We start from the raw sequence: 140,112 nt of genomic DNA on the forward strand, positions 1-140,112 counted from the left end.
AAACCAGAGGATGCTCATGGAAAAGTTTCACCCTGAAGTGTGTGTTGATGTGAAGGCGGTTTGTCCTTTGTTATGTAGAGCGAAAGACCGATGCAGCCTTACCACTGACCGGAAGAAATCATCAAGAAATTAGAATTAGAATTTTATGAAGTCAAAAATAAGGGATTTTTTTGAAAACCTTATTTACATATTACGTAAAACGAGATCAGTGTCGGCTACTAATTTAAAACATCAGTTTCGTGTGGCTCTTGGTTGTACCACATCAACTCGCTGCATTTTCTACAAAATACATGTCTGTATTTCAGACAGTGAGCTTCCTCGATTCAAAACTAAACCAACGTCATGTCAGTGAAAAGTAGAGAAAGAAGTGAAATACTGACGTTCCCTGGCTGCACTGTTAACAGCTGTTAGCTAGATAGTTAACTCCCTTGGTAATTTTAGCCACCTGACATTGCTTGAGCACATCAAATCTGTTCTGCTCCCTTTTTTTGGACCGGTTTCAATAGCATTTGCACCAGTATATTATACAGTTGGTTTCCTGTACATTATATTATATTGTTTAGATTCTAAAATTGTGTTCAGGTAATGCTAAAATTATTTGTTTCAAATGGTTGCCGGCTGTTGATTCACTCAGGACACACTCCATGTATTCACACGGGTCATTTGTAGATGATCGAGTGAATATTGAACATGTTTGAACATTATGACCTGTGTAGTGACCCGTGTGTGGTGAAGACCTCGTCTACAGACAGCGGTGTTGCTGTTTACATGGAAACGCCCACAAATAAAGAAAACGGCCAATAAATTTGTCAACATCTTTATGAACTGAAGAATATTTATTGTTTCATCAAGTGTATTGGGCATCACAGAAAAACAAATGCTTCCCCATGCCTGATCATATTCTACCTTAAAATCTGCTCCACCTTAATGCGTTCGAATCAACTAAGGGGAAGCAAATCTTGCTTAAGCATGACTTCAAATACCTGGATGGATGTTTACTCCAGCTACAAAACTGCACTAAAGTAAAAGTGGTAAATATGCTGATATTTTGAAGCAGTGGAGATGATGGAAGTGCACAGAGGCGAGAATGGAATGAGAGATTCGCTGTAACTGAACTCAGTAAGAGCCCTGGTTCTGGTTCTGGTTCCTGTAGGATCCTCGCTGGTAGTTTTGTTTCTGCTGGTAGGAACCTTTCTGATCTGAGGAAGAGAAAGAGCAGAAAAGAAACCGTTAGCAATGACAGCACAGATGTTAATGCAGCCACACTGATCTAAATACAGTGCGTGCTTATACACAACTGACAGGCAGTCTGTACTGAGAGATGCACTGATGTTCCTGACAGCTCACAACAGAACTCCTTATTAAGTAAGCAATACAACACCTGAATAAACACTGATGTAGGAAAAATAATCAGACAATGACAGGTGATCAAATGTGTTTCAAGTTGAAAATTTCAGCGATTAAAAGGCTATATTTGTACAAAATGATTAGGATTTAAAGATGGAACAATGCCCAGTCCACCAAATCAACACTAAATGCTAAATTCCAAACAGGATTGTGATGCCTTCTGAACACAGGAAAGGTCTTTTGTAAGATGAAGGTCCACTGTGATTGCCAGTGCAGATATGTTAATGAATAGGGCAGACACCAAAAGCCCGCCTCACCTTTCCTCAAAAGTGCTTAACATAGTGATGGGTCACTGTGATGATCAGTTTAATCTTGTGTTGTTATTCAACAAAGAAAATCGTTCAAGTTTTCTGCAAGAAGGCCGTTATTTCACACGTATGGAAGGAGTCTCCGGTGTCAGCACTGAAACTTTCAGTTCTGCCATGAGAAAGTGGTTAGAATGGGGGACATTGTGTTTTGCAGCCTCTCTCTTTGAGAAACCATAAGCATGCGTACGATAACAGGAACTTGTCTCAGGGACGTTCCAGAACATTACATGTAACTAGAATGGGATAAAACAGTATGACATGTTCTTTAATAAATAAAAATAAAGGGGAGGAGAAAATAAGTGATAACTTGCGACACGGTCTAAACTCACATTGACTCTGGTGTGTGAACAAACCCAGCTTGGTTTAAACCAGGCTTCGTTTCATTGCTCTGACGTTAAGGCTAAAATCTGACCGCACAGAAACTCAGGTGATCCTGCACGAATGCTCGAAATGTTCAAACCTGCAAACTGAAGAGAGTTGCAATGCAGTGTGTAACACAAGCGCTGTTGTGCGCATGTCTGTCCATGAATACACCTACCTCTCTGGTAGCCTTGCTTCTGTTGGTAACCTCCTTTCTGATCTGTTCAACAGAATGAGGAATGAGATATTCGAGTGTCTTAGTATTTCTCAAGATATAAGCAGAGAAACGCGTGAGCACGGACAGTGGAGCGATTACAGTCATCCGTAATCTCACTTCCTGTTCATTTGATGACGTCTTAAATGAAGAACTTGCACTAATGCTACTCAAATCTATCATACTCTGCTACCAGTACAGACATGTTTTTGCCTCTCGATGCCACATTATTTAAAATATAGACGTTTTATTTCACAGCGGCGTCTGATGCGTTTTCCCAGAATGCCACACGTTGATGGCTGTTTATATGCGATGCTCAGCACGTCATTTGTTTTTTTTTTTACTGTTACATGTCGTGTTAAATGTAGTTATTTTTACTTGTCACTTTACTGCATTTGAACCTTTTGTACACTGATAATGCCTTACACTTGTTCATACGGGCATGCTTAATATCCTGTCCCATTGTATACTCGTGAGATGACAATACAATACTATAGCTTGTTCCTCACCTCTGTTGAAGTAGCCTCCGTAGACGCCCTGTTTAAGGTCAAACACACGCTCGTTGTTCTCCACCAGGCCGCCCAGCTTCTCTGCTAGCTGCAGCGCCATGTTCTGCAGGCATGTGGGCTCGGTCCTGTGCATCACCACCGTCTGAGTCGGTTGGTCGAGAGATGCCTGGAAGAGAAGTACAGCAAAAAGTATCAAATCTAATCTAATCTATCATCGAAACCGCTTAAAAGAAAAAGAGCAAATCCACAAGGACAGCCAGCAGTCGGCCTTTACCATAAGCTCCTCGTTGATGATCATCTTGCTGATGATGCTGTGCACCATGGGCAACTCCAGCTGAAACATCTCAGAGAGAGTCGCCATACTGTAGAAACACACACACACACGTCATGTAGCGACATCACCACAAAACAGTCAGCAATCTAGTACACAGCTCGCTGTAGCAGTACCTGATAGAGTCGTACACACTGCTGTAGGTAAACAAGTAGGTACGTAACGACTCCTCCTGAATCTTCCTGTAGAATTAGAAAATAAAATATTAATGACAACAGGATCCAACTTGCTTCACAGTCGTTCCACAGAATTAAATGTAACTATAAACTGAAAAAAAAAACCATCATGTGCAGTTTATCAATTAATCAATTATTTTAATTGTTGGCAAAGTGCTGTGGTATAAAGAGGGATGAAAGACTTCAGGATGTGCTGTTATAGGAAAATAATCAACTCAGGCTGGCATCACACCACTGTCACTGATTACTTTGCTAATACTCAACCCCCCCCCCACCCCCCCCCCCACCCCTTCAAAGAGTTCTCTTGGTTCATTATCTAATGCTTCATCTTGTACTTCAGTGCACAGAAATTTGTTAACTATCTACCAGCAGTAACCCTCGTCCCATTTTCATCTAGCTACCTACCGAGATATGATCGAGAACGTGATTAATTAATATATGAGCTCATAAAGAAGGCAAGGTAAGCATATTTTATCTGTTGCCTGACGTTTGGAGTTGTCCATTTAGGAGATGACGATCCCGAAGGTGGCCTTTACCTGACAAGCATTTCACGTACGCACTGCGCCTCAGGGAACAAGTCCCACACTTTGCTGTTCATCTTCTCGTTGATGATGAAGGAATGGCACGTGCGCCAGTCACCCATCTTCATGGCTTTGCTCGCCGCCACCACGTGCTCCCTCATGCTCTCGGGCGGACCTGGAGATAGAGAATGGGTCTTATTTCAGTGCCAACGTGACCCTGAGTGTGAGGAAGATGTACACTATGGTTAAATAAAAGGAATGATGATGATTAAGGCTTTTGAGGAGTGTACATGGAAAAAACTTTTTTACGCAAGAATCCCTTCACGAAGTAACTAGAGCACTTATAGACTATTAAAAAGAAACACGGCAGCAACTCTTAAGAAACTAAAATGCACTCATGTGCTCACCCAGTAGCGGCTGTCTCTCGCCCACACGCAGCTGGTGGTGGAACTGTTTGCTGATCATGCGGCGACGGGCATCAAACTCGTGCGCTGCCATGTAGGGGATCTCCAGCAGCATGGCGGACACCAAATACACACACTCCAGCAGCTCTAGGTTGATGTGCATGTGGAATGGCACCTGAGCGAGAAACACAAGTAATAGAGTACAATGTTACGCACAATTTTGGCTCGTATTAACACTATCCTATTGCCAGATATGACACGTTGGTGGCTATATTTTGGTTCTAGACTTCTCAAATCAGAAAGGGTTGATTCATTTCTATAGAAACTCATTCACAAGGAAGCTCCTTAATAATTTAAGACTAATAGAAAACTTAACACACAGATTAGAAAATTGGGCTTCACTTCCCACGCGCATCAATGAGCCTTGGGTGCCAATGACCCTGTCACCAGTTCACCGGTTGTCCTTCATTGGACCACCTTTGGTAAGTACTAACCACTGCATACCAGAAACACCCCCACAAGACCTGCCGTTTCAGAGATGCTCTGACCCAATCGCCTAGCCATCACAACCTGTCACTCAGATCCATACGCTTTCCCATTTCTCCTGCTTCTAACACATCAACTTCAAGAACTGAAGTTGCTGCCTAACATATTCCACCACATGACAGGTGCCACTGTAGCAAGATAATCAATGTTATTCATGTCACCTGTCAGTGGTTTTAAATGTTATGGCTGACTGTGTGTATAACTACAGTACCCTAGAGTACTCTTGCATATTATTTATAATTGACTGCCAGCACTGCAGCACTGACCCCTGCTCTAATCGTACCTGTCGCCTCTTCTCAATCTTCTCTTGCTCTGCGTTTCTCTCCTGCATGTTCCTCATGAGCAGGCCCTGGCCGAGCAGCTCCTTCGCCCTGCCGCTCGACTGGATGTCCAGCAGGGCATTGTGAGCGTCTTTGATCATGCCCTGGCGAAACGCGCAGATGCCCAGCTGCACCATGGTCCTGTTGTAGAGGATCTGTGGGGCAAAAATGGATCGTTAAATAAATCACTCCCAGACTGTAGTTTATTATGCATTCTATTTAAAAGTTTTCTTTGGTGTTAGTAGACTAGATGCAGTAGAAAAAAATTTTTTTTTTATAAAAAAATCTAACAAACATGCCAATAAACAAAGGTGCCCCACAGGGATCTATGTTAGGTCCTAACCAATTTTCCATTTATTCAGTATAAAATGATAGTAACAGAATAAATGCTGATGATGGTGTTGTTTCTCAGGTTCATTTGGCTGTTGTCTTTAAAATGACTATGAACACCATTCAAATCCCAAACCTGATTTTATCAGCATTTATCAACTTAATGTTCTCCCAAGTTCAACCAATGCAAGATTTAAATGACTAAAATATGATAATAATAATACATTTATTTTTAAAAGAGCCTTTCACGACACCCAAGGTCACTTGGTTGCAAATACAAGTCACAAAACACTAAAACACATACATATATACGCATTAGACAATATTTTACAAAAAACTACAACACACATTATAATTAAGTATCATGTAACCGTGTCACAGAGAATATGCAAGCCTGAAGAGACGAGTTTTTAAAGAACTTTTGAATCTTGCACGGAGTCACAGTTGCGGATGTGATGGGGAAGTGAATTCCACAGCTATCTACAACAGTGACACCTCACCAGTGTCTGAACTCTTCCACTGAAACTACATTAGTGCCTACAAATGTCTGTGTGTGTGTGTGTACCTGTACAGGAGGGTCAGCATGCTGAATGTTATCTTGCAGGTGACTCATTAGCATGAGGTCACGAGCCTGGTACCAGCGGCTGTGAAGAGCGTGGTGGTAGATGTGGCACAGAATAGCACAGGTGCGGATGCGGTCGGTGCGGTCCTTGGCATAGATGAACTTGCACAAGCGGTCCATGATGATGGCGCTGTCCTCCCCTTCGCTCTCTTCCTGGTCCTGCTCAGACTGGGGGTGGGGGGGGTGGGGTGTTGGAATGTTATGAACCTAATGCTAAACATGCTTTAATGCTAATATGAACCATTAATGAAAATCAAAATGGTATAAACAGTATGTGCTCACTTACTTTGCTCTCGCCCTGCAAGCCCAGGCTGCGACGGTGTGCCTTGTAGTCAAACTTGTAGTATGTGTGCATGATGCGGCGCAGGTACACACGGCACACTTCCTCCGTTGTGCCTTTGCTCTCCAGGTACTGCAGCAGGCGGTCGATGATGCAGCAGACGTGTCCCTCATCTTTCAGGTTGTCCACATACTCTGGAAAAGCAAAAAGTATAAATATTTGTAGTGAATTTCGATATGTTGCGCCTCTGTTTCCCTGTTGTGCTGTACTCAGTCTATAACCGAGATCGACTGATAATTGGTTTTACCGATATTTTAGCATTTTTCCATAATCAGATATCGTTTTTGTAATATCGAATCCACCAATAAATGGCGCCATCTTGTGGCCATTTTGAGAATTGCGCACAGGACCACAATTGCAGAACTGCATCTGAGGGGAGACGAGTCAACAACGGTGTGCACAGGTAAAATATACTTGTTTGCTTTAATTAATAAAACTTTATTTAAGATAATAGCCATTAATGCACAAATGATATGTTACATAAATTATATGCAGCTTAAGAAGAAACAGAAGCTAACTCACGGAGTCACGTAATCTGTAACGCAAAGCTTTTATTTATAAACCAAAAAACAAAACAAAAAACAACCACACACACACTTTATTATTTACTTTCCGCACTCTTTCAGACCCCTCTACTTATTGGTGTATAAATAAGAGTCGTTTTGAATGTAAGGATAAGTAAAATTGAAAAAAAAAAACGATTTGTTCAGTTCGGTGGTGTTATCATTGTGTCAAAAACAGACGTCGATCTCTAGTCTATAAACTGAGTTTTTTTGCGGTTGCTGCAGTTCCTGAATGCACAGCTAATAATATTATTTTACCCTCCACTATTATCCTTAAACGAGAAATTGTGGAAGTGTTTGATTTCCTGGGTAGGCTAACGGTTCTGGACGTTCATTAACCATTGTTAATCATTGCGCCATTTTAAAAATGCAAAATCTTGAGCAAGGAAAAAAAAAAATTCAAATCAACATGGCACAAGTCTACCTGGTACAGAACCACGTTAACAATATTAGGATAAAAAAATGAGACGCACTCTTAGTTTAACTGTCAGTTTAGTTATTTAACTCACCCTGTGAATGGGGGTCTGTGTTCTGCATGATCTTGGTGAACTCCTCGTCCATTCTCTCCACCAGCGTCAGGATGCAACCACGCACACGGAAAGGCTGCAACACGAAGCAAAAAAGCGTGAGGAATTCCCACACTGTCCAGGTGCATACCCCTGGAACTGACGCTGTGAATTAGGAATATAAAGCCTCGACCTGATCTCACGCAAAACGTCTTCAAAGAGTTCTAATAAAAAGTAGTTTCACTGGTTTTTGAACAAATGAAGTCATAAGAAAAGCTACTACTGTTAACTCAGCCCCTCACTCCACCCTTATTTATTTATTTATGCAGGTTAGCTTAGGGGCAGAACCTTACAGATTGTTTTTCTCCCAGGATGAAAAGAAATGCTGACCTGGTCAGAGATGGCCAGGTTCTCACTGTCTTCAGCGATGTTCTCGCCGATGAAGATGTTGTTGTTGGCGAACAGGATGTCCAGCAGCTCGTCGATGCATTCCAGACACTTCTTCCACATTTCCGGCTGAGAAGGGAATAGATGGAAGGAGAAAGAAACAACTTGTCTTATGCACGCATAAATGTTTCAGCCCATAAATGTGTCAAACCTAAAGCAGAATTGTACTAGACAATAATAATAAAAAATTTAAAAAGTACATATAAAAACCTCCCACCTTCATGAAGGCAGCCAGATTGGGGTTGTAGTCATACAGGGAGGCGATGATGTTGAACTTGATCTTAACCATGATGCCTTCACCCAGGTTGTTCTCATTGGAGATGGCCGCGAGAGCATGGAGGAGCTCGATCTGAGCAGCTCTAACACACACACACACACACACCCTTTCAATATAAGGAATACTGCAGCACTGCACACCACTATCCTACTCTTTTCAGAAACAATTGCCCAAGTGGAGCCACAGAAAAGAACTAATGACTAGTGGACATGTCGCAAAAGGTGGGGAAAGACTGACGATGTTTTTTTTTTTTTTGCAATACAAAATGTAATCAAAGGAGGGCCAAATCTCACACCAGATATTACTGTACTAAATGTATGCTGGGGTGCAAAGATCGCCAACAAGAAAATCACAAAAGTGTATTTCAGGGGACAGGATGTCTTTGTGCCAACAACATAAACGATAAAACATATGGGTCGGACTGATACTGAGCAGTACGCTCAAAAGCTAGTTCAAGAAATGACACTGTTAGACAGTTCAATACAGCTGTGCGCGTGAATACCTGTCTGTTCCCTTCTTTCCTCGTGCCTGCAGGATCTCGTGGAGTTTCTTCACCACCACGGTCGTGTTTATCTCAGTGCCTTTGGCGAACATCTTGGGCTTCTCCTTGACCAGCGGAACTCCTCCCCTCACCTTCTTCCAGCCTCCTTCGTCGCCGTCTGCACCCTCCTCCTCGCCTTCCTCGCCCTCCTCATCAGCACGCTCCTTCTTTTTGGTCCTCCTCTTCCTCTCCTCCTTTCTGGTTTCGCTCAGCTGCTTGTCACCGTCCTGGGTCCTGAGAAACACACCTTCTGTTCACTACTTTGGCAACGGCGGCCTCATGAACAAAGGACATCTTTTACAGCAATACTGTAGTAACATAGTCAACATACGTTCACATAAATAAGTTCCTTACAGAAGTCATCAAATGGAAATTTTATGATGTAAATAAATAAATCAGTAAAAATGTACAGCGGGACATTACGAGTTGATGCTGTATTGATGATAAACCTGCACATGTGAGAATAGCCAAAAAGAAAAAACCCCACTCCTGTGCGAGACTTACTTTTTGAGGAAAGCCGTAGCCAGGGACGCAGTGTTGCCATCGTTGTCATCGCTTTCACTGCTGCTGTCCATGGAGTCACTGCCCCAGTCTTCGTCATCGCTGCTCTCTGATTCATCATCCTACAGCACAGAAAAGTCAGTCAACACCACAGCCGAGTACTGCGTCATCTAACCAGCCGGCGATTCTACCTGCCTGTTACATGCTGACTGGATTCTTTTATCTATAGTGGTGATATGTTTAAGTAACCCTGCACAAGCAAGAATGAGATTATACTGAATATCGACTCGGCCGTAGCCGATCGCTAATCACGGCCGTGCCGATGTTGGGTATGTTGTCATGTCCACTGATGATGTCGCTAACACTACTGTAGTAACCGCTTTGAACTAGGAAGTGCAATATTACACGGTGAACACACGAGAGGAGTGATACACACTGAAACGTTCCAGTGTGGTTATAGGAAATATAAGCACTTTTGGAACACCGTTCAACCAATCAGATTCGTGGACAAACGGTTGTATAAAAGGAGTTAAACACTTCGGACCATTCAAATAATCGTTTTCCGTGGATTATACTTTATATTAATTTAAAATTTTTTTAGAAACCAAACAAACATCAACCATGTATAGTTGCGGAACATTGACAAAATAAGTTCCTGTTATATTTTGTGTTAAAGCACTAGTGTCTATTTCTCTCTCTTTGAAGTTAAAACGACAAACAACAGTCCCCTGTACTAAAGACTTTCTGACAAGACTTTAAGTAGAACACTTAATAGCACTCAGCTATTGCGGTTTCTGGTCAGGATTTGGAAAGCAGTCTTTCAGATTTGGAGGTCATGATTTAATATAATATATTTTTGTTTTTGATGCTCTTGTATTTGTTTTCTGGTTTATAAAGAAGGTCAGTGGCTCACAGCAGTTGCACCCTTGAGGAACTTGCTGGCTTCAGGAACCGTCTCAGCTGCAGGCTTCTTCTTCATAAAACTCTTTGCTGTGCCGCCTTCTCCTGCTCCCTCTCCGTCGCTGTCCGAGGACGAGCCTGCACATCACACACACACACACACACGGAGAAGGTACGTGTTAAATCAGAGTTATCACAATAAAATCGCCAACATTAAGCTTGCACACCAGAAAGGAGGTTCCTCTCCCTGCTGCAGGAGTATGATCAACTTTAGAAGCCTCAGAAATCTACCTGAAAAACACCGTCTTTATTTTTAAATGCCGAAGCATTAAATACTTTGGTCTGAGATGCTGCTTTGGGTTCGGAACATTCTGCCACATATTGTAACCATTCTGAAATTCTTCCACATACATCTGGTCAATACAGTAAATCTAACGCCAGGAAAAGCAGTTCTTGTGTTACAGCAGCACCAGAAGTGACTTTATGTCCCACTTGGAATATTCAAATTTGTATGAATACGAATATTTATATTAAAATAATACCTAGCCCTCTCCGGGAACCGTCAGCTTATCGTGGTGGAGAGGTTTGTGTGTCCCTATGAACCTGAGAGCTGTGTTGTCTGAAGCCTTGTGCTCCTGGAAGGGTCTCCCAAGGCAAAGTGGTCAAAGGGGAGGGGCCAGACTAAGAATGGTTCAAAGAAACCCTCATGAAGAAAGCAAAGAGAGGAGAGTCACCCTGCCCAGAGGAAGCCCGGGGCCCCCGTCTGGAGCCAGGCCCAGAGGGAGGGCCCGACTGCGAGCGCCTGGTGGCTGGGTTTGCCACGGAGCCCAGCCGGGCAAAGCCCAAAAAGCAATGTGGCACCCCCCTCTCCATCCTATGGGCCCACCACTCGTGAGGTGAACCGTGGGGGTTGGGTGTGCTGCTACACGGAAGGCAGTGAAAGTCAGGGGCCTCAACGGACCAGACTCGGGCGGCAGAGGCTGGCTCTGGGGACGTGGAACGTCACCTCTCTGTAGGGGAAGGAACTGGAACTTGTGCGGGAGGTGGAGCGCTACCAGTTAGATCTGGTGGGGCTTACCTCTACGCAGAGTCTCGGTCCTGGAACCGTACTCCTGGATAGGGGATGGACTCTATTCTACTCTGGAGTTTGACCAGGGTGTGAGGCGCCGGATGGGTGTGGGGATACTCACAAGTCCCCGTTTGAGCGCTGCTACGGTGGAGTTTACCCCGGTGGACGAGAGGGTCGCCTCCTTACGCCTACGGGTTGTCGGGGGGAAACTCTGACTGTTGTCTGTGCATATGCACTGAACACCAGTTCAGAGTACTCGGCCTTCTTGGAGACCCTGAACGGAGTCCTGTATGGGGCACCAGTAAGGGACTCCATAGATCTGCTGGGAGACTTCAACGCGCACGTGGGCAATGATGGAGATACCTGGAGAGGCGTGATTGGGAGGAATGGCTTCCCTGATATAAACCCGAGCGGGCATTTGTTGTTGGACTTCTGTGCTAGTCATGGATTGTCTATAATGAATACCACGTTCGAACATAAGGAGGCTCATAAGTGTTCGTGGTACCAGAGCACCCAAGCCGAAGGTCGATTTTGTAATCGTATCATCTGATCTGAGGCCGCATGTCCTGGACACTCGGGTGAAGAGAGGGGCAGAGCTGTCAACTGATCACCATCTGGTGGTGAGTTGGGCCAAGGGGTGGGGGAAGACTTTGGACAGACCTGGAAAGCCCAAACGGGTAGTGCGAGTGAACTGGGAACGTCTGAAGGAGTCACCTGTCCATGAGATTTTCAACTCACACCTCCAGCGGAGTTTTTCTGGCACCCCTGTGGAGGTTGGGGGCATTGAACCTGAGTGGGCAATGTTCAAAGTCTCCATTGCTGAAGCTGCAGCAGAGAGCTGAAGGGCTGCAGCCTCTGCCGTGAAAGAGGCAAAGCAGCGGGTGTGGGAGAAGTTCGGAAAGGACATGGAGGAGGACTTTCGGTCTGAACCAAGGTGCTTCTGGAAAACCATCCGCCACCTCAGGAAGGAGAAACGGGGAACCATCCAAGCGGTGTACAGTAAGGATGGGACACTGTTGACCTCAGCTGAGGAGGTAATTGCACGGTGGAAGGAACACTTTGAGGAACTCCTGAATCTGACTACCATGCCCTCTATGGTAGAGGCAGAGGTGGAGGCTGATGGGGGATCAGCGTCAATTTCCCTGGTGGAGGTCACTAAGGTAGTCAAACAACTACACAGTGGCAAAGCCCTGGGGATTGATGATATCCGTCCAGAAATGCTGAAAGCTCTGGGTGTGGAGGGGATGTCTTGGATGACATGCCTCTATAACATTGCGTGGAAGTCGGGGACAGTGCCCAAGGAGTGGTAGAACGGGGTGGTGGTTCCCCTGTTCAAAAAGAGGGACCAGAAAGTGTGCCAATTATAGGGGTATCACACTTCTCAGCGTCCCCCTGGTAAAGTCTACTCCAAGGTGTTGGAACGGAGGGTTCGGCCAATAGTCGAACCTCGGATTGAAGAGGAACAATGCGGATTCCATCCAGGTCGTGGAACAACAGACCAGCTCTTTACTCTCGCAAGGATCTTGGAGGGGGCCTGGGAGTATGCCCATCCGGTCTACATGTGTTTTGTGGATTTGGAGAAGGCGTATGACCGGGTCCCCAGGGGTTTACTGTGGGAGGATGGGGTGAGGGATTCCCTTCTTAGGGCTATCCAATCGCTGTATGCCCAAAGCGAGAGCTGTGCCCGGATTCTCGGCAAAAAGTCGGACTCGTTCCAGGTGGGGGTTTGATCTCCGCCAGGGCTGCGCTTTGACACCAATCCTGTTTGTGATATACATGGACAGGATATGGAGACATAGTCATGGTGGGGAGGGGTTGCGGGTTGGTGGCCTGATGAACTCATCGCTGCTTTTTGCAGATGATGTGGTCCTGATGGCATCATCGGTCCGTGACTTTCAGCTCTCACTGGATCAGTTCGCAGCTGAGTGTGAAGCGGCTGGGATGAGGATTAGCACCTCTAAATCTGAGGCCATGGTTCTCAGCAGGAAACCAATGGAGTGCCTACTCCGGGTAGGGAATGAGTACTTAACCAAAGTGAAGGAGTTCAAGTACCTCGGGGTCTTGTTCACGAGTGAGGGGACATTGGCGCGCGAGATTGGCCGGAGAATCAGAGCAGCGGGAGCGGTATTGCAATCGCTTTACCGCACCGTTGTGACAAAAAGAAAGCTGAGCCAGAAGGCAAAGCTCTCGATCTACCGGGCAATTTTCGTTCCTACCCTCACCTATGGTCATATAGGCTGGGTAGTGACCGAAAGAACTAGATCGCGGGTGCAAGAGGCCGAAATGGGTTTTCTCGGGAGGGTGGCTAGCTTATCCCTTAGAGATAGGGTGAGAAGCTCGGCTATCTGAGAGATAGATAGATACTTTATTGATCCCCAAGGGGAAATTCAAGAACCCAGAGTAGAGCCGCTGCTCCTTTGCATTGAAAGGAGCCAGTTGAGGTGGTCCGGGGCACCTGGTAAGGATGTCCCCTGGGCACCTCCCTAGGGAGGTGTTCCAGGCACGTCCAGCTGGGAGGAAACCTCGGGGAAGACTCAGGGCTCGGTGGAGAGATTATATCTCTACACTGGCCTGGGAACGCCTCGGGATCCCCCAGTCAGTGCTGGTTAATGTGGCTCGGGAGAGGGAAGTTTGGGGTCCCCTGCTGGAGTTGCTGCCACCGCGAACCGATAACGGATAAGCGGTTGAAGATGGACGAATGGATGGATAATACCTATCGCTACTTGCCGAGCTGGCCGAAGAGTTAAACTAGTAGTTTCTCTACATTTGGCAGACGATCATTTCAGACCAGTGTCTAGGTTAACAACACACAGATACCAGATCCATGACGTACCAGATCCAGCTTCCTCTTTCTCTTCCTCTTCATCAGCAGACTGTTCAGGGTTCTAAAGGCAAGCAGGAGGAGATCTTAAGAATTTAAGAAAACGGTTTCCTTCAGCTTCTGTCCTCTTACAGTTAAAACACATATAATAAGCACTATGTAAGAGACTAGAGCACAGGACAGAGGATAGTACTGATAAAGAAATTAAATGTCATTTATTTAGCCAAGCATCCCTTTGATTTCATTAAGTGCACGTGTGAAATATTCATACATTTTCCCCAGTAGTTTTGTGTGGAGGACAGAAATTAGGAAAATGATGGCAGTATGCTCCAATATGGTTCCTAAACTTAAAAATGATGATATTATTCACTGTGTGTGTGACATTTCAAGACATTCTTGAAATGTACTAGGATTGTGATAAGATTTTTTTTTCTGACATATAGTGTTTAATCATGTCAAATTTTCCAACTTAGCCAAATATAGAAAAAACTAAAACCTTCTGACATTTCTTATAAGAAACTTAAGCACAACATGGATCAATTCAAATCTATTAGTGTTATCAGGAAGGCCTTTTATTATAAACTTAAAATACTGAGAACCGACCTCCTTGTAGGTGGCTATCTCCGTCTCAAAGTCGCGGTTGTACTTGCGGATCTTCTGGCGCAGCGTGCTCAGAGCTTTAGCGTTGTTCTTGTTCATCTTCTTCTTGCCCTCCTTGTCCTCCCATAGCTGCAACAGCAAACCACATGTATCTGTTAAACTCTCAAAACGAAGGTCCCCAAAATGTTCCCAAGGAACCTCTGAGAAATTAAAGCTGCCTTCATTGGTTTCTTTTTTTTTTTTTTTAAAATAAAGTGAAGTGTCCTTCGTTATCACACGTACTTGGTTGAGGTAATCCTCCAAGTCGGCCAGCAGGCGAACGTAGAACTGTGGAACTCCCTCTTTATCCACAATCGCTTTGCTCTTGAGGAACGCTCGACACAGCTGCTCAAACTCCTCCAGACACTTGGCCATGTCGCGAATCTTCATGGCGTTGCGGATGGTCTTGATCAAGTTTGTCAGCTCCTCAAACCTAAAGCACAAAAACAAGGATTAGCTGATTGTTTTTAATAAAGTAACTTCATCTACACACGATATCGTAACTAAAATTGTATTTCTTCATTTATTTAATACTTCGTTATTACAAACTGCGGACAAAAACATTTTGGCCCCACTCCCTCTAGGTGTCTGTGTATACACACACAAACACCAAACCCCTTCTGACCTCTTGTCCTTGGCGCTGCGCACCACTCTTTTGGTGTCTTCTTCATCATCACTCAACAACAAGGCTCTGAGAAGGATTTAAAAAAAAAAAAAATGCTGAAAAGTCACATAGAAAAAGAAAAAAAAACAGAACAGTGTGTTTGTGTGAAGAATGTGAATGAGTGAATGAACGAATACTGACTGTTTGTTGAAAGTAGTGCCGGTTGCTTTGGGGGTGATCTCATCGGCGGATGAGGACTCTTCCGACTCGCTGTCGGATCCGGTGGCGAAGAAACGGGACATCACAAAGGCTGTTCACACTGTAGATTTGGGAGTAAAACGATTAACAGTTTAGCACCAGCAAAAAACACTGACGCTCCATAATTTTCTTCTTTTTGCAATTTTATTGTCGGTTGGGAAACCTAGTATCTGGTGGATTGCTGCCACTAACTGGACCAGTGCTGCCAACTCAGTAACTCTGCTGCTTGATTTTTAGACCGCTTTAGCGACTGTCCTGTACTCAACACAGCTCTCTAGCTCACATCACAGCTGCTGGATGTACGAGTTAAGAGTTAATCAGCTGACTAACAGTGTGTAAAGCCTGACCGAGTTGCACTTGTACAATCCAATGTTCCCAATGAGCAGCCAGTGATCCCCAATGTTCCCAATGAGCAGCCAGTGATCCCCAATGTTCCCAATGAGCAGCCAGTGATCCCCAATGTTCCCAATGAGCAGCCAGTGATCCCCAATGTTCCCAATGAGCAGCCAGTGATCCCCAATGACCGACCACTGATCCCCAATGTTCCCAATGACCGACCACTGATCCCCAATGTTCCCAATGACCGACCACTGATCTCCAATGTTCCCGATAACCGACCACTGATCTGTCTGATTTATGCTGAATTCAGTTTAATCGTGAAAGGATTCTGAAGTTCTGATGTATTCACAGCATTGTGATTTTTCTGTTAATTTTAGTTAACTTATTTTGTAATGAAAAAATGGGGGAAATGTGAGGGAAATTACTCATTTTTACTTTGTAATAAGTTTGTGCTTGTTCATGTTCATCTGAGGATAATGCCTAAGAAGGCCATATCATGTCACTGAGATCAATACAGAATGTTTATCTGCTTACAGAGACACAAACATGTTCTTATGTCCAAGATCCTAAAACAAATCCTGTTTGAACTGCCTCAAACCGATTCTTATCGGTACACAGAATTAAGTCATGCTCTGCGTTTCATATATATAGTAGTGGTTTAGTACAAGGACTTCAGAGCGCTCTCATTATTCTCTCCTGCTTTATTCTATCCTGTATTAACCATCTTTCTGTAATAAACCTTTTCACCTTCAGAGCACGAGTCTGCGAGTGTTGTCTAATTTCCACGACAATTTGGCGTCTCCTGGCTGGGCTGCGCGAGTCTTTCAGCTTTTCTGTACAAGCAAACCGGAGGACATTCGTAGAAAAGTTTCCGTGTCGACGCGAAGGCGGTTTGTCCTTTGTTGTGCAGAGCGAAAGACCGATACAGCCTTACCACTGACCAGTAGGAATCATCAAGAATTTAGAATTAGAATTCAATGATGTCATTGTGTAGGCTGTCTCTACGGAAGGGAGTCAATGATTTAGAATTGGAATTTTGCATTAGAGTCCTGTTCAGACTGTAATATTAACCTAGCCTTCAGATTACAGGTGGAACTACTGCCCGAGAGTAACACACACCTCCTGACCTTCGAGAATTCAACAGCGCTGTTCTAATCAGAGTTTAATCAAACAAATTCATTCTGTGAGAAAGTGAAACACGAGGTCATTAACCAGTGCATACAGGATTTAAGAGAGTTTTTTGTGACTGTTGTGGACAAAAGCAGTTTATTGTGCTGGCGTTTTTTTGTGCGGGGAAAAACTAACTTGTTTCGCACAGACTTTAACAGCAATGTCTGTTGGTAAATGAGACCTTTTGGCTGTTCAACGCACGTGAATCAAAGAGGGCTCTGGCTGAATGCATGTTGTGATGATATCATCTTCAAACCTGCTGTAATTATGAGGAAAAAACAAAACTGCAAGCTCCTCCGTATATCGTGGAGTTTGCTCGATTTTGCATGAACTTCTGCAATCGCAGAATCCTAGAGGGACCGACAAACGATCATAAACACTGTAAAAAACCCTAAATCGATATAACCCAACTTCTATTTACAAGAAACAAGTGGTAGTCTACTACGATCCATCCTTATAAAACTCTGCTCTGTTGTGATGTGCGAATGCCCGTGAGTGAGTGAGCGAACGAGTGAATGGGTGAATGAACGAGTGAATGGGTGAACGAACGAACGAGTGAGAGTGAATGAGCAAATGAGTGAGTGAACAAATGAGTGAATTAACAAATGAGTGAGTGAATGAGTGAACGAACGAATGAGTGAGTGAACGCGCATAGGTGAATGGATATGCAAACTAGCGCGTGACGTCACGTGGCGAGTTCTAGCGACATTTTGAGCATGCTGAGCTACTTTCCCCTGAAAAGACCTGGCGACACTGTACTGGGCTGGGCAAGTCGAGAATATACTGCAAAATAAAATAAACTAAGATAAACTGCCACTTCCACATACAGCGAGGGAAGCGGTTAATAAACAAGAGGCTGAAATTAATCCAGCACTATCACTGCTACACTGCAGTCTAACCCGGGAATGTGCTAATCTGAGCTAAACTAAGCTAAAACTACCGCAATGTCTGCTCTGAACAACAGCTACGAGCAGAATAAATAACACATCGGCTCCTCAGTGGAAAAAATAAAATAATAACATTATTATTATTATCAATATTATTAAGATACCGACTACGCTAAACCACAGATCTGCCGCTAAGATAACTAGCATGCTAGCTAACACACGACTGATCTGTAATATGGCGTGACGCCGGCTAACTTCTACTCAGGAACATTAACATCCTCGATGTGAATCCATTAAAAACGTTTAAAAATCCACACGCATACTTACCCGTTATCTAATCAAACACAGGGATTCTTGTTTTATGCGTTTATTCCAATTCGATTTAAAATCCAGATTTGCAAATTGGTCAGCACAAATGACAGCGTGCGTCCGAGCCTTTTTGGCTACTTCCGGTGAAAGAGGAAATGACGTTGCGAAGCAAGCCAGAGCAACTGCCACCTGGCGTAGCGGCGAGTAAACAACCAACAACACCGCAAACTGCTTTAGCTACACAGCCTGAGGGCAAAAACGTTTTCTCAAGTCATTCAACTTTATTTCTAGCATAGAAATGATCACTTTAACACACGATGTGGCCAAAAGTATGTGGACACGTTACAGTTGAACATCCCATTCCAAAACCATTGGCATTAATATGGAGTCTTTTTGTCCCCTTTACTGCTGTAACAGCCTCCATTCGTCTGTGAAGGCTTTCCACTAGATTTTGGACTGTGGCTGAGGGGATTTGTGTACAAAAGTTTGGGCGCAGCAAGAAGTCTGCGTTCCAGTTTATCCCCCCCAAAAATTCATAGGGGTTGAGGTGAGAACTCTGTGCAGGCCAACTGAGTTCTTCTACTCCAACCTTGTCTTTATGGACCTCACTTTGTTTGGCCCTCGTAGTTCCAGTGAAGGGAAATTGTAATGCTACAGTATACAAAGACATCCTACACGATTGTGTGCTTCCATGTTTGGGCCGCAAGAACCACACGTGGGTGTGATGGTCAGGTGTCCACAAAATTTTGCTCATATAGTGTATGTCCAATTTCAGTTCTAGTTATATGTGAAATATGCCTCAAAGCAGTAAATTACTGTAGCTATATTACATCTTTACATAGTAAGATGTTCAACAAATTCATTTATTCATTTTCAGTAAGCACTTTATCCTGGTCAGGGTCACAGTGGATCACTGGGCGTGAGGTGTGTATAGGGACTGTGTGGGCAGAAAGATATGAAGCTTGTGTGGCAAAAAAAAGGCCATGTTCATTAACATAGGAGTGTATTGGGTGCCCCTGCAGCACTGAGAAATGTGTTTATTGCAGTAAATACTTTATCCTGGTCATGGTGGTTTGAATTACTAATTTGTTTGTTAGGAAATATCATGAGCAGATGCAGATAGAAATAATAATTGCAGGAGTGGGCAGTATTGGTCAAACCTTCTGCTGGAGCAGCTTGGATTAGTCAAAACTCCTTCGGGAGCAAGCAAGACTGGTCAGAACTCCTTGGGGAGTGAGCAGGATTGGTCAGAATTCTTTTGAGAGTGGATAGGATTGGTCAGAACTCCTTGGGAGTGGGCGGGATTCGGGAATGGGTGAGATTGGTCAAAACTCCTTCAGGAGTGGGCGGGATAGGTCAGAACTTATTCGGGAGTGGGCGGGATTGGACAGAATTCCTTTGGTAGTGGGCAGGAATGGTCAGAATTCCTTTGGTAGTGGGCAGGATTGGACAGAATTCCTTTGGGAGTGGGTAGGATTGGACAAAATTCCTCATGAGTGGGCGGAATTGGACAGGATTCCTTTGGGATTGGGCGGGATTGGTCAGAACTCCTTCGGGAGTGAGAGGAATTGGACATAATTCCTTTGGGAGTGAGAGGGATTGGACAGAATTACTTTGGGAGTGGAGGGGATTGGTCAAAATTCCTTCAGGAGTGAGAGGGATTGGACAGAATTCCTTTGGTAGTGGGTGGGATTGGTCAGAATTCCTTTGGGAGGGGATCAGGATTGGTCAGAATTCCTTCAGGAGTGAGAGGGATTGGACAGAATTCCTTCGGGAGTGGGCGGGATTGGTCAAAATGCCTCATGAGTAGGAGGGATTGGACAGAATTCCTTTGGGATCAGGATTAAAGCATTTAAAAGATACTATAAGCTAGGATTTAACAATGCGTCTCTCTGACCACCTGGTGTACTATCCAGCTTGGATCCCAGCATGTTTTTTAGAGGTGGGAGGAAACACATTATGTAAAAGTTTGACTATAGTAATGCTTCAGATTCTTACATTCTACCATTTACTGAATATGTTTTTTGGACAGTTATGACATTACAAACTATACATCTAACTCAGTTGTCAATTAATTAGGTACGCCTATACAAGTGACTGTTCTAAGTGTGTTGCTATGCACAATTTGTTTCAGTACATCAGTGGAAAAATACACCACAGGACCACCGCTGGCCATCTGTTAATTATGCCGAGGATCATTCTCAGCACAGCAGTACCACTAATACTGTTTTACTACTGCTTTTTTTCCATGCACAGCATATAATTTTAAAAGTGTCTGCTTCTGATTACAGCGTCACTGTTGTCTGGATTTTTTCAGTTGGTGGACTGCTCCTTAACCAAACAGTGAGGATGTTTAAAATCACAGAAACACCTGACATTCTCATACCTGTGACACAAACTGTCCCATCAGTGTCAACTGCCACACAACTAGTGGGTCCACCACACACCTAGAGAGGGATAGTGGGCCTCGCATCAGGGAGTGTTGCCGTCTCGCATGTCCATGGTCCTCGATTCGAGCCTGAGTTTACGTAAATGTTTGTGCAGTTTCACATTCTCTGCATGTCCACAAGGGTTTCCTCCCACATCCCATAAAAAAAGCATGCCAGTAGTTAGACTGACTACTCCCTAAGTGTGGAGGAGTGTGTGTGTGCATAGTGCCTTATGATGGACTAGTGTCACATCCAAAGTGCATTCCCATCTCATACCCAGGAACAAGAATCTGAGGCTATCATAAGCACAGGTTCATTAAAACTGGACAGTTGAAGATTAAGAAGAAAAAAAAAAAAAAAAGGTGTCCAGTTTGGGCGAGTCTGTGCCCATGATAGCCTCAGGTACCTGTCTGACAGGAGCGGAACTTGATGTGGTGTTCTGCTGTTAAAGTAAGCAAACACCACAGCATCATGTTCATACAAAAGTACAGTTTATTGTCACAAATAATAATAAAAATCACCATTTCCTCTATTGAGAGAAGTCAGATGGGAGGAAAAAAAGCATGTTGCCTAAAACAGTTTGGTTTTGTTCCAATACTTTCCAGTGTGGCTGCTGATCACTGCAGGGATCGTAGGCCTTCCTTCACAAGAGTCAATCTCTACGACTAGGGCTTGAGAGGGGAAGAAAAGATGCATAAACTATAACAATGGGCAGTAGTGTCGTTTTTGTTCGCCCACACGTTTAAACCAAAGGGTACAGCGGATGAAAAGAATTTTTTTTTAAAAAGTAATGTGGATTTCCGATAGCTTTCCTAAAAACAAAGAAGGGCTCTTTGAGGATTCGGAAAAAAACGCCACATCCGTCTTTACCTCCATTTCCCTGCTGCTTTCAACTGACCATAGTGCTATTCACATTGGTGAGAATTGCATACAGCTACAGTAGATTTATGAGAGCAAGTGACTTTACAGCAGTATGAGGAACTACAAAGCCAGTCTCCGTGTTTGTATGTGTAACAGAAGTTCAGGTGACAGTGTGTGGCTAAGAGAGAAAATAAGCAGAAAGACAAACAGACAAAAGAAAGAAAGAAGAAAAAAAAAAGTAGAAAAAGTCTTTTTTTAAAAAAAAAAAAAAAAAAAAAAAAAAAACAACAGTTAAGACAGCTGGGCAGGGAAGGGTGGGACAGAGAGAGAAACACAGGTAAATATATGATGACGCTTCCTGCAAAAGGTGGCGTTTCCTTTCCTACGGTTGCGGCAGGCTCACAGGAAGTAGTCAGCCACCGGCTTTTTAGAGGGAATGCCTCTGGTTTCCTGTGGCGCAGCTTCAAATATAATAAACTCTTTCTGCAGGTGCTCGTCCAGCTCCAGGATGGCTGCTACATTCCCACACCTGACAGGGAGGAGAGAAAAATGAAGAAAAAACAGTTTACACATAGCACATTTCCACCATCACAGTGCTAAGAAAAAATGTTCTCAGCACAAAAAAAAAAAAAAAAAAAAAAAAATACATTCAGCGCCATCAGCCGGCCTCAAATTGACGGACCGACAGCAGCCACGGCTCAGAGGTCAGTCTTTTACATCATGGTTTCCCGACCGGGGCGCCACGGCATCCTGGGGTGCCGTCTGATGAGAGCAGGGGTGCCGTGTAAAAATCCTTCAAACATTTCTAAAATGCTATAATGTGTATAAAACATTTAATATACATGATAAATATCTGAAGTCTGAAATAGTAATATAACAACATAAATAATAAGACACATACGCATAACAAAAAAAAAAAAAAAAAAAAAAAAAAAAGGCACTCGCCGTTGTAATAATATTTGAAACGAAAGGGGGCGACTCTGAGTAATCGTCCTATAGACCAACAGGAAATAGCTGAGAGAAGTGGATTGTCATAACAACCATAGCAATGCTTACAAAACAAGGCATCTCGCATGGAGTTGCTGAATGCTGAGGAGGAATTATTTGTTGGTGACGTTTGTTTTCAGTTCACGAAAACCCACAGTAAGGGGAAAAGAAAAAAAAAAAAAAAAAAAAAAGAGAGAGCAAAGAATCATAAAACCCAGTAAACCTTGAAATGATCACAAAATATAGCTATAAATATGAGAACATGTATAAAACTAAATCGAACAACTTCGATTTGTACAATTTTTTATTCATTTCATTCAGATTTTTATTAAACATGGACTTTTACTATCATTAAATAGACATTATTTATTGTAGGCTCATGTAAATGTTAACTACTCTAGATATAAACAAAAAGTGGGAGCTTCCTGCAAACGTCACCTCTCACATTTACACCATCAGGTGATTATGTTCACACATCAGTGTAAACGTCTCTGTGTATGAAGACAGCAGGATGAGGTGTAATCACTGGGTCTGACGGTGTAGTGTAGTGACGGTGTTTATTTGTGAAGATACTGATGAATGAAAACATGGTGCACCGCCCAACGCCCCCTAAAAAAACAAAAACTTTCTGCTTTGGCTTTATTCTTTCAGCAGTATGTACAAAGCAAATTCAAAAGCTTTTGGTCGCAAGTGCCTTCAGTACCGAGTATGAAGGGACAAGAGCGCATTTCCTCATTTGAATCGGCCTAACATAGTCACGAAACATCCCTTATCATGAAAAGAGCTGGTCCTGAAAACAGAAGTCGTCTGTCGAAGACAGCAACGGTCTGAAAAGCAAATATGTATATATAGAGTTGCTTTCCACTGAGTCGCTCTCTCAAATGAGGAAATTGCTAAAAATACGAAACGTCACAGACAGTTCAAACATTGTGTTACGGGAGTTAAAGAAAAATCTTTACAGCATAATATAACATTTTCCATCATTCCCTCCTTTTATCAGTAAAGATAATATAATAATCATAATCTTTGGGGATGCACCGGAATTACAGCGCACGAAAATTTTCAGCCGAAAATGGCTTTTTCGGTTTTTGGCCAAAAGAGAAAAAAGAAAAGAAACATGCCACCCCGCCCCTCAGTGCTCGGCGCTTATCGTCGCATTGCGACGTTACTAGTTCCGCGATTTAAAGGACATTACTTTGAAATAGAAAAAGCAGCGTGAACAGGAAATGATGCAGGCAGAGCTGGAGGTGATGAAAAGCATCTGCTGAAGGATCGACGCTCAGCACAGAGTAAAGTGTGCCAGAGAAACGGGTGTGTACACGTGATGAGGCGCAAACTCCCACACTTTGACACGTTTGACAAGATCCTGCAGGAAAGCGTGCCGATCCACAGCAGTGCCACAACAAGCACGGCCACGCTTTCCATTGCTTCCACTCAGGTATTTATCTGCCCCAAGCACCGGCTCTCCTGCCAGGAAGCTGAGCAACTTTTGTTCTTGAAGAGGAACCTGCCACTTTTGCTTAAACAGAAGGCAGTCCAATTTACTATCGTGTACAGCAACTACGTTAAAATTCGTGCGGCCCTGCAAAACTGTGCCCTTGACTTGAGGCTACGTGTCGTTTATAGTTCGAGGTTGGTTTTAGTTTACTGCTGCCGTTTGGCACAATAATCCTTAATAAATGTAGGAATACATTTACACAAACAGAGCAGAGACCTAGTTCATTACTGGACCGCTTCATAAGCAAAAAACTTTAAAACAGTGAATTATATCCGATGCATTTCCACACTGTCATCATTAAATGTCCGGCGCATTTCGGCTTTAGTAAGCTCTTGCACGGGAAGATTACAAGTTTCGGTGATGGGTGCGAGAGCAACATGATCATCTTCATCGGTCTCTGGAATCGGGTGATAAGAAATGAACCGATGTGTGATAGAACGATCCGGACGATGAGCCCTCTGACGCAGGGAATGATGCAGCGTCCAAACAAGAGGCAAAATTCTCACCACCAATATCGAACTAAAAACAAATCAAGAGAATCAGTTCCTTCCAACTTCCAAATACTGCATCGAACCATCCCCAAAATACCGGCGTCATCATATCCAGAGCTGGCCACTACATTCCACCCAAGTACAAGATCTCGCATCGACAACGCTGGACGCAAGAGCAATCACGTCAGCATTTGAAATGTTACAGAAAAATATCAAGTTTCTTAAAACCTACAGCACAATATAAAATGTGTGGAAATGGTGCACTGAATACGAAACTAACGACAGTAAGACCACATAAAGATAAATATGGACCTAATAAAATCTGAGGTTGTATGAAACTGACCACATGGTCTCAGAGACTTCCTGAATTAAGAAACAAATAAATGGAAATGCCTGCATGTGCTTGCGTGCACACACACACACACACACACACACACTCATGCGTGCGCACACACTCACCTATAGCAGTAGTTGGGTGCAGACCACACAGTGAGCACGGTCTCGTTGAAGTGCCACTTGTAACCCTCCATGACGAGCTGGTGGGCTCGACAGATCATGTCGATGTCGTTAGCGGCGTTGAACTGGGCCACGACATCACTGCCGAACAGGTATCCTGCTCCTCTCGGGCTCACTCCCCAGCCTGTGGTGTCTGCACACAAACAGATCATCGTTTAGACGCCTGACGCAGAAATTACACCGCCCATGAACACCTGCACAGACTGATCCAACCTAGTTTTAACTCAAGCAATAACATCATCACCAACACTATTTCATTATTCCATTACATGAGGAATAAAACACTTGGGGCATGCTGTTAAAGGAAAATAATCAAGGACAGGGTAGTGTGATGCAGCAGTGTTACTGTTACCACGCTTACTGCCTGAGATCCCACAGAGTTTTATTCCTCTTACGCCACAGCGATTTTTTCCAATGATTACATTTTTTTAATTGTACTTTTTATCCATTTATAGTTCCATTTAATGCTGTGGAACATCCAGAAGACTAGTTCTTGGTATTGTTTACATTATAGCAGCTATAAACAGTTGTTCCTCCCCCCCCCTCTAAGTTAATAAGCTAAAAAAAATATCTGCTTCTCATGTTACAGGAAACAGAAAAGTCCTCCTCTTTACAAAGTGCCGACACTGGAGACTCCTTCCATAAATGCTTACATCTCACCGTTACTGTAGAAGCTACAGTGTACAAGAACGAGTGCACGGATATAAACCTGTGATTCGGCTTTCAGCCGGCACTACTGTCAGGGCTGCAGTTGTAGAAAATTAAATCAACATCATCTGACCAATCAAGAATTCAACAGTGCTGAAATATAGACTAAATTGAAAGTACAAAAAAAACAACAACAAAAAAAAGAGGAAATTTATACAGCGGTGGATTCCTCAAATAGATGAAAGATCTTGGGGTATCATTCCGTCTCAGTCCTATTCATAACACGTTCGAAATAAATACATAAATAATCGTCTTCACATGCTTAATTGTTGGTTTTCCTTTGTTACCGGTGAGTACAAAAATGTCTGAAATGCAAGAGTGGGATAAAAGAATCTGGTAACTGAATCCATGTAACCCTAGTTTAAAAAAAAAAAAAAATCCCGCATTACCTTCAGGGTCCGACCACAACAGGTCGCACATCGGCCCGTCGTGCGGCACTTCCTGTTTCCTATCGATGGTTCGGATTTGGTCCAAAGTCTGGATAGAGGGCGAGAGGCCTCCGTGCACACAGAAAATCTGCAGAGCAAACCGGGACCACAAAATGATCCATATCAGACTTTGACCAATGATTATCTGAATTCTTAAAACGGAGTTCGACATCAAACAGTGACTGATTTGTAAAGATAACGAAAGCTAAATATTGTGCACAGGCTAGACTATTTATAAAGGCTTACACTTGTATAACTCTCCCCACTGTAACTAACGCTATTTGCACGTAGACGACGTTTATACACCAGAGCAAACACAATAAATAAAGGTGATAGCTGGTGGTTAAGCGCACTGTGGTGCATGCTGATGCAGAGTGGAAAATGAGCTAGTCATGCTTTCCTGTAAAAGAACCTTTGTGTCTCAGAACGTCTAGACAAACAGAGTCTGTAAGGAGAAAACGGCTGGGCTTGTGGTGTCACAGAAGGGTGTATTGAGTCCGTCACATTTGAGAAACACAAACTATAGCTGTGCTGTTTTATACACAGGATGTTGCATCTAGCTGCAGTAACTGAGCCATTTCATAATACACCACCATCTACACATACAACACACACACACACACACACACACACCCCCCCCCCCCCCCCCAACAACCCCACTTCCGCATAGTGATGTTCAGTTCAAATGCACATACAGTGAGCGCCTACTGCTATGGTGGTCAAACGGAGAATGTTTCAGAGGCAACGTTAGTCAAAACAGTTATCTAACAATATTAATTACCAACGCTTCTGCTGTTGAGACAGAACTAATGGTTAAAATTAGAGATGCACCGATGTATCGGCTGATAAAGGCTATTTTTCCCCGCTATCGGCCGATAGTTTAAAAACGACTGAAGATCAGGGACGGTTATATCCCGTCAATCGAAAGAGGGCGGGAACACACATGGATTTCGTGCTGTGTGTAAAGATGTCGTCTCTCGTGTGGAATGACGACAAAACTGCAGTGTGTAATCTCTGTAATCTCTACACTGCTAATATTTTACACCGGAAGTGAGCGGAAGTGAAGCGGGAGTTTCGGCATCGAGTCAAATTTTTTTTTTCCGTGCGCTGCTCAGACGCTGCTTGAGCTGAATTAAAGGGCCAGTACACCGGTGAAACATTTTTAAATGAAGATGAGTGACAAAAACGTAGTATATGTTGCCCAGAAAAATATATTTCTGGAGTAGTAGGTTTCATATGCAGTTAATGTTAATATGTTAACGTCCTCAGCTGTCTTTGTGCTTTGTGGAATTCATTATTATTCATTTTATAAAAGGCAGAACTATCCGTATCGGTCGATATCACTCTGAATAATCTGCTCTCAGTATCAGCTGAGAAATTTAGTATTGGTGCATCTCCAGTTAAATTATACTGTCCTGGTTGTGTTCTTACAATTAGGGGCTGTGCAATATAACTACTTAATACCAATACTGTGATAAATTGTGGACATAGTTGTTTGGTTTGTTTTATTTTTACAATGCAATCCACTACGGCTGTCACAAATGCTCGATTATAATCGACTACTCGTTTATAAAATGTCCTCGAAGAAAATTCCACGCAATAATGCCTTCGGCAAATGACACCGGTCTGAGAAACTAAGACTGAATATGTTTCAATTGAGATTTTTTACAGAGCGTTTTTTCGTCCGTTCATGTCGCAAGGTTTTTAAAATGGACTACATTTTCAGGAAGCGGTTTCGGAGCATGACCTCATCTGTAGGAGATGGAAAGTTCTGGATGAGATCAGAGAAACTGACCATCATTTACACTTTATTGTCCAGCATGTTGTTTGCACTTCAGATGTATTTTGAACAGTATTATTCCGAATTAAACACCATCACCATCAATTGCGCGCTAGCATGCCTCTGCTATGTTCACCCATGATCCCCCCCTCTGCGTGCCGATGCAAAGACACGATAACACAAAAGATATAAATCGATGAACTCGTGGGGTTTGGGTTTTCCTCAAAAACCACCAAGCTACCACTGTTGGCCCGTTGAGCAGGGCCTTTAACGCTGTCTTCTCCAGCAGCGCTGCATCATAGTCAGGGTCACTTTAAAAACATATTCCATTACAGTAACAAATGACTTCATAAAAAATGTAAATCACTAACCTAATCAAAAAGTACCACAATATGAAAGTAATGTATTCTGATTACTTTTGGATTAGCTCAAGGTCACATATGTAAGCAAAGTCAAGAGGAACAGCAATATGATGAAAAATACTTTTATTTAGAGCTTATTTTAGAGCTTAAGAACATGTTCAATGTTTGGATTTGTTTTAAGAAAACGAATGAATAAATAAATAAAAGATCGCTGTCACTGATGTGGGTAACATTACATCACCAACGTTAGGGTAACCTGATTTTGGTGTTCCAAAAAGAGGACCGCCCCCCCACACACAGGTCTTAATAGTGTTCAAAACAGTGAATGCAGATTTTAGTACACTGAAAAAGACACATTATTACCACTATTACAATCATATAAATATATACAAATTCCTACATTGTTTTGAATAAGATAAAATATTAGATGATTGTACCTTCCCCCACGAGTGTACCTTCTGCCATCATTTACACATCTGAATGGCTGTGAAATATGAAGCAATGTGATAACATGAAATTAAAAAGGACCTTATATGGCCGTGGGCATTGTTTCGACTCAGGACAGATGTCATTTGCTGCTATTGTCAAGCAACTGTTTGATGCTGTACACAACAGTGCGTCACCTTCGCGCTCTCGCTGAGAGAAGGCTAAATGGTTAACAGGCAGGAATTTGGTCAATAGTTGCTGCAAACCTGTTAAAATCGACCAACTGGTGTGTGAGAACGTGGGAATTACAGAGAGGGGTTAATGCAATGCAAACATGCACACACACGCACATGTTGCAGCATTAGACCATAAGCACATCATAATGAAACTAACGCCGATTCCTCGACATTTTCTCAAATTTAGAAACCCCAGCCAGACGCTTTTTTTAAGGTCTGAAAAAGAGGACGTGTGGTCACCCTAACAAAAACACCTCCGTGAACAATTTGCTCATGTGAGTTACGACTGGCAAGAGAGAACCTGAACTATAACCAAGCAGCTGTCTGTGTTATGTTGTGTTAAAAGATTAATTCCTTCGCCCTTAAATGAAAACAAAATGTAATCCTGATAGTATTCCCATGTTTTGCAAAATGTACCTGTAATCTGATTACTTTGCTTTTTGATGTAACTGTAACGGATTATAGTAACCAGTTTTTTGTATCTAGATTACGTAACGCCATTACATTATTCCGCTACTCCCCAAGCCTCACCATGGCTCTGACCGGAACTTCGTAACAAGCTGGGATATGCGAAGAGAAGAATTTCACTGTACTATACGTGTGAAAAATAATAACTCTTCTTCTAAATACATATTCACCCAAATAAAAAACAAAAACAAAGTAAGCTAGCAACGGGTATTTTTTTTTTGTATTAGACTGACCTTGCCGTCGATGATGGCCGACAGGGAGAGGTAGTCGAAGATCTCGGTGCAGTACCTCCACACTGTGACGGAGCCGTACTTCCTTAAGCACTCGTCGTAGAAGCCGTACACCTGCGTGATCTGCCTGGACTCGTGGTTGCCTCGGATCAGCGTGATTCTGTCAGGGTAGCGCACCTGACGTGGACCATGACAAACTTTAGACCGATAATAAAGAGCTTTTTATTAACCATTAACCCTAGTCGAACTTTATCTTGCTCTCCCAGCCTACACTAGGCTCCGAGATGCTAATCCACTGATCGTTTTCCTTTAATAATTGTGCGACGCTTGCTTGGTGCTAGTGATCAGACGTTATCCAAATCCCTGAACTTACACAGAACCACTGGCAGCCCCTTAAAGAAATATCCCTGGCCCGCAAGCTGCTCAGCTCTATGATCACATGTACGTCTACTGCCCGTTAGACCACGTGGATAAAAGCTTATGCACAAACACGTCTGAACTAAACAAACAGTAAGAACAGCAGCGAGAAACCAACTACAAACCTTAAGGGCCAGGAGCAAAAGGAAAGTCTCAACACTGTAAAAGCCTCTGTCCACAAAGTCTCCCATGAAAAGGTAGTTTGTCTCTGGAACATCACCTCCCACCTGTACAGAAAACAACTCCATTTAAACATGCTTTTAAATTATATATAACTTGTGTGGGTTTTTTTTTTCTTTTCTTCATGCTGCAAGCAAACAATATTTTAATTTCATAAAATAAACAGAACCAGAAACCCAATTTCTAGAACTAAAAAAAATACCAACAACTTCTGAGATAATAAATTCAAACTGGCCAACATGATGCGCTTTTAAACCCAGTAACGTTTAACCGAACACATTATGTGTGCGTGTGAACGCAAGACTCACTCTGAATAACTCCTTCAGGTCATAAAACTGTCCGTGAATATCACCGCACACCTGAGGGGGGGAGATCATGAGATATTCCATCAATCTGCATGTTTATACAGGCACAATAACAAAACATTAAAAAAAAAATAAATAAATAAATAAAAAATAATGACTAAATAAATAAATGAACACAAACATGTTTGTCAAAAAAAAAAAATTTTAAATAAAAAAATAAATAAATATATATATATAAAAAATAAAAACCTAAAAAGTCTGAGGGGCTGAGAGTTTGTCGTTCACATGGGTGTGAGCCGAGCGTGTTCTAATACACTGGCATTTGAGAATTAAATTTTAAAAAAAAATTGATTAAACAAGATGAAATGTTTGCTTAATCTTGGAAAACGTGTGAAGTGTATGATCTTATAGATTTAAATTTTGTTTATAAGCTCAACAAGTATAAAGCATGCTTCACTCAGTGAACAGGAAAGAACGCGAATGTAACTTGCATTTAAATGTCACTGATATTTACGCCGATCGGGTCTAGCCGGTTCTGTGGGTATGTGAAATGCTCTTATGTGCCAAATGCCACGATCAGAATGATCGTGAACGGTGATGTCGAGAGAAGCTCTGTAAAACCACAGTGTCTAGAAATGCTCTAAGACATATGAACAGCTGCAGCCCGCTTTCACACGGCACAGTGTCTCGTCATGATATTCATCGTCTTTTTCCACACCAGCGTATGAAACTGCGCAATCTAGCACATCTCTGACCTGAAACAAATGTCTTCGCAACACAAAGCTGAGGTTTCGTATGATATTTCTCCAGCATGACGGCACGGTTATAGGAAAATAATCGACGACAGGGTGGTGCGATGTCGCCTGATGCAAAGCAGGGTTACTTCTACCTGTGTTTTTGTTCCTGTTATTGTTATCTTTGTAGAGTGCTCCAGCGAAACGATGACGTGTTAGAATGAGGATTCGACGGTGCTGTGGTATAAATGTAGGCAGACATTTCCATAGATCTTAAAAAGGTAGGACAGTGTGCGATACTTATACAGCATTCCACGACAGGTCTGACTCTGAATTCCAACTTCAGCGAGTTCAGCGAGTGAGGTTAAAAATCAACAGGGCTGCTCACACAGCATCAACAGTAAACAAAGTCATGTAAACAAAGTATTTCTCGAAGACACGTCAAGCCGGCCAAACGCGTTTTTTTTTTTTTTAGAATGTGGGCAGCAGAATGTACACTGAGGAAGGTGATATCCGCCCAGTTCCACATACGAGCTCACAGACGCCTATGATTGGCTAGTCCCGTTGTGACTCAACGGCGAATCACCGGCGTCTGTTGCATCATCAGGATTCGGACTCGTGTTCGAACGTTAGATTAGCGTTTTAAAAAAAAAAAACGAACATGGAGGTGTCCCCCACACGGTCCCCCACCTTTGTAGCTTGAACGCCATAATAAACAAAAACGCCATAATTCTGAGCGCTGACGTCCCGCTTCCGAGGTAAGTCGAACGCAGCAGAAACCCTTTTACCGATTATACATACGTTTCTATGTTACACAAATGAGTAGGAGAATGGGTTAGGGCGTGAGAAAACTGCGATTTGATTCTTTAAAAATGACGCCAGCAGGAGAAAACTAAGACTTTCAGACTCTGAGCACAGACAACAACAACAACAAAAAAAAAACATTTCAGTAATCCACTTGACTCCCATGAATCATTACATTTCCAATGAGTCATTTAATTACAGTGATTCCATTTACTTACTGTGACTGGAGAGTCCACCCTCTGCACATTACTCTCTTCTACAAGAATCTCTCTAGAACACAAACAGACCAAAACAAACCCACACTGCAATTAGGAGGGAACTACATGCAAATACGACAGAAATACTCTTTTTCTCTCATACTCTTTGCAGGTCGTTTATCTAGACTAGTATAACTAACTGCTTCAGATATCTTCGTTATGGTATACAGTGTTAAATTGGTATTGAGCCATCATTAGTCAGAGGGCCTTTCTGTGACATGGCCGTTGTTTATTACCTGGCTTTGGCACACAGAGCCTTGACCTCGTTCTCCTTGATGAGCTCGCATCTCCTCAGCTGGTCGATCTGTCGGTCCAGATCACTGATGTCACCCATGGTGAAGCGCACACAGCAGGCTGAACCGTTTCTCCCCCCACACACACTCGCACAGACACACACACACGGACACTATCCTGTAGACGGCACTGGGGTGGGAGTCGAACCTGCGGAATAGAGAATAAAACCATACTACGCTTAATGACTGGTTTATTCAGTAGATCTGTGCCATCCTTCACTGTGTACTAGTTTAGTATGCAGGTCATTTCAAAGGTATGAAAAGACTAAATATAACATGCTGTATTGAGCGCATCAGATACAGCAGTGGAGCTAGGTGGGGGGGAAAAAAATTCTACACCATGTAGGTGTACAGTTACGCTTGGACAAGATGTGCCAATTGTCCTCGACCGCTTCAGCAGGGTCAGTTTCTGCTGGTTTTCCTGGTGGACGAGGTCTGAGACTGTACTGCTACATTTTCAAAAACTCTGCTCTGGAGTTTTTCTACTAATGACATACAGTAACTCCTCTACTTCAAGTAAACAAACATACCGCATTTCACCAGAACAAATGAAAATATTTTTATTCGGGATACTTTCTAACCTCCCCTTGGTTGTCTGTCTCGGATAAGGAGTACGTTTAACGAACTCAAGTCTTAAGATGCGCCCAAAATACTTTTTTCAGCTAAGTGCGAGTTCGGTGCAAATGTCAGGATTTTGTCAAGCGGGGATCTAAAATGTCCGTGGCTGCACAGACGGCAAGTCTTCACATTTTTTTAACGACCCAGGGAAAGGCATTAAGACAAATTCAACAACAGGACAAGAAGAGGAAGGCTGAATTAAGCAATGATTACTGCTGCTAGCGTGAACAGAGACGAGAGGGGCGATGAGGACACGCTTTGTGTAAACGTGGTTCAAACTTCTAGGTTGCGATATGGAGTAGATACGTTCAGGAAAAATACAGTGTTCAGAACTTTACATGCTATCAATCAGAAAACGTTCAGAACATTTGAGAGGGATTTCCCAATTCAGCACCTACCAGCCCTAGACGCACTGAAGAAACGTCGCGGTCCTTTCACGCCGGGCGAGACGCAAAAAAGTGAGTCGTAGATGAACGGCGCGTTCACGCCGAACGCGAGATGATTGATCGCCTTCAGCTAATTCACGCCTGCACGGTACACAATAGTTGGTGCGACCCACTGTTCAGCTGATCAGTCTATTGTCTTCGACCACCATCAAGAAGACGAATAACAGCACCACAACACAAACTGTTAAAAAGCACAGAAACTTTTCTTATTTATGTATAGTGTAACCAGAAACGGAGGCAGAACGTTTTTTGACCACCACCATCAAGCGGTTTTAGTCTGAATGAAATAATGTGAAATATATTGCAGTAACACAGCAGTGGGACAAAACCAGACTTTCATGCCCAAGACCAGCACACGTTTACTTTTTTTTTTTTTTCCCCGTGGTGGAAGAACTTTGATAAATGAAGCGACAGTTCAGTTCATACCATCACCTTATATATTTATTACTGACATGTTTCAACAAGAATATTAAGATAAATAACAAATGACACACAGAGTATTGTTTTCTGTTACAAAAAGTCCAACTAAATATGAAGTGTTTCAGTTAGAAATGTGCTTCATACTACGGCATGTGACGACGGTTTGTTTATATCTCCATGCTACTTGTATGTGTGCGCGTGCGAGAGAGAGAGCGAGAACATGCACGCTGAGCAAACGGCACTTTTAAAACGCGTAACTATCTGATGCGCGTGCCATTTTAATCCGTAAAAGCCCAGTTGGATGGAAACAGGCAGGAGACCGTAATTATTGCAAACTTTTTCTATGCACTTTGTCAATAACAGAAATGTGCAAAAAGTGGATAGAAACTTGGCAAACGTTAACAAGAACTCAATGTCAATTCTCTTCTCTCTTTGGAAATACTCTTCTTCGGTGTTTATACTGCTTTTCAAAACAGCTTTCTGTGCGGTAGCGTCACCTATCTCGCCCTTTCGTACAACAGCAGTGTGTCCGGGCACGTGATCTAAAGCCGAAATCTAATTGGACGGCCGGTTTCATGGCCGACCAACACGCTGGATGGGAAAAAAAAAAGGGTCACTTGGTTGCGCCGTGAACAATCACGCCCGGTATGAACAACTCCACAGGGATCTATTGTTTCGATTCAAGAGCGACAACACGTCAAACATTCACGCCGCTTAATCGTGCTCAGCGTGAAAGGACCCTTAGTTTAGGTTAAATTTATAGTCAACGTCGCCTCTGCAAATTTATACAGTGATCGAGATCAACACGATATACACTGTGTGTATTATAACGTTACATAATCGGCGTTGTATTCTCTACCTTCCTCCAAGTTAGTATGAAAGATAAGTACAATAAAGAAGAGAAAAGATAGATCAGGCTATTAAACCAGCGATTACATGTCAGATAAAGCCAGTGATCATCTGTCTGACGTAGTTTAGTTACGATGGGATTGTACAGGGTGTACTGGATTCAGCCCAAAACTGCTCTACATTACACCCAGAATTCTCAGGGGGAGAAGGAAACACCACCGCTGTGTTTCTGTACGCCTTGAGGCAAGACACTACAGGAAGAAACGACAATCTCTATGATCTGTAAGAAAAAAAAGAGGGTTGATGTCACAGTTTGTCTGCCGTGTTAACGGAAACTTAGCAACTTGGATGGATGCACAATCAGCTCATCTCTCTAAAATAATTGCCTCCTGATCTGTACACGTCAGCTTCCTTTATAAACCTGACAAACCACACACTAACTGGAGCAGAAGAACATGACACCGGGGTGTGCTTTTCCTCACGATATTCAGAAACAAATATCTGTTCCTAGATGAACGGCATGCATGAAATGTTCACAGGTTCATCGTGATCCAAGATTAAGAGGAATTTCCTAAAAATGTTGATAATTTTATGTCTAAAAAAACTTTCTTTAAAAAAAAAAAAAAAAAAAAAAAAAACACACAACACAAAAAAACAAACCACGACCCACAAACAGCCGACATTATTAGAAGAGTGCTTGATTATCTACTCGGCTGAATAATAAAAGCGATGATTTTGCTTACACGGACAACAATAATCCGATATTAACCTGATTAAGACGATACTCTGATTAAGGATCTAGCATGTAAACAGCAATTTCTGATGACCTTAATCCGACAAAACTCTGACATACGCGAAGTAAAAACAAATCGAATTAAGACATGTGACACGGACACCGGTAATCTAATTACGGACCGTATTCTGAATAAGACAGTATTGTGATTAAGGTGTTTACATGAGTCGCTTTTAGAATACTCCTATCATGTTCAGGTTTGACACGTTATAGAACATAGCGTGATTAACGGCACACGTCATTACGTCCCGCCGTCCCCTCCAGAATTCCACGTATCGACATACACTTCGTCTCCGTCATGGAACCGTATACAGTTTCACTTCTAATTTTACGAACGCTTCAAGTGCAGTTCATTATTTCTCATGCTATACGTGCGAATTTATACACGAAATACATGTATTTCTCCTATCATACAGTAGGCAAGTACGCGGTTTGGGACGCAGCCGTGCTCTCGTTTGCCGTCAAACGGTCGAGCGCTGCCGTGTGTGTACGTGTCCTGTCGCACAATGCGGTGAAAACTCTCACACGACGTTAATAGTGTGATTAAGGTGCGTACACGTCTGTAACGCACGTCGATAACTCGACTAAAACAGGAATACTCCACAAATTCCATTTGTGTTTACTTCCGAGTATGACTTTAATCGGATTAAGGTCTTCAATAATCGCTGTTTACATGCTAGTTTCTTAATCAGAGTATCGTCTTAATCGGGTTCATATCGGAATATTGTTCTTCATGTAGAACAGAATAAAGGAAATGGCGAATCTGCTGAAACTCCTAACATCTTATTCATTAACAACTCCCACACCGGCTTAAAATTACTTACACACACTTATATCACCTGGTACTAATGTTAGAAAATAAACTCTTAATGTAATAAGAAAGTGTTTGTTAGTGACCCAGTTAGTTCTGTGAGAAACCAGTTCCAGCCAGCAGAACCAAACTAATAGTGACGCAAACACTAATAATTAGCATGCTCGTTTAGCTTAGCATAGCTTAGCATAGCAAACTCACACACAGTGGAGCTCAGATACGCGACCTACCACATTATCATTTATTTATGTTTCATTCACTCATACATGAAGGGTTTAGATGAGGATTGGGATGTAATGTGTTAAAGGTGCTCGGCTGTGCGATGCTAGCCCGGCTGCTCTGAGCACCAGCCTTCTCAGCTAAGCTACCTTAACTAACCAACGCGACAGGTTAAGGACACAATGCTAACAGGTTTTTCTCAGCAGTTAAACGTCAAAATGGACTCTTCGGGATTGTTCTAGACGACCCGCGGATTTCCTGCGAACCCAAAGAGATGGCGTGGTAAAAGGGATTGAACATTAAAATATCGGCTAGTGGGTGTTAGCTTAGCTTAGCTTTAGCTTCGTAGCTGGGCCTGGAAGGTTTTTTTTTTTTACAACGATTCTTCGGCTGAAACCTACAACCGCGTGACGCTGAACTCAACACATTGATGAGGAATGGATTAAAAGTGGTTGTTTAAATTACCTGAAACACTTCACTCGGATTTAGACGGAGTTTGGAGAAACCGAGGAAACTTCTCCCGTGCGAGTCGTTTTCTTTCACCCGGCTCACCGTCTTTTTTTTTTCCGTTTTTTTTTCCTTCTCATTCGCCACCATCTACCGGCGTCTAGCTCCGCCCCTTTCCCCCTGCCATCATCACCACCATCATCCCGCCATGACTCCATCCCAAACAGCGCCATAGTGGACATGTAGTGCATTAAAATAGGGTACAAAATCCATTCCGTCATACACTATGTAATGCTATTATTTAGGGGATTGAACGACATTTTGAATACAGCCCTTGTGTCTCGCTTACTTGAAGAATCCTCAAGTTAGTGAAACTAAGTGACTCTTTTCAGTGAGTCGGATCATTTGGTTCCGCTCACCATTAAGAGTCGACGCTTTCGGCTCGCAAACGGCTCATTACCTGTTTTTATTTATTTAAATATAAAGCGGACAAACTCGATTGCTGTCTTTTGCTTTAACTTGTTTAATCAAATCTTACACTACCTTCTAATTGACAAAACTTTCTCAAATCGATCTATTTAAACGATTTTAAAATCCATTTAAACAGTTGCTATGCTGCCTCAAACACACAGCTCAAGAGGCTTTTCACGCCTCGCCATTCAAGAACAAATCAGATATTGAAAAAAGTAGTCCGAGTTTATTTAAACAACACATATTTAAAATAATAATAATAATAATAATAATAATAATAATAAAATACAGTTTAAAAAATCCAAACAATTCATTTGCGAGTCGGCTCTCAACGTTGATCCAAAAGAACCGACTCGTTCCAGAACGACACATCACTTCAAAAAGCCAGCAAACCAGTTTATAGTATAGCGAGAAAGTGTGTGTGTGTGTGTGTGTGGACTGCTGGTGGACTTTGTCCGACACGTCCTGTTACTAGATCTATTTAATCATGATCTATAAGCTGTGTGTACTACAATGAACTTTTACTATATCCGCCTATCTACAGTGGATTACATAAGTATTCACCCCCTTGAACTTTTACACAATTTTTTCCCCCATTTGGATTATTTCATGATGTAACAGATGTTAAAAAGAGATTTCCATTGATGTAATGTGATTTTTCTGCTAGAGTAACAAGAATGCCTACATTCATAAAATAGAGGGGGAAAAACAACTTGCTGCTCATCTATCTGTCGGTCTATCTGTCTGATCATAATAAAAACTTGTATGGCAGCAAGGTCTCATTTTAAACAAATATTTTAATTATTAACATACATTATATCTCATTTAAACACTAATTTATATACACTGCACATATAATAAACATAATTCATCCTCTGGTAAATTTCTTTTACTCTTTTGCAGGTTTTTTGAGTTTGCTCTTCAGCTCTGCCATCATCAGGGGGCTGCCCATCCTGCGCACGCGCACACACACACACACACACACACACACACACACACACACACACACACACACACACAAAACATTTGTTGAGGGGGGAAAATTATTTGCATAAACACAAACTGTAGCCTGATTTTCAGCAGTAATGTCTACTTTTGTTTCAATATGTAGTATTTTACATACGGGTGACAAATTAAAAGGGGAAAAACATGGGCTCTGTTATGCTATGGGTGGCACAGAATTTTTTTTTGTGCCAAGGTTTGGGTCCACTTGTCCCCTTAGATGGAAGGTTGACTACAAATCAGTACAAAGTTCTTCTGACTGATCGCCTTTATCCTATGATAAAACATTTCTATCCTGATGGGAGCGGTCTCTTCCATTATGACTCCGCCCCCATTCACAGGGCACCAGCGTTCCTGAAACGGTTTAAACAGGATGACAATTATGTAACTCATACACTATGTCCTTGCAGTCAGATTTTTTTTTAGAATCAACGCCAAGGTGCATTGAACCTGTTCTGGTGGCTTGTTTTGGCCCAACACCTTACTAACTCACCATGTTGGTTTTTTTATTCAATTTGTCACCCATGTATACATAATAAAATAGACAGCTGTACCCAGGTTGTCTTGGTGGTGTCCATTTTGGTTTGGGAGGCGATGTCTCTTGCTTGACATTATCTTCTGCTGACTGTGAGCCTGAGTCGGATTTCTGCATGATAAACAGTAGGTACTCTTGTTATAATACTACGACTTATTATTATCTAGTAATTCAAATCCAGTAATATGCTAACATTAATTCCAACAGTCTAATTACTGTTTGTGAACATGCCAAACATACTTTAAGTTGAAATATCAGGTTTTGCTTTTCATTTTTATGCCTGTACCTGTGATGTTACACTCTCTGAATCCTCTCCATCTCTTATTTTTCTTCCAGCTTCAGTTTTTCTCAGTGCAGGGAAACCAGCAGCCAGACCTCAACGACAGAATGAGAGGAAGTCAATATTTCAGAACACCAAAATATACCTGCACCCCCCCCCGAACAACTATATATATATATATATATATATATATATATATATATATATATATATATATATATATATTTATTACACACACACACACACACACACATACATACACATGCCTCATTATATTCATGCTGATATAATCAGTTGTCCTCAGTAACATATGCTAATGCACAATGATGTAGTAATTTTCTAAAACATCTGGTCATTTTAATGAAATTAAATTTGACTTGTATAGTTCTTTTAACAATAGGCATTATCAAAAAGCAGCTTTCCCGAAACCCGGATGTAGGATTAGATCCCTTATGAGCAAGTTAGAGGAAAAACTGGCAAGAAAAAACTCCCTGAGATAACACGAAGAGGGAAAAAAAAAAACCTTGCAAGGAACCAGACTCAAAAGAGAACCCATCCTTGTCTGGGTGACATTGGACAGAGCGATTATTATACATTACACTTCTATATGTAGTCAAACATTTTAAGTGTGTTAAAAGGATGTATGGTATGAGCAGATTGTGAATAATAGTCCTGGAATATGCACAGGGCAGGCTTTATGATTACAACAGCAGTTCTTAGACGCTTCAAATCTACAGTATCCAAGTGAGATTATCCACTGAAACGAGGGTGAGACTTAGCTATAAACTGTATAAAGGGTATCCATGTCGGACAATCCACAACAACATAAACCCACTACTAAACACATGAATTGCATTGTACATGGATACAACCAACCACACTCTGAGTCACTGGATCTGAGTCCATTGTATACACCTGCAATTCATTTTTAATAGTCACAGTCAATAAGAAATGCATCAGAGTTAAGGGATGGACTATCAGGGTGGGAAGTGATATGAGGCACTGCAATCAAGCAGGTGCTATAATATTTGAATTCAAAATAAAACAGGAACCACATGCCCAGTAGAACTCAACATGAGTCGTAACAAGATTACTAATTTGATGTCAAATACGATTGAGATGGCCATGCGGGCACAAATCACATCTTGCTATTCAGAAAACTAACATATTTCAAAAGTTTTATAGCAGATCAACAAATGTCCATCCTAGTTTCCCGGGGAAGACGGACATTTTAGATTTGCAAGGACCTCAGAACCCTCTCTTACTTATGCGTATCCACTTACTTGCTACTTTAATAGGAACACCTGTACACCTGTTCATTAATGCGAGTATCCAATCAGGAAATCATGTGGCTGTAGTACAATGCATACAATCAAGCCGAGACACAATATGTTAATGTTCACATCGAACTGGGGGAAAATGTGATCTCCATGACTTTAACTGTGGCATGGATCTTGGAGCCAGACTGGCTGGTTTGAGTATTTCAGAAACTGCTGATCTCATGGTATTTTCACACACAACAATCTGTAGAGTTTACATAGAATGGTGCCAAAAACCAAAAAATATAGTGTCAACAGCAGTTGTGCAGGTGGAAACGCCTTAGAGGAGGATTATAAGAGGTTCAAGGAGAATGAACAGACTGGTTCAAGCTGATAGACTATGTTACACACTGGGTTCTGCTCCTGACAGCCAAGGACAGGAAGTCTGCAGTGTGCACAGGATCACCAAAATTGTGGACCACTAGAATAACAAGGCCTGATCTGTCCAGTTTCAAGCCAGGTGTTCCTATTAAAATGGCCAATCAGTGTTTGTCTGACAAGGTTTATTATCTTTGGTCGTGCTGGCACTTTATTATAAGTTACTCACTTTGACTTGCAATACAGTATTACTCATACTTTGTAGAACTTTTGATTATGAGCACTTTTCATGTTTTTTTTTTTTTTTAATTAAATGTAATTTATTAAATTAAATTTAGCATCAATGCGTTTTGCACTTGCTTCTGGTCAATCAATAGTATCAAAACACTTCAAAAGCTTTGTGCTTGGACTGGACATAGTCACTTGTAAGTCTTTGTAATAATAATAATAATAATAATAATAATAATAAGGCTTACTCTAGATTTATCAACTCACCAGGGAGTTTGAATCCAATCACACCTTTTGGTACTGATGCACCTTCTATAGGACTCTTTTTTAGAAAGCTGGGCTGTGAAGGATGAGGAGGAGTCAAGGGCTCTACGGAAGCCATGTTTATAAGCATACGAGGGTCTTTAGGGGGTCGAACAAGAGGGTTTTTCACGGCGATTTTCGACTTCTGGACTGTAAAGTCCAAGGATGAGGCCTACAATAGTGTAATAAAAATAACAACAGTCACCTCGAGCATAAATTCCAGAAACGATCAATACATGTTACTCCAAGTGCATTAATCAGTATTTTACCTGTGGTGGAAGTAAAAAATCTTTTAATACGGACGGTTTATCCTTGTCATTGTTTCCTGCCATTTTTTCAACCCCTCTCTTCAGTCCAAGTCTGCCTCTTTCTTCCACATCTTCCTTACTGTCTACTGTTGATTCTCCCTGTTCTTTGCTAATTTCCTTTGACGCGTCTGATTCAGAGAAGACTAGATGACACGTATCCATTTCTTCCTCTGTGATAGGTTCTTCCATTTTTTTCACTGACTCCATCTCCTCACCTGTTGAAACTACCACGGTTTCAATATCTGTTATTTCTCCCACCAGTTCTTTGTCACGTTCCCATGCGTCATTCAGCAATTCCTCATTCACGTTGCTCTCGGACGTTTCCTCATGGCTTTCAAGTTCACTTTTATGCTCTTTTCTTTCAGGAGCCTCGATTTCTCTCAATAATTCCCTCTCACTCTCCTCTGATTCCTTTGTCAGTCCACTCATTATTTCCTCCACAACTCCCAAACACGATGTGACATCCTTTATTTCATCTAATAATCCAGTCTCTGCCTCATCACTCTGCTCTTGTTGTTCTGTATCTTTCTGTGAGTCCCTCTGCATCTCCAATGTTTCCTGTTCTGAATCCCTCTCCGGTAAGTACAAAGCCTCCGAGAGTCCAATCTGAAGTCTATGTGATGAAGCTTCGGCAGCTGAATCTCGCACCGTGCACACATCCTGATTTATCTCATTGTCTAATGGGGTCTCATCGAGAATTGACTTATCACAAGTGTTTTCTACAGGAGAAATTTCACATTCGGGTTGAGCTCGCTCGCATTTCAGTTCGCCCCTGCTCGTTCCTGCTACTTCACTCAGTGTTTCAGACACTTCAGCTGTCTGTTCAGGAGAGCTGGACTTTGCTTCCACTTTACGTTCAGCTTCACTGGAGAACTCATCCAGTTCCTGCAGTGAAGAACTTTGCAATTCATCAACAGACTCAACTGCAGTTTCATCTAATTGCTTGAGAGGAACTGACGTTATTTCAGTAAATGGTGCTTCCGGTAAACTCAATTCGTTTATTCTTCGTTTATCAGCTGATTCTTCTAGCCAAGACCCTTGTTGAAGGAAGCACTGGCCCATTATTTCCTGTACAGCCACCTCTTCTCTATCTATGGGCTGAACATGAAAGCTAGTCTCTCTCTCAGCTGATTTCTTCACATCCACTATAGCAACTTCTGCTTTGAATTTTGATGTGGTTTCAACAGTTTCCATTTGGTTTCCGGTCTTTGTTTCTATACGTGTAATGTCACCCTCGACATCTTGTTTAGTCACCACCTCTCGTTGTTGTGATGCATTGCGATCGTGTACTGTATCATCTAACTGCCTGAGATCTATATTCGGGGCCTCATCTGATGTCGCTTTTTGCTCTTTACTTTGCTGTAATTTCATTGTAACAGCCAAATTATTGTCCTCATCTTCAAACATCCTGCAAGGCTCAGACACTTTTTTGCATATTTCTGCATTTTCCATCTGAGCTGTCTCCAATAGTTTGCATTCAATCTCCTCATTTCTGTCAATAACTTCAATTTGTTCCAAAGTTTCTTTCATTTCCTTGTCATAGACTTCTTCAGCAATGTTAGTGCCTGTGAACTGCTCACATGCCGAGATCTCTTCATGATATCCATCCTTCTCTTTTCCCACAGTCTCTTGCCTTGTTTCCTCATTGTCGACTTCAATCACTTCCTTTTCTTGCAACAGTGTGGCATTTTCAGTCATTTCTACCTCCAGCTTGAGGCCATCGTTTACAGGGTCCCTCCCTTCGCATGTTGAGGCCAGCTGAATAAACAAACCATCATCCTCCATTTGTGATTTACCCACTGCATCCTCATGCTCGGTAGGTACACGATTGAGTTGTTCGACAACATTTAGCTCATTTTTATGCTGATAATTAACACATTCCATTATTTTCTCCACTGAGAGCACCTGGACCACTGCTGTATCTCCCACATCACTCACACTTGCCTGTTCTTCAGGGTCTAAGTCATGGTCAATAAACTTGCATTTAATTGGTTCCTCTTCAGTTTCATTATACTTTCTCCTCGAGATTTCACCAACACCTTCCTCTTCCAGATTCTTCCTCTGCTCCTGATTGTTTTCATTCCCCTCAACATTTAGATCAACATCCGTTGACAGTAAGCCTTGTTCAATAAACTCACTCTTAATACGTGCATCTTCAGTTTCATCATACACTCTTCTTGGGATTTCATCAACAGCTTCCTCGTCTTCTTCAGATTTCTTTATCTGCTCCTGATTGTTTTCACTCCTCTCAACATTTAGATCAGCATCCTTTGTTAATAAGCCCTGGTCAACAAACTCAATTTTATCTGCTTCTTCTTCAGTTTCATCATTCTCTCTCCTCAAGATTTCATCAGCATGTTCCTCTTCCTGTTTCCTTCCCTGCTCCTGACTGTTTTCATTCCTCTCAACATTTAGATCAGCTTCCTTGGCCAGTAAGTCTTGTTCAATGAATTTTCTTTTAATCAGTTCTTCTTCAGTTTCATCATTCTCTCTCATTATTTTATCAACACCTTCTTCTTCCTCTTCCAGTTTCCTTATCTGCTCCAGGCTGCTTTCACTATCCTCAACATTTAGATCAGCTTCCTTGGCCAGTGAGCTTTGTTCAATGAACTTGCTTTTAATCAGTTCTTCTTCAGTTTCATTATTCTCTCTCCTCATTATTTCAACAACTACTTCTTCCTTTTCCTGTTTCTTTCTCTGCTCCTGATTGTTTTCATTCCTCTCAACATTTAGATCAGCTTCCTTGGCCAGTGAGCTTTGTTCAATAAACTCAGTTTTAATCAGTTCTGCTTCAGTTTCATCATACACTCTTCTTGGGATTTCATCAACACCTTCTTCTTCTTCTTCTTCATCAGATTTCCTTCCCTGCTCCTGGTTGTTTTCATTCTCCTCAACATTTAGATCAACATTCGCTGACAGTAAGCCTTGTTCAATAAACTCACTTTTAATAGGTTCTTCGTTAGTTTCATTATTCACTCTCCTTGCGATTTCATCAACATCTTCTTCTTCCTCTTCCGGTTTCCTTATCTGCTCCTGAATGCTTTCACTATCCTCAACATTTAGATCAGCATCCTTGGCCAGTGAGCTTTGTTCAATAAACTCACTTTCAATCAGTTCTTCTTCAGTTTCATCATACTCTCTCCTTGAGATTTCATCACCACCTTCTTCTTCTTCTTCTTCTTCTTCATCAGATTTCCTTCCCTGCTCCTGATTGTTTTCATTCCCCTCAACATTTAGATCAACATCCGTTGACAGTAAGCCTTGTTCAATAAACTCACTCTTAATACGTTCATCTTCAGTTTCATCATACACTCTTCTTGGGATTTCATCAACACCTTCCTCTTCTTCTTCAGATTTCTTTCTCTGTTCCTGATGTTTTTCATTCACCTCAACATTTAGATCAGCTTCCTTGGCCAGTAAGCCTTGTTCAATAAACTCAGTTTTAATCGGTTCTGCTTCAGTTTCATCATACACTCTTCTTGGGATTTCATCAACACCTTCTTCTTCTTCTTCATCAGATTTCCTTCCCTGCTCCTGGTTGTTTTCATTCTCCTCAACATTTAGATCAACATTCGCTGACAGTAAGCCTTGTTCAATAAACTCACTTTTAATAGGTTCTTCGTTAGTTTCATTATTCACTCTCCTTGCGATTTCATCAACATCTTCTTCTTCCTCTTCCGGTTTCCTTATCTGCTCCAGGCTGCTTTCACTATCCTCAACATTTAGACCAGCTTCCTTGGCCAGTGAGCTTTGTTCGATAAACTCACTTTCAATCAGTTCTTCTTCAGTTTCATCATACTCTCTCCTTGAGATTTCATCAACACCTTCTTCTTCTTCTTCTTCAGATTTCCTTCCCAGCTCCTGATTGTTTTCATTCCCCTCAACATTTAGATCAACATCCGTTGACAGTAAGCCTTGTTCAATAAACTCGTTTTTAATCAGTTCTTCTTCAGTTTCATCATTCTCTCTCCTCATTATTTCATCAACACCTTCCTCTTCCGGTTTCCTTATCTGCTCCAGACTGCTTTCACGCCTCTCAACATTTAGATCAGCTTCCTTTGTTAATAAGCCCTGGTCAATAAACTCACTTTTATCTGCTTCTTCTTCAGTTTCATTATTCTCTCTCTTCATAATTTCATCAACATGTTCCTCTTCCTGTTTCCTTCCCTCAGCCTGATTGTTTTCATTCCTCTCAACATTTAGATCAGCTTCCTTGGCCAGTGAGCTTTGTTCAATAAACTCTGTTTTAATCGGTTCTGCTTCAGTTTCATCATACACTCTTCTTGCAATTTCATCAACACCTTCTTCTTCTTCTTCCTCCTCTTCTTCAGATTTCTTTCTCTGTTCCTGATGTTTTTCTTTCACCTCAACATTTAGATCTTCCTTGGCCAGTAAGCCTTGTTCAATAAACTCATTTTTAATCAGTTCTTCTCCAGTTTCATCATTCTCTCTCCACATTATTTCATCAGCACCTTCCTCTTCCTCTTCCAGATTCTTCCTCTCCTCCTGATTGTTTTTATTCCCCTCAACATTTAGATCAGCTTCCTTGGCCAGTAAGCCTTGTTTAATAAACTCATTTTTAATCAGTTCTTCTCCAGTTTCATCATTCTCTCTCCTCATTATTTCATCAGCACCTATTTCTTCCTCTTCCGGTTTCCTTATCTGCTCCAGACTGCGTTCACTCCTCTCAACATTTAGATCAGCATCCTTTGTTAATAAGCCCTGCTCAACAAACTCACTTTTATCTGCTTCTTCTTCAGTTTCATCATTCTCTCTCTTCATAATTTCATCAACATGTTCCTCTTCCTGTTTCCTTCCCTCAGCCTGATTGTTTTCATCCCTCTCAACATTTAGATCAGCTTCATTGGCCAGTGAGCTTTGTTCAATGAACTCTGTTTTAATCAGTTCTTCTTCAGTTTCATCATACCCTCTTCTTGCAATTTCATCAACACCTTCTTCTCCTTCTTCTTCAGACTTCTTTCTCTGTTCCTGATGTTTTTCATTCACCTCAACATTTAGACCAGCTTCCTCACTTCCAGAAAATGTTCCGTCACGGTTCTTTATGTCTGCATCGACGTAAGCAGGTGAACCTTCTTGTTCAGTAAATTGCTTACTGTGAGTTGTTCTCGACTCACTTTTATTATCCGACGTTGTTTCAATATCTTTCTTCGTCTGTGATTTCTTGTCTAGGCACTCTGACCTAGCGTAAGTGTGTTTGCTCGTGTTTTTCACTTCATGACCGTCGTGAGCAACTTTCCCCTTTTCCCACTGAACAGCAGCGGCCCGCACGCTAACCCCAGGATACTGCAGATCTTCTCTCGTCTTTCTCTCACTTGTCTTCGCTTCAGTTCTTTCTTTTTCCTCTTCCTCGATGTCTAACTCTTTATATCCCTTACTGATTGTTACAGTGTCTTCGCGTTTAAAATGCACATTGTGGGCCTCTTCATTCGTGACCGCTGGTCTGAGATATCTTCCGACAGTGCCTGTGAGGTAACCCTGTACAGACACGACAGTGAAAAACAAGAAAACAACCAAGTCAGTGTAAGAGACATGTATTTTGTGTTTAATTTCATAGGGTTTGGTCACATGCTTATGGTCAATGGTAGCAAAAAGGGAATATAGTCACCTGTATGGCAGCATGGAGAGACGGTGAATACCCAGAACCTTGCATAGTGCATACAGGATATTGCCTGGCACATATATTTATTTCTGGCGTCTGTCTTGCTCATGCTTTTACTGCGTTGCACTTTAGTACAACACTACTACATGGCTTTAGTTTTGATATGCATGTCACACAATGTCTCTCAGTGACTTTATTTTGTTACTTTATGTTGCTATAATCACTACGACACATTTCAGATAGGTGTCTGTTAAGAGCGAGACAGAATGGGTATATATATATATATATATATATATATATATATATTTTGGCTATAAGCCACCCCCCATATATTTTCATACATGGTGAAAATATATTTCACCAAAATAACGCGGAAATGTTTTTATTGACTTTTTAATCTTACCTAGACTACGATCCTGCAGACGTCATGTGGGATAAGAAACGATCGATCCGTCTCAAGATTTCGAAAACCTTGCGAGTTAGCGGATTTCTTTCCCACAGTGAATTTCACACATTGATCAAGCTGTTAAACAGCCAGTCTAATCAGTTCAGTTTGTAATCCGGTGTTGGCTGTGAAAATATCTCTCGTGCCACAGTCAGAATGGAATTTTTAAATTCGGATTTCTTCCTTTCCGCTTTTGGAGGTAACCAGTCGTTAAAATGGTTGCATGTAATTATAACTGAGGTTGAGATACGTGCAAAAGGGAAACATACAGTACTGGAACGAAGTCATTTTCCAAATGAAATATAGTAGAAAATGAAAATAATGAGAACTGACACAAATTAGTGACACTTATACTACCGAACACACTAGTTGAATGAAAAAAAGTGGTGAATATTTTGAAACATTTAAGATATGTTCTAGTTCTAATTTACTTACAAAACTCCTAGCTGCAGATATATTCTTTCGTATGTCTATAGCTTCTATATTCGGTGTATTGAAGGTAGGGAAAAGGTTCAACTGTGCAAGGAAGGGGGGTCATTAGGACTGGCATGAAAAATGAACACTGAGTAGGATCAGCACATACTGATCCTTTTCACATCGCTTGCACACTTTGCATGTTTGCTGGAACTGGAATGGTACACTACATTTCCAAGATGATACGTCTGCAATGAAAACAATTAGACTATTGAACGTCATAACCCTGTAGCAGCAATGCAGGGTTCGATGAGTTGGTTCATCTTTTTACCTGAATTCGACAAGAGAAGGGCTTTTGCGAAAACAGCATTTAATCACTGATCCCCTCGTGTTTGTTCTATAAAAATAGATTTCACAGAGCTGAGGTGCTTCAATCAGCACCATTGTCATTAGTAGTAGTATTTAAAACAATACTACAAAACGATAAGTTAGGTGTTGACTCGCAGAGTGCGGAAATGACTTTGTAACTGACACTCAGGCTGCTATTTTGGCAACTTTTTTTTTTCAGACAAGAGACCAGTGTTAAGCATGTGATACATAAAAATATGATGAACTGAATCAACTGTGCAAGGATATATGCTGCAGTCGTGTCGGCTGGTGTTGCTGGAGTAAAAACCTGGTTATTGCACACCTGTACATGTCTAAACGGGTCTGTCCCATTCTTTCCATATTTCCTCCCTGCTCCTGATCTTTTTAGCATCTAAACATGCTTCCTCACCTCCAAGAGATACATATCTGGATGAAATTGCTCCCCCCCAGCAAAAATGTTCTACTTTGCTTTTCTTGCCAAACACAGTATATGCTGTCTATCATGTCAACACCCTGATTTTCTCTCCATTTTCACTGCACAAATCCAGATTTAGATCATCAGTGACCAAGCCAGAGGTGACAGTGCCATGGAAAATCTTTCTGACACATCATGCGAGGAACCTAGAGAGGAACCAGACTCAAAAGGGAACCTAGCGTCTTCTGGCTGATCCTCTATAGTGCGATTATAAAATCTTTACAGTATACAAATGGAAATCTTGAGTGGGGTGTTGACCACATATTGGTTCACGTTATTTTCATCAATCCAGAAATATTCCGACAAACACAAAAGAACTTTTACATGAAACCGTGCAAGATGTTAATTTTGGTTAGTAGTTTATTTCCATGACCTAATCACATAGCTAGCTTACGTCAGAAGAAGTTCTCAAACTTTTTGCAGGCATTTAAGTCACTCAGTGTTTCTCCTGGTCAGTGTTGAGGTAGATCCAGAGCGTATCCTAGAAACACTGGGTGTGAGGTGGAAACACACCCTGGGAGGGATAACAGGTTATCGCAAGCCACACACACAGTCACACCTAGGGCAATTTTTCTTACTCAATCCACTTACTGACATGTTTTTGGGAGGTGGATGGAAACCAGAGAACCTGGAAGAAACCTACATACACATGGGGAGAACATGCACAGAAACTCGAGCTCAAAATGGAACCAGGGCCGCTGAACCTGTGAGGCCTGTGTGCCGCTCACCACTTTAACACTCGCTCAGCACTGCTTTATAAACATAATCTCATTATTTAAAACAGGTACGATTATGGTTTGCCGAATATTTGAGCCATTGAGCCACACCTCTACCTTTTCATACTGAATAAACAACCGGACAGTAATTATAAACATACACGGATCAACACCACTTGGCCGTTGTGAATGTCTGTTGCTGCTTGTTGTAGTTTCGCAACCATTCAAATATTCTGCTTCCGTCCTTCTGCATCCTGTATTTTTGCAAATATGACAATTTATTTTTGCATGTAATCACTGATTTCTCTTTGCACGCTCTTATGTGTTAATATACACTAGACGTCGAATAGTTCATGGACACCTGAACATCACATGCGCCTGTTGAACATCCCATTCCAGATTTAGTCCCCCTTTGTTGTTATGATAAGCTCCAGTCTTCCGGGAAGGTTTTCCACTAGATTTTGGAGCACGGCCGTGCCGCAAGAGCGTTCGTGAGATCGAGCACTTATGTTGTGCGCGCAGGCCTGGGGTGAACTTGGTGTTCCAGTTAATCCCAAACGTATTCAGTGGGGTTGAGCTCGGGGGTTCTGTGCAGGCCACTCAAGTTCTTCCATGTCTTCATGGAGCTCGCTTTGTGAACAGGCTTGGGCATCTTAGTTCCGGTGAAAAGAAATCGCAATGCTACAGCATATAAAAGACATTCGGTACAACTCTATGTTTCAGCTTTTGTGATAACATTTTCGGGAAGGAATCCATATGGATTTGATCGTCAGGTGTCCACAAACCTTTGCCCACATCGTGTGTATTGAATATTATACATATGTCTAGTACTTCAATGTCCTTTGCTGCTATCTATAGCGGTTTTATTCTTCAACTTTACACTTAAAGAACACATTAGGTCCAAGGCGACATTATTTATAGGGCTGATTTATAATCCGATATTTCGATTTTATTGTAAAAATCACAATAAGAACTTCATTATAAATGTAACAATAATTATAGGACGTCGATGATAAATTAAATAATGATCACAGACTCTACTTGGACAGCCAGCCCTACTTAACTGGAAACTAATCATCAGAATCAGTACCTGAGGGCAAGGGGTCCCCACACTCACACACACACACAAGGAGGATAACTTAAAGATATCTGAGGTAAAGTTAGTAGTCTCACACACCCTCAGGAAAACAGGCCATATAATTTACTGGCTGACAAACCTGTGAAATTTGTAGGAGGAAAACAAACAAACAAACACTCACCCAAACAGTCCACATAGCACGACCAACTCTGTTTATTGCGCTTTCGGAGCCTTCCATCTCTGAAAACCTTGAAATAAATGCTCAGTGAAATACTCAGAAAAGTACATGCAGGTCTTCAGTGTTTATCTGCTGAGGTGGAGAAGTTGTTTTAAAGAGGAAGGAGCAGAAAACATCAGATTTGGTCGAACAGGACGTGTGTGGGTTTGTGGTAAATAATAAAAAAAAAAAAGTCTGGCTAAGAAACAGTATGAGATGATCCACACGTCGCTGATGATGACGACTTCTGCTGTAACAAGAGCGTGTGTCCACTTCCCTGAACCGTAACATTATAACAAACCAGGAAATGAGCGGGATGCAGCCTGCAGTAACCCCAGGGTTTGCAGTGGTCTGTGGGTGAAGTACACACAGGAAGGCATGCGAGGTGATACTGCACAGTTAGAGTAAGCAGATAACATTTGTTTTGGGTTTTTTTCTCCATACTTTTTTTGGGGGGGAAAGTGTGAAACCACGCCTTATTCACTGGAACTAACAGCCCATGAGAAGCCTGAATCCTAGCAATGGAAATTTCAGCCCTTTTCAGTGAATCAGATCAATCAGCTCAACTCATCTAAAAGAGCCGACTCTTTCGGTTCTTCACAGTATTTCCCTTCTTCAAAGCTGTTCAAACTCGTTGATCTTGCTCATCTTTCTTATCTACGTTACGCTCTGATCTGAGTAAGTGCATAACATTAGCTTATACTTTGCATTGTCTTAATTATAAAATGTATTTTTTAAAAATAAATAAATAAAACCGTCATGCTACATGTCGTATTGACAGACAGTGAAAATTCCTGCAATATTATACTCCTGTGCCTGCTACATACACTAATGCAAAACGCTGGAGTCTTTACTGTTGAACACAGAACACATTTTCAGCAGAAAGCATTAATTATGGCGCTTCAGATGTGGGAGTCGGCTCCCAGCGTTCATCTGAAGGATCCGGCTCAAAGAGTCGACTCGTTCGAAAACGACACTTCAGTAGTACTCGAGTAGGCTCTGAGAGGGGCGTGAAGGATAAAGAAATAACTGTAAACACATTTACAAAACTACTTTTATCAGTTATGTTACTTTCATTCAGTTTCATACTTCATAACAGAAAAAAAAAACTGCCACTGTCCAGTTCCTCAAGGTCTAAGAATGACACTATAGGTCAAAATTCTTATCTTTTGCAAAAAAAAAAAAAAAACAACTTTATTATAACTAACATGCCATACACTTCTTCTCTGGCTTGCTCGTTAGGGACAAATACATCCATTTAAGTTTTTTATTCTGAATTCATATATTCCTTTAAAGCTGCTTTGGGACAATGTCCATTGTTAAAAGCAATATACAAATAACATTGAATTGCATACACAACATAAACGAGCCCCCACCCTGCATTTACATTAGTGTTACACATGAGGACATACCACCAGTAAACAGTATTATATTAAACAGATGCAGATAAACACATTCAACTTGTCATGCTGTTTTGACATTCAAGCTAAATTCAAGCTTCCAACGTGTACAGAACATTTTTCATAATGTGACACTTTTGTAGAAATAAGTCATTAGTATTAAAACTGAAATACATAGTATTATAAGAATTAACATACATGAAAAATAATACATGCTGTTAGTGGAGTTAAAAAAAAAAAAAGGCATATTACTTCATTATTAGGACTGTACTCCCTCTTCAGGCTCTGTAACAAAAGCATAAAGCACATATTTAGGAAAATATTCTGAATATGTACAAAAACAAATTATTAACACACTTGTTAGAGAGGAACAACTCTAAAAATGTAAGAATTGTATGTGCTTGGTTGAAAAAAATAAATAAATATATATATATATATATATATATATATATATATATATATATATATATATATATATATATATATATATATATATATTACAGATATGATATTCATGTAATTTTGGAAAATTCTAATACTGAACAAAAATGTGGCTTTATACACGGTCACAATGCTTATTTATTCACCCAGTCTTTATGAAGATTCCTAAGCAAGGTGAAACAATAAGAGTGTTTCTATGAATATCATTTATATTCTTATAGTCTATAGTCCCCGCTGACAGTATTTGAGCAGCAAGGCTAATTCTATTGTTTTTACTATCTCTCTCTCTCTCTCTCTCTCTCTCTCTCTCTCTCTCTCTCTATATATATATATATATATATATATATATATATATATATGTATGAAATAACACCGCTGAAACGCGAAAGCCAAAGTATAAAGCGCCTTTTGAATAAAGCCTGCCTCCAATTTACTCATTCCCTACCCGAACCTGGGAAGTGCTACACTGTTTTGTTTTTGTTTGTTTTTGTTTGTGGGGGTGGGAGTGTTCACAGCTCTCACAATGTTTCTGTCATCAACTGCTGTTGTTTTCCTTGGCCAGCGTGTTCCACGTCTGGTTGTTAGTACACCAGTGGTTTCTTTCTTTTTCAGGAATGAAATTGTTGGACTGGCTATGCCCAATACTTGTGCGACGGCTAGGATAGATTTTTTTTTTTCAAAATAGCTTGCTTTTCTCCCATAGATAGCTCTCTGGTTTTCATGTAGGTTTATCCTTTTAACAATACATGCAATCTTCACAGGCTAAACTGGGGCTAAAACCAAAAGTAGGCATTCAGAGCTATTAATTCTTTAAACAATCAATTTAACAGGGCAGCAAGAAACACCTGTCAGTCACATGCTCCGATATTTTTGATCACTTTAAAAAATAGGTGGGTTCAAACAAATGGCGCTATGTGCTAATTTGTTTAACACATTTCGATGTAAATATCGGGGAATGAAAGCTGGAATTCTGATCCATCATCGCATTTTCATCTTTTGATCTCAAACTCAAATGTACTCAGTGTACAGCAAAAAAACATTTAATCGGCCTTGCCATTCCAATACTTTCAGAGTATTAGAGTGTAGATAAAAATTAAAAAAACGGAATATATTTGGTGAATTTAAATCGCTATAAACTCTAAAGAAATGGCCTGATTTAAAAGATATCGGTAATAAAATGATGCTCGTGTTAGCCACATGTCAGTTACCTGTCCAGGTGCAGTAAACAGGCAGGTGAAGTGCAGGATGGGTAATCTCCACTGTGACTCTCAGACACTCTCTTCCTTCTCCCCCCATATAGACTGTGTTTATGTACAAAGACTCAAATTCATTTTGTCCAGCTTCTCTTGTGGTCTCCTCTTTGAAGTCTGGTGTCATTGCAGCTGTTTCTCTTAGCTTCTTTTGTCCTCTTTCACTGTCCGTCGTCTCGTCTTCTGCTTCACTTTGCAATACTGCAAACTGAGAATCTATTAAACAAACATATCTTTTCAGTATGGTTTGATTTTACTAGGCATGGCAACATGACACTGATTCTTCTATCTACAGTTGGTTCCTTGTAACATGATTGCTTGTACGAATGCACAATTCTCCATTATTTCCCTGATGTCTAACATTGCTGTGAAGTATAAAATAGGAATCTAGTTATAGGACTTTGAAGCAACTGGACTCGTTTTTCTTATGGACTGCACAATTGACTAGTCTTGTTTCCTAGGTCTTATTTACAGTGCATCCGGAAAGTATTCACAGCGCTTCACTTTTCCCACATTTTGCTATGTTACAGCCTAATTCCAAAATGGATTCAATTCATTATTTTCCTCAAAATTCTACAAACAATACCCCATACTGACAACGTGAAAGAAGTTTGTTTGAAATCTTTGCAAATTTATTAAAAATAAAAAACAAAAAAAGCACATGTACATAAGTATTCACAGCCTTTGCTCAATACTTTGTTGAAGCACCTTTGGCACCAATTACAGCCTCAAGTCTTTTTGAGTATGATGCTACAAGCTTGGCACACCTATTTTTGGGCAGTTTCTCCCATTCTTCTTTGCAGGACCTCTCAAGCTCCATCAGGTTGGATGGGGAGCGTCGGTGCATAGCCATTTTCAGATCTCTCCAGAGATGTTCAATCGGGTTCAAGTCTGGGCTCTGTCTGGGCCACTCAAGGACATTCACAGAGTTGTCCTGTAGCCACTCCTTTGTTATCTTGGCTGTGTGCTTAGGGTCGTTGTCCTGTTGGAAGATGAACCTTCACCCCAGTCTGAGGTCCAGAGCGCTCTGGAGCAGGTTTTCATCAAGGATGTCTCTGTACATTGCTGCATTCATCTTTCCCTCGATCCTGACTAGTCTCCCAGTTCCTGCCGCTGAAAAACATCCCCACAGCATGATGCTGCCACCACCATGCTTCACTGTAGGGATGGTATCGGCCAGGTGATGAGTGGTGCCTGGTTTCCTCCAGACATGACGCTTGCCATTCAGGCCAAAGAGTTCAATCTTTGTTTCATCATGGTCTGAGAGTCCTTCAGGTGCCTTTTGGCAAACTCCAGGTGGGCTGTCATGTGCCTTTTACAGAGGAGTGGCTTCCGTCTGGCCACACTACCATACAGGCCTGATTGGTGGAGCGCTGCAGAGATGGTTGTTCTTCTGGAAGGTTCTCCTCTCTCCATAGAGACACGCTGGAGCTCTGTCAGAGTGACCATCGGGTTTTTGGTCACCACCCTGACTAAGGCCCTTCTCCCCCGATCACTCAGTTTGGCCAGTGGCCAGCTCTAGGAAGAGTCCTGCTGGTTCCAGACTTCTTCCATTTATGGATGATGGAGGCCGCTGTGCTCATTGGGACCTTCAATGCTGCAGAAATGTTTCTGTACCCTTCCCCAGATCTGTGCCTCGATACAACCCTGTCTCGGAGGTCTACAGACAGTTCCGTGGACTTCATGGCTTGGTTGTGCTCTGACATGCATTGTTAACTGTGGGACCTTATATAGACAGGTGTGTGTGCCTTTCCAAATCATGTCCAATCAACTGAATTTACCACAGGTGGACTCCAATTGAGTTGTAGAAACATCTCAAGGATGATCAGTGGAAACAGGATGCACCTGAGCTCAATTTTGAGTGTCATGGCAAAGGCTGTGAATACTTATGTACATGTGCTTTATTTTTTATTTTTTATTTTTAATAAATTTGCAAAGATTTCAAACAAACATCTTTCACGTTGTCAGTATGGGGTATTGTTTGTAGAATTTTGAGGAAAATAATGAATTGAATCCATTTTGGAATAAGGCTGTAACATAACAAAATGTGGAGAAAGTGAAGCGCTGTGAATACTTTCCGGATGCACTGTAATTATTGCTTTACTGAAGATGATTGAACAATGATATACTAGAAAATAACTTTGCTTCTTTGTGCTGTTAGGGTTCAACATTTCAATATCACTTCCCTTCATGACAGAATAGCGTGAGCAGGTGTCAATCATTTTCTTGTATTTGAACAATTATGCGTACAGATTTGAACAAGCAGTAGCACCATTGGTAGATCATGTTCTAAGACCATCTTAACACACACACCAAAGAATTCTTTTATGATGTGCTTTTTTTCTGTGACAGCAAAATCGTGTTACAAATCATACAGTGTAAAACTTTAGTGCTATTGTGACCAAATGCAGAAGTGTTAGAATGTTATTATTAAAACCTCAGGGTGTGAGCGTTGCTGTGACACTCATGTAAAAGCCACCAATATGGAAGTATAATAGTGCCAACTGTCCTCAAGGCAAAATGGCATGTTGAATTACATAAATGGAATAAAAACGTATCGCAATAACAATACTTGAATTTTTCTGCCCAGCAATTTGACACAAATTGAAGAAAGAAAAAACAAACAAACAAACAAACCCCACAGCAATATAAGTGCTTGAATTAGTTTCCTCTGCAATTCATTGGGTGTGTATATTTTGATCGAAAACAAAATTCCAGCATTTAAAATTCAATGCACACATATTCATCTTCCTAAAATACAGTTCCAAAATATTCATTTGTTAAAATACCATCTTCATTGTTCATCAGGTAATATTTCAACACATTATTTTTCAACCTCAAAAATTCAGGTCTTAAAATTCAGGTCCTAACATCCGGGTCTCAAAGGAAGAGCAATGGATTGCCGATACCACTGTAACATGTTACTCTGGGCTGCCCCCTAGTGGTGGGATGTAAAACATCGGTATAACAGTATAAAACATCACAGATATGGACATAGATAGATATGATTTGACAGTTTATTTAATTACATATCAAAAATCAAAAAGTTGTACGTTATAGCTGACACCTAGATGAACACTGTACAGTTGGATTTATGACTGTAAGTCATTCCCTTTGAATGCTATTGAAGTTAGAAACATGTATACCGATGTCGTATGTAACTTTAGAGACAGTCCCTTAATTTGAGCGTATCTGCGAATACTGAACGTCCAACGTCAAACCAACTTTATTCCAGTCTGCTAGGTTCATATTCTCCTGTGGCGTGTCTGCACAATCCCACCACTAGGGGGTGGCCCAGAGTAACATGTTACAGTAGTATCGGCAATCCATTGCTCTTCCTGTGAGACCCGGATTTTAAGACCTGAATGATATTTTGGAACTGTATTTTAGGAAGGTGAATATGTGTGCATTGAATTTTGAATGCTGGAATTTTGTTTTCGATCAAAATATACAAACCCAATGAATTGCAGAGGAAACTAATTCAAGCACTGATATTGCTGTGTTTTTTTTTTTTTTTTTTTCAATTTGTGTCAAATTGCTGGGCAGAAAAAATCAAATATTGTTATTGCGATACGTTTTTATTCCATTTATGTAACTCAACATGCCATTTTGCCTTGAGGACATTTGGCACTATTATACTTCCGTACGAATGGAAAAATATACTTTTACTTCAAGCTCACTTTGAATGCTGAAGAATATTTCTGTTTATGCAAGCTCATTTTCACTGAGCTCAGATTGATGACATAAGGACAATGTAATTTTCTGTAATTGCCATTTGACACAGAGAACACATTATCATCTGTTATAGCATTCAAGAGGGATCATCTCATACAGTGTGAAAAGTAACAATCTTAAAAGACTGCTGTAATCACACTCTTAAACAGGCATGACTAGCTTGCTAACTAGCTACGGGTGGAAAGAATCATACATTTTTATTGATATGGTGTTAAAAGTTTAATATCAATATTAAAGTTTGAATTATTGCCCATTTTATTGTTATACACAGCTTCATTCACTAATAGTTTTGCTGTTTTAACCGTATCATGGTCTTTTGGACCAATTCAAAACTTGGGGTCTACAACAATGACCACATGATCCCTTTGGGTTCATCTTACAAAGTTTATTAAATAAGGACGTACTTGTATGGTCTTTAAGATGCTGATGCTGTGTTACAACCATTTTGCCATTTTGTTGTGGAGTTGGACTTTTGGGGCTGTTTTTGATCTGTTTGTTTGGGATTGTGTTGTGTTTTGTGAGGTTTGGTGGTGCGTTTGCTCCTGGGTCATGGGTCACGTGTGATGTGGGAGGTGCATATATCGTGGGTTAACCTTCCAACAGGCGCGGATGGAAATGGAGAGCTGAGAAGCACACCTTTTTTGACCACGCTCCTGCACGCCAATTCACAATAAGTCATTTTACGTTAAATTCGATAGTAAGGTTTCATTTCAACAAGTTTTCATTCATTATTTGTTTTTGTCGAGAAAAATAAAGGACTTTTTATCTACGGCATGTGAGAGAGAGCGTTCATCCAACCCTGGTTCCCCCGTTTCCCCTGCATCGAACAAATTGCCGACACATGCTGACAAAGATCACTGAGAGCATTGTGATAAGGTTACAGAAGTTAACTCTACTGCGTTAGGTAATCTTGTATGTTGCACTACAATATGTTTGACTTGAAACAAGTCCAAATTTCTTCACTTACTATTACTAGACATTTAAAAATGACCTTAATAGACACAATTAATCCCATAACCTCTCATAACTGATCACATGTACAGCCTACTCACTACATGGATGCCCATTTTGGAGATTTTGAAAGCTGGCTTCACGTCCTTGTGGTATTGCAGACTTCACCAAAGCACAGACACTGTGTAGCTCTCTTCCCTCTTTGTCTGTCACTTTCTCTGTCTCTCTGGAGGTGAGTGGGGTGAGAGTGGAGCCCCCTGCAGCCCACTGCAGTTTGGGATGTGGAACGCCACCAGACACGGACAAGTTAAACACCCCTACACCATCATTATTCCAGTTAACAGACAAGGACGCAGGGATGGAAGGAGCCACTGATAAGAATAGATAAGAAAGATCATGAAACACATGAAAAGTAATCAAGACTATTTTAGTAAATACATAAAACACAGTAAATTAATATTTTTATGTAGTACAGCCATAATCTCTAAGACTCCAACTTCATATTAACTTAAATCTGTTTGTACTGAAAGAAAAATTCCTGTAAGGTAGGATAAAACTAGTAGAAGGATTAATTTATCCTAATCTACACAGTGAAGCATGGTGGTGGTAGCATCATGCTGCGCGTTACCCTTGGCCTCTTAGTTGCTTCTATGACTAATTTCCTCTTTACCCAGTTACTGGCTTTTGGTGGATGTCCTCCTAAATACATTTCAGTTTTAGGTTGTAACAACACAAAACGTAGAAAGGAGGGTGAATATTTATGAAAGCCACTGTATATCTGCATGTCCTGTTTATACACTGTTTACTTATCACCATTTGCATTACTGGTACTCTCATAATACACAGTATTCATTTTTATCTTATTTATTGACCCATTTAGTACAGCCATCAATATAAGATAAGATAAGATAAGATAAGATAATACTTTATTAATCCCCAGATGGAGAAATTAGGGTGCAGGATAAATGATACAGGATCATACATAGCTGCTGATATCAGTCAGTACATATTTGGATGTATATTGATGAATGAGGTATTTGTGTTTGAAAACTGATGAAATAAAAACTATTATTATTGCGTAGGTTTTTGGACTCTAAACTATTCCTACATGACAGATTTCATCAATGTACATTGAGACTGCCTTACCAAAGTGAGAGTTTGTCCAGACTCGCTCTATGGGCTCGAGGAGGGAGCAGTGCTCTACTCTGCACACAATCTTTCCATCCTTATCTACATCCTTCAGCCCGTTCTCCACTTCCGTTAGCACAGCCATGGCTCTAAATGTCCTCAGCTGTATCTGGATTGGCCCGCATACTTCCACCAGCCCTTCCTCTTTTTTAATTTCCATCTCCCCATTGTTGCATCGTTTCAGCCATTTTACTGCAATGTCAGGAGGGTAGAAGCTTGTAATGCTACAAGCCAGTGTTAAAAGTCCCTCTTGTGGGCTTGTTGGTTCGCGAGTGCAGATGATTTCTGATACAGTGGGCTTCTTTATGAACCCTGGTACAAGGAGAAGGAAAGGAACTATATTATCAGCCATACTTGTATATTAATTCCTGCCATTAGAGCATAAATGCATAAATAAATGCATGCATAAATAATACATACACAATAAATATGATTCAAAATTTAAAAAAAATAAAGAAATATGTTGTTTACATGCCACTGAATATATGTAAGAAATTTTACACCTAAATATTCAAAAAGCAAGCAAGCAAGCAAGCAAACAAACAAACAAATTAATAAATAATAGAGTTATTTACGCAATACTGTATATATGTAAATGATTAAAGAAAGAAGGAAAGAAACTGTTATTTACATGTCAGGGAATATAGGTAAGACGTTTGTCATGTAAACTAACTGACTAAAAGCAAACAAATAAATAAATAATGCGCTAGTTATACACCACTGAATACACAGTATGTAAGAGGGTTTACGCCTCAATTTAAATATAAATAATTAATTAAATGATTTAACAAACAAACGAACAAAGTGTTACACACCACTGGATATGGGCAAGAGGTTTCAAAGCTTAAAAGAAATATACAGCTAAAGTAAACAAACAAACAAACAAATAAATAATATCTGTTATAATATAGTGTACAGTATATGTTTACAGGACATTTTTACATACATCATTAGCTTGCATGATCTCACCTCTAGTCTTTCGTGTGATAGGCTTTTTGAGAGACATGTGATGGACTGTAACCCACACTGCAGTTTTTCCTCTCTCCAGCTCGGTCTTGGGTAACCTGCACTGGCTCTGGGCTGAGAAGAAGCCTTGGGCATTGGGACGAGGTGCTGCCAGGGCTGAGGGGACAGCCACAGGACACAAATCTCCCCCTTCACAGAACCAGCGGAAGGTGATGATGTCTGGGTGGAAGTGGGAGGCCTCGACAGTCATTGTGACAATACCTGGAGAAATGATTGTCTTTTACTGATATGTTTTTGGTTGGTGTGTGTGTGTGTGTGTGTGTGTGTGCGCGTGTGTGTGCACCTCATACCTGTCTCTTCATTTGGCTCTGAGAGTCGGATTTCTGAGACCTCAGGTGGTGCTGGACAAAATGAATTAGTTAATTAATGAAAAGTAATGCACACAGTCAAAAAAAAAAAAAAAAGAATAGTAAGGGAATATGTACATGAAAACAACATGTAAGATTTTTTTTTTAATTGCTTGTCTTTGAAAGAAAAAGTTACACTGTAGGTAAATATGAAATATATAAAAATCGAAAATGTAGCAAGTTGCTTCCTTACACTGAACAGTAAACTTCTCTGACACTCTCTCCATCACTATCTTGTCTTTCCCTTTATAGGAAATCTGGCATTTGAAGACTGCCCCCTTATGAACAGACAGGTTAGGGATGAAGGTGAAGGAGGAAAGGAGCTGTTTGGTGGGGCCCGTCGAGTGCAGGGGCTTCCGCGTGTGCAGTTTGTAATAACCTGGAGCAGTAGCGGCCAGCAGAGGGGCTTTTTCTGACAGCACTGTTACATGGGATGTCCTTGGAGTGTGACTTCTTGAGCCATTGCTTTCTTCTCCACAGGAAGAAAGACAGACAGAGAGGATGAGTAATGGTCTGTCGTTAGTCCCCATTGACAATTTTCATACCATGTCACTTGGCTAATGATTTTCACAGTTTAGATATTATCATGATTCATTCATTTGTCTTCAGTCACTGCTTTATCCTGGTCAGGGTCGTAGTGGAGCCCTCAAAATGAATCAATAGTCTGCATTCACAATTCTTTAACATTGTTAATCATATACAGTAAGTCCGTATTTGAATAGGATCAATGTCTAGACGTCTAGTGAGAATGTAAACAAGTTTGACTCTTATCTGGGTGTAACTGAGGATCTGACTGCACTGATGCTTGTTGTGAGAGAGTGTGTGTTTTGTTGCATGCTAATTGACATACACGTACACACTCTTTATAATTAAATCACACATTAAATATTATTTTATTGCTACCTCTGAATGTTTGTTAGTGGAGAGAGTTACCTGTGTAAGATGTATCTGCTATGGGGACATCATTGAGAAACCAGATAGTTTGGACTTGATCGGCTCTTCTGCCTTCTATGCTGATGGTGACCCGGCCTTTCTGTCCTACCACCACCCTCGGGGGCAGAATGATTGATGACACGCTTAAACTTTTCTGCTTCTCTACAAGGAGAAGAGAGGCATTTGGAGATGTTATAGCTATTCTTTGTTAAGTCCGTACATAAGTATAGAGCAGGGGTGTCAAACATATGGTTCATCCATGTTCTAAGGTAAAATCATCTTCCATCCATCCATCTTCTACCGCTTACTCCTTTTCAGGGCCACGGGGAACCTGGAGTCTATCCCAGGGAGCATCAGGCACTAGGCGGGGTACACCCTGGACAGGGTGCCAGTCCATCGCAGGGCACAATCACATACACACTCACACACCCATTCATACACTACGGACACTTTAGACATGCCAATCAGCCTACCATGCATGTCTTTGGACTGGGGGAGGAACCCCGAGTACCCGGAGGAAACCCCCGCAGCACGGGGAGAACATGCAAACTCCGCACACACATGGCCCCGGTGGGACTCGAACACCCGGACCCTGGAGGTGTGAGGCGAACGTGCTATCCACTAAGCCACCGTGCGCCCTCGGTAAAATCAACTTGTGGGTGGAAATTGAATTGAAAGATTAAAAAAAAAAAAAAAGCTAGTCTCTATTATTCCACTAGGGGGCAAAATATAGCAAACTTAGGGCCATAAACCCAACTACTGACAAAATGTTATGTCTTCATTAGCAGGTTAAAGGTGTGACTACGTAAACATATATCTTTCCAAAAGAACTTGAGTATTTCAGAAACTGGGTTTTTCATCACAACTCTAGTCTTTGTTTACACTGTATGGTGAGCAGCTGTTCTGCAGACAGAAATGTCTGAGTGAGAGAGAGAGAGAGAGAACCTGTGAACAAGAGAATGCATGTCTGAGTGTGGTATAAGAGGAACTAACTTGGTCTTATGATGCATTACTTTTGCAAAAGACCAAACTGACCTCAACTTCAATCATTGCGCAACTTCAAATGTAACATTTTAAGTTCCTTTTGCACCCGATATTTTTTGCAACGTGTAAACCACAGGTTCTACATTTTGCAACTTTTTTTGTTGCTGAAAACATCATAATCTTTGTAGGTGAACGTGACTATCTTCGAAGGGCATGGCTCCCACAAAAGTGCCCCCGGAAGTCAGTGAATGAGCAGTCTTTCAACTTTGTCGTTGTCCAGTGAAAGTTGATTGGCTAGTTGAACGTTGATATTGGAAATGAAAAATTATGATTTGCCAAAAATTATAATAGTTAATATTAGAAAATTAGAAAAATAATAGTTGATTCACTGCACACTGTTAAATGTATCATTTTTAATCTTTGGTTTGTATCAATGTATCAAGTCTTTCCAAGTCAAAGGGCTTTAGTTGAGTCACAAGTCTTCTTTGATTATGCAAAGTTGAGTCGAAATTTGTGACTTGCATCCAAGTCAAGTCCATGTGACTCGAGTCCACAACACTGGGAGCACAATAACATGCCAAAGCTTGAGGTGGATGAAGAACAGGGCTAGCTCGGGCACAGTGTCACTGAAACTGCACAGTTTTTGATGTGTTACTGGTCTACTAATAACACAAATAATAAATTCTAATACATTTCTTTGGACCTGTCCACTTGATATTGGACTGTGTATTGTGGCCCATTGCCTAAAATGAATTTGACACCCCTAGTCCCTGGTATATAGATTCATAGCAATCCAACCCCAGACGTCCAACGTCCAAGTTTGAGCAGTGGCAACACAAACCTCTATAATGACAGGAAAAACTAGAAACATGTTCATTTGTTTCTCCATGCTGTCTCACCATCTCTCCTCTTCCAGGAGAAGCCAAAGCAAAGCAGTAGGACAAGTACCAGGGAGATGATCATCATTGACACTGAGGCTTTTGCGGATTTAGTCAGAACAAGCTTCTGCACTAAGAAAGAAGGACAATAAAACACTGATGAGAAGCCAATACTTATTAAACATTACAAAAGAGAATAAAACATGAAAAAACACTGTTCTCAATGCTGATGCTCTTCAGGAATCAGATACAAAGATCATTAAGTGAAAATCATATTTATGAAACTTACCCAAGGAATCAGCAGCTGATGGGTCGATGGAGCTGAAAACTGGTTGGGACACATGAGGTTGCTGAGCCACACACTGCACTTGTCCGGCTGTCTCTCTCTCGTCTAAGCTGAGAGTGTGAAAGCGACTCATTCTGTACGTTCCATCATTGTTCTGTTGGATCTGAGGAGTCTCAGACAGGACAGTGCCATTCCTAAGCCACATCACAGATACATAATGTGGGTAGAATCCGTTGATTTCGCACGCTAAAGTGAGTGGGGATGAACGTGAAGAGGATGGCACAACAGACACGGTGACTTTGGGAAGGACTGGAAGATAGGAAAAGTAAGAAGATTGAAAGAAAGGAGGTCAGACGAATTTTAGTGTTGTGTCATCCCATCCCATACACACATATATAGTGGGATGATACTGTATATGAACATGTACATAAGATTAAGATAACATCAGGATTAAAGTTTATAGATGATAACAGGAACTAACTTGCTTCAAGGATGTTCTGCAACATTAACTGTAACTATAAACAGATTATGACACCTTGTTTTAATATTTAAAATAAACTGTTAACATGGTATAATAAAACGGAACAGGGCATGCTGGTCCAGTAACATTCCAATAACAACATATCCTATTCCTCTTATACCACAGCATAAAAAAAATCACCACGGCATATATATATTTTTTTAAATCTGTTTATAGTTACTTTTAATGTTATGGAATGTCCATGAAACAACTCAGTTCCTGTTATTACTTGTTATAACAGCTGTAAGCAGTAGTTCACTCATTAATATATCTTTTCTTCTCTCTTTAAGGTAGAAAGAAATAAGAAATTCAGACTTATCATGTTACCCAGAAACTGTAAAAAGCAAAGCCCTCTGTCCTGAAGACTCTCCTATGTGAGAAAACTTAAAGGAACTGCTTTATCTATATTCGTTTTTATTCTGTTTAAGTGGCATGTCTGCCATACAAGCCCTTGTGTAAATTGTTACTAGAAATGATTTTTCTCACAGCCAACACTGATACTGTCAGAGCTGCTTTTCATTTGAACTAATACCTTCTGACACACCCAGAACAGAGAATTCACCAGTGCTGTGATATAATTAAGCAATATCAAACAAGCGAGAGTGTGGTTATACTGAATATCGGCATGGTTATCGGCATAGCCGTAGGCATGAGGCCACAGACCTTCAGTATAACCGCTTCAATTGCTATTGCTTTTATATAGAACAATTTTATAAATAAGAAATTAATATCAAATAACTGACATTTCTGACATAACATGGCCAAATAATTAGTTTAGTTTGCGGAAATAAATCCTGATGGAGTCACGCTCACTGATAGTCTGTCAGCTAACTGGCTAGCTGGCTCACATTGATTTGTACCTTCGTGTAAAAGATGCAGCCAGTGAACTTGGTTTCCCGTCTCCCTTTTCATCCTTATCTGACAAGCTTTCATACTTTAACTCAGAAGTTATGGTCATGAAAAATGTATCATTTATCATTGACTACTGCTTTATAAAAGAAAAAAAAATTGTTAAAACGTCGCTTCCCTTTTTAAAGGTTTTCTTTTTACATGTTCATGCAAAATATATGAATAAGGTGAAAGACACACTTCAAACATGTAGACTCCAGTGATGATCCCTAGGCTATTAGTAATAATAGAAACTCACTGGTGATGTTTATTCTGAACTCTCTCACAAGTGGTTTTTCCAGCGTTTCATGGTTCACCACACAGGCGTATGTAATGTTTCGATCAGCAAGTTCAGGAATGAAAACCAGCTGACTGAGACCCTCATATAGACCATCCTCTGTGTAGTTTGTTATGGATTTTTGAGGATCTCTGATCACTTTGCCTGCTCGTGTCCAGGAGAATGTGATGTTAGGAGGGCTGAAGCCTTTTGCCCAGCACTCTACTGTGCTCTCTCGCCCCAACACCACCCCTGGAGAAGGCACGGATACAGACGGCGGAGCTGCGAATGAAGAAAAGTGAGATTTAGGAAAACTTGTATACCTGCACATTCATGTATTTATCCAATCAGCCATTTTAACCATGGCATGGTTGCTGGTGCCGGACAGACTGGTTGGAGTATTTCAGAAACTGCTGGTCTCCTGGAATTTTCACACACAACAGTCTCTATAGTTTACACAATATGGTGAGAAAACAAACAAACAATAAATCAAAACAAAAAAGGGAGCAGTAGGTCTTTGATTAGAAACAGCTTGTTTATGAGAGAGGTCAGTAACGGGAATGGATAGATGGATTCAAACTCTCAGAAGGGCTACGGTAGCTCAAATAACCACTCTTTATAACTGTTGTGAGCAGAAAAGCATCTCAGAATGTACAACATTTAGAGAAGACCACATCAGGTTCCACTGCTATCAGCCAAGAACAAGAATCTGAGGCTACAGTTGGCACAGGTTCACTGAAACTAGACAGTTGAAGATTGGAAAAAGGTTATTTGAGTTACTGTAGACTTGCTGTCAGCCTGAACCAGTCTACACATTATTCTCTGATCAACAAAGCTTAGAACTGCTGCTCACTGGATCAGAAATCCATTGTTTGTCTATGTTAGTGTTTAATTGTCCAGGTCATTTTAAGTGACTAGACTTGTTGTAGCACATATCCTAGAACTGATGAAGCTTCTCAGTAAAGTGATGAAACATCTTCAAAATTCTATCAGAAGTCAAGTCATCATTACTTGCTGCTGCTGGACATTATGTTATGTCCGTGCTTCTTCTCTACGCTTATGTGTGTTTTTCAGGAATATAGATTTCATGGCTGATTCCACAATTGGGGTTCCATTTGTGCACCACTGAAATGAAATATACAAATATATATGTAAAGTATATTTAAAAGACAATATTCTTGCCCATGAGTCATCCATGAGTCATCCATGATAGGTTTTGAAATTTTTTCTGATGTCCAAAAACCTGTTGTCCAAAACTCAACCCAGTTACCTGAACCCATTCACCCCTATGAAATATTTGGAATATTTTGGAATATTCCACAAGTCATTGGAATTTCCTGAAGATCAAGTGAAGAATAAAATTTTTTAATTCTTTTTGCTTTATTTGAAATATTGTAATATTGACAGACAACCCTTTTACCCAAATTATAGATTGAAAATAAATTATTTAAAAAAAAATAATAATTTCAAGTGAATAATTAGAATGTCCTTACTGTCTTCATGCCATTAGCATGGATGTTAGTTAACCACATTTTGGTTATTTGGTGTATTTGCAAATTCTAAGCTAAAAAATTCAACCTTGTTACTCATTTAAGAGCAAAATGCAGCCTCTGTTAACTTGTAAAAGGATATTGCTGCCTAAGACAGTAAAATAAATATAAAAATAAAATAAAAGCTTTATTTCGTTAAAAGTTAATTAAGAAATACAAGGCACAAATCATGGAATCATCCTCACAGTGATATGTAAATCATATAACTTACCCAAAATGATCAGTGTGACATTGCTGACGTGATTGGTTAGATTGCTCTTTACATGGCACTCATACACCCCCTGATTGTGTGGAGTAGCATTATACACCATCTGGGGAAAAAATCCATTGAATCCACTAGCTGACGCTGTCAGGTTATATTCACTTCCTGTTTGATTATTGGATGCAATGACGGATCCGTTGAAGAACCAGGTGATGTTGAGGAGTTCATCGTTGTCCGGAAGATGGAACGAACAGGGCAGGACAACGGTGGAGCTCAGATGAACAAATATGTCTGTGGGAAATACTGGGAGGCAGAAGACAGAAATGGGCGGAGATAATTAAACATCACTCACGTACAAACCACAACTTTGAAACAAAGGAATTACATAATGTTACAACAGATATTAGAAGAAAACAATTTGAGTTGATTGATGTTCTATGTTCAGTGAATGTTACTCTTCTTCAATCACTGATTAACTGCTTTGTAAGTGCTTGTAGCTTGACTGAATAATAGCCAAAGCATAATGCACCCAGAATGACTTGGATATGAATATTTATAGGCAATATCTGATGTCCAGTGATGCAAAAGATTTATATTATGATTAAATAAATAAAATTTGGTTTAAACTTTGGATAACTTTTCCACCACACCCACTCTTGTAATTAGACACTTGTTTGAATTAGGTTTATTGTAAGTGTTAATGAGAAATGTAATATTTTTTATGTAAACCATACGTAATAGTTTTTCTTAAATCTAACCGACCACACATTCCATTCTTTTCAAGCTCGACAATGTTTAAGGTGCTCTGCTGCTTATTGCAAAACGGTTCTGAGAGAGGTTTACAGATCCGCGGGCCAAGCACAAACAGATCATGGGCTTCAGTACAAGTTTGGTTGGTAAAAGAATATATGTACGTACAGTATATGTCCAGGCAGAACTACTGTATCTACTAGCAATTCGTGTTTATTGCAATGAAACATGACTGCCCCCTACTGGTCTTGTATTTCCTGTGCCCGCAGATCATGCATGATTCCGAGCGATAATGAAATCATAGGATCCCGTTTCCTTTGACGTGCATTTTTAATGGCCACATCTGTACATTACCCACAATGCTGTTCAAATATCTGCTGAGATTTAGCCATTGGTTCATCTCTAACTAAAGAGAGTGACACACTTTGCTCAGGTTCTAATGCTTCAACTTTCATGCTAATACTGCCATCAAAGCCATGACACTGGTCATCTTACAGATCACTAGCCATGAGTCTCTTCTGTAACTCAGAAGCTCAGGTTCATATGGCCGCATTGCATCTGGAACGCTGAGTCCACCATTTGCTGTCTCCATTACTTCTACATCAGATTTCCCACTGATCATGTCTGGAAAATGGTGGGTGAGACAAGAAGCTCTTGCATTTTACTTTTTAGGAGCTAACAGCGAGACTTAATTGTTTGATTCCCATCCACGTGATTCCACATGCTGAAGTGTCCTTGGGCAAGACACTGAACCCCAAGTTGCTCCCGATGGCAAGTTAGCGCCTTGCATGGCAGCTCTGCTACCATTGGTGTGTGAGTGTGTGTGTGAATGGGTGAATGAGACACAGTGTAAAGCGCTTTGGATAAAAGTGCTATATAAGTGCGCCATTTTACCATTTACCATGGTCCTGGAGAAACTACATTTCATTCCAATGTATGCTATGTGACAGTGGGCCTCCATACCACATGCGCAATCTGCTACATGCTCCTCGCACTACTGCCACTGTGGTGCTGAGTGGACAGCGGTATTTCAGCATGGACCCTGACTCAACCCTCTCTGTTGACCCCCTTCTAAAACACCTGCTAGAGACCAACCTGCACCAGCAGGGTGTCCCCTAGGAACTGTCAGGAGGGCTCCAAGCAGCCCCAGAGGAACTGCTAGCCCATCTCAACCTGAATTTGACCACAGCCACCCCTCTCCTCGTCTCCTGTCAAGACACACAAAGTCTTCTAGCCAAGCGGACAACGATGTAGAGGCCTACTTGCACACCTTTGAACGGATTGCCTCCTGTGAAGGTTGGCCTAATGGGGACCAGGGCAGGATAATAGCACCCCTCCTCTTGGACCAAGCCTAGCTGGCCTACTATGCCTTCCAGCCAGTGGATGCTGCCAACTATGACTGAAGGAAGAGATCCTAGTGTGCTATGGATTATACCACACCAACACGGTGGTGGAATTTACCAAATGGGCCTACAGTATAAGACCGGGGTCACCCCCAGGAACCAGATGGACACCCTACTGTGTACAACCAAGAGGTGGCTGTAATCAAAAGGCTGAGGTAACTGGGCGGGTGGCCATGGACTGGTTCCTAAGATGTCTACCACCAGAGGAATGCAAGGCAGTTGGCATGTGGTCTTCTGGAACCTCCAAGGAAATTGTTGAGGCACTGGAATGTGCTCTGGCCACTCCAGAGAGAGTTCTTCCCTGGCCTCGGCCATGATGCCCCACCCTGGCACAAAGGCAGTAAGAGAAGAGACTAGTAAGGCTGCCCCGACTATGTCACACCACTCTACAAACTCATGTCCAAGCCGAACCAAACACCCCTGATGACCCCCTGCTACCACCTCCCATGCACCAACAAGCCTTGACTAGCTGGCTGTGCTGTCCAAGCTTGCTCTCAGCTCCAAGCTCCCACCATCACAATGAAATTAGATGGCACACCCATTTAAGCCATTATAGGCCTGGGCAGCACTGTCACCCCGACCCACCCATTAGGGACATTAGGGTGTGCGGGAGTATTTTGGTCTCATGTGTATGAGGATGTCTAGGAGGTCCCTGCCTCTGAGGTCTAGGTTGGGAATTGAAGAGGTGAGTGGCCATTATTATTCATTGATCTCTGAATTACATGTCCCTCCACTTTCAATTCAATTCAGTTTTATTTGTGTAGCACTTTAAACAGTGCACATTGTAACAAAACAGCTTTACAGAAATATATCAATTCAGAATATAGATTTTGAATGTATGAATTTATCAGTAATGAGCAAGGTGAAGGTGGCAACAAAAAACTCTCTGAGAAAATATGAGGAAGAAACCTTGAGAGGAACCAGACTCAAAAATAACCAGGAAAATGGCTTACACATGTAAAATCCTTTTACATGAAGTCTGTTTTGTTGAACTTCTCCACTGTTCACTGATGGATACTTCAGTGCAAATCTGTTTGTGGCAATTGTAGTCCTAGCCATCATAGCATAACTGTTCATATGAATTGAGGTCCAAAGCTATCTTATGATTTTTAAGGGGTATCATCCTCAGCAATCTCAGTGACCTTTAGGCTGCACCATGTGGGGTCATCCTCAGCAGCAGCATGTGACTTCTAATTGATGAGAACTCCAACCAGAAGTAGGTCATCATGATCTATCAGACAGGTCTAGAGAGCAGAAGGGGTCAGGATCACTGGCATCTCAGGAGTAGCATGTGTAGCTCAATAGAAAGAGAAAGGGAGAGCAAGGGAAAGAGAGATTGACTACGGTTCCCTGCAGCACCACCTTCAAGCCTGAGGGCCATGAAAGCCCACAGATGGCAGAGATGACCTCAATAGGACCCAGCCCTGGCTTGCCCAGCATACTTGGCCCAGGAGGAAGGGGACAGCACTGACACAGGAGCAGAGGATGAGTCTGACAATAACAGTAACCTGCTCTCCTCTGTGTAATACCAGGCAGCCAACGAGGGCAGTTTTAGACAGGAGCAGGAGGATGACCATCTGAAACACTGGGGGGCAGGTATTAAGATTGAGGGAGAGAATCAGCAGGGCAACTAGGCGTTGCCCAACTTGAATTTCCTGTTAAGGAAGGGCCTGCTTTACTATCACACCCAGTTTTGGGGGCAAGCATGCGACCTCCTGGTTGTCGCCCAATCCAAAATAGACCTGCTGATGTACCTGGCCAACTCTCACTCACTAGGCAGCCACCTGGGGGCCTGCAACACCCTCAAAAAGCTAAGGGACTGCTTCCAAGATTCAAGATTTTTATTTGTCACACACACAATAATATACAGTATATAACTTGCAGTGAAATGAAAACCTGGCCTACTCCTCTTTAAACTGTGCATTAAATACTAAATTAAAATAATAGAAAAAAATCTGACTGAATAGAAATAATAATAAATAATAATAATAATAAAAAAGAAAATATGAAACATATGTACAGGACTTTGCAAAAAGGGATGCTCAAAATAAGCAGGCCTGGCATGGAGGCAGAAGTGTGTAACTTATGCCAGCAGAAGTCCACACTTTCCTCACCCATTCCACTTCCCATCATTAGCGTTTCCTTTCAAAGGGTGGGCATGAGGGCTGCTACCAAAATCTGCATGGCGATATGAGTACATATTAGTGATTGTGGACTATGCCACCCAGTACCCAGAGGAAGTCCCACTCCGGAAGGCCACCTCCTGGAACAATGCCACTTTTCCTCCTTTTCAGCTAAATAGGGATCCTCAAGGACCTCTTAAGTGCCCAAGGTACACCCTTTGTTTCCAAGTTATTGTCTGATCTCTGTCAGTTATTGCAGGCTAAGCAAATTAGGATGTTTGTCTAACACCCATAAACAGACGGCTGGTTAAAAGATTGAACCAAATGCTGAACAGAATGCTGCAGCAGGTGGTAGACCAGGAAGGGAGAAAATGGGAAAACCCAAGATGCATCCACAGGCTTCATCCTGGTCGAGCTTCTCTTTGGAAGGAGACCCCGAGGACTCTAGATGTGGCCAAGGAAGCCTGGAAGGAGCAGCTATCCCTGTTCCGTTCTGTAATCCAAATTAAGATTTGGAGTATGTCCAAAGCATGCAGGATCAGATCGACTGGGTAGCTCCCATTGAGAAACAACACATGAAGGAAAACACAAGCAGAACAGAAACGGATCTACAGCCGACAAGTCCAATCTCATGAGTTTCAGCCAAGTGACTGGGTGCTCCTCCTGCTGCCCAGGGCAAATTGCAAATTCCTGGCCCACTGGCAGGGCCCGTACACGATCCTCAGATGGGTGGGCCCAGTGAACTACAACAGCCAAGTATGAGAAAAATCACAGTTTCTACACTACTGTCATGGACCACAGGAGAACACATGGCCACAAGGTGGAATGGAGGAATGGTGCATGGCTGGGGAGAGCTAATCACTGTACCTCCTCACACTCTCAGAGGAGACTGGAGAGGATAAAAGGGTGCTGTGACCACAACATTTGCTGACATTTTCTGTTCCTTTTTGGAGACAGTGACGCTCTCGCTCTGCTTTGCACCACGGCCAAGATTCTTTAACCTCACTACCCATGGAAGAATTCCGGACCTCCCACCACCACATCCTGCTGACGGCCCATGCCACACCACCCTGCCATCCGCGACCGCCACCACGCTCCATTTCGACACATCCTTTACTGCCCTCTGCACCTGGAGATGGCATCCCATGCCCCTTCTGCACTCCCATCTTCCCTTTTCTGTCTGTGTCTGTGCTTTTCCTGCTGCTGCAGAGTCGCTACAACAAGCCATATATAGGAATAACAATAAAAACTCATTTGATTTTCCTGACTTGGAAAAGATATAAGCCTGTATGTGCAGGCAGGAATGGTTAAAAATGTGTGGCCAAATTTGTCCAAAGCATGAAGAGCACTTTAACCTGTTACAAAATGGTGAGCAATCAATATCTGTTAAATTGAGATATTTACATATTATTTATTTCAATTCAGCAGATATGGATTTACAATTAGATATAGTTACAAATAGTGAACAGGAAAAAGGAACAGATAAAAAAAAATGCATTCACTTCTTTCATTTGAATACATTCAATAAACAAATTAAAATATTTATTTAAAATTTAAAAGAAAAAAGAATTTGTGTGACAATTACAGTACGTGTTTTTAGGCATTTCTTGTTAGTATATAGCCAATTTAGATTGTTATTAATTTTGTATTCATTAGTGAAGCAAATACTATTAAGAAACATTTACATGTATGTCTGTAATGTCTTTAAAACTCTAAGATACTATGTACTCAATCTTATCTTAATATGAGAATATATTATGTTATGGTGTATATATTTTTTTACATAGACAAATTAAATATTTGCTTGCAGAGAAGGACAAATAACCAAAAATGATGGACTGATTTACACGACACTTGACGAAAGCTGCACAAGCTGAAATTTTGCTATTACCTCATTTGTGTGGTTTAAATACTTTGAATGAACCTTTCTCGCTTTAGTTAGGATTTGTAAGGTAGAAGCCATGCTCTTTTCCAATTAATATTCATGATTAACATGTTCTAAATTCCATAGTAACATAGTCAAATAAGCAGAGGTGAAAAAAAATAATTGCACTTGTGAAAGATCATAGAGAAAGAAGTATTCTCTCTTTTAACTAATTAATACACATAAAATGTGTACCAACTAAGCAAGACCACGAGCTAACAAGATTTTAAAGTCAAATTTGATTCACACTTGATCATAAATACACAATCTGACGCACAGTAGCATTTAACATTACTGCCCAGTTAAAGCCCTATTCATAAAACACATGAGAGTTGTCTGATGTTTTTATATATGCCTAGGTGGAATTACAGTGCTATTTGCACACTGTTCAGTACAATAAAAAATTGATGACTTCTGTTGTGTTGGATTAACCAACATTAGGATAAGAGCCATTAACCTCTGTATTTCCATTACACATTGTTGTTATCTGATCACCTCTCATAACGAAGGGTTGTAACACCGTAAGTCCTTGACTTAGTGCCAAGTGCAAATTACACCGTCATACTCTTTTGTCTTACTAGTAAATATTTATTGTTCTCGTCAATTATTAAACTACTTGAAGTCATTCATTGTTTATTAGACATGTAGTTATTCTTCCTGCATTTTGTTTACTATGAAAACCTGACGCAAAAACAAGGAAAAATCAGGAAAATAAACTCTATGTTGATGTGAAAGAAAAACTTTCAGAAATCTGATTGAGAAAAAATGATGAATGTCAACTAATTGACCTTTCAAATCAAGCAACATGAAACATTGTAAGTATTGCTTCAGTTCTGTGCGATACTAATTAACTTTTACAGTTAAGATTGGGTTCATGGTGTGTTGAATAAATTGATGTAACCACTGATAAGGGACTCAATGAAGTAGCTGCATGCCAAGAATTAAGTGAACATTTGCAGACTTTAGATAATATGATAGATCAGCAACATGGGTCAAAATTGATTAAAGTGGAAAAATACAGTGGAAAAATACTGAAATTAAACTCTTTCTTGGATACAAAAACTGACATAGCAGTTATAACATGATACTTTATGTCAGGTAAAGAAAAATGCCAGCCCTTCCATATAGTATATACAGGGTTACCATGATCCTAATTGTCAATATGAGGGTAGGAATAGTGTTAAATGTAGCTCGTTCAGTATGCAAAGAAATCATTTTCCATAAATTATTCTTAAGCTCAAACTGAGAACGATATATATGTATCATATGCACATAGCCATTGCTTTGAGAGAATATGGAGAAAACAATTACATGTTTAGCAAGATAAACAAACAAATAAATGTATGTATGTATGACTGATTTGTCACAATATTATCTGTCAGAGATTTTATTTTATTTTATTTTATTTTTTACACGGAGACAAGTTCTGGTGCTCAAACTGGATAAGATTTCTACTTACTTTACACAGTTATTTTAGCACAGATTAGTATATATATATATATATATATATATATATATATATATATATATATATATATATATATATATATTGAAGTGCATTGCCACTGACTGTGATTGTATGCTAATAATCACAATATAGACACTCCCACAAATCCAACCTAACACTGCCTTACGTGTTTGATTAAACCAGAACAAAATGATGATTGCATTTGAAATACTCACCCTGTTTTATATGACTCAGGAAACAGAAACACAGCAGGACTTTGAACTTCATGGCCCTTCATTGATCTGAGGACGCATACCTTATCAACAACTTTTTATTTTGCTCCCTCTCTCTTAGATAGTGACACACGCTTTTATAGTGAGACGAGGCAGTGGGCGTTTTTGGAGTGGGCAGAGAATCAGAACCCAGAAAGAGGAGTGAACAAACTGCATATGTAATGATCAGTCTTCACAAAACGCTGATGGAGAGTGAGGAGATGGAGGCTAAACAGGGAGAAAGTGAGAGAAAAAAAAGGATAGAAAGCAAAAAAGAGAAAGCGAGCGAGCGAGAGAGAGAGAGAGAGAGAGAGAGAGAGAGAGCGAGAGAGAGAGAGAGAGAGAGAGATTTTAGGACAGTGGTCACTTAAAATTCAACCTGGCCACTATCCAGCATTTTAGGCTACTTTATATTCACGGCGTATAGTGACCCAGCTGAAATCCTCGTTCCTTGGTGACCTCACAGTGATTAATTACATGTCCAGTCCCAGTATAACAGAAAAATGACTGTAACTTCCAGGAAGAGCTGATCAAGGAGGAGAAAAACAAATCAAAGAAAGCAGGGATGTGTTCACACCTGAACATCATTCACTAGTCCTACTGTCTGATTAGTCATAATACTCTCTCTCTCTCTCTCTCTCTCTCTCTCTCTCTCTCTCTGTCTGTCTTTATTCAAATTCAAAAGTTGCTTTATTAGCAATAACAAATATTAACATTTGTACTGCTAAAGTTTCGTACAGTCTTACACATTAGAAAGAACAACAGAAATAAATAAATAGACACAAAATTAAAAAATAGTGAAAAAATAGTAATAAATGGTGTAAGGTTGTGAACATTGAGACATAAAGAGAAAATGAGTATTAGGTGTGTGGGCGTGTGCGTGCATTTATGTGCGTTTGTGAAGATATGAGTCTGTTATGTTTCTCCATCAGACTCTCTCTCTCTCTCTCTCTCTCTCTCTCTCTCTCTCTCTCTCTCCCTGCGTCTACCTGTATCTCTCTGCCTGTCGCAACCCTTCTAGTATGGTTAATGTTCCACACAGATCATAAACTACTAAGGTATCAGATAAGGCTTGGTGTCTAAATAGTGCGTAAATAATAATAATTTAAAGTTTTAAAACAAATTCCAAATATTGATGGTAATCTGAACTATTGTGACATTTGTCTATAGTGAGACTTTAGCTTTAAAACAAACAGTGAAGAATAAACAGTTCCACTGAGTTTTATTTGACATTCTGAGACAAATGCATAGTTAGCTAAAAAAAAAAAAGCAAGACAATAAGATACATTGGAAAAGCAGAGGGGATCTATTGAGGAATCCACGCGACAAGAATCCCTTCCCCACTTTACTCCTGTCTGTGAGGAGAGCGAGAGCGAGAGAGAGAGAGAGAGAGAGAGAGAGAGAGAGAGAGAGCGAGCAGTGGAGATGGAGAGTAAATGAACGAGTAAACAGAGGAAGATTTAGAGGGCTGAGAAAAACACAGGCTCCTCATAGAGAGGGTAAAAAGGAAGCCACTGTTAAACTTAATGGACTTAATGAAGTGAAAATACCAACTGGTTTAGACTTGACAATCTGCATGAAAAATAGTTGATATTTAATTTAAAAAAGCACTGAATCTTATCATTTAAAGTTCATCACACAGAATGTAGTTAAAAAATATCTTCTAATAGTATTTATCAGATCAATTTTTTACTTTTGTGTTTACCAGTATGTTTTCTATGGATTTCTGCTAAATAAATATTTTATTTTTATTTAAAATCTTTAATATAAATCTAGTTTAGGTTTAATATTAATAGTATTATATATATATATATATATATATATATATATATATATATATATATATATATATATATATATATATATATATATATTACTATTTTTGTGTAACAGGAAATTAAATTATTTTTGCATTTTAAAGAATACTTATAATATGCAGGTTAATGAGGCAGGACACAGCGTAGGGTTTTGTCATGTTTCAAGGTAGGGTTCGGAAGCAATCGCAGATATAGAACGTTTTATTAAACAAATAAACAACAAAACAAAGACACTAAGACAACTTGGCAAAATACTGTGGCAAGAAACAAAACACGGGAACATGGAACACGGTAGTCTAGGACAAACGAAAGACAGAGAAGCAGTGCAAACAATGGCTATATATAATGCTGGCCCAAATTTTGCCTATTACCTGAAGACACTTAACATAGAAACAAATACTCACATATTCAATTGGAGCAAGAAAAATAAGACACCAGCCGTGAGTGAGAAGAAGCAAGGGTCCAGGTTTATTCGTTCCGTTCCACCACACGAGATCCATACAGTTTGAGACGTCCCAAAATCCGATCTAAAAAACCAGAGCTGAAGCTCTTCTATTTATACGGTTTTCTTAGGGTTAGGATGACCCAGACACCAATATGTTTAGAGTTAGCTGTACCAGAACACCATTACGTATGTTAACCCTTATCTTGCAGGTGCAGCTTGGCTCCAAAATATATTTTGTTTTGTCTCACGCTTTAACAATAACCTGACCCTGTCTGTGTCACTGTGACTGGATTTTCGTCGAGAACGGACACTTTCAAACACACCATCTCAACATCATGAGTAAATTTTATGTTTGTTCTACATTTCTTTTTTTTGTTTGTAGTGCTTGCATGTACATTACCCTATAAGAGTTTTTCATGAAACAGAATATGAAACAGATTAATTTCTGTTTTCTGCATACACACCAGGCCTCTGTGTGTGTGTCTTAGGTGAACATCTGTTCATACAGTCCACCAGCCCAGTGAATTCTCAATAAGATTACATATTACTCATACTAGGTCTCCCTCGTGTTTATTTCATGTGTATTTTATATACAACAATAAGTGTGCTCATTTAACGGAAATGTGATTCAGGTGCAAGTGGTCATGTGACATGTAGTTCAGTACAGTGGCTGATGGGAACTAAAGTCCAGAGTTACCTCCTTGATATATGACAGAACCCCCAAGGATGCTTCTCCTGGAGGGCCCAAAAATGCACTCCCTCCATCTGGTGGTCCTGGCCCCTTGGGCAAAATGTCCCCAGCAGAACTAAGAGCTGAGCACTGTCCTCAGCGGAGCAGGAAAGCAACGCAACGTCCTCAGTGTAACAGGTAAGCAGAGCGACGTCCTCAGCGGAACAGGTAAGCAGAGCGACATTCTCAGTGGAGCTGGAGCTCAGAGCGACGTCTGTGTGGCAGAACAGTGGGACAACTTCCTCTGCAGGACAGGAGAGGGGAGCGATGTTCTCAGCGAGGCCCGAGGGAAGCTCCAAGATTTCCGCGAGGCCATAGAGGGGAGCGAGGTTCTCCGCGAGGCCAAAGGGAGGAACTCCGTGGAGCATGAGGGGGGAATGATGTCCTCCGTGGAGCAGGAAGGGGGAGTGACATACGGCGCGCAGCAAAGAAGAGGAATGACGTCTTCAGCGGAACATGGAGGCAGAGCGACGTCCTCAGCGAAGCAAGATGGCAGAGCGACGACCTCAGCCGAGCAGGAAGGCAGAGCGGCAACCTCAGCCAAGCAGGAAAGCAGAGCAAGGACCTCAGCTGAGCAGGAAGGCAGAGCGACGTCCTCAGCCAAGCAGGAAAGCGGAGCGAGGACCTCAGCCAAGCAGGATGGCAGAGCGACTTCCTTAGCCAAGCAGGAAGGCGGAGCAGCGTCCTCAGAGGAGCAGGGAAACAGAGTGGCGTACTCAGTGGAGCAGAAAAGCAGAGCGATGTCCTCAGCTGAGCATGAAGGCAGAGCGATGTCCTCAGCTGAACCGGCAAGCACAGCGGCATTGTGCTGCTTTCCTGCTCCGCTGAGGACACCGCTCAAACTCTGAGTTCTGCTGGGGACATTTTGCCCAAGGGGCCAGGACCACCAGATTGAGGGAGTGCATTTTGCACTTGCACCTCAATGGTAGCACTACTTGTATTGTTCTCCACTTGATATATTGCTTTGCTTGCATTTCCTCATTTGTAAGTTACTACCTGCTACTACCTGCACTCACACACATCTTTAACACATCCCTCTCCAGTGGCACATTCCCTATACCTCATTTAAGTAGACCCGGGTTACCCCACTGCTTAAAAAAACCAACACTTAAACCTGCTGCTGTTGACAACTACAGACCTGTCTCCCTCCCCCCTTTTCTGGCCAAAAGCCTTGGAAGAGCTGTTTTTAATGAACCCTCCACTCCCCTCACACAGAACAACCTCCTGGACACCAAGCAATCTGGCTTCAAAAGCAGTAACTCCACAGAGACTGCTTTGCTTTCCATCACTGAAGCCTTCCAACTAGCAAGATCAACCTCAAGATCATCTGTCCTCATCCTACTCGACCTTTCTGCTGCCTCTGAAACTGTGAATCATCAGATCCTCATCCACATGATGCAGAAATATTAGTTCATGCTGTTGTCACCTCTAGACTAGATTATTGTAATGCTTTACTGTCTGGATGTTCCAGTAGGAGCATAAACAAGCTCCAGTTAGTCCAGAATTCAGGTGCAAGAGTCCTTACTAGAACCAGAAAATATGACCACATCACCCCGATCTTATCCACACTGCATTGGCTCCCAGTTAAATTTTGCATTCATTATAAAATACTATTACTGACCTATAAAGCACTAAACGGTCTTGCACACAATACCTAAGTGACCTTTTTGCCATGCCTGCTTAATTCAAAAGGTGCAGGCTATTTGTCGGTACCTTGAATAGTGAAGGATACAGCAGGGGGAAAAGCTTTCTCTTATAGAGCCCCACAGTAAGGAACAGCCTTCCAATTAGTGTTCGGGACTCAGACACAGTCTCAGTGTTTAAGTCTAGGCTGAAAACGTATGTATTTACTCAAGCCTACCATGAATAGACTTTCTTTTACACAAAGTACACAGTGTTACCTAACAATCTTTCCCTCTCTTTACCTCCCTCTCCCTCTCTCCTTCTGTCGAGCTACACATGATATTATGGAGATGCCAGTGATCCTGACCCTTTGTGCCTGACCCATCCAGATGCACTACCTCTGGATGGAGCTCTCATCAACTGGAGGCTACATTCTGCCACTGAGTATGACCCCAAGCAGTGCAGCCTGGAGACTGCTGAGGATCGTGTCTTTTTATGTACCATGGAAATGTTTTTGGACCTCAATTCCACATGGACATTCCTGCTGTGGTTGCTGGGACTACAATGCTGCGATGGGCTTAGGACTGCAATTACCTCATACAATTTTTACTCAGGTCTCCTTTAGTGAACAGTGGACTAGTTCAACAAACAGACTTCATATAAACCATAATGAACTTTCTTTTACTTTCACACTATCTGTTCGTTGTTACCCGGATGAGGATGAGTTCCCTTCTGAGTCTGGTTCCTCTCAAAGTTTCTTCCTTATACCATCTTAGGGAGTTTTTCCTCGTCACCGTCACTACTGGCTTGTTCAATAGGGATAAATTCACACACTTAAAATCTGTATCCTTTACATGTAATGGGCAGTGAAATATTCTGTCAAATTTAGTTTGAGTGCAGGCTTTTCTGAATAGGTTATTTCGTAGCTTTAGTTAGCTATTATTTGATGATAAAGAATAAACAAGTATTGAAAAACTTTTGACTGGTAGTTTAATTTAAAAAACGATTTAACTTTATCTTTTTCTTTTGACTAATGTAGAAAATGTTTGTAAAATAAACCGTGGAATAGCAGAAATAAGAAAATTACATTTTAGGCTTCCAGTGAACAAGCCACGAAACAGAGAGACCCAGTGCCGCTGGGGGTGGTGCTCCATCAGTCTGCTGCCTTTGGAGACCGCCTCGTTTTCTGTGGCAGCGAAAGACAGCTTTCCCAGGGGCCCAGGACCACCGTTGGAGGGGGGTTTTTGGCGCACCAGGAGCAGCGCCTTTGGAGGGGGGGTTCTGTTACGCCACGGCTGGCAGAGGGCACTGCGGCGCGGCTTCCAACAAGACATGTGACACTATTGTTTTGGTTTCGTTCTCTTCCTGCTTGGACATTGGCTGGATGTGCGAGGGTGTAGCTTAATTAGAGCCAGGTGTTTATGTTTACTACTTGTATTGTTCTCTGCTTGATATATCGCTTTGCTTGTATCTTTCTCATTTGTAAGTCGCTTTGGATAAAAGCATCTGCTAAGTGAATAAATGTAAATGTAATGTTTAGTGTAATTATGTTGGCTATTTAAACCCCTCGTGTGGCTGCGCACTTCGCGCAGTATTATCGGTTGCATCGTTAGCAACGTTTGTAGTGTTTAGCGCATGTGTTAGTTCAGTAGTGAATGCGGGTAGCATGCTTGTGGTCTCATGTCCCTGTTCCGTTCCCGAGTAATGCCTAGACCATAGTCCTGTTCAACCTAGACCGCGTTTCTTGTGTCTGTTTGTTTGTTTCTTTGTTTATTAATAAAGACAGCTCTCCTGTCCATCCCTGTGTTTCGTTACAGACCCTCGTTCACAAAGCAGTCTGGTGTAAAATGATCTGCACAAACATACACGAATTTAGCTATTTTTTTTGGGGCACATTTCCTTCAAAAATAAAACTTCTCCACTGCGTCCTCAGTGGCTCTGATCCCGGGAGTTCATGAAGACTCTTATGTTAATTTTTACAGCCAACAACATAACACTTACAAAGCTGAGACATTACTGTACTTGCTCCAGCGCAGAAAACATGGGGGACTGTGTGCAGCTCACTCAGGGGAGGATCTATGCTAATAGGGCAAATCTGTCACCAGTTGTGGGCAGGGCTTGTTCCAACATGATATCTCGTTGGAGAGAAAATGAAATCGACTCATTTTGAGACACTGTTTATGATTTATGGGGAATATAAAAAAAGGAGTGGGTGTTTTTTTTTTTTTGTTTTTTTTTTTTTTTTACTAATGTAGAGTGGTTGTGTACACACAGTGCTGACACACATTTATGTTCAAACACCACGTAAGTGTGAACAGACGACCATTCTCTATGTATGCACATAACACAGTCGCAATTTCTGTGATGGCAGTGTGACAAGTGATATGTGAACTTTATGCAAATTACACATGGTAAAGTGACAAATACAAATGACTGGCGTGAAAGATTCCCTGGACCACGTGATACATTTTTTCATTACCCCTCTCACATGTTCATCTCATCCTGTCATTTACAACCTCTCATTAAATGTGTATAGAGACATTACAAATAAATAAATCTTGGAAGAAAGTAGCAGAGATGATCGGTGTCTCTTGAGAGTTTTTGTTTGTACAGTTAGATTGTTTGTGTATTTAAATCACTAAAGACCAAGCCAGAGGTGGCAAGAAAGGGCAAAGAAAAAATCTTTCGAAATGAATCAGATTTAAAAGGAACCCGTCCTCTTCTGGGGTACATCGGATAATGCGGTGAAAAATCTTGCTTATAAACTTCCCTTTGAATAGAGTTTAAGTAATTCCAAATTTTATAGCGTTTACTAGAGTTAGTGGAATCATTGAAAAATATATCAACAATGCATAGAAAATCAATAGATACAAATGGTTTCTACACTGCCATAAAGTGAAAATGAACAGACAGAAAAAAAAACAAAACAAACCAAAAAAACCCCCACAACACTGTGGTTTCAGATGACCGAGAACTTGCCTTCTTAGGTGGTGACATGGGTTGTCACTTTTGACTGTGGGGGGAAAAAAGTTCCATTCCTCATTCTCACATTTTTTTTTTTTTAGCACTGCCTGTACCAGCCCCTCAAACTCTACAGGAAATGTAGTGCAGTAAATGATTTGTGCAGGACAAGCAGGCAGAAGCATATGTCTGATAAGAACACACAGAAACTCTAAATGATCTTATAGTGCAGAAAGGGAACAAACACAATGCACAATGTGCATGTTTTCCCTGTGTCTCTGTGGTTTATCTTCAGAATCTCCACTTTCACCACGTGTAAAAACAAGCACTTTTTACTGAAAGGCAATGGTCTAGAAAAAAAGGGACATGTTTTATATGTAACATTGCATGAAGACAGAGAGAGAACATACTGTATTGGTATTCCAATGGAAAATAAAAAAACTGTTTCGGCCCAGTTATTTATTTTATTTATTTATTTATTTATTTTTTACTGCTCTTTAAATTTAAAATTGCACAAAGAAATAAGACAAAATGTCTGCTTGTGATCATAGGTTACAAACTCAGAGCATGAGGAGGGGGGGAGGTGAAAAAGAGAGACAGCATGAAGGACAGGCCACCAATGCAGAGAGAGGAAGCAGAAAAAAAGAGCACAAGGTAAGAGGTCGTCTGGACAAACATCAAAATTAGCTAACACTCTACAAGAGAGAGCTTGTAAATAGTCTCATAAGTGTCCCTTTGACACCCTTTTTATTGCATATTGATAGTCAGTGTTGCCAGTTTTACAGAAAATGCTCGTGGTGGTTTTGTTTAATGGATTAGTAACTGAGTAATTAATGCTAATTATGGAATAAAGCATGATGGGGTGTTCTATTCTAACAATGTTGTGGTTAAATACTCAACAATGCGGTGGTGTGTTCATGTGATATACCACAGCAATTTGCCAATGCTTACAATTTTTATTTAATAAATACTGACTTTCATTATATTTATAGTTACATTTAATATTGTGGAACATCCACAAATCAAGTTCTTGTTCCTGTTAACACTAAGTGTTTGGCAGCTATTAACAGTTGTTCCCATACCCGCTTCTCCTTTTTCTCTCTCATGATTTTAATATGCCAAAAATTCAGCTTGACATTACAAAGAAACTGTAAAACCCTCTGTCTTGAAGAGTTTCCTGTATTGGAAAACTTAAATGTGTCTGGTTGTGGATGCAAATGGAGGTATGTGTGCTAAAATGGTGTTTATTAAATAATCCAGGCAGAAAAATCCAAACAGCAATTCAGACTCAGAGGCAATGTTCAGGCAATGAATAATCAGGCTAAACTATGCAAGGCACGAAACAGAATCAAAGGGCAGATAAAGGGTTAAAAACAGTGAAAGGCAAGCACGAGAGACTCATAGCTTGGTAACGACAGACCACAAGGTACCTGAATATATACTTCCCCTCACCATTTGCACACTTACATATTTTCCTGTTTCTGAACTTTGTGTGTCTGTGCATCATTTGGCAAACTCTCCCAAGGCCTTGGTGTGGGAAGTGTTCAGCGAAGTGAGGGCACCGTCTTTCTTCTATTTTCACTTTCTGTCTTCTTAAGAATTGTAACCAAGAGATTCTCTAGTCTCAAATCCTAACAGTCTGGTAAGAACACACAGAAACTCAAAATGATCTTATAGAGCTTAAAGGAAATGAACACAATGTGCATGTTTTCCCTGAATGTGTGGTTTTTCTTCAGAATCTACAGCTTCATCAGGTTAAAAACCAAATACCACTGAAAAACCCTGTCCCCATTACATGCCATTAAAACTTCTAGAAATATATTTAAAAATAAGTAGAATTCAGTTTCTTGGCTGTAATTTTATTCTAAATCCCCATAACCATACCCAGGGGTGGAAAATACTTGAGTAATTGTACTGCATTAATATACTTAAGTATTATTTTGCTGTATTTATACTTGACTTGGGTGTTATTGACTTTGAATGCTTGTACTCTTTCTTAATTACATTTCCAAAAAAAACCCCCCCCAAATCTCAAAGGTGTCTTCTCTTATCCAACAAATGTCTGTACACTTTCTGTCAATTGAATGAGTGGAGTTTAGTATCCCATCATTTCAGTTTAAAGCATACAAATACATTCTTTATTGTAGACAAAAACTATCAAGAATCATGCCAATTCGAGTTTTCATGCACAAACACTATAGCTGTTGGATTTCCATGTATCTCAGGAATCTCAATTTATGCCTTTCAGATTTTCCATCATGCTTTTCAGCCTGTTTTACAATTACTTCTATTAACTTTTAGGTCTGTGCTTAGAAAGTATGGTTCTCCTCAGAGCGTTTCAGATCGATCTGGGGAGCCTAAACGAACACACACTAACACATGCATGCTCAAATAGACATCCAAGTTTATTCATGAAAACCAAGAGTATTTATAGACATTGATAAAAGCAGTGCGTGGACAGTTTCTACTGGTGCAGGGGCCAGACAGATAGACAACACACACAGAACACTATGAAAATAAATCTTTTCAAGAGACAGAAAATACATGTGCCAGCTATAAGAAAGGATGGCAAGGATGATTTATCAGCTTATTTAAAGAGGTAATTAAATGTATACATTCATCATAGGTATTTGATAGCAGTTCATAATATAAGAGAGTACATGATATAAGAGAATTTCCTTTCAATAGCTATATTAACTATGTTGCTAATTTAAATATTACCTATCCATATTTAACTAAGTTAGCCTGTTTTCTTTGCTAATGCAAACTAGCATCAATTCCATTAGTTAACATAATTGGCTAGGTGTCACGATATTTCAGGCATGAGGAGAACATGGTTGTTTGTGTCAACAGACTCTGGTGTAAGCATAACTTGGTTGGTCGTGGTGTCAGTTTCAGGCATGAGCAGAGCCTGGTTGGTCGTGACGTCAGTTTCAGGCCTGAGGAGATCTTGGTTGTTCATATCAACAGACTCTGGCATGAGAATAATTTGGTTGGTTGTGACATCGACTTCAGGCATGAGAAGAACCTGGTTGGTCTTGTTAACAAACCCTGGCGTGAACATAACTTGGTTTGTCGTGACATCGGTTTCCAGCATGATCAAGATCTGGTTGTTCATAACATCAGCTTCAGGCATGAGCAGAACCTGGTTGGTTATGGCGTCAGTTTCAACCTGGGACAGAAACTTGTCGTGAGCAGAGATTGGGTTGGCCGTCTCTTCGATCTGGGACAGGAACTTGGTGTGAGCAAAGCTTGGATTGGCTGTCTCTTTGACCTGGGACAGGAACTTGGCATGAGCATAGCTTGGATTGGCCGTCTCTTCGACCTGGGACAGTAACGTGTCTTGGGAGGCCGCCTCTTCGACCTCGGAAAGGAACTTGGCTTGAAAGGTCGTCTCTTCGACCTTGGACAGGAACTTGGCGTGAGAGGCCGTCTCGTTGACCTCTGACAGGAACTTGTCTTGAAAGGTCGCCTTTTCGGCCTCGGACAGGAACTTGGCTTGAGAGGTCATCTCTATGACCTCTGACATGAACTTGGCTTGAAATGTTGTCTCTTCAACCTTGGACAGGAACTTGGCGTGAGAGGCCATCTCGTTGACCTCTGACAGGAACTTGTCTTGAAAGGTCGCCTTTTCGACCTCAGACAGGAACTTGGCTTGAGAGGTCATCTCTTTGACCTCTGACAGGAACTTGGTTTGAAAGGTTGCCTCTTCGACCATGGACTGGAACTTGGCTTGAAAGGTCACCTCTTCGACCTCAGACAGGAACTTGGCTTGAGAGGTCGCCTTTTCGACCTCGGACATGAACATGGCTTGGGAGGTCACCTTGTTGAGCTCTAGCAGGAACTTGACTTTATGCTGGAGCTCTGGAGTGGAGACCGCCTCATGGGTATCAGGCTGAAACTCTGAGGCTGAGGTTGCCACATTGACCTCTGGCTGGAGCTCTGCAGGTGAGTCATTCTTGTGGGTCTCAAGCTGGAGCTCTGAGGTCGCCATGTTGACCTCCTGCTGGAGCTCGGCAGGTGAGACCACCTCATGGGTCTCAGGTTTGAGCTCTGGTGCCGAGGTCACCACGTTGTCCTCTGGCTGGAGCTCAGCAGGTGAGACCTCCTCGTGGGTCTCAAGCTGGAGCTCTGAGGTCACCACATTGACCTCTGGCTGGAGCTCGGCAGGTGAGACCTCCTTGTGGATCTTAAGCTGGAGCTCTGAGGTCACCACGTTGACCTCCAGCTGGAGCTTGGCAGGTGAGACCTCCTCGTGGGTCTCAAGCTGGAGCTCTGAGGTCGCCACGTGGACCTCTGGCTGGAGCTCGGCAGGTGAGACCACCTCATGGGTCTCAGGTTCGAGCTCTGGTGCCGATGTCACCACATTGACCTCTGGCTGGGGCTCGGCAGGTGAGACCTCCTTGTGGGTCTCGAGCTGGAGCTCTGAGGTGGCCACATTGATCTGCTGATAATATGTAGTAAACGGCATGTCCGGGTTCATCTCTGAGGCATGGCTCCCCCACAAGAGCCTCAAAGATCACCTAGGATTCTGGGCCACCATACACCCTCATGACAAGTCCCACAAACAGACTGACACTCTCCAGTCCCCAGGATCCCATGGCTGCTAAACGCAGTGCCCACTGGTGTGCTGGGCCACAAAACCGGGACAACAGGAACCCTACCCTGCTTCTCGCCGGGCTTGGGGTCCATTAGTCTCGAAAAGTATATCTGGCAGTCCCCAAGAAAAAATTCAGGATCACCTGACAAACCATCAAACATCTCCGGGAGATCAGTTCTAGTCCACTGCGGAAACTGGATCGAATTCACAGCTGGGATGGTTTGTTTAATTTCCTTTGGGTGACGTCTCCTCCGTCTTCCTGTTGCATCCATGTTAGGCGAAGAAATCTGTCACAATATCCAGGTGAAGAAGGTTTAGGATGGATGCAATCGCAGTTAAGAGGTTTATTAAAGAGAGGCAGGCAGATAAATCCAAACCATGAGACAATAGCGTTATCGAAATATGGTAAATGGCGCACTTATATAGCGCTTTTATCCATAGCGCTTTACACTGTGTCTCATTCACTCATTCACGCACACACTCACACACCAATAGTAGCAGAGCTACCACGCAAGGCGCTAACTTCCCATCGGGAGCAAATTGGGGTTCACTGTCTCGCCCAAGGACACTTCGGCATGTGGAGTCATGTGGGCCGGAAATTGAACCCACCAACCCTACAATTAGTGGACAACCCGCTCTACCACCTGAGCCACAGCAGCGAAATAACAGGCAAGGGGTCAGGCGATCAACATACAGGCATAAACAAGGCAAGGCAAGAATCAAAAACGAGTAACCAGAAACAAGATAAAAAACCCTGAATAAACACGAGGAACAAGGTAATTGCTTGGTAAACGACAGAGACAATGGCAACTGCGCATATTACTTCGCAAAGACATAGTGAATGAGCAGTCTCTTTTATAGTGTGGTGTGATTGTGATTGGGAACAGGTATGTCTGACTAGTGTTCCGGACAAGGTGAACATGTGTGTGTGTGGGAAGTGTAATCACTGGTTTGCTGTGACATGACACTAGGCAGCAATTAGCATTCTAGCTAATAGTGAATATTGTTTATTTACAGAGATTTTCACATAAAAACATTACATAAAGTTAAAATATTTACTTTTTACATTGTTATTCTTGAGTGCATTTAAAAGCAACAACTTTTTACCTTCACTTGATTTCACATAAATTTTTATTTGAATAAAAACTGTCAATAAAAATCTTCTGGTTGGAGTTCTCATCAATTTGAAGTCATACGCTGCTTCTGAGGATGACTCCACATGATGCAGCCTAAAGATCATTAAGATTACTGAGGATAGCACCGCTTAAAAACCATAAGATGGCTTTGGACCTCAATTCATATGAACAGTTATGCTATGATGGCTGGGACTACAATTGCCACAAACAGTTTTGCACTCAAGCCTCCATCAGTGAACAGTAGAGAGGTTCAACAAAACAGACTTCATTTAAAAACTGTAATGAATTTTCCTAGTTATTCAGTTGCACTATTTGACCATGTAGTATTAGCACATTTATAGAAGGGATTTACTTATTTATAATCACGCTATCTGGTGTCACCCAGATGAGGATGGGTTCCTTTTTAAGTCTGGTTCCTCTCAAGGTTTCTTCCTCATATCGTCTCAGGGAGTTTTTCCTTGCCACAGTCGCCTCTGGCTGCTCATTATGGATAAATTCATACATTTAAAATCTATATCCTGAATTTATACATTTCTGTACAGCTACTTTGGGACAATGTCCATTGTTAAAAGTGGTATACAAGTAAAACTGAATTGAATTGATTTAATCGGTGAGGGGTGCTGAGAAATTATCAATATTGTAAAGATTGAAGTGAGAGAGCATCTGTTCTCAGAAGTTTTTTTTTTGTCACATTTTCCACACTCATTTCACATAATAGAACCAAACAGGAATGACCAACAAACCACATGTTGGTGAGTAAGTTCTTTATTTCTTGAATATTATGGGTCAAGAACATTTGGGTACATCATATGAAAAAAAGAAATGTCATCTTACACCTACAAAACAGGGAATTTTTCCAGCTAAATTAAGGCTTTGGAAAAAGCAGATGGAGACAGTTTTTTAGGTCTTTCACACATACAAAGGTTTTGAGTTTCTCCCACTCTCTCAAGACACCACTCATCCCCTATTACTATACTACAGAGTAATTAGAGGACAGAAAAGAAGATGATCAGTGAGAACAGGGTGAAACATTGGAAGTTCAGTTATTTCAGAAACAGGGTGGTGCAGGAGTGTTGGTGTGCCGAAAGATTTGGGCCTTTTAATAAGCATGATTTGCCACATACAGGGACTCTCCTGCTGCTGCTCCTTTATCTCCTTTTGATTCATATTTACCAATGCATGCTGCACTGTTGGCCTGGTGAAACAGCAAGTAACAATTTTATTCTGCAACATTTGAAGCTAAAAAACAACAACACTTGTAGGTCTTAACATTAGATTATGTTGATAATGTTTCATATGTATTTCCTAAGTGTAGAGATATACATACCAAGGCTCTCTTGATGTACTCCTCCTGGCAGGCCTTCCCATTCTCCTTCTTGCCTCCCCAGGCTTTGAGGGCTGAAGCCTGCAGGGCACGGCCATAAGAGAAAGTAAGTGCCCATGGTTTGTGCAGTGGGCATGTATTTATGGCATTCAGATTGACTGTGGCCTCCTCTTCACTCTGCCCTCCAGAGAGGAAAGTAATACCTATAGGGAGAAAGCATGGAAAGAGGGTCCCTTTGAAAACAAGAATGCAGTAAACACAACAGTGTACATTGTGATATTTAAATCAAGAAATTGTAAAAGGTTGAGGTCATTATGGGCTGCATGCATAATACCAAAATTGTGCACATTCTTATTCAGTCCTCAGACTTAAGTCCGGAAGTTGCTGCTATTCAGATGTTGCACAAGAGTTACTCGTGCTGGGTTGGAGTTTGAGTAAAACAGGCATCTCTCAGTTCTGTGTGATTCTGACCTTGGACTTAACCACATTTTTCTTTGCACAATATCAGTTCATGTGAGGAACACCATTAACTTTATGATTCCATGACCTCGACTTAGTATCTCATTTTTTCATGTCAGCATGTGAAACAAACAAACAAAAAAGCTAAACAATATGTGTTGGATTAAATGCTAAAGTAAGGAAAAACAAGGGTAGAAGCCTTTAACCTGCCTTCTTCTTATTCATATATCATCATATTCATCTTTTTTATTTTTAATTTGTCTCGCTTTTATTTTAGACCCTATTACATTTTAGATAAAATTATATTTCTGTCTTCAGTCAGGATTTTTATTCCTGTTTTTTTCATGTTTAAAGGCAAGTGCTTGTGCTTAAATGTGGTGGTCTAGACACCCCGTCTTACATGCTTACAAATGGAAAATCTGGCAACCGCTGAGGGGTGAATTACAAGCAGGTGATTTGCATAATGAGAACACGAAGCCCAGAAAAAAATTAAGTGTCAAAATCTGTATACAATTTACTTTCTCCACAAAAATATTGATGGAAATTTTTAGATATGTTGTTAAATTAAGTCACCAACTGAACATATGACCATATATCAGGAACCATTGGTTACTGTAGATTCAATATTATTCAATGGTGTGGGCAGAGAACACTGAAATATGCGGCTATGGATGACTTCAGGGCATGAGTGCACTTTAGCATGTATATCAATGTGACTAACCAGGAACAGCAGGAGGCACGGTGCGGCGCAGGGCAGTGACAGTGGCCATGGCAATCTCCTGGGCAGTGTACTTGTGAGAGCAGGAGTGACCAGCAGTCACCATGTTAGGCTTGAGCAGAGTGCCCTCAAGGTAAACATGGTGCTCAGACAGGGCTTTATAAACAGCTGCCAAAACCTTCTCGGTTACATACTGGCACCTCTTCAGGTCATGGTCACCATCAGGTAAGATCTCAGGCTCCACAATTGGCACGATGCCATGCTGGTGAGAGAGATGTAACAACATAATGATCTTAAAGACCTTTGGAGCAATGTATCATGTCGTTGTTTGTGACGATGTGTGAATCTCACCATCTGGCAGATGCTTGCATAGCGTGCTAGTACATTAGCATTTTCTTTGATGGCCAGGCTGGAGGGAGTGGTGGGGGTGATCTTCAGCACACAACGCCATTTGGCAAAGTCAGCTCCATCCTTCTTGTACTGAGCGCAACGCTCATACAGGCCATCCAGACCTGAGAGTGGGCCAGTGTGAGAGAAAATTTGTTTTAGAAAGCCATAACAGACACAAAAAATGCTGAGTATGACAGCTAATGCTTTAAAAAAAAGTAGAAATGGAGAACCCACCCTGGGTAGTGGTCTCTCCATTAGTTCCGGCCAGAGGGACTACACCCTTGTCAACCTTGATGCCCACTACCATGCCTCTCTCCTTGATGAGCTGAGGGAACAGCTTGCCATCATCAGTCTTCTGGTAAAGGGTCTCATGAAAGAAGATGACTCCTCCAATGCAAGGCTTGACACGGTCATCGGCAGTGAAGAGCAGCTGACGGTAGAGCCTCCGGTTCTCCTCAGTGTTCTCAGCGTTGATGCTCTGGAAGCGTTTGGCTACACTGCCTGTAGCAACAGTGCACCATTGAGTGAGAAGGAATAGTAAACAAATTGCAGTTTGGTTTTAGTTTATTGGATTAAGACAGTTTGGAGTGTATAGAAGGCTCATATGTACAATGTATTCCCATTGGCATTCGGTGGGGATGTATAGTGTTGGCATGCATTTAATATTTGGTAGTGCGTGCAAGTGTACCCGTGGATTCATCAGCAGCGAGGATTCCCTTGCCAGGCGCGACAATCCTCAGAGCAATATCATTGAGCTCTTTCTTCTGCTCAGGGCTGAGGAATGGGTATGCGTGAGGCATTGTGACTGTAAAAGAGTCAAAGAGAGAGAAAGAAAGCAAGAGAGGTGATTACGCTATAGGGACAGATACAACACTTGAGCTGAGAAAGAAAGGGGGAAATGAGGCCAGGGTGAAGATGTAAGCAGGGGTGATTAATGAGTGACAAAAATAAACACATTAACTTATATCATGTTGGTATCGACCACCAAATTCTATTATTTCCACCGATGTACCGCATTTTGTAAATCTGTACATACCTTCTTATACTCCAATCCTACACACCAGCAACATGAGGTTATTTTCTGGTTTACTGTTACTCTGACAAACATGATTCCTCTCAATGACTGATTGTAAAGAAACAATGTGAATTGTCTGTGACTCAGGCATTTAAGAGTTGAGTATAAGAACCATGGACTTTATATTTATTTCACACCTACATAAATCACACCTGACTCTGAAACCATAGATCAAACCAGTGAGTGCAAAATATTACATAACACTGCTGAAGAAGTACAGGAAGTGTGTGACTGTCTGCATGTAGTCACCCTCTTCCCTATCTTTGCTATTTAAAAACTCTTACTGTTGACCTTTACTTTAATCATATATGGCACATCCCCCTGTCTCTGCTCTCATTTTCCTTCTATGATCCCCCTTCAATAGGTCAGGCTATATATAAACACTGTTGATGCCAGATGCTCTTGTAATGCCCTTGTTTATAATGCCATGGGCCCAAGCAGATCAGTTTAATTCATTTGATACTGCCTAAAACCTTTCAAAAAATATTATAGGTGTAGACGATGATACACCGTGACCATAGTCATTATAAAGTACATTATAATTTTATTTGTATTAATTGTGGGCCAGTTTAAACTAGGCCTATATTTACCAAGCTTCTCCAAATTAAAGTGTTGATCTATGATCAGTCTTTTGCATTCTAATGAATTTCCTAATGAAGTAGGATTCAATGTTCTGTAAGTAGGAGACAATGCATTACTGACTGTGTCCTCAGGATAGCTTAGCATGATAAATAGGTTTAGCTAATGTGAGGCAACATCATCCTGCCCTTTGTAAAGAGGAAGGAAGTGCCTGTTTAACATGTGATATTAGCCAAGTGTCAACACTAGTCTGGGTTGCTTATGGTGATTGCTGCATTTGTGGCATAAACAAGCATTATAAGTCATGCATTATTATTTTTTTAATTAACATTAGGGATTATAGCTCAATTTGAAACAGTTTATATCTGAAAATTTAGAAACTTCATGTCTTACCTTTCCAGTCGAGAGGACAGCTGAGGGAATGGAGGGACTCTCTCAGAGAGAGCGAGAGAAAGAGGGGCAGTTGAAAAGATCCGGCTTTAGCCTGTCACGCCTCCTAATCAGCCTGGCCACTGTATTTATCTAGCATTGTGACCTCTCACATTTGAGCTGGTTGGTTAAAATTAGCCCCAACCTGACACTGGAGAAGGGCGGCAACATTCCTCCATCTGAAACAGAGAGAAAAAGGAAGACAGAACAAGACAGGGTATTTAAAGCAATACTGAGATAGGGAGATAATGTAGAAGCTATGAGTTACTGGGTATAGAAATATAAAGGCTGGGAGGAAATTGCAGCTAGACACAAATATTGAGTAGTGAACACGTTAATAGGCATGGAGGTCTTTACTTAGAACAGTAAGATTACACATGTAGCTTTTGTATCCTGGCCATGATTGAATGTGTGTAAACAGATAAAAACCTATGATTGAATGGAAGATGAGAAGTTCACAATATAACAATGCTCATAAACTACACTTCATATACTGTACTTCAGGGAGCAATAAATTCAAACTTATTTTCAGTAATACTTTGGATTCATCATGACCACCTACAGATGCCTAGTTCTGCTACACACACATATGGTGTATTCACACTACATATGCCTACATAGTGCAGGGGAGGATAAAATACGCTTCATTGCTAAAGTTCAATCCTACATGCTTTCTATGTGCATGAAACTGCTGAATTAACATTTTTCAATTTTAGTTTGAACACTTTCCTCTTGCTCCATTTGGCAGCATTGCAAAGCCGCTATTAGAAACGCAATCCCACCAAGGCAAAGATGATCCTTGACCTTTTCTCAACCTTTCTATGACTTTTGGGTGTAGAAGGGCAGCAAAGGTCACACACGATCAGTCATATGGCATGTCTAAATATCCGAGGATATGTATATATAGCACACCAGCAAATCCACTAAGGAATGGCTCAAAAAGGAGAAATGAAGGGTTATGGAATGGCCTAGTCAAAGTCCGGCTTTGAACATATATATATATATATATATATATATATATATATATATATATATATATATATATATATATATATATAGCAAAGGTTACACATGATCAGCCCTAACCTAACAGTCATAGCCTAATGTTTTCCTTCTGCAAACTATATAAAGAGCAAAGGACTTGTGAATTAAATAGAACTTACAGGCAGACCCAGAAAGACCACCAGAAGACTGGGGAGGATAATTGTGAGAAAAATCTAGAAAAACAAGTGAGAAACAGCAGGAAGCATTGCTTCAGAGATCAGTGTGAATTACCAGATACAACCGTAGCACAAACTACTTAAAAACTGGATCAATGTGCATGGGTATAGAGGCAGAGTAAAGCTGTGGAAAAGATACATCAGCCTCAAGAATAAGAAACATGCAAAAGAACATGCGCAGAAAGACAGCAACTTCTGGAGAACTGTTTCAACTTCTGATGAAGCCTAATTTAACTTGGATGGATTTGATGGTGTCTGTGTGAAGACAGCCAGGATAAGAGAATAAGTCTGTGGCTGTTTTTCCTATAGTCGTGTTGGTGAGCTTGTGTTCATCGATAGCAACATGAACTCAGAAGTGTACAGCGGCATTTTGGATGCTAACTTGCAGAAATCACAGAAGAAATAATTCAACCCACAGAAGTGGATTTTTCAGCAGGATAATGATCCAACGCAACTAGCCTAACTTTGTCAAAAAGGAAATGAAAGTCTTATAATGATTCTGCCAAAGCCCTGACCTTAACCATATACAGTATCTGTGGAAAGCAATTCAGAAGAAATTAGCAGTTAGCAGATAGTACGGGTGAGCTGAAAGTTTGGTTGGTTGAAATTTACAAACATGATCCACAGGAAAAGTACACCACAACTCTTACAGAAACAAGCTGATTCCATGCCTAGACATCATGAAGAGGTTCTGTGAAATAAAGGATGGCAAACCCTAAATATGTGTACTTATTACTGTACTTGTTACCATATTTGTACTCTATAGGCCAGAGGTGGAAAATACATGTTATTGTACTTTGTTACTATTCGTAATTATTACTTGAGTGTTATTGAAATTGAATACTTGTACTCTCAATTTAATTTCCAAGAAAATAATTTTTGCTCCTTATATTGTTTTATGTGCACCTTGAAAGTACTCAGTACAAATCTTGAAGGTCTCTTCTTCTAGCCAAAACAGCTGTACACTATACATCATCAATTGAAATGGGCTCACTTTAGCATCTAATGATTTCAGTTTCGCATCCAATCAAATTAATCAATGTCAAGAATCGTGCCAATTCAGCATCTTCCGTGGCGTTCATATGCTACACAATGTAGTTAAACTCATAGCTATCACTGTGCATCCATGTGAAAATGGATACGCCACTGGACTGCAGTGTTGAACTTGAGAATAAGCACACCTGGACCTACCAGAGTAAAATATTTCAATAAACTGGACTAAACAAAGACTTGTATAGAATGAGTTGCCTTCTTTCTGTTCATAGAAGGCATGGACTCCATCTAATTTGAAAAAGCTTGTTGAGGAAAGTTTAGTGTAATTTGCTAACATTAACTGGCTATAACAAAGTTAGCATGCTTTCTTTGCTAAAGCCTGGTTAGACTAAGATCGATTCCAGTAGCTAACATAATTGGTTGGGAGCAAGTCGAATCCTAGATATCAGGAAATATTGACTATTTACATGATATTTTACTTCTGATGCATTAAGTATTAAACTCTGACGTGTTAGTCATGGATATGACAAGTTACAGAGATTGAAAGTTTCCAGGCAGATGGTGTGGTTGCGTTATAACAAGAGTCCAGGGGTTGTAGATCAGTAATGCAAGTTACTTTTCATGACATTTACTTAATTTCGCCAGTTAAAAACATTTACAATTGACTTTTTAATGAGTACATTTAAAAGTAGCAACAGATTTTACTTTCACTATTTTTTTATTTTTTTATTTATTCATTAATTTATTTACACATTATCTATACATTCACAGAAAAAAGATCTCAGTACTTTTTCCCAGCCATGTTCTTAGCCAAGCAGGCCCTAGTTATGTTGAAGTAATTTTCTCTTCCTTTTTAATTTTGTAGCTCTTTTCATGTTGCTGTGTTTCACATGTGCCAAATTTAAAATAGGCTTATGCTTTTATTATTGATTTTCCCTTACTACATAGACTTCATTGAGTAAATAGATCAAGGATATATTAAGTAACATATACATGCATTTGTGAAGAGGCTCTAGAGATGTGGGTACTTACTATGTTTGTGTTTCTAGATATATTTCATTTGCTTATACTTTTTATTTGCATATCATAAATATGGTAAACAGATATGGGGAAAAGAAAAAAAAATATATAGCAGAATTTCTATGGTTTCATGTAATCATACTTGGACATTTTTTCCTCAATGTTTTACATAGATAAGATGACGTGTGACAGCTTTTTGGTGATCTGCATGCACCACAAGTCAGTTTCTATTCCCCTGTGGCTTGACACTCCTTCTCTTTTAATACATGTGCAAATGTTTTACCACTGGCTACTTAAAAGTATGAAGAAAAAACAATATTTTTGGTAGACAGGAGGAAACCCACATGGACATGGGGAGAAGGTGTTATATTCAGGTTCCTCTCAAAGAATTTCTCTCATGTACTCACATTGTTTATATAAGCCACTGCTCTTTAAAAAGAACATTGCTGCCCATCTGCAGTTTGCAAAAGATCATGTGGACAAGCCAGAAGGCTAATGGAAAATTCCAGCATAAGAACCTTATCCCATCTGTGAAACATGGTGTTGGTAGTATCATGGTTTGGGCCTGTTTTGATCAGGGCCAGGATGGCTGGCCATCATTGATGGAACAATGAATTCTGAATTATACAAGATCATTCTAAAGGAAAATGTCAGGACATCTGCCCTGACAATTGAATCTCAAGCGAAAGTGGGTCCAGCAAGACAACGACCCTATGCACACAAGTCTTTCTACCAAAAATGGTTAAAGAAGAATAAAGTTAATGTTTTAGAATGGCCAAGTGGAAGTTCTGACCTTAATCCAGTAGAAGTGATGGGAAAGGACCTGAAGCAAGCAGTTCATTTGAGGAAGCCCATCAACATCCCAGCATTGAAGCTGAGAAATTGGTCTACATTTCCTCCAAGCCAATGTGCAGGACTGATCAACAGTTACCTTAAATGTTTAGCTACAGTTATTTCACAAACATTCAATCACCCCTTTACACTGAAGACATTTGGGTTTGAGATCAAAAGATGAATATGAGACGATAGATCAGAATTTCAGATTTCATTTCCTGACACTTACATCTAAATGTGTTACACAAGTGACCGCCACAAAACTCCAAAATGTATAAAATTAAAGTCTGAAAAGCAGAAGTGGAAGTTACTGTATAGTCCTCTCCAAGACTATTGGAACAGCAAGGCCAATTATTCTTTTGTGCTATATACCAAAGACATTTCGGGTTGAGATCAAAAGATGGCTATGAGATGAGACTTTAGGATTTCAGTCTTTATTTCTTGGTGTTACATCTAGATGTGTTAAATAGCATAAAACATAGAACATTTTTTTGTATCAGACCACCCAAATTTTAGGTGAGCGAAAGCATAAGGACAGATAACTAAATAACAATTAATATTTGGTTGCATATCCCTTGCTTGCAATAACCGAACTGACTAAGTGTTGGTTTCGTCTTTGGTGATGTTTTTCCAGGCTTTTACCACAGCCTATTCCAGTAGTTTGTTTCGGGGGGGCTTCTCCCTTCAGTCTCCTCTTCAGGAGGTGAAATGCTGCTCAATTGGGTTAAGGTCTGGTGATTGATTGGCCAGTCTAAAACTGTTATGATACAGGACTCAAGACAGGAAGTAAGCGCAGGAGTACAGTCTTTATTTGCCACTTAAGTCAACACACAAGGATGTGGGAAACAAGGTCTAAACATAAAACTCGAACTCAAGCAAAGAACAGGAAACTTAAACAGGGTGTGGGAACTCCACCACATTTAACTAACTTAAACATTTCTCCTTTAACTTGAAATGAGGTGGGAAGCACCAAACTTAGAACCAGACCTTGACATGAAACACTCAATTAACTCAGGCATGAAACACTCCTCTAATTATGGCAGGAAACACATCATTTAACTAGAGCATGAACACTCCTTTAACTTAGGCGTGAATACCCATTAAACAAAGACAGAAACACTCCTGTCTATGGCAAGGCATAAACACTCTTAACTATGACATGGCATGAACACTCTTAACCAAGGCATGGCATAAACACTCTTAACAAGACATAAGCTAAGGAACAGGAAAACAGACAGAGCATGGCAACATCACAACCTGGCACCATTATTCATTCCGTCTTCTTCTCTGTTCGTCCTTCCTCTGTTCGTCCTTCCTCTACCTTACTTCAATACCGCACGATGTGCACAGCAACACGAGGGGTTTAAATGACCAGTCAGCATTCTCTTAATTGCCGACAGCTGGCAACACTTGACACAGTTTTAGCGTCGATGCGCACTTCAAGCACGTGCACGTACGCGCTCTGAAGCCGCTCGTGCGCGTTGTCGCCACAGCACCAGCTGCCGGCGAGATCGTGACAAAAACCTTCCACTTTTCCCCTCGAAAAATTCCTTTGTTGAGTTGGCGGTGTGTTTTGGATCAGTGTCTTGCTGAATGATAAATTTAAAATTGCATACATTTCTCTGTAAATAGGCAGACAAAATGTGCCTGTAAATTTCTGAATTCATTCTGTTGCTACCATCATGAGTTCCATCATCAATAAAGATTAGTGAGCCCATTCCAGAAGCAGCCTTGCAAGCCCAAGCCATGATACTATCTCCACTATGTTTCACAGATGAACTTGTATGTTTTGGACCATGAGCAGATCCTTTCTTTCTCCAGACTTTGGCCTTTCCATCACTCTGGTAGAGGTTAATCTTGGTTCCAGAATATTTTTGCTTGACCTACAAATTGGGTTGTCTGATACAAAATGTGCTATGCCCTATGTCATTTAACAAATCTACATATAAATACCAGGAAATAAAAGCTGAAGTCTTTTGAAAAGTCTTTTCAAGCCTGAATGTCTTTAGTCTACAGCAAAAACAAATGAATTGGCCTTGCTGTTCCAATAGTTTCAGAGGGGACTGTATTTTGACTCACTTCTATGGCAATACACATATATAATAATGCATAATTAATGCATTATGTTTATGTATAGATATATATGCATATTCTTTCATTAATGCCAATAATATAAAACATAATCTATAACATAAAATAAAAAGAATCCCTGTGCTAGTGAGCTAGCTAGAGGATGTGTTTATCATGGATGGTTTGGAGATGGATGCAAGTGCAAGGTCTTTTATTAATTGTGAAACACATGAGAACAAGGACTAGGGCTATGTAACATAAACATAAAATAGACAAGCATGGAATACACTTGAACATAGAATGGATAAGGCAATCAACAAAGATGCTGCTTAAAACAGGCACTAGAAAAAGAGTGCTATGACTTAAATACTAGTGCACATGTGGTGTGCAATAGATGATGGGTGCTGTAGTCTTGCGTCACTATACAGTACAACCTGACAGAGTTTGTAATAGAGACTACAAAGCACTTCTATAAGTCGTCCTGGATAAGGGCCTCTGCTAAAAGCTGTAAACGTAATAAAAATAAGCCATTTAAACTTAACAGTATAATCCATATACAATATAAAAGTGCAGTAACTCATTGTAAATTATATGATTTCAAGCTTCAAATTTCAATGAGCACTCTCTCTCTTTTTCACTCTGTGTGTGTGTGTATATACTGTGCATATCTATGTTCTATATAGATGTAAATTGTCACCATTGTTGCCAGTCATGACAAACTCCCCCATTCCCCCCTCAAAAAAAAATCACACTAGATTCAAGTTCAAGTTCAAGCTCAAGTGGTTTTATTGTCATTTCAACTATATACAGTTGGTACCTTACACAGTGAAATGAAACAATGTTACTCTAGGACCATGGTGCTACATAAAACAAAACACTAACCACATGAGATTAAACAGAACTAAATGAGATGCGCAGATGTGTACTAACAATACAAGACAGCACAGTAACTATTAATACAGGACAATAGGCACAGTGAGTGAAGTGTAGTGCCAAAACAGTACACAGTTTTAGTGTGGAAGTGTCTGATACAACAGGTAGTGCAGAAGATAGGTACCAAGGAGTAACAATATAATTTAAAAATGGTATCAATGTAAACATAAGGTGCTATGACTGAGTATTCAGCAAATTAGCTTATACCAAATATGGACATAGCCATCACATCACATCACACTAGATCACATCACACTAGATGATAAACACTGGCTGCATGTTGGTAACCCCACCAAGCTGCTCATGAAAACGTCTGTTTTCTGACACCTCCTCTGACTTAATTATATGCTCAGTGCTTGTGATATTTTTTTTACATGGTGTGCAACTATTTCCACTGTGCCCCTGGTCAGTTTATGCCACTCCCACAGTTGTACATGTGGGTTTACTAAGCGGCTACACACTTCTCTTGTATCTACTTCCTCAGTAATGACTTTCTTGTATCCATCACTCCAGTGAACTCAATGACAGCATTGACAATGGACTGGAATTTCCCAGTGTACTTTTTCCTGATGTCTGGTAAGACTAAGTAAAACTAAGTGTCTTTATAGCTGTCTTTATCACTATATTTATTCAGTGTATTCAAATTCAGGTCAATTTTGATCTCTAAAATCATTATGGCAGGGAGACAGGTCTCATAAACAGAAACATTAAGGACAGTGAATCAAATAATTTGCTGATAATGGTTTTGGATTGTATTTACATTTATTATATATTAAGACATTGTTATGACATCATGAGTCTACTTTTGAAATACGCAAGTTACATTTTTATGAGCAAAATTCTGTATATGAAGTGATGTGAATTTTTTTTGTGATTTTGGTCATTTGTGTACAAGTGACGTGGCATATGGCATGAAAATAGATCATGGCTAGGGAATATAACAGCATTTAAACGTTTGAAATGCCCTTTTATGTCAGGTGATGAAATGTACAAGATTTAGCCACTTCCTAATTTCTCTCTCTCTCTTTCTCTCTCGTTTTCTCTCTAATTTTCATATATAATGCTTTTTCGGCATGAGTGCTACACAGTACTACCAAAACAATGTTAGGAGTAAGTAAACGTATGCATTTTTATATCACAGTGCTGTCGATTGGTCGGAAGGTGCTGATTAATTTTCTATAACAGTAGCTCAGACAGTAGTTTTAGTAGTAGTTCTAATATCGTTTCTTTAGTAAAAGCTCATTCACAGGGACTTGTACGGTAAAAACTTTACATTAATGGATTAAAAATGCCATGTATATTTTTGCAGGAAAAAAGTTTTCCAAGACAGCCCTTTTTTACTTTTAGCAACAAGCCTCTCGAGGGAGATCTTATCATGACAAAAGCTGTTGTTTGGCACCTACACTCAGAGATCTTAAAATACTATTAATGTGAAAAAAATCACTGTAATGCACACACTGGAGTGGCTTATTACTTTCATAAAACTGTGACAAAAACTATATGATAAAATCCAGTGCTCATTTATTATAAATAATATCCACTATAAGCAATTCTTCCACCACATTGTAGTCTGCTAAGCTTTGGTTGCTAAAAACATAACAGTTTAAGGGATTTCATGATAAAAACAATGTCTTACGGTCTGATAATATCAAGCATGTTTAATATTCTCGGTGTAGTATCAGCTCCTCTATGACACGCAAGTGATGAGAAACAGCCAATTACAGTCTGAGAGGAAAACAAATACATCTGCTGTCATGCACAGGAGATCCAGTTCTATCATCCATCTCATTGTGTGGGAGAACAGGTTCAAAATGTAACTATAGTAATAATGGTGCTATAAGAAATTATTTGGCATGTCATACCAAAATGACGGATTGCAACAAAATTAGGAACACAACTTAGTACAGATGCAAAATATAAAAATAGCTTTGTTTCTTTTCACTAGACAGTTCTCTTTGCAGAACAGTCAATCATCACTGCCTGCATCTCCCTAACCAATCCTTCCCTAATATTTTTTTTTGTTTCCATAAAAAAATAGCACAGATAGACATGACAGAAAGCTCTTTATTTATTTTCATGAGAAAATAATCATTTATTTTCATTTGGGGATCAGATGCACAGAATCATGTGGCAAGTAAGCACTGTCAGTGCTTTGCAACACTCAGAGGAAAAGCTGTAGTTTTAAGTTTTCACTATGGGAAAGTCTTCAACATGACAAATGATAACATGAAAGTTGCATTTTTTTTGTTTTATATACTGAAGAGAGAGATCCAAAGAGGCAAATTTCTGTGGCATAAAAGAAATAAAGCACTTTGTAATGTGCTGTTATAGGAAAATAATGCACTTTTGGGTGGTAACAGTAACTCTGATTTGCCTCCCACATCACACCAACACTTAGTGGATTATTTTCCCATAACAGCACACCCCCAGTGTTTTATTCCTTAATTATTGAGGCCTATATAATGTAATGTGTAGAATGTGTTTCTATGGGGCATCATTTCATTTTTCCTTCACTGGAACTAAGAGGCCCAGCCCTGTTCCAGCATGACAATGTTAGTGGAAACATTCACAGTAGAGTAAAGGTTGTTATATGGCAGAAAGTGGAGCTAACACTACTTTACCATGACCATACATAGACAGATATACAGCGAGATAGACAGGCAGACAAATTATATTTAGCTGTTCTCTCACTGTCACTTTTTTTTTTTTTTTTTTACCCCTTGAGCTCAAAATGAACTTTTTGAGCATAGCAGTGTTGTAGCAGAGGTTTTTTTTATTATTATTTTTTTTTTTAAAGGCGTCAGTGTAACTGCTGGGTTGCGAATAGCAACTCTTTTTTCTAAAAGAGTAGGAGCGTCTAATAAGGTGGCCAGTAAGTGTACACAGATTAAAAATAAACAAATCATGCAGAACTGCACTTAATACACTCAAATAATAGCAGTACTTATCTGATACACTAGGGGTACATTTTGAAATGTTTATTAATAATAAACTTTGATGGAGGTCATCATATCTGCAAGAGTCACCTATGAGTATGTATGACTTGACTGTTTGGTTTTTTATACTTTTCATACAAGTAAAATTGTGGAGTGAAGTTTTAAGTAAGTAATGAAAGTGACATGAATGCGCCTTCAACTAAAATTGGTGTGTACTGTGAACTTTTATTTTTTACTTTAAGCGTAAAGGCCTTGTGTATGTACTTTAAAGTACATTGCGTGTACTTTAGCTGTTCTTAGAGTAACCGTGCTTGCCACATGTAAAACAGAGGCAGGAATGTCCATTTGCCAGTTTGTTTATATAAGATGTATTAGTGTGTGTGCATATACAGGGAATATAGACAAAATAAGGGCCTTGTCTTTGAAGTGACTAACTTACAAATGCCCCAACATAGGTGAGTTATATTAATTTGTGATATTTTAACGCATCGTAAGGCAACTATCAGAGTTCTGAAAAGGCCAATACTAGGTGCCTGCATTGCAGATCAGTCACAAAAAATGGAAAATGATGTAATGTTTTAGTCACAAGCATAAAAGAAGTATATAGTCAACATGGACAAAGAGAAACAGAGGTCACATTACACTTTCCCAGATGGTTAACCCAAATCTACAACCACAATCTCCTTTGTGTGGATAGTGCATTGGACTTCTAGAGGTGAAGCTGTTCAACGGTTGTGGGTTCATGTCCCATTAAAATGGCTGGTTAGAACTTTGCTGGTCCAGTGGTTAAGGTTCTGGGCTCCTGATCAGGAGGTCATAAATTCAACTTCTAGCACCGCTAAGCTGTAACTGTGCTGTGTAGTTCTTGTGCTAGGCCCCTAACCCTCTCTGCTCCTGGTATGCTGTGTCATGGCACTGACTAAAGGCTTCTTATAGGGGAAGTGGCGAGCAGTGGTTAAGGCCTTGGGGTATTTGTTAATTAGTGAGTACAAATCACAAGAGTGCCACTTTTGGGGCCTCGATCAAGTATCTTGTCAACTGCTGTATCTTGTCTCAAATGTAATTTGGATAAAAGTGTATGAACGTGTATGATTGAGTCACAAAAATACTATACGTTGTGAGCTTCACAACACTAGAATTCATGGCAGGGCAAGCATTTAGAAACACTTTGTATTGGTGTAAGGAGTACAAAACCTGGTGCAATAGAAAACAGTAATAGTGCCTTTCCTGTATCTGGAAAGACTTAAGTTTGGAGGAAGCCACAGTATGTCTATTGCCAACTGTTAGAATAGTGTAAGATTCATAATGTTCTGGGGTGCCATCTTGTGGAAATCTTTTAGAGCAGTGACTGCTACACCAGTCAGTGTCAGTATTGTGAGGTAAAACCATTCCTTTAAGTTTTCTTCCATGAGGAGAGTCTTCATCACAGAATACTTTACACGTTGTGGTTTCTTGGAAACATGATGTGAGTGTTGGGCTCATTAGCTTTGGGAAAAAAGAGAGAGAGAAAAGAGAAGCTTGTGAGGGAACTACAGTTTGTAGCTGTTATAACAAGTGATAACAGGACCTAATATGTTTCACAAACATTCCACCAAATTAAATGTCTTTACAATGGACAAAACACATGATGTGTTATTTTTAGTAAATATAAAATTGTACTCATTGGAGCAGTGCTGTGTTAAACGGGGAAAACAACATTTCAGGAAATGTTGTTATTGGAAAGTAACCAACTTCAGGGTGGTAACAGTAACTCATTTTCCTTTTTGGTCACATCACACCACCCATAGTTTGTGCAAAATATTATATACACAAAAGTAAAAATGGTCATATTCACTCCTACTGGTATGTTGGATTTAAAGCTGAGATGGTTTCCATTTTCTTTTTGCAACACATTTTAAACACATGATCTGATATTTATTACTATTATTATTTAATGTTTTTAATCCAACCCCTCTTTTAATCTTTAATTTAAACCATTACCTTTGTCTTAGTCTTTCATTTGAGTGTTTGATTTATTTTACTTTCTTTTAATAGTTGCAATTGTCATTGTCCTGGACACAAAATCAATCAATCAATCAATCAAATAAATCCAGCAAACAATAAATGAAAAGTCACTTCTGGACCCATGACAGAGCAACATTTTTTAATTATGAGCAAACAAGAATTTTCACTCCAAAATCTCCCAAAAGATTTTCAGCTTAGTTGAGCGCTGGTGACTCTGAAGGCCTATGTCATTTTCATCCTCATCAAGCCATTCAATGAGCCCTCATGCCCTATGGATGGGGGTGGAGTCATCCTGGAAGAGGCCACTACCATCTGGAGAGAAATGTTTCATCATAGGATGATGGTGATTAATCAGAATAACGTTATTGGTTTGCAGTGACACGTCCCTCTAAGGGAACAAGTTGACCCATACCATGACAGAAAATACCATTTCCCTTTAATTTGTCACCCACCTGTAGGTTATATGTTGATGTGGGCACAGTTTAAAGGTAGAGAGTACAATTTTGTGTTCCCAGGTACTGTTTTGATGGCTCATGATCTGACAGCTTTAACAGGGTTAGAATATTAAAGGTCTTCATCAGGTTATGTGTATGAAAGCTGCCTCACTCATCAGATTCTGAATACTGAATACAAAATTTAAACATTTAGCTTGTTAGTGCTGTGTGTTTTACTCAACTGTGAATATGGATGACATTCTTATATTTTTTCCAATTCAGTAATTTCAGTAATAAAAAAATGCTTATACTCAAATATACTCTAATTTTGACGGTCATCTAAGTAAGTAAGTATCTAAGTGAATTTTGTACACTATACAAACTTTAATTCATGTATCCTGGTTTTGAATTCTAGTATCTTGGTCAGTGATGGGTTTCAACATTGATCCAAATCCATGGAAAGATTTCACCTACAACCCAAACACAGCCTTCGGCTACAAAGTGATACAGAAAAACGGCTTCAGGTGAGAAACACAACAGCCATAATTCTCCAGTGACACATGCCTTCTACTGTAATTTCTGGTCCATGCATTTACATTTATTTATTGTGTCAGGTTAATAATGATATCTACTTTGTTCATATCAGAGGTCATTTTAAAACAATAGATTAGAGACAGATTTATTTAAGCTTTAATTCACTATATCAAAATTCCAGTGGGGTCAGTTGTTTACATACACCAAGTTGACTGTATCTTTAAACCATCTGGAAAGTTATGTAATGACTTTTAGAAGTTACAAGTTAATTAGAGCACATGTGTGGCTGTATTTAAGGGGCAGTGCGTTTTTGCCCTTGATACCCTGCACAAATCCAAGCAAGTCTGCCAAGACCTAAAAAAAAATTGTTCTCTTTAGGAAGAAAGGTACCACAAGCATCTGTAGAAACACCTGTATACAAATATAAAATCTTGGGACCACACAGACACTGCATCGTTCAGGAAAGAGGTGCAAATTCACTTCCAGGGATGTACAAACTTTGGTCCAAAAGGTTAAATCCTAAGACAACAATAAAGAAACTGTTGAACTAGTTGGACGCATCAGGTACCAAAGTAAATACATCCACCATTAAGAGAATCCTTTCTTCGACATGGCCTGAAAATCTGTCTATAATTGATTGTAATTGATCACTAGGACAAAGACCTAGCCTTTGGTTTGAGTGTTCTCAGGTCAAACAAATATATAGCTGTTTGGCCATAATGATAAGGCATTATGTATGGAGGAAAACGGGTGAGGGTTTGATCCAAAGAACACCATCCCAACTGTGAAGCATCATGTTGTGGGTGTGTTTTGCTGAAACGGAAAACAATGGACTGATGCACTTCAGAAAATAGATCATATCAGGAGAAAGGACAATTACCTAGAAATACTGAAGCAAAACCTCAATAAATCAGGCAGAATGTTAAATTTGGTTACAACTTCCAGCAGGACAATGATCCTAAGCATACCTCCAAAGATGTAACAAAATGGATTAAAGACAGAACATTTAAAGTATTAGTGTGGCCATCACAAAGCTCTGACCTGAATCCCATGGAAAATTTGTGGACTGAACTGGAAAAGCAGATCTGACCAAGGAGGCCTACAAACCTGACCTGAGATACACCAGTTCTGTCGGGAGGAATGAGCAAACAATTCAAAGTATTGTGAGAAACTCGTGGAAGGCTGCCCCAAGTGTTTGAGTCAAGTTAAGCAATTAAAAGACAATGCCACCAAATACTAATAAAGTGTATGTAAACTTTTGAACCACTGAAAATCTGATATAGTAAATTAAAGCCGAAATATTAGCTATTATTTTCAAATGACCTCTTATGGAAATAAAGTAGACCTTAATAGCCAGCAGCGGAAATGTATGAAATGAACGAAAACATGCATTTCATACCAGATTTGTGAAAATTTGAGTTTGAATGTTTTTAGCCTAGGTGCATGTAAACTTGAAGAATCTTGTTTAAAAAAAACACACATTTGTGAATGAGCCCAGATGTACCTTTCTGTTTAATGAAATAGATTAAGCAATGACCAACACATTTCAGCACTAAATGTGACAAATCATGCATTTCTCTATAGTTAGTACTTTGTAAATGATCCAGCCAAAATTCAGGCTGCACTTTGGTATAAAATATTGTTTTGTTATGTTAACATTTTTAGATTTAGAGTACATGACACCATGATTCATGCCTTTACATATTTAGTAATGACATAAAAAGTAGATTAAAAGTACTGTACAGTATTGTGGTAATCCTTTAAATTAAGGATCCCTTAACTGACATTAATTACCCCATTAATAAAATTAACACACCATAAACATAATTAATGCACCATTAGTAACTAACCAAATATGCCACAAAATAAACACACACTCATATCATTAATAAGTAAAATTAAACCCACTATGACCAACATGAACAATACCTTAACGAACATGCTTTTGACTGAACTGAGGCTGAACATCCAGTAATAATATTTACATCCGGAGGCCAGAGTTCAATAAGTTATAAACATTTAGAAAGGTATATGGTATTATTTAATTTTTGCTAACTTATATGAATGTATTTTTGGTTTGAATAAACATTAGCAAATGAAGGTGTATTTGGTAAACAATCATCAATTAATACATGTTTTTGTTGATTTGTTAACAGTTAATAAATATGTTCTTATTTTGTTAGATTTAGATTTACTACTTATTAGATTTGTTAAATTTGTAGTTTGCTGATGAAGTAAATAAAGTTAGTTAGTGAAGTGTTAAACAATGCTGACAATGACAGTGACGTCATAATATGTCTAACATTTTCCTTTTCTTTTCAGTTTGATTGTGAGTGATCCCTTAACCCAAAGTCAGAATGAAAGAGGGAAAGTGTACAGCTGTGAGGTTGCACAAGAAAAATGCTCACCAATACTAATGAATGGTACGAGTGCATACGCAACATTTATTAGTCGTAATTAATTGAAAATATTTTCCAGAAAGGGTACCCCATTTTTCTTAATGTTAAATATCTTGTCACAGTGCCTTCTGAGGCTGTCAACATGTCCCTTGGACTTTCAATGACTAAAGATCCCCAGTCTTCAAAGCTAGTGGTAAGATTCAGCTGTAATAATTCTGTATTTCAACTCAGGTAAGGACTGATCTTAGATAGTGGGTCTAATACCCCACTGTATATTCTGCTTCTGTATAAATATCAAGCTGAGTTTTAAATGATCTGTGAAATGTACATTCAAGAGGTTTTTGGCTAATTTTCCTCACTGTATGTTAGTGTTCATCACCCTGTCAAATATCAATCTGGAATTAAATAAAAGTGAAAAAAAAAAATTTGTTTTTCAGGTCTGTGGTCCAACAATTCCCAAGGACTGTAAGCACTTTACTGCCTACAGTGGCATGTGTTTTACATTGGATAACAACAATAATCCATCAGGACCTATACCAAGTACTTTGAGAGGTATTTCATATGTGGAGCTAGCATATTAATAAAAATCCCAAACCTTTTAAAATGTTCTCTATTCATACAAGTTTGTTTTCATGCTTTCTTTACTCTTAGATTGCCCGCCTCCATCACAAACAGACATTGCTTTCTTGTTGGATGGCTCTGGCAGTGTAAGCACTCGGGATTTTGATATAATGAAGGATTTTGTTATAAACATGGTTAACGGCTTAAAAGACAGGGATTTTCAGGTATGTGCAGAAAGAGCTTTAATTTTGTGTACCAAAACAACAAAAGAAAGCAAACATGTTTGAGTGTTTTTATGGTATGAGAACGAATACTCTGTTGCTGGAATATATTTCTGACACATGTTTCTATAACGCTTCACTAATATAATGAAAGCAATTTTAGATCTTTATAAACACTCCTTTAAGTACCAAGGTAAAATTAATAAGAAGAATTAGTTAGCAACAATATGAGTTCTAATTGAGCTGGCAGAGTAAGACTCTAGAGACAAACATTATAAAACATTGCAGGTGAAAAAGACTGTTGCTGGCCATCATTAGTGCTTGATATAAAAAACAGAGCAGAACACAGAACCAAGTTGTGTAATTAATTTCATAGTTACAATTCGGAAATAGTGAGAGACCCAAATATTTCTGATTTCCGTCCTAAAAATAATCTTTATTATAGTGTTTTCATGACCTCAAATGAAGGCACAGAGTAATCAGTTGAAGGCTCTCCATCAGGATAGCATGCTAGCTAAAGTTAACTTTAGTTGATGTTTGTCCAAGTTCCCTGGTGAAAGAAAAGTAATTTACCATCATTACTCAAAGTTCAGTGCCATAGTTTTGTGATCATAGAACACATGTAAAAATAAGGCATTACATTTTTATTTTGAATTCCAACAATCCAAAATAATTAAATAAAATAAAAGTAATTTACATGTTTACACTGATTAAATTAGTGCAACCCTTAGTTAAACATTTCATAACTACACTATACTGTACGGCCATAAGCATGTGAACATCTGACTATCACAGACTTATATTGTTCTTCCCCAAACTCTTGTCATAATGTCTGAAGCACACAATTGTATGTATTCGTATTCTATAGCATTAAGATTTTCTTTCACTGGAACTAAGAGACCCGAACTTGTTTCAGCACGACAGTGCCCTTGTGCACAAAGCGAGGGCCATAAAGAAATGGTTTGCTATGGTTAGAGTGGAAGGACTCAAGTGGCCTGCATAGAACCCTGACCTCAACCCTGGTGAAAACCTTTGGCATGAACTGGAATACTGCGTGCACCCCAGAACTCCTCATCTGACATCAGTGCCTGACCTCATTAATGCTCTCAGAAATCTAGTGGAAAGCCTTCACAGAGGAGTGGAGGATATTATAACAGAAAAGGGTGGACTAAATCTGTAATGGGATGTTCAACAAGCAGGTGTAATTGGTCAGGTGTCCACAAACATTTGGCCATATAGTGTAGGTTCATCATTATAAAGCCCAGGCAAACAAAAAATATACAGAAATTAGGATTTTGCAGTGGCAAAAAAACAAACAAACATACATACATTTTTGTAAAAAATGTACTACTGAAGCAAAATGAACTTCTGGATTTATGTGACTGTTTATGAACTTTTACTCCTGAACAACAGCCATCCACTACAGTCAAAAAACACTGCAGCTGGTTTCGTTAAAAAGAGATTCTTGGAAATCTGCAGTAAAAATAAAATAAAATTTATTGTGAATGTTATTTTCCTTTTCAGTTTGCAGTGGCACAATATTCTTCAAAATTTCAAATACACATAAAATTCAACAGCTTTTCAAGCACTGATCAAATAAGAGGGATCAACCAGATTAGGGGTGGTACCTACACTGCTACTGCTATCAAAAGAGTTGTGTGAGTATGATGAATGCATCTAAATGCCAGAATGTTCTATGGTGTATTTTCATATTACAGAAAAGTGAATGGCATGTTCACAATCAGTTCATTTGTTTTGCACAGAGCTGAATTATTTACCAGTGAGGCAGGAGCCAGAGAAAATGCTAACAGAGTGTTGGTGGTCATCACTGATGGTGAATCACATGACCGCAGTGAGCTGGGAAATGCTGCTCAGGATGCAGAGCAGAAGAAAATTACTCGCTATGCTATAGGGGTAAGAAATTTCCCTACATCACCCATTCATAGGACTATTATAAATGTTTTATTAACTGTATTATGTCTTTAAATAATAAACGTCCCACCAGAAACAGAATTAAATAGTACTGACCTGGATTCAGCAAAATGTTGCCTGGTCCTTTATAGTCATTGGGCTTCATTTATTAATCTTTTAATAAAATTATGTGAAAATGTTTTGTCATCCAAATAAAACTAAAAATTTCCACTCGCTTCACAAAATGCTTTGGTAACACTGATTTTCTTAATATTTGTGTGCATATATTGATAAATGCCAATCAGCCGTAAAGTGCAAAGGGTGTTCATGGCATAGCCCACTGTCATTTAGTGATGGCAAAACAATGCAATAAAAAGTCAATGATGACTTTAAGGTGAAAGAGCACCATGCAAGCGCTAAATCTTCTGGTGATACCAGTGAACCATTGCAGTTAATCGGCTAACATAGACACACAATAATTCTTCCTCCTTTTACGTGGCAACACAACAGAACACAAACTTTGGTCCTAATTGAATGAATAAATCTTAGTTGTCTTAATTCATGGTATTCTACTGGATTGCTTTCTTTCAAGTCATTAATGTGAAACAACTGAATTTAATAAAATTTTCACTATAAACTAAGTGGGTTTTCATGAATACCACATTGTGTAAAATTTTTTTGTTGTGAACATTATTTTTGTTTTTGATGAAGACCATAAAGGCTTCTAGTATACTACGATACTAATATCAGTTTATGCGAGATATTTAATAGTAGAAATACACTGTGTTCAGTTTTGGTATGTAGAAATTTCAATATACAAAAAATACAGGTCACACTGGTGAACTGGCAAACTGTCTCTATTTATGCTCTGATTTTTTCTTCACTAGGTCGGTAGTGCCTTCAACAGCCCATCAGCAGAGAATGAGTTGAAAACTATTGCATCGGATCCAGATGATAAATATGTATTTAAAGTGAATGACTTTTCTGTATTAAAGGAAATTCGAGAGACACTGGAAGAGAATATCATTGCAATTGAGGGTATACAAGTAAATTACTTAGTAAATTTTCTCTATCACTATTGCCCTCTGATACATATTGTGAGGCTCAGAATACATGGTAAAGGAAAATAAGCATAGTTTTTCTTTGGTGTTTACAATAAGTAGAATTCTTGATATTATTACTTTATTAGGAACCCAGACTTCAGGAGAATCCACCAGGATGGAATTTGCACAGGATGGCTTCAGCACAGACTTTGTGTCAACTGTAAGTTACGCCTTTAATTTTTTTTAACCAGCATTGGTTATCTTCAATTCCATTGCTTCTTTTTCACGTTTAATTAGATACTGCCAATCTTGGGCATCTCAGTACTACTCTACATAATGTTTAAAACACCAGTTCAGACAAAATTTGTGCTGTCATCTTGATGGGGCAAGAATATTGTTTAAAATTATTTTATATAAGATTTATCGTGCTTAATTGCCAGGTAGTGGGGAAAACAAATATGCATGGCCAGACACAAGTACCTGACATAAATTCAAAACACAAGAGAGCAGCAAGAACATTGGAAAGCTTAGTTTTAACAGGTGGTGGCTCTAGTAAAACATTTGTCTTAGAGTTAAGTTGGAGTAAGTGACTTAGCATCCAGTGCCTGATGTCTGTATACATACCTTTTTTTTAAAGCTGCTACCAGTTATCTGCTTTGACTGAAACATTCTGCTGTGTGTCATCATCATAGCAGTGGAAGCTAATGTCATCATTACAAATCATTCCACCTAGAGATACAATATAAGTAAAAAAGCAGTGGCCTCAGAATAGAGCCTTGGGGGACACCAAACTGTACTTTTCTTTGCACAGAGATGTAAAGAATAACTGATGGTGTCAGGCAGACACTATAAGACCTAAACCAGGAAAAAGCCATTCCCTTAACTCCAAAACAATTTTACTCCTTTCATTCCATTAACTCCAACACATAATATTCTGTCTAAAAAACATTGTGATCTATGATATCAAAAGCTCCACTGAAAGTCAAGTAAACAGACCCAACCCTGATTAAAGGTAAATAATTGACCTATAATTTGACTACCTAAGAAAATTGTTTGTTTGTAAGGCAAACATGGGGTAAGTTAATGAGGTGAAAGTTCAGTTGGAAATGGACCATTTCCACATTGAGACAATGTTATTTTAAAATAATGAATAAGGGCCTACTGAGTGGTGCAACAGAAAACTGTTCAACCTATTGTCCGGATATTGTGAGTTTGAATCCTGATGATACCATATGTGGCCAGAAGTCCAAGAGGGCAAAATTGGCCACGTTGTAGGGGTAGCATACCCTCTCTCCCCTGTGAAATCACAGTGACTATCCAGTCATGGTCGTCTGTGAGCTCAAACATGTGGAAGGGGGCAAATAGCACTTTACTCTGAGTGGGTTATGATGCCCTGTGATGCTGTTAGTAGATGTCACATGATAGGTGTAACTGGCTGGTGGGTGGGAAGTGACCAAGACTACATTAGGAGAAATGGGGGGGGGTATATTGCCTCATATTCTCCCTCTCGGCATGTGACACGCTTTTCAGCACATCATACAATATTAATGTTTTGTTTCCAGTCCCATGTGCATCTTTGTTTATACATATATGTGTTTTGTTTTGATTCATGCTGTGTCTTGACCCATCTTGTTGTTGGTTTATCTCCCGATTGTGTCATAAATAGGCATGTCTCTCTCTCTCTCTCTCTCTCTCTCTCTCTCTCTATATATATATATATATAGTTAGATAGATAGATATATACAGTATATATATACACAGTATATATATATATATATATATATATATATATATATATATATATATACACACAATATATATATATACACATATACATTATATATATATATATATATACATTATATATATATATATGCACCTATTTTGACTTCCTGGTTTTGATCTCTGCATGTGCCTGCATTGTGATTATAGATAATCTGGTAATATGCCTATGAACTTTGACAACGATTCTTGGATTGCCCCAAATAAACAGCATATTCATTTCATGCATTTGTGACCTGCTTCTACCATCCAGATGTTAAAACAGTATTGAAAATCCGAAACGGAGTTCTTAGTTTAAGATGATGTTTTTGTGTGTTTTTAGGGTGACATAATAATGAGTGCAGTTGGAGCGTTTCAGTGGAAAGGCGGTTATCAGAAGTACAATTACAGAGGAACACCTGTAGACTCCTTTCAGAAGGGCAACAGTAATGACAGTTATTTAGGTGAGAAACCTCTCAAAATTCAACCTTATCAATGTAAATGGGAAAATAAAATTATGTACAGGTATCCACAAGCCCCAAAACACCTGATCCTCACAGTCATTTGTGGGTCAAACTGTTTGGAAACACACAGTTGTATAGAATGTCTTTGTATGCTATTGCATTAAGATTCCCCTTCACTGGAGCTATTAGCCAAAACCTGTTCTAGTATGACAATGCCACTGTGCATGGGATGTTCACTACTCAGGTGTAACATCATGTATAACATACATGCTTTTGTCCACATAATGCAGGCTTGCAGTTTGGTGTTTAAATATAGTAAATATACAGTATAACTCATAAATTGGTTTTTCAGTATGACAAATATGGTCTTCGGTACACATGAACACAAAGTGACAGAAATGAAATTGAGAAAACTTAAAAAGAAAATATTCATTTATACGCTCAGAACTTTGGAACCTTACGGAATATGTGCTTTAACATAAAAAACCCCCCCAAAAAACATTTAAAAATATTTTAAAAGCCGAGGTAAATTGAATAGATAAAGCAACAACTTAAACAGCGTAAACAGACACAGGTACACAGTTTTTATAAACAGTGGACGATAGATGCGAGTGCAAACAACAATTTACAGAAATTATGTTTGTCTTAAGAGCTACACAGAAAAGATGGGAATATGTTGACGCTCATTAGTATTAAATTAACTCGACTAATTCATGCCAGGCATGGTAGTGTAGTGGACAACATTGCTGCTAACTGCAGGGTCCTGGATTCAATCTGGAACTTGGGTGGCTGTGTGCAGTTTAATTTTATTCTAGACTTTTGAATATACATGATCAAATTATGTTTGGTGTACAAAAACAAACTGTGTTAATGCAAATCACGCATCCGCACGGAACCAATTTACATATTTTAATCAAGTTAATTCAATGAACTGTTTTTCAGTGTACAAAACAACAACCAAAGCGAGTACAAAAGCTACATCAAAAAAAGTTCATTGAATTTACTTGGATCAATTGTGTACATCAGTTCCACTCAAATGAAATATTTTACTTCAGCACACAGGGCACTCCACTAATATTGGCACCCTTGGTAAATATGAGCAAAGACAGCTGTGAAAAATTGCCTTTATTATTTAACCTTTTGTTAAAAAAATTCATAAAAAACACTCTGCTCTCATGGATATCAAACAAATCATATTTGTTAAATATATGTGTGTCACATATATTGGCACCCCAATGAATTCATATGAGACAAATCAATTTGAAGAATATTCCCATTGATATTTGACATTTGTAGTACACCTGGGTGACTAGGAACAGGAAATTGTTCAACCATGACTTCCATGGGTAAGACCAAGGAATATAGCTGTGATGTGCAGCAAAAGGTTGTTGAGCTTCACAAAATGGGAAGTGGCTATGAGAAAATAGCAGAAGCATTGAAAATGCCCATTTCCACCATCAGGGCAATAATTAAGAAGTTCCAGTCAACTGGAAATGTTATGAATCGACCTGGAATTGGACGTGTGTCTATATCGTCTCAACGCACTGTGAAGAGGACGGTTCGAGTGGATAAAAAATCTCCAAGGATCACAGCTGGTGAACTGCAGAAGTTAGTTGTGTCTTGGGGTCAGAAAGTCTCCAAAACTACAATCCGAAGTCACCTACATCACCACAAGTTGTTTGGAAGGGTTTCAAGAAAAAAGCCTCTACTCTCATCCAAAAACAAACTCGAGAGTCTTCAGTCTGCCAGACACTACTGGAACTTCAAATGGGATCGGGTTGTATGGTCAAATGAAACCAAAATAGAGCTTTTTGACAATAAACATGATAGGAGAAGACTAAGAGCAAAAGTATTGACTAAAAGGGTGCCAATAATTGTGGCACACATATATTTAACTAAGATATATATTATATTGATAAACCTATGTTTGGTTTGCAACTGTTTGATATACAGGATTTTTGTAATTTTAAACAAAAGATGAAATGTTAAATAATAATAACAGTTGTTCACAGCCTTCTTTGCTCATATTTACCAAGGGTGCCAATATTAGTGGTGGGCACTGTAAATTCATCTCTTACATTGAATGAATTGATTTACATGAACACAGTTTTAAATGCCGTTTGCTGCATTTGTTTTTGTACAGCTAACATCATTAAGAAACACAATGTGCAACACCACATAGACAGTCACCGACTTTAAGGTCCGAAACACAGCGGCTGATTTTGAGAAGTGGCCACACTACCCACAGCACGACCAAGCCACAAACAACCTTGTTAATAAAGTTAACCCTAAGGAAATAGATCAGACTTACTCTATCAAACTGAAAGATTTTTTATATAGAAATTAGCAACCTCTGTCTTTTTGAGGTAGAACTGCACACAAGCCCTGAATAGTGGTACGTAGTGAATAATGGGTCAGGCTAATTGTTGAAAGTTTTCATGTACTACGTTAGTTATGAACGGTTTTGGGAAACTCTCGTGAATGAAATAGTGTTCTAATGAATGAGAAAGTATGAATGTTTTAGGAATCCCACCCCTGATTCTTAACAGGCTTTATGTAACCACAATTTTTTTTTTATCCAGGAGTCACTCCCTGGATTTGTATATAACTTTTAGTACTACTTTGTGCACTACTTGCCACGTTATTTTTTAAATAAATGTACGAGTAAATATGAAGAGAAAGGAAAACAGGGGTTTGGATAACTGTTCCAAATAAATTTTCAATTTAATGATTTAATTAACTTGTTAGTGTTCTGAAAACTTAATATAAGATTGTATTGCTATGTGTATTGCATATCAGTATACAGTGCTATAATATAATGCATGAATCAATCTGTAAGCAAACATGTAACATGACCAAACAAACCTCCTGACTGCTTGTCCTGTGTTCACAGGTTATTCCATGACAGTAGCAAAAACACCCAGGAAGTCCTACATCATCATTCAGGGAGCTCCAAGAGATAAGCACATGGGGAAAGTGATCATGTCAGACAATGAAGGCAATCCTATTCAGACACTGGATCCTCCTGAGGTAATTTTAATTATTTTTAGTTCCTATATATATATATATATATATATATATATATAGGATATTTATATATATATATAAAGAAGCTGCATTGTGTTTCATTAGGAAGTGAAACTGCCTCACAGCTCTGGCACACAGTGTTGATGTGAGATGTGAGTGACTGTGTATTTCCCAGTCTCAGATGAAATTCAGACCCAGTCAACTTTTTTTTTTTTTCCAGCCTCAAATTGGTGCCTATTATGGTGCTGAGTTATGTGTGGTGGACTTGGATTTGAACAGCGTCACAGACCTTCTACTTGTTTCTGCTCCACTGCATCATGAGGGAGATCAGGAAGGAAAAGTCTTCGTCTACACCTTTGATGAGTCCAAGGTAAAGAGCAAACACAAAAGTCCAAAAGTAACAAAGCTGAACTTGTCTTCTTATTCCACCTTAAATGAAGTTGCAGATACAATACTGCACACAATGAAATACAATACTACTCATCAGTGACTACGTTTCCATCGCATCGGAATATTCCTGTATACACGGTTGTTGTACGTATGCCCGAGTTGCCATTTCTAAATACCTAGCCTACAGCTAAGCATCTGTTAGCATCCACAATACCTTATGGACTGAGCATGCACATATATCTCCTTTCAGTAGATTTTCTTAATAAGGTGTTTACCTGCAACCCTTAAACGGTCACAATGCTTGAAAGGTTAAAACATTTTGGGCCACTAAAGTCACATCACAAGTTTCAAAAAAGGGCCTTTGGAGAATAGGACAATTTGGCCCCAAAACACAGAGAGAACGTTACACTTTGTTGACTATTTAGTAGTTTCACTAAAGGCTGCCAGAGCATAGGACACTATGCACATACAGCACTGTGTGTAAGGCACATATAAATTTATTTATTTATTTATTTATTTAAAAGCAAAGTTGCCTACAAAAGTACTAAAATGAAAAGTATATGGCTATGAAGTAACCTTGGTTACTTTAGACGTAGTAACCAAAGTCTTGGTTTAGTTTATTACTGTGAATTGCATCCATTCTTTTAGGTACCTTGTGATGTAGTTTTATAAGAAAAGTGGTTGGTACATTTTTCCAAGCTTCTCCTTGTCACGATGCAAGTGCAGATTTACTTTAATATAACTACAAACAAAACAATAGCTACAGAGCTTGTACCAAAACACTAAGAGAAAGACTAAACATCAACCAAAGACCTAAACACGGCAACAGCAACAATGGCACCAAAAAACAAAAAAAAAAAACAAAAACAAATGTAAGACAAAGAATGCAGTGCAAACTGTGGCTATATACACCAGTGCTCGTTAGCAGGAACGTGATGCAGGTGCAGGTGATCATGTGACTGTGATGCAGTGGCTGCTGGGAACTCTTGTTCAGAGTTCCTTCTTTGAATTACATGACACTCCTGGAGACTTGGGCTGTTGTAGTTGTTTCTGGTTTCTCTTCCCATGTGTTTATCTGAAAAGTGGCCTGTTAGATAATGTGTTACATTCTTTAGCACCATGCAGACCATTTTCTGTACATATTTTACAGGTAAATCACATACAGACACTGAAAGGAATTCCAGGACAAAGGGGGAGGTTTGGCCTGACGATGGCCAGCCCTGCAGATCTAAATGGGGACAGACTGGTGGATGTAGTGGTAGGAGCACCTCTAGAGGAGAATGGCCAGGGCAGCATCTACATCTTTAATGGAAGAAAGGCAGACATTTCCACCACCTTCTCACAGGTCAGAGAGAACCAATGTTAAAATATGTTGTAATAAAGAGCAAGTTGAACTTGCCGCGAGTACCATACCAGAACTCCAATTGTAAGAATCCATGTGTTTAAAATAGGCCAAGGTCAAATGCTACAGTTCACAGTAAATCAAAACAAAAGGCAAATCCAAAATAGTCTTAACACAAGGCAATGGTCAAAGCCATAGCAATCACTAATTTAATTCTAATTCTAAGTGGTAAGATTAACCCTAAGTGGTAAGATATAAGGTTAACTTGTATTAGAATTTTAAAAGGACCTATGAAGTGAGGACTTACATTGCAAAATGGAAACTTGGTAAGAAAGCCACACCACTGGTGAAGTTGATGGATGGATATGACAAGTGCTAGGCTTCCTTGGTTAGGAAGCCATGAAGGAGGTATATTGTGCAGTCTCATGGACAATGCCGGTACAGTTATGAAGCCTTAGCTTCTGCCTAAACACTGAAGCTGAAGCCGAAACACCTCCACTAGATGAAGGCTAGATGAAGTGTAGTGTGACAGGGGAGAGACAGGAATCAATTTGAAGAAGCAATGAGCTGCACCTCCTTTCCACGAGATGGATGGGTTCTGATATTTTTTAACCAAGCATTATTGGGTTCTAAGGTAATATTGTGATCAGAAATGATATGCTTTCAGCATAAAAGACTCACGTGTGCATGACAAGGGGGATCGAAGAGTGGTCAAAAAATTCCAGCAAGCCTGGTGGACAATTATGCAAAACGACAAAAGTTATTTCTACTAAAGGGGCCAATACTAGCTTCTGGGGCCAATGGTGTACTTATTTTTTCCACAGAAAGATATCACCTCTATTGATATTTCTGTTGAAGATTGAAAAAGCTGATTTTCCTTGTGGTGTTGTTCAAGTATATCAACTTTATTAATAGGCACTGTTTCAAAAAGGATCAAAGGTTTGCTTGTCCAAATGTGTCAAAAAAGCCAACAATTTCCATGGGGTGTACTTATTTTTTCACATGACCGTAGATAGATTTTCTCTCGGCCGTTTGTTTGACATCATTCCTCAGAAGTAAAAAGTGTCAAAAGTAACTTTAACTTTAAAAATAACCAGACACTGATTTCTAATGGCAATCCTGCCTTCATGCTGTATAATATGGAACAATCTGCAATCTGCATTCAGCAGATAACTGAAGGACACCAACATTTACACAAACACACAAATTAGTTTAAAAGCATTCACATTCATTTTCAAGATCTCTCACAATAAGCTTCTCTGCTAGTTTTGCTATATAAATTTTGTCCTGTGTTTATTTATTGACAGAGAATCAGAGGCTCGTCTGTGCGCACTGGGATAAAATTTTTTGGTTTTTCTCTGAGTCAAACTGCTCTGGACCATAGTGAAGACCAGCTGCCAGATCTTGCTGTCGGTTCCAAAGGATCAGTCATACTTTTAAGGTCTGGTTTTTCAGTTCTCACATGGTGTGTGTTACTCTTGTGTGAGGGTATCAGGTGCAGCAGCTTTCACTGTCACTGCTGGGTTTAGAACAAAAATGAGGACCACTGATAAGGAATTAGAGGAAAATTAACACAAATTGTGAACAGAAATAGTAGCTATAGATAACCTGCAAAGTGGCCTAACACAATAAGTGTGTCTAATAAAGTAGTCAGTAACTGTGTCGCAATATTTTACATGTGATGCTATTTGAATGAAATATACAGAAATTCCACCCTCTTAAACTTTTCCGCATTCTGTCATGGTTCAAATGGGAATTGATATGGACTTATCTGGGATTTTTAACATTTGGTTCACATAATTTGCCTAATATATTCAGGTGATTTTTTTATTGTGACATTTTTTTCGACATTTCTTAGATGCTTAAGAATTCACCTCTGTAAGTCAATAGTGGGTAGAACCACCTTCAGCTGCATGAAACCCAGGGGCCTTCTAGTAACAGCTATATTTATACTGAGATTACATGAAACTTGAAGACAGATGGACTCTATTCAGCTAATTATGTGGCTTCTGACGGCAAATGGTTACCCCAAAACGACAACCCCAATTTGGGACAAAAACATGGGACAGAATGGAAAATGTAAATAAAAACAAAGAGGAGTGATTTGTAAATGTACTTTGACTTGTATTTAAACAGAAAACGTATAAAAACGTATAAAGGTATTTGATGTTTTACCTAATCAACTGCATAGTTTTTTTTTTTTTTTTTTAAAGGTAAATGTTTATTTTGAAAGTGATGCATGCAACACATTCCAAAAAAGTTGGGGCAGGGGCAATTTAGGACTTATAGCGATGTAACAACTTGAAATAAAGAGTTGAGGCGATCGTCTAATCATGGTATATAAGGAGCCCCCAAAAAAGGTCTAGTCCTTCAAGTGCAAGAATGGGTCGAGGCTCGCTGATCTGTCAACAGACGCATCAGTGAATAATCCAAGACTTTGAGAACAACATTCCCCAAAGACAAATCAGTAGGATTTGGGGCATTTCATCTTCTACAGTGCAGAATATAATTAACAGTATCAAGGAATCTGGTCAAATCTCGATGCGTAAAAAGGCAAGGCCGAAAACCACTTCTGAATGCACGTGATCTCCAATCCCTCAGTTCCCAAGAGCTTAATAAGTGTTATTAAAAGAAAAGGTAATGTTACACAGTGGTAAACCATCTGCCGTCCCAACATTTTTGGAGTGTGTTGCAGTCATCAGATTTGAAATGAGTGTATATTTTCAAAAATAAATCAAATTCACAAAGTAAAACACCAAATAATGTGTTTTCAATATGAAATGAATTGAATTTTCAAATGACTCTTTTTGTTAGTTTATTTTTTTGCATTTTCAATACTGTCCAGACTTTTTTTGGAATCGGGGTTGTAATTTAAGGGTTACAGGAGTGAGTACATATCCACTCAACAGGGGTGAATATAGTCTCATAACTTTGGGTGTTTTTATTTGTAAATAATTTTGATTTTTAACACTACAAAATGAGAAAACAGTGTCAGTCTTAGTTTGATGTTACATTTACATTGTGTTTTTTTTTTCTGTGTAATGTTCAGATCAAGACCCATCGTGAGCTTGTGGAACACAGTAACTTACAACCCGTCCAAAATCCCCACCAGAGACACCGAGTGCACGAGTCCTTTGAAAAACACACTACAATTGTGTTTCACTATGACAGGGTTAAATACCGGCACAAAAGGTTCCTATATCTTTCTATATTTTTAAATGCATAACCTATTGGCCTTTTCCACAAAATGACACGCGAAATCTTTGACTTCAGAAAGCTTATGATTGTTATTTCTGTTTCTTTAGACTTGACTGCAAATATAAACTATACAATAAAACTTGATGCCAAACGACAAAGCTACCGGGCCTACTTTTCACCGAAGAACCGTGTTCTAATTGGCACGATATCTGTGTCACTGCAGGAGAAGTGCAATCAGCATGAATTTTTTATAGAGGTATTTGAAATGCTCCTTTGAAATCTTTTAAAAGTATATATTTGCACACATTTAATGCTAAAGGTTGTGTGACAAAAAAGGCTGCAAACAGGCTAGCCTAATATAGATGAAAATATTAGATTTTTAAGCAGATTATTATTACATTGCACTTATATTTATAAATATATTATTAATTTTGTGTTAAAACATGAATAATGGAGACTTAATGAATAATGTACAGGAGCCATGTTTTTTTTTTTTGGGGGGGGGTATGCCTACACCATAACTTTTAAAACAAGATAGCTCTTTTTTTTTTTTTTTTTTTGTTCAAATATTTTTTTGTGAAAATCAGAGAAAATGAAATTTTGTACAATCCATTTTAGTAAATGGATTCCAGCAGTCCTTAATTAAATAATCATTTGATCCTTGCATTGCTGTTATCGTGTTATATGACATTTAAAATCGTCATCCTTCAAAAAACTGTGGTCTATGAAAACCATGCTATTGGGTTGCCTTTTTTTATCCCATTGTATATTTTTCATACTGTTATACGTCATTCGTCCTAGAAGACATTTATTATAATTTTGTTCCACAATATTTTGTAATCATTTTGCTGTAGCGCTACTAACTACTAGTAAACAATAATAATTTTCATGTATTTTCTAATTATGTGTAATGGGTATAATCTGGACATATCTTCATAATTGTTCCTGAGTCAGGACTAATGACCTATTTCATTCCAACGTTTTATGTGTCGGAGTTGATTCAATTCACTTATACCGCAGCGCTGTTGAATTCTTGATTCTGCACAGCAAACTCACCAGTGTTGATTTAACACCCACAGTGTTGAATTCACACCCTACAGTGTCCATTGGACTCAAATAAACACTCTAGGTGTTAATTCAACACTAGGGATTTTACTGTGTGATTGGCTGACAGACAGTCTTGAGTGTGCCATTATTTTTCAGTAAATGCACAGCTAAAATAATGCTGGTGAGGTCTTGACCGCATTACAGTTCCATATCACTTTTCCAAGTTAACTGAAATATTGGAAATGTTAGCCTACTGTACACCATAGCAGACAAATCTAACAACAAATGATCTAACAACAAATTTAGATTTTTGACACGTAATAAACTAGTTCTACACACAAGAGCGTTTTAAGAACAAGACCCTGACAAATGTCTTGAAATATTTTATTATTAGAAAATAAAGAAAATAGAATTATTAGAAAATAACGCACACCGGAGGTGTTTCTGCCATGATGCTTCGCGTTAACATCCTTGAGGTGTGCCTTATTTTCTAATAATTCAATGGCACATCATCAATTATTCCTCACATATAAAACATTTTATTAGCTAAGAGTACTAACATCCATCTTATCTAGTGTAAAATGTCCAACAGTAGGTATATGAGGAGATACAGGATATAAAATGACTATATAAGATGAGTATATAAGATAGGATGTGAGCACATCAACTAACACGTCCATATCTTAATTAATTAATTAATGCATCATTTGACTCTTAGGTTTTTAAATAAGTGTATAAATAAGTTTCTTTCTCTTGCTGTGGCTATTTGTTTCCTCCTGCATTACAGGCCTGCCCCAATGATGCACTCAACCCAATATCTAATGAGTTAGTGTATACTTTTGAGGGTCTCCCTAGTCCAAAACTGAAAAATTTACGGCCGATTCTGCCTCCTAACATGAGGAACACCTCAGATCATAATGTAAGTACTGAGAGTCTACAGCTTTTCATATTAGAGCAGTATCAGTATAATCTCTTTCATTAGTTTTTTTCTTATTATTACTAATAAACATGTCAAAATAATTATCCAATATGTTTATTTGTACATGAAATATCTTTTCACACATTCATATAAATCTATCATAAGACCATGCATGTGACTCTGAACTATGGAAATTATTTTCACAGCTGGATTTTGAAATAAACTGTGGAACCGATAATGTCTGCATTGATAATCTCAAAGTGGATTTGAACTTTTCTGGGTGAGATGATTATTAAAAGTGGGTAACACTTGGGGAAAACACTGGGCAAGATGATTGGTAAAAACTCAGCAGAGTCTTGAGAAGTGGATGATTTCACATTGTTTTTAAAAATTTTTTTTGTTACTTTTTCAGATACTCAGTCATACAAGTTGGAATAATGCAGGATATGAATGTGACTGTCTTCGTAGAGAACAGAGGGGAAAATTCCTACAACAGTCGAGTAATTCTCAAATACCCGTTTGGACTTTCCTTCAGGAGATTCACTACTAAACAGGCAAGTGTAAAAAATGATACATTCTGGGCCACATTCAGAGTTGAGTTATACCATTATAGAGTATGTGTATAATGATATATTATACAATAAAATATTAATAATGAATTATTATCAGAATGGACCACACAGAGATTCAGTGGATAGCGTTCCTGCCTCAGAGCTCCAGGGTCCACAGTTTGAATATGGTTATTATCTGTGGAGTTTCGCATGAGATACCTGTGTGTACATGGGTTTCCTCCAGGTTCAAGTGACTTGTAATTAAGACAGAGCACATTTGAGCTCTGGTAAGTGGCAGTTTGGCAGTGCTGTGATTTACTCCGAACTTTCTGATCAGTAGCCCAAAGACTTAACTACCAAGTCACCACTTTCTATGGCAGCACTGTGGCACAGTGGTAGGGTTGCCACCTCACAGCTTCAGGGTCCCCGATCCCTTGGGTTACTGTCTGTTTGGAGTTTGCATTTTCTTTGTATGTTATTTTGGGTTTGGGTTTTCTGACACCTACCACAAACAAGCTGCTACGTGTATTGGCTATGCTAATTTGCCCCCAGTTGTGAATGAGTGTGTGAATTTGATGTGCATGTTGAAGGACTGACATTCCATCCAGGGTTATTCCCACCGGATTCGTATAGGCTACGGACACACTGCAACCATCACCAGGATAAAATGATTACTCAAAATGATTGATTGAATTGCCTTAGCCTTGCCTTGCCTAATTTTATCTTGATTTATTTGAAGTGTGGTATTTTGTCCTTGCCTTGAATTTTTACTAGGTTTTGGATCACATTTTGGATTTGTTGGCCTTTCAAAGTAGGGTCATACAGAAAATAGCAATCCAGAAATAACACCACTTAGCACTCACAAGATCAGCTGGCAAACTGTAAGGCTTCACACCCACTGAAAATTCCAACTCCAAATGTGGAAATGTGTCTAAACACTGGTTTGCTGGAGACGTAGAAAACTATGAACAAAAGGTGTCCTATTGGGAGCGGTGCACCAGAGAGAAATCATTACCATACACATGGGGAGCTATGTGGTGCAATAAGGGGATGGAGTAGGTCTTCTTCTTAACAGTTGTGAAACATTGCTATATTGGCCAGCTCAAACAATAGTGTGATGGTAAGCCTTAAATCAATGATATAAGGGCAGTACAAGGTTGATCAGCTTTCTCCACCTTGCCCAGAATCTCCTCAGGTGCCTTACTGACAGCACCTCACCTGTTGGTGCTGGCACAATTGTCCAGGGGAGTGAGGGATGCACCCAGTAGTAGTAACTAGGAAAGGTTTGGTGAGGCACAGGTGAACCTTTTTGCCAATTCCAGAGTCCTGCTTGTGGCCTCTAGATGGCTAGTTAGATACGAGTCCCTCAGCCAGGTCTCTCAGGTTTCTCTGGATCTGGCGCCTTGCGCTCAATTGTCAACTGATGACTCGGACCTAACACTCCTGAATGCAAGAAGGCTTTAGATAGAAGCTGTGCTGTGAATGGTGTTCAGCTTATTGAGCTGGGCTCATTGTCCAATTCCCAAGATATTAACCTTTCCTCATGGTAGACAGTGACAATTTCCTATCTACACTGAAGTCACAACACAGCGCACCACTACAGAAGAGTGGATAACATTTCTCTGGAGACTCATAGACTTATTACTTTATTATTAACTTTTTGAGGGGTGAGGTGCCTTCATTCATCATAATCCCCTAAGAGCCAGGGGTTGGGCCTCTCTCATGCTGGAGTCCCTTAAGAGCCCCCATTATGAGCCTATGTAGTAAGCTCAACTGAAAAGGGTATTACTGGCATACTCTGGCATTAGGCATGCCTTGCATGCATTCTTGGCCAGATGACACTGAGGTGAGCTTGTGTTTCAGTCTGGAATGTCTGCCCAAAGGTTATATCACCCAACTTTGTCAGTCAACTGACCTTGCAGATTCCAGTGAAGGTGAGCCTGCAGCATGTTATATGTCATGCATGGTACATGTCCTATGGTATTATTTAGACTGACCAGCAGGTGTTGCATTGTACCACAGCTGACAGCAACTGTTCGTCTACCACTTTATGGTTTCAGTGTGCATACGTATGTGCACAAAGAGGTATTCTGGTAGTGTCACTACCTCTGGCATTTATTCAGATTTGTAAAACCAAATACATAATTAGCATTAGTAAAGACAAGCTAATAACATGAAAATAAAGAACATCAATACTGATAACTATTAATCTCACACGTAGTGCACTAATCTAATGTTAATGTGACGTTAATATTATAAGCTGCTATGCATTTGATCCTTTCTCCAGATACTGTATACCCTAAGGTCATGATAAGCCATACAAAAACTTTTAAACATGATGCTTTCTAGAGTATTTATGCAGTTCTTATGAATGTGCTATGAAGGCTCAGTGTATACGGACTTCAAAACGAGTGTTAATGAATGATATATCCTTCAAGGGAATTGTTACAATGCGATGACTTAAACAATTTAAATATATTTGGTCAGTAGAAATGCCGCTTCATTTCATTCTATTATATTTCTATGTGATTGGACTGGACTCTGAGGAGCAAACTGGAAAAATGTCTGTCTTGTTTTCTGTCTGAGAAGGGCAGACTGGAGTGTGTATCTGTGGATAGTGATGAAAAAGCTGCACTGGGGGAGACGACTTGTTTAATCAGTAAACCCATCTTCAAGAATAATGGCTTGGTGAGTCCAAATGAGTTCATACTTCTTTTAGTATTCCTTCTTTTTTAGGTATTTTATAGTAGGAGGAATGGTGGGGATTGAGTTTCAAGCTATGCCTAGGATAGAAAAGTAGATTTGTGATTATTGACAGTAAATATTAGAATTAGCAAATAAATTAGAGTTATTTAATACATTCACAAAGGACTTACATTGTTTTCTCTTTAGGGTAACATCTGAAATTATGCAATACCTCAATTCCTGTATTACCTCCATAGGCTATCTTCGATGTTACATATAACATAAACAAAGACAGTAACTTTGACAGGATGGTGATGTTCACTGCATCTGCTTCCAGGTGAGTTCTTATATTATATTATTATATTAACCAGCACATTCCACATGGTGGATTGTATCTCTGTGCATTAAAATGAATGGAATGTCTTTTGTCCAAAAAGGACACACAGGCTACATTCCCATTACAACTTCATTTGCAAAATTCAGATTTTTTTTTTGTGTGTGCTTAGATTGGATCTGTCTATTTTGACTGTTCACATTTGTAAATGGAAGTTACCAGTATCTGTCTATAATCATAATGCACCTGTTCTCCAAAACACCCTGCATGTGCTCATCAATATCAATTTTTTCTTCATCACAAACTATATAAAAAAAATCTTCTTTGTGAGACAGTCTACCATAGAAGAAGCAACAAATGAATACACTAATAGCCCAAGACTGGTTTGCTCTGGAAGTCACCAAACAGCTTGTCAGCTGTACAGTTTAAGAAGTTGGAAAAAGAGATGCGATGACTAGTTTTCGCAGCTATTGCTGGCATTGCTGCGCTACGTGATGTGTGGGTCTGGGAGAGGAGCCAGAAATGGTGGGACCATGGACTGGAGGGATTCACAGAGTATTTCTATGTGAGAGTATTTCTTTGTCAGGCAGCACGGTGGCAAAGCGAGTAGCTGTCCCAGGTTCAATCCTGAGCTTGAGTTATTGACTGTGTGGAGTTTCTGTGCATGTGCTCTCTGTGTCCATGTGGTTCCTCTGGGTTCTCCAGTTTCCATCCATCTCTCAAAAATATGGCATTAGGCGGGTTGGCCAGTCTGAATTGCCGCTAGGTGTAAACAAGTGTATGAATGTGTGTGTGCATGGTGTCCTGCTATGGACTGACATCCCATCCAGGGTGTATTCCTGCAGGATAGACTCTGGATCCACTGTGACCCTGACAAGGATAGAGCAATTACTGAGTGAGTGAGTGAGAGTTAGTGGCATTGTAGCCACATTCATTTTTGACCAAACTTTGCCATTCTTGGGTAATTGTTTTGAACACTACTCCGTTTCGGTAGCAATTGATTACGTTCCCTAAATAACAGTCAAGATGGATAGATCCACTGCTATTGCTGTGCTTTTTTGTTGTTGTTTTGTCATGCTGCTGACCCTGGGTAATGACAACAACAGAGTATATGTGCATGCACATTTGGAAAAAGTCACAAGAATTACAATCTGACTTCTCATTCGTGTCACATGGATATGCATCTGATCTAGAACCACATACGAAAGTGGCTCAGGTTTGGTTTAAAAATATTAGATTATTTTTGTCCACACAGTCCTGGAAAAAAAAAAAAGATACATTAAGTAGGTCTGGCCTAAAGATTGCTAAATAAGATAAATAAAGCCTATTCTTTTCAAATCAGGTTGTGGTAATTTAATTGCAATTTCTATACATAGAGAATGGATCACATCAAAAACCTATGTTCAAAATCTATGTTCATTTTGTAAAAAGAATTGTGTTTTCTGAACTGATATAAATACCCCAATCTTTACAGTGACAATGACAGACATGCACCTGACAATGAACTATTCAAAAACAAAACCATTGATGTTAAATATGCCATCTACATTGCATTGATCAGGTTAGTCTTTATACTTTTGCTGATTTATAGTTCAAATAAATATATATGTATAATTATAAATGTGAATCTGCCGTACTTTTATTATTATTGTTATTGTTATTATTATTTATTTATTTATTTATTTATTTATTTATTTTTTACATCTTTCAATAAATTGTCAAATATTATAATATACCAACAGAACACACGTATACATCAATGGCCTTTAACTGTGTGCATCTACTGAAGTTTGATTAGTTATGTGTGAGTAACATCTTATGTTATATGATTTCATATCAAGGCATGAGAATTCCACTATCCACATTAATTTTACTTCCGGGAAAAATGACCTTGCGAAACCAGTCCACCAAGTATTCAAGGTATTAAAAAAATTTAGGAAAACCTTTGGTATGCCTTGTTTTTTTTTTGTTTGTTTGTTTGTTTTGTTTTTTTGTTTTTTTTTACAAGAGCAAAATGTTATTATTATTAAATTCTCACTCCCTCTCAGGTGGAGAATGACCTCAGGGATTTGAGTGTCAACATTTTCATCAGAGTACCCATAAAATTAGGAGTTAAGGACATCTGGACTAATAACAACTTGCAGGTATTGTAGATTGACATTATTGCTGAGGTTTTCTGCAGCTATAAATCTTTGACAATCTATTTATTATTAAAAAATGTCATGCCCACCATGATGACTTCCCTGCCAAGCCACCACAGAGCGGTCACGAGGGAGAGTCCATGGAGGCGGATGCACGTGCAGAGCTTCTTTATTGGGTTAACATAGGTAACAGGTTCAAGGACACCAAATTTAGGGACAAACATGAGGAGTAGACACACTAGGAACAAGGATATCAGAACTAAATGAACTAGAGTAAACACTAAGAAAAATGCTAAATAATCAAAAACATAGTGCAAATAACACAAGCATAACAAACATAAGAAAACCAGGAACTCAAACATAACCTGACACGAGTACTTAAATAACTTAAATAGAGCACTAACCAGGCAGGAAATTAAGAAACACATGAGTATAGTTACACAGAAAATGGAGGGAGACAACAGAGAAATAAGTTCTACATGGAGAACAGGGGTGCCCTCTAGTGGTCCAAGGTGGAACAAGATGGACCCTCCCACATATTTTTGACTTCTTCTTCTGTTATTCCACTCATTTCCTGTGTTTGATCATTCAAAGGAGAAACTAAACTGGTATGCACAAACACACAAACACAGGACATTGTGTTAAGAAGAAGTTATGTGTGAGGGTGCCCTCTGGTGGCTTTGTGGTGAATTGTTTATGGTCGTTAATTGTGTAATGTACTATTCATCCTGACCTCCGTTACTGGAGTTGGGACAGGCCCCAGTGTAGGATGCCAACATAAAAAAACAAACAAACAAACAAACAAAAAAAATAAAAAAAACACTGGAACACAGAAATGTATAAATGTGCACAAACTACAGACAGTCAGCATCATTTTTAGGTGATATAGTTTAGTTAGCTTCTACTAATGTACATAGCTAAGAAACTACTGCTAGTTAGTCACACTCTTAGGGAAAAATGGGGTTTCAAAGGTTTGTTGGATAATTAAGGGTTTTTAGCTCCTTAAAGGATTCTAATTATGACTGTTCCTGATAAGGAACCAGACTTCTACATAGACACTTCAGATGGTTCACATAGAGAACTGAAGATTATGATGCTGTACTCGGAGATTTCTGCACTAGTGACTCACCTTCTGCTGCTGTGGATTGTCCCACATGTAAAAAATTGCAAAAACATGCATATGCTCAAGTCTCACAGTTTATTCAGTGTTTAATCTCAATTGGATACTAGACACTTTGGAGTCTGGTATCTCTCATAGTTTCTTCCTCATGTCATATCAGGGAGTTTTTCCTTGCTACTATCACCTCTGGCTTGTTCATTTGAGATCTAAATTTACATCGAGATTTCTCTAAAACTGCTTAGTGACAGTCTCAACTGATAAAAGTGCTACAGAAACAAAACTGTTTAAGGATTTTTAAAAAATGGTGTGTGAATCATATGGAAAAGAAAAAAACAGTTTAGAATTGAAGAATAAAGACAAGCAACTCTGGAACTTGTTACTGTGTTTCTTAGATTCAAGGCTGCAATACAGACAAAGATGAGTCGCCAACAATCCATGATTTTGTGGCAGCTCTGCAAAAACAACCTGATGTGGTGAGTAACTTTTATGCCTTTGTATAATCACCAAACATTTTCTGAATTGTCTTCTCAAGATTTTCCCTTGAAATGCATTAATATCATTAATGAATTTATTTGTGGTATGTGGGTTTTAGAATTGCTCCGTAGCTGTGTGCAGAGTGTTTAAATGTCCTGAAAATCTCATTAGAAAGCAGACAAAATTCTACACCATCTCTGGTAATATCAGCTCTGGATGGATTGAACAGGTATATTTATGATGTCATGTATTACTGATATTTCCACCAATTGTCCATATTTTCTACCTCTCTGTACCATTAATCATTTCTGTACACCTTCTCACTTTTAGACCGGATTGCGATCAGCAGTGTTCGAGCTGGTCAGTACAGCAACACTGGACTATAACAAAACGACATATATCTACTTCTCTGATTCTGTAAACACTGCACCCACTGGCAAGGTACACCAACTAGTTAAGACCCTATTTAAACCATCTGACGAGCTATGCTTTACCTGTTTACTCTAGTTTTTATTTTTTAAATATTTTATATTTATAGTTACTATTTATAGTTTATCAGTTATTAAATGGTGAAACTGAGCACTTTAATATAATTTAAACACTGCCATTAAAATAAATAAGTTTAAAGTCACATGACTTTCATGGACCTCTGGTGGTGAGAGTTGGTATAAAACTGCTAGGATACAGATGTTATAGGACAACTTTTGTACTCAAAAGTAGAACAATTGGACCCAAAGTTCCAGAATGAAATGCAGCTTTACAATGCTGAGTTACAGCTAGACATCATTCTAAGAGATAACGAGCATGGTGGCACTGATGGCAGTATTGAAAGCATGAAATATAAAGCTTTGGAAAATGATCCATGTAGCAGAGAGTACAGATGTGGAGGAGAGAGAGCTGGACAGACTAAAGGATTAAAGCACTGCTGCATCGCTCTCTTTAGGGAGAGAGCTTCTAATGGCTGCATAAAATTGCATATTTCCTGTTACTTTGTAAGTCTACACGGTATTAGATCTCATTATGTCCACTTTTGTAAAAAATTATCTTGGAGATTCTGACTTCACTTGCCAGAGTGACCTGTTATTGTTACTGTGCAGATTAATACCCAGGTGGAGGTGTATGAGGAGAAATTCCCACTTAAGGAGACAATTGGAGGTGTTGTAGGAGGTCTTGTGCTTCTGGCTCTTATCACTGCAGGCCTCTACAAGGTCAGTACAGATTACAGATAATCATTAAAAATGTAAAAAAAAAATAATATATATATATATATATATATATATATATATATATATATATATATATATATATATATATATATATATATATATATATTTAAATTTCAAGACATACAGTATCTCACAAAAGTGAGTACACCCCTCACATTTTTGTAAATATCTGAGTGTACAGCTTGTATAACAGTGTAAATTTGCTGTCCCCTCAAAATAACTCAACACACAGCCATTAATGTCTAAACCGCTGGCAACAAAAGTGAGTACACCCCTAAGTGAAAATGTCCAAATTGGGCCCAAAGTGTCAATATATTGTGTGGCCAACATTATTTTCCAACACTGCCTTAACCCTCTTGGGCATGGAGTTCACCAGAGCTTCACAGGTTGCCACTGGAGTCCTCTTCCACTCCTCCATGATGACATCACGGAGCTGGTGGATGTTAGAGACCTTGTGATCCTCCACCTTCCGTTTGAGGATGCCCCACATATACTCTATAGGGCTTCTTAAGCAAGACAGTGGTCGTCTTGGAGGTGTGTTTGGGGTCGTTATCATGCTGGAATACTGCATACTGATCATACTCTGCTTCAGTATGTCACAGTACATGTTGGCATTCATGGTTCCCTCAATGAACTGTAGCTCCCCAGTGCCGGCAGCACTCATGGAGCCCCAGACCATGACACTCCCACCACCATGCTTGACTGTAGGCAAGACACACTTGTCTTTGTACTCCTCACCTGGTTGCCGCCACACACGCTTGACACCATCTGAACCAAATAAGTTTATCTTGGTCTCATCAGACCACAGGACATGGTTCCAGTAATCCATGTCCTTAGTCTGCTTGTCTTCAGCAAACTGTTTGTGGGCTTTCTTGTGCATCATCTTTAGAAGAGGCTTCCTTCTGGGACGACAGCCATGCAGACCAATTTGATGCAGTGTGCGGCGCATGGTCTGAACACTGACAGGCTGAACCCCCACCCCTTCAACCTCTGCAGCAATGCTGGCAGCACTCATACGTCTATTTCCCAAACACAACCTCTGGATATGATGCTGAGCACGTGCACTCAACTTCTTTGGTCGACCATGGCGAGGCCTGTTCTGAGTGGAACCTGTCCTGTTAAACCGCTGTATGGTCTTGGCCACCGTGCTGCAGCTCAGTGTCAGGGTCTTGGCAATCTTCTTATAGCCTAGGCCATCTTTATGTAGAGCAACAATTATTTTTTTCAGATCCTCAGAGAGTTCTTTGCCATGAGGTGCCATGTTGAACTTCCAGTGACCAGTATGAGGGAGTGTGAGAGCGATGACACCAAATTTAACACACCTGCTCCCTATTCACACCTGAAACCTTGTAACACTAACAAGTCACATGACACCGGGGAGGGAAAATGGCTAATTGGGCCCAATTTGGACATTTTCACTTAGGGGTGTACTTACTTTTGTTGCCAGCAGTTTAGACATTAATGGCTGTGTGTTGAGTTATTTTGAGGGGACAGCAAATTTACACTGTTACACAAGCTGTACACTCACTACTTTACATTGTAGCAAAGTGTCATTTCTTCAGTGTTGTCACATGAAAAGATATAATCAAATATTTACAAAAATGTGAGGGGTGTACTCACTTTTGTGAGATACTGTATATGCTCTGAAAACCTTCAGATATTCTGGGCTCTGCAATATGTTGCTTGAACTTTTCTATCACTCCTAGGCTGGGTTCTTTAAAAGCAACTATCAGAAGATGTTGGAGGAAGCAGGGGCTGAGGGAGCTGGAGAAGGCACAAACGCTCTAAATCAAGAGTGATCACTCTGCTCTACAATTTGAACATTAACTGCAAAGTTACGTTTAATCTTATGTGTAGTGTAAGGTGTCAGAGTCAGGTGTCCCTAACCCTGAGGAAATTTTCAGGAGCACACAGTGCTATTCCGATTATTCACAAAGTCCTCACTTGCATATGGGGGAAAATACATTAAGAGACATTTTGACTTTTGGTATAATTGGCAATTTTCATAGAAATAGAAAACTTGCTTAGAACTTATAGCGTTAACTTTCATTAACTTTCTCTTATAGCTGCTGCAGCTTATAGTGATGTTTAGACAAGCTTAGAATACACAATCAAGTAGAAAGGTTGGCATGCTGTATTCACCAACATGCATATTTAATTATTATTTGCTGTAACTAAATGGGTTCTGCTGGCAAGATCTGATATGACAGTGTGCAAACTTTTCATATAAAATGTTATGTTACATGCACACAGACGTCACCCTTTAAATGGCAGATACAGAAACGAAGAACATGTCAAAGAGGCACGTATGAACTTTAGTTATTGAAATGTGTTCAGACATTGACTGGTGATTTGAGATCCTATTTTAATAACTGAAACTCATATTTGCTCAAAGAGTAAACCCTATTTTGTCGCATTTTGATGTCTATGATGCTGGATTATTTCTTAAGATAATTAATGGCATTAATTATCTTTGTTGTATTGCTTAGACATGCTAAAAATATAGCCTAATGTGTAATGATGGAAAGCCATAGTCACAATATTTTTAACATTTCTTTTAAGCCCTGTAATCAGTAATATAGTTTTTGTTGACTTTCATTTAATATATAAACAGTTCACCTTTAAAAAGCGCTACATTCAAATTACATTTACTTTGCATCCGTACTTTGTATACTTAATAATAAGTGTAATAAGAAGTAAATAAGACAACAATTGGTACAGATCTCAGCAGATTAATGACATAGATTGCAATAAAGATCTGGGGCTTCATGTTAAAAACAATGCACTAGTTTTCATGCAGAGTTTGTGATGTATAAAAAGTAACCATGAGAAGTAGCGATGTGTTGTTTGTGAAAGAGTTGGTTCTTTGAGATGGCTCTTTTATATAAGAGCTAACTCAAATATATTATAATCCTTTATGTCTTTTTGTCGATGTAGGCAATTCCACTTCTCTTGCAGTATAATTTAATCAAATTGCTTCCATGGAAACCTCTTTTTAAACATGTGAACCATTTGTTAGCCTGAATGCTGAGACGTGTGAATGTATGAAATCAGCATCTGCACTGGTGCTTGTTGAAGATGTACTGTATGTAGCCAAGTGTAATTGTGGAGGTGATCAGTTATTAGGATTACTGGGTACAGTAATATTAATGCAGGAATGCTTACTGTATTCATTAATGATTTTATAATATACAATGTGAACAATTTCAGACATATTTAGGAAAGGAAGAACAATGCCTGGTCAAAAGATTGGTAACAAACCATTTGGGTGCCAAAATAGCCGACTTTCTTTGGTGAGCTGAGACAAATAATCTGACTCACTAAAAAAGAGCCGGAATTCCCATCGTTAGTGGAATATGATGTTGGCCCAATATTAAACTGTAGACCACACTGCTGATTTTGTCATTTAGCACCACCAAATGGTTGACATTATTAGAGATTTATACTAAATGGTCAAATGTATGTGGACACCTTGACATCACACCAATATGCAAACCTTTCCCAAACTGTTGTCGCAAAGTTAGAAGTTAGAAACTTGATTGGCCTGCACAGAGCCCTCAGCTCCACCCCACTGAACACATTTGGGATGAAATGGAATTCTGACTGCACCTCAGACTTCCTCACCCAGCATCAGCACCTGACCTCACTAATGTTCTAACTGCTGAATGAGCACAAAACCCCAAAGCCACAGTCCAAAATCTAGTGAAAAGCCTTCCCAGAAGAGAGGAGGCTGTTATACCTGAAAAATAGACTAACTCCATGGGAATGGGATTATGACAAGCACATTTAGGTGTGATTGTCACATGTCCACATACTTTTGGCCATACAGTGTACCTTTGGTGTCACTTTAGCGTCATCTTGTAATTGACCTTTTCACTGACTTTATTATACATTGATTTGTTTTAAGCAAATTTGAACCCTTTAACTAACTAATTCTACAGGGATCTACAGGGTTAAATAAATGTTTAAATGCATGTTTGTATAATGTTATATAAATATAATTTCTTACTCATTTGCCAAAAATTCTACAGGGCACTGTATGGTTGCTAATAATTTGCTAGAAAAAGTGTTGCATTTTGAAAAGAAACAGAAAAACTGAGTGTAGGGGTCCACTCACTGGTCCAACGACGGTATCCAATGACGTGGTAGAAGGGTTCCCACGTGTTCCTGTCTTATGAAGCGATGTGAATATATTTAAATTTGTCATTCTAATTCTACTTGACTCTCTCTTAAATTAAATCTGACTCCAACTGTAAAAACCTCGATGTTGTATTTATTTCTTAGTTATTCATATTAGACTTCATCCTATTTAGACTTGGTCGATCAACTTTATGTTGTCCTAAACGGATATTTCCTATCGAGTCTGTACACTCTAAGTACACTTAACTTAATGCCAAATTGTTAGCCTGTACTAACCTGGTTGCAGATTTGCTGTAACGAGGATTTACCGTAATTTACTAGAGACAATAAGTTCAGAGTAATTCAGAGTATAATCAAGTCTAATAATTTATTTAACCAGGTATGAAAACATACAAATCCAACACTACTATTAATAATAATATGAAAGAATTACATGCAACATTACATTCCAATCAAATTCAAAACGTAATAATACAACATAAGAGAGAACACTTGCATACCTGGTAGAGAAAAAAACTACACACAGTGATCGTGCAGGAGATCTGTCTACAGATTCCTCCGAATCTTTGGCCAGCTCTCCCCTAAATACCCAGATGTTCTGAGGTCCACCAAAAGGTGCTGTTTGTGATATAATTTGATGTTTGTGGAAGGATGTCCCTTATTTACATACAGGAGGTAATTTGACTGAGGGACCCTGGGAGGGTATGCCTTTAACGGCATGTAATGTTTTTATTTGAACTGCTGTTGAGGGAATGAGGCCATATTTTCCAGTTGCACTGAGACCTTTTGTATAATATAGTAAACATGTATAGTCGACATCTTATTCACATTAAAACATGTTATGTAATGTATATAGACCTTGGGTGTGTTTAAGGTGCTCTCAATACAGAGAAATAGAAGGATGTGGGGAGAGAGGAAGTGAGGATCTTAGAGGCTGACTCTGATGGAGATGCTCATTTTTGAGGTGATCTCAATACAGAGAAATAGAAGGGTGTGGGGGAGAGAGGAAGAGAGGATCTTCCAGGCTCCATGCAGCATGATGTGCTATCTCAGGTGTGGATGCTAATTCTGTGGGAGAAAGATTGAGTGTTCTTTCTCAAAGTCGTCCTTTGTCCTCAGAGAGTAGTTCTCTCTAGGTTCAGACATCTTGGCACCAGCCTTACACTGAGCTTAATGTTAATTTTTTGTAATATATACAAAAAATAACAAGCATTTATATTTTACATGTGTAAAGATTCAGTACATCATTATAACAGCTACTACTGATACTTACAATAATATCAGCTACTGTAACAGTTACACAGACACAGATACTGTAATTGTTATACAGATATATAGATACAATTTATTTAATCACTGGTTTAATCATTTTAGATTTCTTGTCAGAGATATAAAAAAATAACCTTTTTCAAATCCATATTCTAAATGTTCCAGGTTTTATCATCTGTCCACAATATCAGATTATCATAATTTGTAATGTTTATGCCTTCAATAAATAAACAATATGAAAGATATGTTTTGCTTCAAATGTGCTCCATGGTATACTAAGTCTGTCTGCAAATTCATCACCTATGGATTACAGCACTACAATGTTGTGGCCATAATTGCAAACATATCTCTTAAATACATTTATTTCTTAACTGATTCAGCTCGTTATTATCAATAAATAAATAATGTACATATTTCTATTTAAACCCAAGACACAAAATTTTAACATCAGACCCTACTGTTAAGAGAAAGAAGGGGGAAAATAAATAAAAAATAAATAAAAGGTCTGGTACAATAATAT

The 140,112-nt window shown here is 39.7% G+C and overlaps 6 protein-coding genes across 9 annotated transcripts; 1 reads left to right on the forward strand and 5 right to left on the reverse strand.

The window, feature by feature from the left end:
- Positions 1-801: 801 nt before the first annotated feature.
- Positions 802-18,382, reverse strand: eif3c (eukaryotic translation initiation factor 3, subunit C). 2 transcript variants are annotated; one of them, XM_053640631.1, is made up of 22 exons: positions 18,238-18,382; positions 15,458-15,575; positions 15,278-15,343; positions 14,896-15,085; positions 14,617-14,742; positions 14,026-14,077; positions 10,137-10,261; positions 9,227-9,345; positions 8,684-8,956; positions 8,122-8,263; positions 7,848-7,973; positions 7,461-7,554; positions 6,335-6,522; positions 5,992-6,216; positions 5,060-5,251; positions 4,234-4,405; positions 3,842-4,001; positions 3,246-3,311; positions 3,073-3,160; positions 2,799-2,964; positions 2,254-2,295; positions 802-1,199 (listed from the first exon to the last, which is right to left on the reverse strand). In XM_053640631.1, the coding sequence occupies exons 2-22, from the start codon at positions 15,556-15,558 to the stop codon at positions 1,117-1,119; spliced, it is 2,796 nt and encodes a 931-aa protein (XP_053496606.1). In that variant the 5' UTR covers positions 15,559-15,575; positions 18,238-18,382; the 3' UTR covers positions 802-1,116. The 2 variants fall into 2 exon arrangements, with proteins under 2 accessions (XP_053496606.1, XP_053496607.1); XM_053640632.1 differs by lacking the exon at positions 18,238-18,382 and adding an exon at positions 16,601-16,797.
- Positions 18,383-21,122: 2,740 nt separating this feature from the next.
- ppp4cb (protein phosphatase 4, catalytic subunit b) lies at positions 21,123-37,421 on the reverse strand. Its single transcript, XM_053640634.1, has 9 exons — positions 37,251-37,421; positions 32,573-32,777; positions 32,298-32,349; positions 30,545-30,595; positions 30,182-30,283; positions 29,643-29,816; positions 26,099-26,225; positions 24,945-25,134; positions 21,123-22,038 (listed from the first exon to the last, which is right to left on the reverse strand). Exons 2-9 carry the CDS (start codon positions 32,668-32,670, stop codon positions 21,909-21,911), a joined length of 924 nt encoding a protein of 307 aa, XP_053496609.1. The 5' UTR covers positions 32,671-32,777; positions 37,251-37,421; the 3' UTR covers positions 21,123-21,908.
- A 519-nt stretch (positions 37,422-37,940) lies between these two features.
- si:ch211-136m16.8 (trichohyalin) lies at positions 37,941-51,493 on the reverse strand. Of its 2 annotated transcripts, XM_053640629.1 has the most exons (7): positions 51,295-51,493; positions 45,494-47,492; positions 41,958-45,160; positions 41,653-41,860; positions 39,527-39,615; positions 39,260-39,351; positions 37,941-38,656 (listed from the first exon to the last, which is right to left on the reverse strand). In XM_053640629.1, the coding sequence occupies exons 1-7, from the start codon at positions 51,349-51,351 to the stop codon at positions 38,593-38,595; spliced, it is 5,712 nt and encodes a 1,903-aa protein (XP_053496604.1). In that variant the 5' UTR covers positions 51,352-51,493; the 3' UTR covers positions 37,941-38,592. The 2 variants fall into 2 exon arrangements, with proteins under 2 accessions (XP_053496604.1, XP_053496603.1); XM_053640628.1 differs by having other exon boundaries at positions 37,943-38,656; positions 41,958-47,492; positions 51,295-51,488.
- A 137-nt stretch (positions 51,494-51,630) lies between these two features.
- si:ch211-180a12.2 (uncharacterized) lies at positions 51,631-76,198 on the reverse strand. The gene is made up of 13 exons (XM_053640633.1): positions 76,070-76,198; positions 68,196-68,489; positions 66,417-66,716; positions 64,753-65,058; positions 64,485-64,595; positions 62,602-62,763; positions 61,862-62,137; positions 61,612-61,662; positions 61,265-61,522; positions 60,254-60,607; positions 59,209-59,478; positions 54,380-54,637; positions 51,631-53,015 (listed from the first exon to the last, which is right to left on the reverse strand). Exons 1-13 carry the CDS (start codon positions 76,119-76,121, stop codon positions 52,990-52,992), a joined length of 2,718 nt encoding a protein of 905 aa, XP_053496608.1. The 5' UTR covers positions 76,122-76,198; the 3' UTR covers positions 51,631-52,989.
- A 13,968-nt stretch (positions 76,199-90,166) lies between these two features.
- aldoab (aldolase a, fructose-bisphosphate, b) lies at positions 90,167-94,487 on the reverse strand. Its single transcript, XM_053640492.1, has 7 exons — positions 94,356-94,487; positions 92,997-93,113; positions 92,543-92,809; positions 92,270-92,430; positions 91,922-92,180; positions 90,745-90,944; positions 90,167-90,612 (listed from the first exon to the last, which is right to left on the reverse strand). Exons 2-7 carry the CDS (start codon positions 93,106-93,108, stop codon positions 90,517-90,519), a joined length of 1,095 nt encoding a protein of 364 aa, XP_053496467.1. The 5' UTR covers positions 93,109-93,113; positions 94,356-94,487; the 3' UTR covers positions 90,167-90,516.
- Positions 94,488-101,879: 7,392 nt separating this feature from the next.
- On the forward strand, positions 101,880-137,002 carry LOC128616624 (integrin alpha-M). 2 transcript variants are annotated; one of them, XM_053639242.1, is made up of 30 exons: positions 101,880-102,037; positions 107,251-107,359; positions 109,692-109,792; positions 109,891-109,961; positions 110,206-110,320; positions 110,420-110,553; positions 112,075-112,208; positions 112,314-112,464; positions 113,349-113,499; positions 113,651-113,724; positions 115,609-115,729; positions 118,623-118,759; positions 118,977-119,126; positions 120,297-120,491; positions 121,796-121,929; positions 123,538-123,680; positions 123,794-123,942; positions 125,521-125,652; positions 125,859-125,932; positions 126,065-126,206; positions 128,793-128,891; positions 129,146-129,225; positions 130,697-130,783; positions 131,064-131,142; positions 131,271-131,366; positions 132,876-132,956; positions 133,076-133,186; positions 133,288-133,398; positions 134,055-134,165; positions 135,890-137,002. In XM_053639242.1, the coding sequence occupies exons 1-30, from the start codon at positions 101,983-101,985 to the stop codon at positions 135,980-135,982; spliced, it is 3,420 nt and encodes a 1,139-aa protein (XP_053495217.1). In that variant the 5' UTR covers positions 101,880-101,982; the 3' UTR covers positions 135,983-137,002. The 2 variants fall into 2 exon arrangements, with proteins under 2 accessions (XP_053495217.1, XP_053495218.1); XM_053639243.1 differs by having other exon boundaries at positions 110,420-110,475.
- The last annotated feature ends 3,110 nt before the right edge of the window (positions 137,003-140,112 follow it).

Source organism: Ictalurus furcatus, chromosome 13 (genome assembly GCF_023375685.1).
Source record: "Ictalurus furcatus strain D&B chromosome 13, Billie_1.0, whole genome shotgun sequence".
In the NCBI taxonomy this organism is placed as follows: Eukaryota; Metazoa; Chordata; class Actinopteri; order Siluriformes; family Ictaluridae; genus Ictalurus; species Ictalurus furcatus.

Coding starts and splice junctions, on each gene's coding strand:
- LOC128616624 (XM_053639242.1), top strand. CDS start 101,983: ATGACAGCATTGACAATGGACTGGAATTTCCCAGTGTACTTTTTCCTG. Junction 129,226..130,696: donor TTCACTGCATCTGCTTCCAG/GTGAGTTCTTAT, acceptor CAATCTTTACAG/TGACAATGACAGACATGCAC. Junction 133,187..133,287: donor GCTCTGGATGGATTGAACAG/GTATATTTATGA, acceptor TCTCACTTTTAG/ACCGGATTGCGATCAGCAGT.
- ppp4cb (XM_053640634.1), bottom strand. CDS start 32,670: ATGGGTGACATCAGTGATCTGGACCGACAGATCGACCAGCTGAGGAGA. Junction 30,284..30,544: donor ACCTGAAGGAGTTATTCAGA/GTGAGTCTTGCG, acceptor TTTTCTGTACAG/GTGGGAGGTGATGTTCCAGA. Junction 25,135..26,098: donor GTTGTGGTCGGACCCTGAAG/GTAATGCGGGAT, acceptor GTTTGTGTGCAG/ACACCACAGGCTGGGGAGTG.
- si:ch211-136m16.8 (XM_053640628.1), bottom strand. CDS start 51,351: ATGGAAGGCTCCGAAAGCGCAATAAACAGAGTTGGTCGTGCTATGTGG. Junction 39,616..41,652: donor GATTGGATTCAAACTCCCTG/GTGAGTTGATAA, acceptor TCTGTCGTTGAG/GTCTGGCTGCTGGTTTCCCT. Junction 38,657..39,259: donor ACACCACCAAGACAACCTGG/GTACAGCTGTCT, acceptor GCGCGTGCGCAG/GATGGGCAGCCCCCTGATGA.
- aldoab (XM_053640492.1), bottom strand. CDS start 93,108: ATGCCTCACGCATACCCATTCCTCAGCCCTGAGCAGAAGAAAGAGCTC. Junction 92,431..92,542: donor TGGAGAGACCACTACCCAGG/GTGGGTTCTCCA, acceptor GCCCACTCTCAG/GTCTGGATGGCCTGTATGAG. Junction 92,181..92,269: donor ATGCAAGCATCTGCCAGATG/GTGAGATTCACA, acceptor CTCTCTCACCAG/CATGGCATCGTGCCAATTGT.
- eif3c (XM_053640631.1), bottom strand. CDS start 15,558: ATGTCCCGTTTCTTCGCCACCGGATCCGACAGCGAGTCGGAAGAGTCC. Junction 3,312..3,841: donor GTACGTGAAATGCTTGTCAG/GTAAAGGCCACC, acceptor CTAATTCTACAG/GAAGATTCAGGAGGAGTCGT. Junction 1,200..2,253: donor GAAGCAAGGCTACCAGAGAG/GTAGGTGTATTC, acceptor TCTCTTCCTCAG/ATCAGAAAGGTTCCTACCAG.
- si:ch211-180a12.2 (XM_053640633.1), bottom strand. CDS start 76,121: ATGAAGTTCAAAGTCCTGCTGTGTTTCTGTTTCCTGAGTCATATAAAA. Junction 62,764..64,484: donor CTCCTGGAAGAGGAGAGATG/GTGAGACAGCAT, acceptor TTCTCCTTGTAG/AGAAGCAGAAAAGTTTAAGC. Junction 60,608..61,264: donor TATCACACGAAAGACTAGAG/GTGAGATCATGC, acceptor TCCTTGTACCAG/GGTTCATAAAGAAGCCCACT.